This window comes from Sceloporus occidentalis, unplaced genomic scaffold (assembly GCF_023333645.1).
Source record: "Sceloporus occidentalis isolate IW3139 unplaced genomic scaffold, rSceOcc1.0.p SCAF_13, whole genome shotgun sequence".
NCBI classification, from domain to species: Eukaryota; Metazoa; Chordata; class Lepidosauria; order Squamata; family Phrynosomatidae; genus Sceloporus; species Sceloporus occidentalis.
This window is the reverse complement of record NW_028316993.1, coordinates 7,541,401-7,643,357: the sequence shown is the minus strand read 5'-3', so window position 1 is coordinate 7,643,357 and position 101,957 is coordinate 7,541,401. Positions and strand designations below refer to the sequence as shown.

The window sequence follows — 101,957 nt, the reverse complement described above, 5'->3', positions numbered from 1 at the left end:
CTGACTCTGCTTCAGGTCTGAACTTCTGCAGAATTTCATTTAAACATAATGAAGACCCAATCCGATGTTCATGGGAACTAGTTCCTAATCTCAGTTTCCGTTAACGTGGAAGGAAAGCAGGTTCAGAAGGTTCCATCCTTGCTGCAAAGAGGAATTGTACCGGATGAACGTGATGCAATAATCTTCCCTCAGGCTCATTTGTGATTACACAGAAATATATCAATTCAATGGGAATGATTCACACTTAAGAAGAAATCGGAGGCCTTATTTTTGGCTTCTCCAGTGTCTATGGTTCATTGCATCACTCTTACCAATGGGCATGAAATCACTGCTGGATTACGTCTTGCCAGGCAGAGATGCTGTCTTTGATCACCCTAAAGCAAAGGAGAGGCACCAGTCTGGGGTTCGGGGGCTAAACTGGACCTTGGAGGCCTGCATCCCTAGGGTTCCTCACCCCATGAAAACCATTGTTTGCCCCCAAATGTACCTGCATGCCTCACTGGGGGCATGGTCACATTTTTTGCCCCCTCAGGGCTGTTTCGGGCCCCCAAAAGTCCCTTCTTTTTAGCAGACTCACTTCTGGTTCAATTGTCTTCTTGTAGGCCACATATATTGTTGTCATAGTTCATTGTCATTATTGCGATTACACTTATCATCATTTACATGCAGCCTTTCTCCCAGAGTAGTCACTACCACCACCACCACTACTACTACTCATCATCATCATCACCATCATCTACTACTACTACTTTTCTCTTTGAGTGAGACCCAAAGCAGCTCACAAAAACAAGCAATAAGAACCCAATATCAAAATTTTACAACAATTAAAATCATCATGTTAAAACAGTATAGAGTGATTTAAAAGGCATGCAAAAGCTAAACAAAAGGGTCTTTGCCTGCAGCAAGGAGATCAGGGAGAGGAGCAACATAATCTAACTCCGTAGAAGGGAGTTTCATAGCCTGGGAAGAGCCACTGAGAAAGCAATCTCTCTCCCTCCCTCTCTTTCTTTCGTGTCCTGATACACAACCCAGGATGCTAGATGTAAACTTTATTCTCCCTCTTAAAGAGATGAAAAAACTCCTTACTCCACCAGAGTCTACCAGACATATCTAATTCCTGTCGTTTCTAGATGGCTAAATTAAAAGGGTGACAGATTTTTCTGTAGCTGTGCCCACTTATATAAATCATAGTTCTGCTGGATTCATTTTGTCCTATCTCTTCTGATTTTGCCAAGGTAAGATAGATAGATAGATAGATAGATAGATAGATAGATAGACAGACAGACAGACAGACAGACGGCAAACATGTGTCAGATTTTTTTTTTTCATCTGTGTTATTTTAAAATATTAGAATAGGTGAAATACTATGTCTGGCGTTCTGTTGGGAAGGTACACCACTATAAACCACGCAAGGTTGAATTGCACCTTTGTACATTGTTTATAGTCTCAAGAGAGGAGTGAAGGTCTAGCTATGTCACCAGGACCATTGTACAAGCAGAGTAACCATCATGGTCATGCACAATGTATCCCAATGCACAAATTGTCCCACTGTCCAATGTATCCTGATGCACAATACAATCGGCCCCTCTTACACACTGATTTTTAATATACGGATGCAAGCATCCACAGTTTGAAAATGTTCCCAAAATGTTTCAACTTCAAATATCAAACCTTGATTTTTCATTTTTTTTATAAGAGACACCATTTTGCTATGTCATTATATTTAATGGGACTTGAGCATCCACAGATTTTGTTATCCACGGCGGATCTTGGAACCAAACCCCAGCGTATAACAAGGGTCCACTGTATGTCCTATTGCTCATTAAGAGCACAATGCATCACCACAATTCACTAACATGTTTGCATGTCATGTCGGTGATGTTGCTCCATCATTGTAAAATTACGCACTGTAGCTATTTATGCAGGATCTTAGCCTACATATTTTATAATATAGTAACATATAATAATAATAATAATAATAATAATAATACAAACCAATATATAATATATGAGAGAGAGAGAGAGAGAGAGAGTTCATAGTATGTGTGTGCTGTAAGCCACTTCTGACCCTCCAAATGTTGTTAGGGTTCAATATGCTATAGCCAATGGGACAAATAATGGGATTTGCACTCCAGCAACATCCGGAGTGTCACAAGTTGCTCGCCTGCTGATATATGCTGTATCAAGCTTTCTGTTGGAGTAGAGAGGTATGATTTAGATGGGCTCCTTCCAACCTGGCCCCCTCTGGATGTTTTTGGACTACAATTCCCATCATGCACTCACTTTACAAGCTGTCTGGGACTGATGGGGATTGCAGTGCAAAACATCTGGAAATACCCCCAGGTTTGGGGTGGCTAATATAAACCATGTGAAATCACTAAACATATCCCTTCTCTTAGGTAAGAGATTTGATTTCTAGAGACATTCAGGAGAAAGCTGAATTTGGATGATGCTAACTTGAACAATCTATAAACGTAATTCAAGAAGGCATCTCCAAAGGCCAATAAATGGGGGATTTATTAAGTCTAGTCAATATTACTTAAACAGAGGCAGCAAATTACCAACATCAGGAATCAGGAACGATCGCTGGTAGACAGTACAAGTATATGTCAAGGCAATGATTTCATAATAATTTCAGCCATCCATTATAATGTACAGGTTGTCCAGCCTGACATTATTCAAAACTTCCATTATGTACAGATTTCTGCATGAGTTAATTAGAATCCTATGCTGATTCATAGTGACAATGAAATTCTGATTCGGTATGTAAAATCACTCCATCTCAGTCTTGCAGAATTCCTTGGAAACTCAAATGCATTTTCTTTCCATCCTTGTTGCATATTGGATGAGCCTTTCTTTTCAGCCCACATTGAAATCTGTGAAGTTACTAAATGCATTCCCCCCCCCCCCCCCCCCCCAAATTTGGGCATTTGTTTCTTCACTTAGTCTGGACAACATTTCCTCATTCGAATCAAGCAGTGCTACTTAAAAGCCAGCCTGGTAACCCTTGAGTTGGAAACAATGCTTTTGTTAATGCAGACTAAGGCTGCATCCACATTGCAGAAATAATCCAGGTAGACACCACTCCAACTACCAATTGGAGGAAATATCATTAATCCATTACCTCTATTTGCCGGCAGGATAGACTTCTTTCACCCTATGCAGCTGATGCCCAGTAAAAGTAGATTGGGGTGGTGGTGGGTATGACTAAGTAGTGATTGTCAATACTAAAAACAGTTACGGGTGAGTAAATATAAGTATCTGTTCCATATTCACAACGACTATTTAGTCCCAATTTGACAGTATTGCCATGATCTTAGCTCCTTACTCCACAGCTACCTTGCCAGGCATTAGCTACATGAAGAGAAGGAGGTCCATCTTGCTGGTGATCAGAGCATGGATGAATGACATTTCTATCAGGTCTGAAAGGGGACTGGGCCAGGAGAGGCTACCGAGTTAAGAAAGTACCTGATAGAGAGTACTTGCCAATATCAAATGCTTGCACTATTTAACCTTTCGTTCTTTCTCATTCCTAGGAAGGATTTGGAACTGTTTCAGGCAGAGATTTCAGGAGCCTTACCCGTCAAATGTCACAGCAGCATTTCAAAACAGGCCGATCACAGAACCCTTTGCTAATTTTGGCCTTTGGCAATGGTGCAATTGAGCAAAAGCCTGACCCCACCCTCTTGCATGAGCCAAGGAGGTTCTTCCTCTTGTTCTGTTGCACCCTGTGACTTTTCTTGATAGGCTGCAAACTTCTTTAAATGCTGCAGCTTTTGAAAAGTGGAATTCAGGGCCCCTTATATAGAGATGAGACTCATGCATGCATTCTTTTTTGTGATCACAGGGTTCATAAAATGCTGTACCGGGGATCCTGCTGCCCATGGCCAATGCTGCCCAGACAACTTTTGCAAACACTGGGCCTCTCCCAGACCCCACTCATATCACCTTTTTGCAAGAACTGGTATATTTGTTGGTTGTAGGTTAGCTCCATCTATTTTCAGCTTCCAGCGGACAGCTAAAATTGTGTTGATCCACATGGTCTGTAATGTTTGAAGTTGCTCTGTTTTAATCATATTTATTAGGATTATTTTAAAAAGTTTTACATATAATCTCTTTTTAATTTTCTAAAAACCTACTTTTACTTGTCCATCAGCTTGGAGGCCTCTGTGGGCTGGGGGCAATATGGAAATCCCTTAAATAAATAAATAAATAAATAAATAAATAAATAAATAAGTTATGTGTGTACGTCTGTATGTAAATGTTTATATCTTGTCCTATAGGGGAATATACAGTTTATATCAGTTTATACAGTTTAACCAAGATGATTCAATGAAGTGTTCGTGGAGAAGCCATTTTTTGAATAATAGGATCTTCTATTATTCAAAAAATGGCTTCTCCACAAACGCTTCGACAATGGGAGAGAAGCGGGACACCTCAATGACATTTTAGAAATGCGATGGACAATCACACCTTCACCCTTCAGATGCACTTCAGGAAAGTTTTGCCCACGGTAAGGGCTCCATGTGATAAGGTCCCATGAATATGTTAGGGCAGTGATGGTGAACATTTTGCAGACCAAGTGCCCAAACTGCAACCCAAACCCCACTTATTTATTGCAAAGTACCACATCCCTCTGGCTTTCTAGTCATGAACTCTGGCAAACTCTGTGCTGGGGTGACAGTATGCGTGCCCACAGAGAAGGCTGTGAGTGCCACCTCTGGCACTCGTGCCATAGGTTCACCACCACTGTGTTAGGGCAACTGTAAAGTTCAACATGCAGCCACCATGCACAATCTCACATCATGTAGTCAGTATAAAACCTACAAAACCTTGAACGCAACCTTGAAAGCTTATCCATTCTAAGCCTTATACTGGCATGTAGAAGCATCTTGTTAATGATTTCCTGGCATTATTGCCTGTAGTGGTCAGTTGGGTGCTTGGGTGGGTACCATGTGTGTTTAAGTGTGGTATGAGACAGGACCATCACTAGGAGGATTGTGGGCTGCAACAGGTGACATCCTAAATGGCGGTGACACCACTGCTCCCCAAATACCTGTCTTATATATATTAAGGATTTTGTATGGTGTGATATGGGAGGAGGTAAATTGTGGGGTGACACCATAAGTTATCACACCAAACCTAATGATACCATTGGGATGGGATTCATCTGAATTGCTCTGTGCGATACATGAGGAGGGACATGATAAAGATGGTGGTTTTTCAGATAATATTTCCCCAACCTCTAATGTACAACTATTGTTCAGCTTTTAAGTAAAACGTGCTCAAGCTTGATCGAGATTCTGGGAGCTGGACTCTCAAAACAATAACTTTACCCAGCTCTGATAATGAGCACAGTTTTCTCCATGGAGGACCTTGTTAGGAAAAGGTAAATCTCCAAGATCGTTTGTTTGGAAGGAAAGAGAAACTAGACCCAAGGCAAAAGCGTGTCTCTAAAGGAACACAGTAATGAGGGCAGGGAGGTTTGGGTGGAAAAGGTTAGAAGCTTTGTCTTTGCCAAATTCTCTTTTGGAGGTGTGATGGTACATGCAGGAGGAAATGTCACCAAAGCAGTTAGAGACATGGGATTAGACATGAAATGAAAGGTCGGGGAAGAAAAAGTAGATTTGGGAGCTATCTCCTTAAATGGCAGCCGATTCAGATTTATAACCCATTTTATTACCAAGAGTTTGGGGAAGAGAACAGAATAGGTAGATATGCACACATATGACACACAAATGCAAAATGTTGTTTAAATCAGGAGTGGACAGGTGTGAAGGGTTTGGGGCACATTTCCTCCCCTACATGCCCATCCAGTAGGCCACATTTCAGCTGATTTGAAGCTGATGTGAGGGCTTCCACTAATCTCATTGCTGCCACCAACTGTGAAGATTGTCTAGCTGTCCCACCATTGACACCAAATGTGAAGACTTTCTCCCGTCCCACTGCTATGCCATCAAATATGAAGCCTTCATCCCTCCTGCATGAACTTTTATCCATCTAATCTATCCATTTCCCAGCATTATGCAGATTATGCAGATTCTGATCTTGAGAGATCCTATCATGGGCTGAGTGCCTTGGGCTTCTCCCATTTTGTAGTGTCCAGTTCAACCTGGCATAGCTGGTTGGCTGTGCTGAGAAGCTCTTGTTTGGTCTAAAACATCCTGTCTGATATTAAATTGATGTTTGGGTTACAGAGAGGTGATGGAGGGCTGGTTCTGATGGTTGTTTTGACGGGGGCTCTGGGGAGGTAAACTACCACATCTGAGGCAGGGTTTTAGTTGACATTGGCAGTTTCCTGGTTAAAAAGAATGCCCCAAATTTGCAACCTCCACTTGGCCCACTTTATTTAAACCATAAACCATTATACATATTGCATATCCCATACCTGAAATTTCCAAGATCCAAAATACTCCAAAATCTAAAATTGTCCACATGGATGTCTGAGATAGTGACACCTTTGCTTTCTGGTGGTTCAGAAAGCATTATTTCATGCACAAAATTATTTAAAATATTGTGAATATAATTACCTTCAGGCTATGTGTATAAGGTGTATACATACCTTGTTTAGACTTTAGACTTGGGTCCCACCTCCAAGATATCTCATTATATATATGCAAATATTCCAAAATCCAAAATAATAATAAAAATAATCCCAAATCCAGGTTACTTCTGGTCCAAAGCATTTTTTGGGCTACTGAACCTGTATAGGAATCTGTTCCTACTAAATATGCCCCTTATCTCAAGGCAAGTGTGTGTGAGAAAACAACATATCTCCCCCAGGGGACATTGTACTCTCATGGACTTGGTCTGGAGTAAAGGCCTTTCATGTAAGGTAAATGTTTGCTTTAAGATATACAAATGCCTTATCATCTAACATTTCTAATAATCAGCTGAGAAAAGGGCATCTCTAGTAATAAGAGTGCCTTAGGATAACCTGCAACTGTTTGGGAGTATCCTCCAAGATCCCTGCTTCAAAGCAGGAAAGCACAAATACACATCCCCCCCCCCCCCCCCGATTTTTAAAAGACTCATGACTGGGAGGGTGTCTCAAATGGAACCTTCCTCATCTTGTAGAAATTCCTGAACTATTTTTGCATGCTTTGAACTTCCTCATTTTTAAAGAAGGGTTGTAGAGATATTCTGTTCTCATACTGTTCTAGTGACCACAGTGTCGTAGGCTAGATTTCCTAAGAGTAATCGATGAGGAACCAGTCCAAATCTTGGTACCACCAATGAGTGAATGAAACCAAAGTAACAGGGCAGAAGTAAGGGTGGTGGCACGTTTGTCACTGGCTGGTGAATCCACCCCAGGTTCTAACCTGAAGGTCGAAAGTGCTCTCCAGCGTGCTGCGCTTTAGCCTCAAACTAGGTTCAGCACCTTGGAGACCTCTTCTGTGACTTTGGACCTTCCTGGACTTGGGGCCATTTTAGAGCCAAGAGAGGCTTGTTTTAACAAGAAGCGAGCAAAAGTAATTTCCTGTTCACTTGCTGTTTCCAAAAAAAAGGTTCCTTCTGAGCATATAATGGCCCAGGGAGGGCCTAAAACATGCCTACACACCCCAGAGAGCATTTTGGTGCACTGAAAAAAAAAAGACTCCTGGGTGGCCCTTGGAGCCATATATGGCCCACTTTGCCCACCCTTTTCCTACCAAATGGTAAACACTCACTTACTGGCAGTCTCCTCCATATCAGTGAACATCACATTAGTTTGACCAGTTGCTTTGAGAAGAGAAGAAGGTTTACAAATAAGGAGTCGGACCATTTAGCTTACTGTTGATAAGATGATTAGCTAAGACCCTCAACATCTCCTCCTTCTGGTTGCTTCTCCCTTGCTAAGAAGGCCATGGAGACCAGGCTGAGAAAGGTGGGGTTTCCATAATGGACACTACTTGCCTGACTGGTATGCTCTATCTTTTTCCCTGTCCTGTTCAGAAGTACTGGGGAGGTAATGGTTTCTTGGAGGACAAAGAAGCCAGAGATTGCTTACTCTTCTCAACCAACTCACATTCAGGTCCCATGCCCATTTCCTGCTGAGAATGATTCAGTTCTTTCAAGCCTTGCATGGTCATCCAAGCGACCTCTTCTCATCACAGGGCCTGTTCCCAATGTTCTAGTTTGCTTAAGAATAAGATCTTTATTTCCGTCTGACTGCTGAATATTCCACTGATTCCTCCTCTTCAATGGGAGTGGCTGTTTTGTTCAACTTGAACTCCAAGGCTGCATAGTGCAGCCCATCTGATTCATCGGTAGTCAGATCAGCAACTTTAGAAATCTGGTCTGGTTTCACATTTTTCTGTCCAGCTGTTTTGGGGGGACCGACATGGGGGGTTCTTCGACCCTGAGAAGAAAGAAAGAAAGAAAGAAAGAAAGAAGAGAATAGAGAACAGTCAACTTCCCCAAAATAACTATATAGTAGTAGTGATGGTTGTAGCATCAGCAGCAGCAACAGCAGTTGTTGCTGCTGCTGTTGTTATTCTGCTTTCCCCCCAAAATTGGGACACAAAGTGGATTACAAATTTAAAAACAATACAGTTAAAACATACAAAAGTAAGCATTAAAATGGAATTAAACTAGTATAGTGTTAAACACATCACTCATTAAAAGAATAGAGTGCTTTAAAAGAGTGCATATTCAAACATACTAAAACACAATAAAACAATAAAAATGAAACCATAAACAGGCCCTTAAAACTAGCCAATTCATCATGAGATCATTAACCAAAGGGCCGCAGTGACATGTACACAGCAGTATACTGGAGAGGGAATGAACAGGAGCAGAGAGATGTGGGACATTTCAGTGAATGCTAGGTAAATGGCTGGCCCTCTTTTGCTTTGATTATGCTTTCAGGTCAGATTATTGTTTGTAACTGATGCAGTACAGAAGTTAGCAAATAAGGGAAAATATCAAAAAGAGGTTGGCAACCTGTTTTCTTGGACGGACTTCCTCAAAACACTCTAGCAATTTCAACGGTAAGGATTCTGTGCCAGATCCTTCGCATTTCACTTCACCAAAGGTTTTCTGCTTAATCCCAATGTATTTTACAAGCTGAATCCAGGCTGTCATAATTAAGCACCACTGCGTTCAGTGGCGCTTACTCCTAAGTGACGACACACTAAGGACTGGAGTCAGGCCCCATAAACTTAAATGTGAGCTTTTATTGCTGTTTTATTGGTTTGGGATGTCTCTTCTTTACAGTGGAGTTTTTAAACCCAACACTAGCTCTTTTGAATATGAATCAGGGTTTGGAAAAGCTACTTACTGGGGCTGCAATTCTCCAGCCAAAAAGGCCACAGCAGAAAAAGGAAGGAGAAGGAGGAGGTATAGCTCCCGGGAATGTGATTATAGATTAAGGACATTGATAGAGAGGCTACTGTGATAAGCTCTTGCACTTCAGAATGTACACTAACAGTGCTCTGTTGTTGCTGCTGTTGTTATGTGCCATCCATCAGCTTCAGTTAATGCCAACCCCATGAATGAGAGACTTCCAAGAGTCTCAGTCATGTCTTGCAAATTCAGGGCTGTGGTTTCTTTGGCTAAGTTATTCCACTTGTAATATTGTCTTCCTTTTTTTCTCTATTGCCTTTGACTATATGATGACACAGTACACCACTCAATGCGTGTGCTAATACTACATCCATCCTGTAAGACTAGACTGTTATTATTTTATTGTTCAGCTTCATAAGTTATGGGCTCCTAGATGTGACCGTTTGTGAATGTTACATTAAAGAAAAATCCCTACAGCTTGCAGAATCTTCTGGCCAGCATGGTCAAAAAATAATTTTTCCTAGTCAACTCAAACTTCTTGACAGGCCTTTAAAAAAAAGTGACCTTAAATTATTACATTCTCTATTTAAGAGAGGGAATAATAATAATAAATTCAGGTATGAAAATAATCACCACTTTATTAGCTTTTTGTTGTCACAAGCCAAAAACCTTAGCAATGTTGTTGTTGTTGTGTGCCTTCAAATCATTTCTGACTTATGGTGACGCTAAGGCAACCTTATCATGGGGTTTTCTTTTAAACGAAAGGAAATAAATACCTTAGGCCTGGATAGTTTAACTTTTAACTATTTGCCTTCACTCTATAGTCCAAGACAATGTAGGATAGCACAGTCATGTGTGATACGTACCACAGGTAAAATGTTGCTGTAGATTAGGCTATTGCTGCTGGCTTTCTGGTATCCAACATTTGCAGAGTCCACGGCCTCATTGCAGCCTGCCTTTGGTGATGCTTTCCTCTTATAAAACCTAGGAACAAAATAATGGGAACATTTTTCTGCATTCTATTCTGTTTTGGTCAGATCTCACCTGGCGCCCATTCACACTACACAATTATAACGTTATATTCCACTTTAATTTCCATAGCAATAATCTATGGAATCCTGGGTTTGTAGTTTAAGGAGGCAGTAGAGCTTTCTGGCTGAGATTTCTACTAGATTCCAGGATTCCATGTGATGTTGCTGTGGCAGTTAAAGTGGAATATAATACTATTGCCTTAGATGCTGCTGCAAAAAACCACACAACACCAACTTGGAAGAAAGGCCACAACTTTATTAGCAAGCCATTGGTATGGGTTGGCACAAAGCATGAGGTCAGGATCTGCTAAATCAAACAACCCGATGTTGTCTGATTAACCAACCTGGCACCCACCAGGCGCTTGGGATGACCTAGGGGCTAAGGAACACAAATTGACCGCAAACCATGCCATGCGTTCACATATTCACTAAGCCCCTAGTCACCGGGAGGCGCACCCGCGTTATGGCCCCCGCAATGGCCATACGCCTGCCCAATTCGCCCCCGGGTACCTAGTGACTCCCAGACCAGAGCACCATGGCCCTGGTACCTACACCGTGCCGATCCTGGCCTATGCTGCCGCCCAAAGTTGTGACAAAAAACCCAGAAGACAGCGGTGGGTGGGCGGGGGAAGCAACTCCAGTCTTCCTCCCTTCCTACTTGGCTCCGCTCCGTGCGAAGCCAAGCGCCGACTGAGGGGACAGGGCCGACAACGCGGCCTAATAGAGGCCTAGGCCCCGCCCCCTCCAACGTGCAGTGCGGGGCTCCTCCTCCAGGGCAGCCCAACCAATGAGCTGCCCTGGAGGACTGGAAGTCCCGCACCACAAAGTCCGGCTCCCAGAGCGTCGCGGGGCGGAAGGGCCGCCCCTTCCGCCCCGCGCACCAATAGGGAGCCGGGCAATGCCCCAGAGCATTCTGGGGCTTGTAGTTTCTTGCCGATTCTTCGGCAAAACGGCCTGCCCCGCAGCGAGGCGGCCGTGATTAATTGTGCAGTGCAAATGGATACCTGGAATAGTCTGTCCATTTCTGGGTGCCACAGTTCAAGAAGGACATTGGCAAGCTGGCATGTACCTAGAAGAAGGCAACTAAGATGATAACGGGTCTGGAAATTCAACCTATGAAGAATGGCTTAGGAAACTGGGTATGCTTAACTTAGAAAAGAGTAGACTGATAGATGACATGATAGCTCTGAATGGATGTCATGTCTCAGGCTCTCGGATGTTGGAGAGCAGCAATTTTTTTTCCAGTGTGGCAGGGACTGGCATCACATTTGTGCCCAATGGCTAGATCTCCTGGAAACTGATGGCTTGAGAACTGGCACTAGTGCAAGGACTACTACTTTGAGCAGTGCTGGTGCAGAGACTAGGACATGAACCAATGGCTTCTAATTACATGAAAGGTGATTCCGTGTAAACAGTAAAAAAGCATTTTTCAACAGTCAGAGCTCATTGACAGTAGAATGGACTACACTGAAGGATGGTGCTTTCTTCTACACAAGGGGTCTTTAACAGATGTTAGATGGCCATTTCCCAGGAGTGCTTTAGCTTCATTCCTGTATGGCAAGGAATTGGACTAAATGGACCTTGTAGTACCTTCCAATGCTGATTATGATTATAACTTACCACATCAGCATTTTTCATATTGAAAACTGGAATCTGGCAGGACAGAGGACAAGGAAAGTATGGAACTGGATAGTGGGTGTATAGGACTAAAGCAGAACTTGGTAAATCAAGGGCAGGAACAGGGCAAAATTAGGGGGGTGGGACTGTTGATCTGCCTCTGACATTTATTGGATTTTTAGATTACCAACTAGCACATGTTTTCTATTGATCAAACCAGTAAAATAAGAGACTGTTGTTGGCCATCCAGGTGGAGAGAGGAGGTCCTGCAAAGGCACAAGTTTAAATGAGAGAGAAACTCACTTGAGCAAAAACAGGCCTAGCATGAAGAAACTGGCTCCCAGCAAGATTCCAAACAGCCCAGAAATAATCACAGTTGTATGGCTTCCTGCAATGATAAAGAAAGATTTTAGAGAGGGGGGGCATAGAATTTGAACTCAAGACCTCTAGTTCCTCGATCACAAAAAATATCTTCCTTTCCCTATATCAGATCTCATATTTCTCACCACTGGAATCCTTCCATCTAGCACATACAATTGCTGTATAGGACTATATAGTCCTATATAGCTCTTTGATACTTTCTCCTTTTGGCAGTGTGCATGGTACCCAGAACCTGGCAGTCTCTCACCTATGGAAGAATCTGTGGAGTCTCTCAAGGCACTGAGAAGGAGCTGTATTCTGTAGATTCCAAAAGAATTGTTTCCTATGCATATGATATTGTGGTCTACCTCCAGATTGCCTGTCCAGTTGAGGGTGCTGGTGGCCTCATTCCCCTCGGCTACGGAAGTGACCATCAAGTTCCTTTTGCGGTTCGTCTCAGTTATACTTTCCCCATCCACTTGCCACTGGATCTGAGGTGGAGGCTGGGCCTTGAGGGAACAGTTGCAGAGGAAGCCATTGTCCTGATACCAACATGTAGTATTTCTTTGGGGGTCTTCCTTGAGCTTTGGGGCATCTGGGAAGGAGCAAAAGAAGCCAAGGTGAATGAAACTGAGCTGCAAAAGTGCCAGCCAAAGTTGCAATGCTGCAAAGCATCCAGGTTTTTTATTCCAAATCTCAAGTCTGGGACCCAAGTAAGGAGGTGGGATGCATTTCTCAGAGGGCAACAGCAAACATGTTAGGCAACAGGTGGGTTTGAGGTCTGCTTGGCAGCCTGTCCTCGCTGCACACCAGAGAACCATTCTGCCTCAAGGCCTATTGCTTAACACATTTGGTGCTCTACTCTGAAAAACACATCCCACACTCTGGGGGCATATCTTGCCTGCTGCAAATAAAAATGCACATGGTTGTTTTTGCAGAAAACAGCACTTTCTGATCACAAATAAGCTACATATATTAAAAAGTAGTTGGTTTCCCAAAATATGGATATTATTGCTGAAATCTACTTTACCATATGCCTTTGGCCCAGACTATCAGACAGACCTTATCTCCCAATATTAGCTTGCCCAGCCCTTAAGATCCACAGGAGAGGCCCTTCTCTCAGTCCCATCACTCACAGGTACAACTTGTGGGAACATGAGAGATGGCCTACTCTGGGAGGAAGGGGTGGTGATGGAGGAGGAGGAGGACATAATCTTTTTGATGCTAAACTTCACCAATTTTAAAATAATGCATCCCAGTGGAGGTTAAGGGATAACTCGCACTGTAGGGGATCAGCATTTATTGCAAGAAACCCCAAAGCTCAACCCCAACCTTGACTCACTCACATCCTACATAGAGTTGGAAGGTCCCCTGAGCAGAGCCTAGGAAGTTCTCAGCCTGGCATCTGTATTCACCCTCATCTTCAACTGTCAATTCAGTCAGTTCCAATGAGTTATCAGCATATTTCTTTGAGGACTTTCCATCTGGCTTGATCCAGTGTATACTGACAGAAGGGTTGCTGTCCACCTTACACCACAGCCGTAATGACTCACCTTCCTGAGCCATTAATCCGGAGCCACTTACCACCTCCTGGAGGAAACCTGTAAACACAAGTAAAACGCCCATCACTTCCATAAAAGATCTATAGCCTCTTTCTGGAGACAGCATCACCCCATCCCCAGGGAAGCATGACATCAGGTGCTGGTTTCTATAGTTCAAGATTCTCTGGTACCTTGAGTAAGTATGGTGTGTCTTCTGGAAATCTGAGAGATGTTGAATGTCACTGTCTTCGGTTTATCTGAAACGGAGAGATCAGTGTTTAATAAGACATCGGTCTTTCCCGACCTACACAGTTATAGCACTATCCATCCATCATTCTTGCCATGGTTCTGTCCTATGCAATCTTGGGGTTTCTAGTTTGGCAAGGCACTGGGATGCTGCCATTGAGAATTCTAAACACGTCTCCCTAAACTGCAAATCCCCAGATTACATGGGACAGAAGCATGGCAGTTAAAGTGGAATCATAGTGCTATAATTCTTCGGTATTAATGGGCTCCTGCTGCCCTCCAGATGTTTTGGACTGTGGTCAAGGGTCGCAAAGGCCTTCCATGTTAAGGGTGCAGTCAATCATTTCTGGGTTTTATTTCAGATTTTAAAGGACAGACATATTGCCAAAATAGGTTCAGAACCTTAGGTACCTCCTTTATCATCTGGAAAAAGAGCCAAAGCAGATTAATCTCAACACAGTTACGGAAGCCTCAGTCTGTAAGCCCAACCCCAGCATAACCAATAGTGAAGAATGATAGGCATTGCACTCCAAAATACCAGATAGGCAGCAGGTTGGAAAAGCTGGCTTTATATTGATGAACTACAGAAGTGGACTGAAAGAGTAGGTCTTCTAAGATGGTCTCATGAATTTAGAGTCAGTAACAACCCAGAGAGGCAATATTCAATGTGTACTATGTACCCCCACTCCCAGATTTTATAGAAGGGTGTTTTGGCATCAAAATGTCGTAGCATTAAGATTATCATCCTGGCTGTGTATATTCGGAGCTCCCTCTCACTCCCCCCAGCAACATTCTGCTTGCTATTTTCTATAATTTGAATGCATTTTATACATCAAGCATTGCAAGTGTTTATCAAACTACATATAATTTATTCCGCTTCCATAATTATGTATGTTTTCAAATCACTTCACGTTTCTTAAAGGGATTGCAGGGTGGAAATGAAAAGAAGAAAGTTGCAGATTGATTTCTAAGTGATGTCCTTTTTTTGGCACCATGATGACGGGGGAGGGGGAGGAAGTTTTGGGGGAGGAAGAGGAAGAGCAGGACGAGGGAGGAGAGCTGGAAATTTTTGTAATAGCAACCTCATCATAAGGTTCTGCTTTTTGACAATAGTCCTATGGATGATTTACATAACTTTAAAGTGGATGATGAAGACATAGAAACAAAGATTTTCCATACTTTGGTTTAGTCATTAATCAGAACAGAGGCTATAGTCAAGAAATCAGAAGATGACTAAGGCTGCATCTTCACTGCCAAAATAATCCAGTTTGACACGACTTTAATTTCCATGGCTCAAAGCTATGGAGACATGGCATTTGGAGTTTGTTGTGGCACCAGAGCTTTGTAAAAGAGAAGGCCAGATGTCTCACAAAACCACAGTTCCCAGAATCTCATAGCATTGAGGCATGGGCAGTTAAAGTAGTGTCAAATTGGATTATTTCAGCAGTGCAGATGAAGCCTAAGATTGGAAAGGCAGTTATGACGGAACTAGACTTGATCCTCAAGTCTCAAGTTATATCATGGCATACTAAGGTATGCATTTTCCATATTTCCCATTTCTATGTATGATTGTGAAAACTGGACAGTGAAGATAGCTAAAAGGAAATCAACTGATTTGAAGTATGATGGAGAAGAATGCTACAGATATCATAGACTGCTTGAAAGACAAATTGTAGAACAAATCAAGCCTGAACTCTCCCTAGAAGCCAAGATGACTAAGCTGACGTACTTTCTTATCATATCATGAGACGTGATTCACTAGAAAAGACAATAATGCTTGTAAGGTAGAAGGCAGTAGGAAAAGAGAAAGACCACATTCCAGATGGATAGACTCAACTGAGGAACTTATAGCCCTGAGACCGCAAAACCTGAGCAGGGCTGTGGATGATAAGGTGAGCTGGAGGTATCTCATTCAAACTCAACATTATGCCTGTTAACATCAAATAGATGTTTAAGGCACACAGCGCTAACTGTAGATGGCACAATATCTAGGCTAAGAAAAAACATTAATTTCAAAAATGTTACTGTAATTGTAGATACACAAAGCATCATTATGCAACACTACACCATCTACCCTTTAGGAAGCTTATCATACGGAGGAAAAATGGAAGTTTAAATGGGGTTTATCCCGTGAAAATCATGCAATTACTATTAAATTATAATTAAGATTTTCACACACAGTGGTCATTATCCCAGGAATAACCAGGGATTAAGCAGGCAATAAACAGCAACAAATCCTCATGAGAAAATCCCATGAATGACTTGGTGCTATTTACTGCCTGGTTATTCCTGGGTTAATTTATTGTCTGATTATTCCTGGGTTAATGGTGCTTTAACCACTTTTGATTGCAACATCGTGTGAAAATCTTAATCGTGAATGTATGATTTTTATGGCATTAACCCCATTTTTACTTCTAATTGTCTCAGTGTGATAAACCCTTGTGTCCTGCTGCCTTTGGCTGCTGCTGGCCACGCTTCATCCCCCTTTCCACTGAGGAAATTTGAGGTATTTGCCCAATCTGTGGATGTTAATTAATTGGAAGTAGAAGAAAAGTCATCAAGCAGTGAAGCATGAGGAGGTAAATGGAGGGAAGGCTTATCTTCTATTGCGTATATTCTTTTGTAAAAACACTTCCACTACTCCTCCCATCTCTCTGTGTAAAGCTTGAGTCTTTCAAATTGTATTAATAGGCCCTCTTGTGGTGAAAGAGTCACCTAGATGAAAGGGTCAGATCATGCAGAGATATTTTCAGTAATTGAAATTTTGTGTTTTGCCACCGGAATCACAATACTCCTTCTCATATAAGTGACTATTTCCTAAGCCGCCTGATATGGGGGACTGGCCATAGTTAGTTTCCCCCCCCAAAGTGCTAGGGAGTGATGCAATATCTATACCTTTTCACTATAATTGTTTCTTTCTTTTATGAAAACTCACCAGGGATGGGCAGTCAACAGGTCAGGGACTGGCCCTGGTCCATGAACCACCACTAATGTCAACTGTCTACAATGCAATTGCACACATACACATCCCAGAAATCCCCAGAAAGAGGAGCATATGTGTGAAATAAGAAATTTATCATGTGGCTCAGAAACTCCTAAGGCATTTGAAACCATTCAGCATATGACACATGTGTTCAGTTGATGACCTCCAAAGAATTATCACTTACACTGAACAGTCACAAGGATGGTTTTGCTGGCTAAACCACACTGATATTCTGCCTGGCACTGATACTCCCCGGCATCTTCTGGTTTGATCTGGGAAATCACATGCACTCTGCCCCGCTTGAGGATGCCATTGCTGTTCTTCCCCTTTGTCCAGGTCAGGGTGGGATTTGTGCTGCTCGCATCCACACAGTACAATGTGACAGTATCACCTTCTTGGGCCACCACCGGGCCCAAGGTTTCTTGTCCGAGGAACAATCCTGTAAGAGAAATAAAACTAGATTACAACAGACTTGGATTAGTAATCACTGTTAAGGAAGCCCCACTTCGTGTTGAGGTGTAAGGTTGCCAGATCTCAGAGTGTGGCTCCTCTTTTCTGGTACTGGGATGAAGGAATCTCAGAGTGGGAGTGTTGTCTTGAAAAAGTGTGTGTACATGTGTGTGTTCCTTATTTGTTTGGCTAGGTGTTCTAGATTGAACAGCATACTCTGTTGAACTGTGATTGATCAGTTGTGCTTAATGAGATCACCAGGATCCACTCCATCTGATATCACACTTGTAGCATTGCTAGTGCATGCCCCATATGACATCACAAGGGATCATCCTTAAGTCTCAGGTTTTAGCCCTGAATTCCCACGGCCTCTGATACTTCTGACATAGCAACCCTAAAATATACTTGTAGCTGCACATAGATGGCAGTTTACAGCAGGCCTATACAAGCCATAGCCCACAGAGGCAAACATAGCCCACCAGCCATGTCTTGCTGTCCTCTGCCAGGTTCATGACCATCTTTTTTCCTTGGCGGGCAGAAAGTGCAAAACCCAAAACAAACCAGAGAGTATCCAACTGAATCCATGTATGAACCTGGAGGTTTGTGATTGGGAGGGCATAAGCTCGAAGGATATAAACTTACAAAATGGGGCTCCTTTGTCCAATCTATGTGAAACCTAGTGGATTTGGTGTCTCAAAGAAGTTGTACAAGACTGGAAACTGTTCTGCCGTTTGGACAGGGAAATCCTAAATGATAGGTGCCACCAAACAAGCCTGGTCTCTATCACAACCAGGGCAGAAGCAAAGCAAGCAAATAAGTGAATAAACACACACCTGAAAAGTAAGGAAATGTATCAGAAAACCATACGGATGACTCAACAAATGAGATTTTGAAAAGCTAAACAAAAAATAATAATAAAGATAAAACATTCTCAGGCAGCATCTCTAGCATTGGTGGAGTTGGGAACCAGGCAAAGAAGAGAAAGAGAAAGAGAGAAAGAGAGAGAGAATTTTAAATCTTACCTGGCCTTTCTATGTTCCATGTGATTTGGATATCCTGACATTGATCTGAAACATGAAGAGGAGAATTGTAATTGTGTCAAATGAATTGCTGAGAAATCAAAGAGCAAAAAACAAAACTAGGGACAAATCCAGTAAGGGAGCCAAAAGTTGTCACAGTTCAAGGGGAGATTAAAGGATCTATTAAGCCAAGATCGCTGCTCACATCTCACATGTTCAGTTGAAACAAACTTTGTTCTGAGTAGTTTCCCAAACAGCAGAGTGTCAAAACTGGTAGGTTAGGAAGAATGTTTGTCCTTGGGGCCATTCACACCATGCAACGATAGTGATATTATTCCACTCTAACTGCCGTGATTCCATCTTCTGAAATCCTGGGATTTGTAGTTTTGAATTTTCAGCTAGAATGCTCTAACAGACTACAGATCTCAGGACTCCATAGGATGGGCCCCTTTACATAAATGAAAGGCAAAAAGACTAGTAAGAACTACAGCCCCAGATCTGACTGTTGTGCAAAAAACCATGTATGGAAAAAGCTGGCAACAGTCTTTTCCTTGTTGAGAGATACATTACTTTGGATATAATCTCCGAGGGGCTGCAGTGGGAAAAGCAAGAATCAACTCCTTCTCTCTTTTACTGACTGCCTTGTTCTTTTGCTTTAAAATCATCACTTACCACTCTATACTTATTCCGTTCTCTAATTCTTTCCTGACATTCTGAAAAGTAGCTTAGTGATGATCATACGGAAGAAAGAGAAAGACTGTAGGGGTAGTCATGGTCTCACATTAAAATCACCAGGTTAAGGAGCTCCTTCATGCTACACAATTATAGCACTGTGATTTCACTTGAATTGCTATGGAAACATTTTACAGAATCTGGGGATTTGCAGTATGGGTTGGAGCATCTCAGCCAGAAACCTCTAGTACCTCACCAGACAACAAATTCCATAAGGATTCCATAAGACAATGTCTTGGGCCACAGCTGTGCTGCACAAATAATGCAGTTTGACACCACTTTAACAGCCACACTTCAATGCTATGAACTTCTGGGATTTGTAGTTTTGTGAGACATTTAGCCTTTTTTCACAGAGAGTGCTGGTGCCACAGCAAAGTACAAATCCCAGGATTCCATAGCATTGAGCCATGGCAGCTAAAGTGGTGTCAAACTGAATTATTTCTGCAGCCCCAATGAGGCCATGGCTGTTAAAGTGGAATCACAGTTTTAAAACTGTGTGATGTGAAAGAGCTGAAGACCATCTCCACTCCTCCTTCCTTCTCATACTTACACCCCAGATTGTCACTACTGTGAAAAGACTGGGAGGCAGATAGACACAAAGGCATGGGGCATAGAAACTAAAGCATCTTTCCAAAGGGCACGGATGCACTCTAGCCACTGCAGTTCATGGCTGACTCTGGAATTTATCGTACAAGGCTAAAAAGTGGAGTTAAAGCAGGAAAATTACATCTATGGCTGAACCTTATCAGACGACATATGTAGCTGGTAGGTCCTCCACCCATGTCTTCCGCACATTTTTAAATTGACCAGCTTTGCCTGTCAATGGCTGCCAATATTGCTCCTGTGGCATTAGCTCTGTGTGCAATAAGCTTCTAGCAGCAGTCCTGGCATTGGCCAGTTACATGATCTCAGTCTTTCCACCCCCACCCCCAAATCACATTGACATAATGCCTAAATTGTATAAAAAATGAGAAATGAAAAATAATGAAGTCATGGAATAGAGATTCTTGTGGTTCTTTGCTTTTAAACCAGACTTGGACCGGGCAGTATTGTACATGGAGGACTCCTTCAAACAGAGGAGAGACCTCTCACAGCCCTTCAACACACCTCTGTAAAACAGGACTTCTGGCCAAGGGAACACTCCCCACACTGCCCAGACCATATCTGAGGAGCTTGCAACCTAAAGCAGGGCACAGAAGAGAAGAGATATGTGGATCTGCAAAAAATGGTTCTGGGATGGTAATTATACAAAGAAAACAGGATGTCCATGTTTCTCGTCTCCATCCTGGCATCTAAAAAGAGTGTTCATGTCCATCCCAATAGGGGAGGGGTCCATTAGATGTTGAGAAACAGAGCTTCTCCAACATTGTAAGGCATAAAACATCTACTGCGGATATTGAACTAATGTGGAGGAACAGGAAACACACATTTCCTATCCTTCCCACATCACCATTGTGCTCAGAACCACAGACCCATCTTTGTCCAACCTGACAACAACAACAACAAAAAGAGAGACATCAATGAGCAAATACATTATGAAGAAGCCACTTGCCTGTCACAAAAATGTAAGGTGAAATATAACCCATTTTAGGTAAATAACTGAACTTCAAGTATCTGTATCCCTCAATTCTGAGGTAGTACCATCCCTTGTCTTCTTCTTGGGCATCCACAATGACAAAAGAGCAGTAGCCTTGGTTTGGATCTCCTGTTAAGTGGAAACGGCCCTTAGCAGATGTTGCAACGGTCCTCCTACCATCAGTGGTAGCCACAAGCAAACCTGGAAGGCAGGGACTGCGGTCAAAACAAGCTCCAGCTCTTTCTTGGCCTTTAAACCAGTAGGCGAAAAGCTCCTTTTCCTGGTAATTGGCTATAGTATTATAAGTGAATTGGCAGTGAATGTGAACAGTGCTGTTCCGCTGCACAATGACAGACCGAGGCACTTCCAGATTGTAACCTGGTATTTTTTGGCTCAGCGTACCTGCCAAAGGGAGAAGATACAAACAAATACGTTAATGTCAATGTGGGCAGATATATCTCTATCACTTATTTTCTCTGTCTTGACCACTGTGTGATTTAAATATTTAAACCTTTTGGATATATATTAAAAATATTTAAAAATATTGTATTTAAATTTTAAAAATTTGAAGGGAAATCATGTAGAAGATGGAGCAAATTTTTTTGTTTTGGTTTGGTTTTTTTGCTGCTCTAGAAACTAGAATAAGAACCAATGGATTCAAATTAAACAAAACAGATTCCATTTAAACATTAGGAAGAACTTCTTTTCTGTAAGAGCTGTTTAACAGTGGAATGGACTGCCTCGCAGGGTGGTGGAGACTCCATCTTTTGAGCTTCTTAAATGGAGGATATATGGGCATCTTTAAGAAGTCTTTTACTTGTGTATTCCTGCATGGTAGGGAGTTGGATTGGATGGCCCTTGTGGTCACTTCCAGCTCTATGGAGATTATCACACGGAGGCTTAACACATTGCTAAATCGTCCCTAAAGCGTGACAGTGTGATTGCCAGTCACACTTGTCACCCATGATTAATCGTCATGGAAGCATCCCCTTGCCTCTCCCGTCATTAAAGCATCATTTCTCCAATAATGGAAGTTCCTGTTATTGGAGAAATGGCTTTAACGATGGGAGAGGTAAGGGGACAGCTCCATGATGATTTAATCACGGGAGACAAGAGTGACTGGCGATCACACAGTTGCACATTAGGGACAATTTAGCAACGTTTTAATGATGGCAAGCCTCCATGTGATCATCTCAAATGTTTCTATGATTATATGGTTGTCTGGCCTATACACTTGCACCTGATGCATCTCATTGATGTACAGGTGTGAACAAGTGTGCTGTTGAATTAACCATACTTTGGGTCCTGTATGAGGAATAATTAAAAAGGTGGGGAAGAGCCATATCTGGGAGGGGCAGGTGAACAGGGGCTGACAGTCAATTTGCTTTTGTTGGTTCCAAAACCAATAAAACACATACATATAATAAGGTTTGCTTTTGTTCTGGCCATCTTATATTTCTTTCCAAGCCATGCCAAACACTGCAGTGTTTCACCTGTTGTTCAGAGAGTAGTGCCTTAGGATGAGGTACCTGGCTCTATGGTCTTTAACCACAGTCATCTTTTTTTTAACGTGGAGCCAGAAGTCAAAGAAAAGGAAGCACACTACATCTCTGTTGGTCTAACGATTGCCACACAGGCTTCAATGATTGCTCCATGGCTATGACGATAGAATATTGATAGATCAGTAGAATGCACCAGAAAAGAGATATGTATGCAGCAGCCCTCCAGATGTTGTTGGACTGCAACCTCCTGCTTTCCTCGCCACTGTCTAGAGCCTTAATGTTTAGCAGGACTTAACTCCTGTGCTCACAGCCCTGGATACAAATATGGGGTGATACTGCCTAGCAATCAACTGGTGCCTAGAAGACTCTCTGGCCCGTTACAGACAGCCAAAATAAAGCTGCTTCGAGTCACAGTGGAGGTATGGTGTTTCAATGATGCATGCGTCCTAAGAGTCCAGAAGTTGCACCAAAGCCATGCTCCAGCCCTAAGGACTGGAGCGTGGCTTTGGTGCGACTTCTGGACTCTTAGGACGCGTGCATCATTGAAACACCATACCTCCACTGTGACTCAAAGCAGCTTTATTTTGGCTGTCTGTAACAGGCCCCTGCAACTTCTTCCTCCTGCATAATAGGAGGAAGTGGGTTCCTGAGTTGAATCACTCTGTGTGTCTTCCTATCTCAGAAATGTTCTGTTTTGCCAAGCATTCAGACAGAACCTTTTCAGAAGCCCTTGTAAGCCTGTGGAAAGGAAAGAGGAAATGTGATCTTTTCCTCCCAGCCTATGAAAATTTGAGTCCATTGATCCAGAGATGTTATTTTATGGAGCCGGGGAGAAACAGAATGCAACCCTAATCCATATTTTTTCCAGCCCAAAAAGAAGTAGCAAAATGCTGCTCCTTTTGGAGTTGGCAAAAAGCTGGCTTTACCTGGCCCACCATGACTTTACAGTGCTCCTGTTGCATGTGATGTGTAAATGCTGTGCCACCAGAGCGCCCTGAAGCCAACTGCCATGTGGGCAGCTGGGCAGCATGAAGCCAGCTTCTAGGCATCTTAGGGGTGTGCAACAGGCGTACACCATGCCAGCAAGCTAGCTGGAGGCTGGCTTTTCATGCCGGTTTGTACTGGCCTTACCTTTTTCAGATGGGTTACTTTTTGGATTTTCTATTTCCTTACTCACAATATCCAAATTAATAAACCCATCATATGGGCATTTAAAAAAACAACACCTTACTCTCCAGCTAAAAAAAAAATATCTTTCCTCCTCTGCATTTTTGGAAAGCATCTCCACTGTTTATGAATAACATTTATATTTAATTTGGCCCCAAACGTCTCTTGTTCCGTTTCAAAAGCCAAGCAGATCTCAGTCTGATCAAAGTCCTTTTGGACTTGTCATTTAGGTGGAAGCTACTCCAAGTTTCCTGGAACAGCTGACAGTGGAATAATGAGACATTTTTCTTAAAAGCATAACAACAGTAGCAATGCTACCACAGTGCAGAATAGCAGTGCATGCTAGCAAACTTTAAATATATTAAAGCAAGCTTTGAAAACAAAACCACCTAGAGCTAACGATAAGCAATTTGTCTGGGGCTATAACGCTTGAAGGTCTTGTAATATCTATGACTTTCATTTATTTGCATGGGCAAAAAATAAAGATTAAAAAATGGTCATTTTGGTTTCCAAATGAAAGTCAACAGGATGGACAGATTTAGATTCTTGAATTATAATTCAGATCCAAGTCCAAATTGGGCTCTCCAAACTGGGGCCTGATCCAAATAACCAAATTGAGCCCTGAAATGAAAAGTGGGGGGACGTCTGACCAGAAGGTTAAAATCAACTATATATAAAATTTGTAAATAACCAAATGCGAGTCTTTGAAACATTCCTTTTTAGGGAGATTTCAGTTCTCAAAATAACCAAAGGGCAATCTGGGAGTTGTACAGTGGGTCCTTGGTTTGGTCTGGTTCCAGCCCCTTGCCCCATGGTTACCAAAATCCAGAGATGCGCAAGTCTCATTAAATACAATGACATACAGTGGCGTCCCTTATATAAAATTGCAAAATCAAGACTTGCTTTTTGGAATTTATATATTTCTAAAAATATTTTCTATCTATGGATGGTTGAATCCATGGATAAAGGACCTGTGGATATAGAGGGGCAACTGTAGTCCAAAAAAAGAACTTTTCCAAGCTCTGTCCAATTGTCCTAAGTTTCTGTTGCACTCCCCTCCAAAGAAAGCAGAAACCTGTTAGTGCTTACTTTGGACCAAGTTTTCCCAGTGCCTTTTGGGACTGCTTGACTACAACTCCCACTGTTCATGTGGCAGGGAACCATGGAAGTTGTAGTCTAACACACTTGGGGGAGAGCATCATGCTCTAGAACGTCTAGCCTTTTAAGGAGCTAGATAATTTCATAGTTCCATATTCTCCTGTCATTTCTGAACATTGTGCCTACCTTTGTAAAAACAAGCAAGGATCAGAATTATCTGTGTCATCACAGAAGGAACCAAATTCATCTTCTTAGAAGGCAGACGCACAACTTGCCAAGCTCTTCCATACTCGGGCATCTTGTTGCAAATGGATGTTTCTTTTGGGGACAGGAACTCTGATATGATGAGAAAACAAAGAGAAATAAAAACTCAAGCTAATGGCATGCATGGTTCATAAATGTCTCTCTGCCTGTGTAGACACTGATTCTCTTTTTCGGGTGTTATGTATAGTGTTGTCTTGCTTTTTTCTCATTTTTACTGTGTGTGTTTTAACGGAGCCTGCAATCTCCCACCCCCTGCTCTTATCTTTATGTGCTTTCAGGCAATATTTTTAGAAAGGGAGAAATTACTGCTTTAAAAGAGTCGGCCTGGTACATTTTGGCACTGATATGGAAAATGTGTGCATGTGTTTGTGTGTATTCAATGAAATCTTATAATATAAGATAGATATAAAATCTTATAATCCATCTGAGGTGGTTATGTTCACGTCATGAGCAACTAACTATGTGCCTTAGAGAGACGTCCTCCTGAGTTTTACTAGGGGCTCCTTGAGATGGAACAATTTCTAATGGAGGCTGCCGTATATGTAGTTTTAGGGTGTATTCACACAGCATAATTGCAGTAGTTCAATACTACTTTAACAGCCATGTCTCTATGTTGGGATTTGTAGTTTGCTAGAATGCTTAGACATTTTTCTCTCCAGAGAGCATAATGCTGCAGATCAGAGGAACGGATGAAAGAATTCTAAGTGCCTCGCCAGCTACAGTTCCCAGAACTGCATATGTCTAAGCATGGCTATTAAAGTGGTAGCAAACTACTATAGTTGTGCAATGTGGATACAGTCCTAGTTCTTTTTAAGTATTCTGATTTCTCTTCCTTGCTAGTGGTACATGTCTGGTCTACTTTAAGTCAGGGGACTGTGTTTCCTTTTAACTTTAACAAGAAAAACACAAGGCATCTGCATCTCCTGCAGTTTGGCTGTTAGATTAAGAGAAAGATTAAGATGCAGATAACCACACTATAGTTCTGGGTAATTTGGCCTTTCCAGTGTTTCCATGGAAGAACAGTGGGACTGCTGCCCCAGTTCAACCTGTCTCTTCAGTTTATTGTTGTTTTGTATTATTTTCAGATTAGCATTTTTCCCCAGGGGAGCAAATAGTCATTGAAGATGAGTGTTGGCTACAAGTGTGGTAAAAACAGATAAATAAAAGGCATATTGGGATCTAGTAGAAGACCTTTGTGTAATTTACAGATTTACCAAGATTTTCCCCAAGCTGTTTCCATATATGCAATGAAACCCTCCCACCTGCTATTTGCTCCCTGTTGAAAAATCTATGCATTTTTGGTCCCTGACCCCACTGCAATTGACATTTTTCACTTTCTCTCTTTTTTGCTCCCTGCTTTGGATCATCCTTGTTCTATCTGGACCAAATTGAGTCATTTCCCAACCCACTTACTTACCTAGCATCAAGGAAGGAGTCTCTGGAGGTTTTCTCTGCCTTCTGCCCACAGTCTGAAGCTGAGAGAGACTAGTCTTCAGCTAAAAGCAAAAGGGGAATTCATAGACAGGAACCAAAAAGAAAGAAAAAAGAAGAAGAAAAACAGAACTATCTGCTTGTGCAAGGAGGCGGAGGAGATGAAGACTTTCTCAGACACTTTCCCTTGTATCACTATAGGAAATCTTAACATTTACTGCCACAGTTGCTGACATTAGTCATTGGTTTGACTCTGTGAAACAAAAGAGGTGCAGGGGAGGCAAAATAGGAAAACTAGCCACTCGAACACTATTGTTTGTTCTTCAAGTCTTTTCTGACTTATGGTAACCCCAAGGCGATCCTATCACGGGACTTTCTTGCCAAGATTGGTTCAGAAGGAGTCCCCAAAAGGGGCTCAAGGAAGCTCACAAATTACAAAAACACATTACAATAAAACAATTAAAATATCATCTAAAAAGAGTATACAATTGCAGACATTAAAACCACACTAAAACCATTATACCCATCCTATGTAACAAACACCCAAGCCACCCATGATTATATATCAAAAAGCCTGTCTGAATAAAGCTGTTTTTGCTTGCTGACGAAAGGCAAGCAGGGATGGGGACAGCCTTGCTTCTCATGGAAGGGCATTCCAGATCATGAGAAGTAATAGTACCACTCTATTCCACTTTGGTCAAGCCTCACCTCGAATACTGTGTCCAGTTCTGGACAACACAATTCAAAAAGGATGTTGACAAGCTGGAGCATGTCCAGAGGATGACGACCAAAATGGTGAAGGGTCTGGAAACCATGCCCTATGAGGAACGACTGGGATTGGAGTGGATAGCCCTTGTAGTCTCTTCCAGCTCTATGTTTCTGATTCTATGATCACAAAACCTTCTGCCTAAGTGGCTGTACAAACTGGCCATCCATATGATGCATGCCCTGACTCTGCCCACAGGCTGGTGTGACGCCACGCGCCGCACCACATGGTGTATGGCATCATGGCAATCTTCTGCCATTGTGTCTACATGACGCAGCACCAAAGGAGTGCGGAAAAGCCATGCGCTGGTGGCTATGGTGCCCTTTCCAGTACCCATTGGTAGGACTGGCCCTGTAAGTGTGTAACATGTAGCCTTGAGATGTTTACTCCTTTCTGTGTCCTACAAACCTCACTGTCACATGGAAAGTTAATTTGTCCCACCCATACCCCCAGAATCACTTTCAGGATAGCCCAGTAGATTTCCAGATGGCATTACATGTACAGAATGTAAAGCCTATCACATTATGGGGAGCAATAGCAGAGAAGGATCTAGTTACACTACACAGCTAAACCATTGGAACTGTAACTTTGTGTGGATGGTCACACAGTCATGACACAGATAATTAACACCTTCAGAAACTATAGTCACATTGTTTCTCAGGGGAAATCAGTGTCATTGAAAGAGCTTTATACTGGATTTATAAACATTCCCGAAATTTTAAATTCAAGGCAGATAAGAAAATGAGATTTAAATCTGGGGCGAAAAGTTCACAGGGTTGGATGTGGATGTGGGTGCTCTTGGCTGAGATGGCATGTGACAATTTTGGGGGAGTTGTGGTTGGATGGGGAAATTATGAGACAGACATGCAAATTTTGTCTGAAATGTTGCTCCATAATATAAGAATTGCTACTTTGAACTGGCTGTGAAGAAAATAATCGCAGAGATACCGGCCAGATTGGGCTCCACGGGTCTTCCATGTCCACTGGTAGAGTCATACATGCGTCCAGTGGATATGCTGCTGTTTTCCATCTCCTGCCCTCCTTATCCTGTTGTATGCACAAGAATGGTACTAGGGCAAGGGACCATTTTTGAATTCCTATCTATACAGTAACCTGATGATGGCAGCTCTTATCCAAGGTCCATTGGTGTAGCCAACTGCAGAGCTTGCAATATAATATTGTGGCATGCTTAAAGTCCACCATCTTGTTCAGAAAACAATGCTGCATCTCTAAAGTTGCAAATGGCAAAGGAATATTTTGTTGTTCTACTTTGAAAGAGCAAGTACAGTTGCGGGCTTCAGATCTGCAACCTTAGCTTACTTGTGAGGAGCAAACGGCGGGGGTTAAAATGGGGTGCACAGCCACAGCCGCTCATGGGCACTTGCTCCCATTAAAGCCTATGGGGCTTGAATATCTGTGAGTTTCTGTTTTCGCACGTGCGTGGGGTGTGTGGGTTCTGGAACGGATCTCCCACAAAAACAGAGGGCTGACTGTATGCATGAAAAATGTTTCATTTGGCACCATCCCAATCTGGAAGGAAAATGGTTATGAGATGAGTCCCACCTAGTTTTCCTGATTATATTGTATGGCTTGATAAATGGGGATCACAAAATACTCCGGTAAAGATTACACTTTCTGTGCAGGAGGATTACAATGCAACAGAAAGCTAGGACCCAGAATATCTTGCTGTTATTAACTGTTATGGCACTTCGGGATTTCGTCTAGTTCCTTCATAGCTGCCCTTCTAAGTCCTTAGTCTTCTGGTTTCTTGACTTCAGTCCCCACTTTGATTAATGACTGAGCTACTCTGCTAATGTTTGGAAGTCTTCTATTTTCTCTTTTTCTGTTGCTGTAGCCAGAGTTTCTAGCATGAAATCCCATGATATGCATAATGCAATGGATTTAGCGCTCAAAACTCTGGCTACAACAGAAAAAGAGAAACAGAAGAATTAGCTCGTGAATAGGGTTTTCCCAAAACACATCAGCTGAATAAATTTTTTAAAAAGCCTTTTTTACACCAACATGGTTTAACACACATTTTGCTCCACAAGATTACTGGAAATGTTTTCATGGTATCTGCCCCTTTTGGTTCCTCTTTTACATATGCGCAAATATGCACACTGAACATGGGGAAGGAAGGAAGAAGGATCCCAGCAGGGTTAGTTCTGAAACCCATATCAGTTTCACTAAAGGCAAACACCATGACTTTCAGACCCATCTGTTGGTCCTACCAGATCTGAGATGGGTTTAACTCAGTTGATACTTGAGGGTATGCATGGGCAAGTGGGGTGTAACATTGCTAGTAGCCACCAGCCATCACAGCAATCAAACAGAGATGAGGAACCTGCAGCCCTCCAGATGCATGGCCTCCAACTGTACCAATTTGGAAGGGACAGTCTTGATTAAACCTCTGTCATCCCATTTTTTTCAGCCACTTTTAAAATGTGCCCGTTTCTGTTTCCTCCTTCCACTTTCCATTTTCATTCTTGGCTTACTGCAATTGCTGCAAAGTGAGCTCAAAGTACAAAAGTAGTTTGCATTCAATTAACTCAGTAGTGGGAGAAAGAGAGCAGGCAAAATCTTGCCCTTCCCACTAGGCTCAAGCAAAAGCAATGTGCTGCAGCTTCTCCTAGCTGGTATGTTTTACCTCTCCAACAACTTTTGCCACCTTGACAACTCTGTTGTTTGCCCACAATTGTCCTGGTTTTCATCTGTGCAATATTGGAGGTTACTTCTGACTTATGACACACATGCTTTGCCATTGCCTTCTTCTGAGGCTGAGAAAATGTTACTTGCCCAAGGACCCGGAGCAATGGATGCAAGCTCCAGGAAAAGAGATTCCACCTCAACATTAGGAGGAACATCCTGAGAGTAAAGACTGTTCGACAGTGGAAGACGCTCCTTCCTGGGAGAGTGGTGGAGTCTCCTTCCTTGGAGGTCTTTAAACAGAGGCTGGACGGCCATCTGTCAATGGGGATGCTTTGATTGAGAGTTCCTGCATGGCAGAATGGGGTTGGACTGGATGGCCTTTGTGGTCTCTTCCAACTCTATGATTCTATAGCCCAGTGAGTTTCCATTGCTGAGCAGGGATTTGAATCCTGGTCTCTGGAGTCATAGTCCTACATGCAAACCACTACACCATGCTGGCTATCACTTCAGGGCCTCCATACGTTGAATCAGTACTGATAACAGTATGTTACCAGGGGAAATATAAAATAGTGCCTGGGTTAAGGACTCGCCCACCTCATGATGTATCCTAAAGAAATTAATGCTATTCGGCTTCTGTTTTTTTCTAAAGTGCCAGTAAAAATATAAGAGCACAAGTGATACAGGAAAGCATGAAGTCTGCTAACTTCTCAGTTCCTCAAATGCTTCAAGGCATGAATGTGCCCCAGGGACATGACCTGCTTATGACATGTAAAACTAACATCGCTTGTATGGGTGGCTTCTGGACCTTCTGTGGTTTATTCAAATGAGACATTCTGTTTCCACCATGCAAAGGGTGACAGTATTTCTGTGTAGGGTGGGGGAAAGAACTAGTCTTCCTACAGAAGGGGCTTCCCTGATTGGTGAAATTAAGTTGGGAAATCGATGTTTGGAGAACATGTTAATTCACATTGGCCTTGGCATCCTAAATGTAACTCCGACATTCGACTGGGCAGTCGCCCTGAGATTAGAGAGCAAAAGGAAGATACGCTCTGACCACAATTTATAGTGCTATTGTTCCGTTCAAACTGCCGCAAAAACATGCTCTGGAATCCTAGGGATTCAGTTATTTGGAAAGAGTTTCTTTCAAATAAGAGTTTCTTTCCAAAACCGCTCCACTTTGGACCTCACAACAAACTCCAACTCCCAGGATTCCATAGCCTTGAGCCAAGGCAACTGGTGCCAAACTGGGTTATTCCTCCAGTGTGGATGCAGCCTTTATTGACAGATGAACACAGATGACTGGATAGCACCTCCAAGCTCCAACTATATCTGACAGCAATGGTTTGACTCAGCAAAAGTTCTGTGGAACATAGCCATCTTTCCCAACATCTTGCTGCTCCCTCCCAGCATCTATTGCCTGAAGCACCCGCTTCACTACCCACTGGAAGGGCCAGATCTAGCTTGATTATCAGCATGGCCATATTATAAACAGTAGAAACAGGATGGAAGGGGGGAAATGGCTTTAATACTGTAAATAGTTTGTAAATCTGTTTCAATGTTCACGCTCTGTATTTTTCGAATTGTTGTTTTGAGTCGTGAGCTGCTTTGAGGCCCAGTTTTCAGGGAAAAAAGCAGGATACAAATAGTAAATATAAGGAGTAGCAGTGAAAATCAATTTGGGGACACAGTTAACAAGAGCAAACTAATTATTGAGGTGTTTTAATTATTTTATTATTAATAATTATTCTAATTATTATTATATTGAATTATTATGAATTATTATGAATTATTTTAATTATTATATTGAATTATTTTATTATTATGAATTATTCTAATTATTTTTCTATTGAATTATTTTATTATTATGAATTATTCTAATTATTATTCTATTGAATTATTTTATTATTATGAATTATTCTAATTATTATTATATTGAATTATTTTATTATTATGAATTATTCTAATTATTATTATATTGAATTATTTTATTATTATGAATTATTCTAATTATTATTATATTGAATTATTTTATTATTATGAATTATTCTAATTATTATTATATTGAATTATTTTATTATTATGAATTATTCTAATTATTTTTCTATTGAATTATTTTATTATTATGAATTATTCTAATTATTATTCTATTGAATTATTTTATTATTATGAATTATTCTAATTATTATTATATTGAATTATTTTATTATTATGAATTATTCTAATTATTATTATATTGAATTATTTTATTATTATGAATTATTCTAATTATTATTATATTGAATTATTTTATTATTATGAATTATTCTAATTATTATTCTATTGAATTATTTTATTATTGTGAATTATTTTAATTATATTGAATTATTTTATTATTATGAATTATTTTAATTATTATTCTATTGAATTATTTTATGATTATGAATTATTTTAATTATTATTCTATTGAATTATTTTATGATAATGAATTATTTTAATTATTATTCTATTGAATTATTTTATGATAATGAATTATTTTAATTATTATTCTATTGAATTATTTTATGATAATGAATTATTTTAATTATTATTCTATTGAATTATTTTATTATTATGAATTATTTTAATTATTATTCTATTGAATTATTTTATTATTATGAATTATTTTAATTATTATAATATTGAATTATTTTATTATTATGAATTATTTTAATTATTATTATATTGAATTATTTTATTATTATGAATTATTTTAAGTAGTCGATAGAAAATAAATTTAAATAATTTTTTAATATAGTCTTTATTGAGTTTTTTAATTAAAATTATTTTCTTCCTGGTTTTAAAAAAACATTAATGCTAGCGCATAGTGATGACATAAAGAGTGACGTCATAAAACGGCGTCGAACAGCTCCTAGCGGTTGCTTCAGCGACCCTTTCTCGCTTCGGCTGGAACAAAAAGCCCGTTGCCGGCCTGTGATTGGATTCTCTAAATTGCCACTCAAAACCAATTAGCCAATCGCTTTTTCAACCTTGGAGGGCGGGACTAGGCAACCTCCAATAGTGTGCCAGGGAAGGACAGAATATTTGCATAGTCTTTTGAGACCCCTTTTGAGGCCGAAGGGGTAAGAAGTATCCACACCCAATTGTGGGCAGCCCTCGGATTCATCCAGCCAATAGGAGTTCTCAAGAGGTGGGCATTAATTCCTCTAGTTTCTGTGATTGGTCAGAATTCTGAAATTGTCGTCCAATGAATGAGAGGCTTGACTAATCCGCAGTCGGGAACGAAGAAGAGGCGGGGTTTACACCAAAGGAACCAATAGGATTTAAGGACAGTCAGAAGTGACATCTTAATAGACCAATGGCGTTCGTCCCGCCCCTGCAAGGCGTCGCTGAGAACTCTGCGTCCCCTTTAGAAGAGAAGCCGGGAGCTAAGATGGCGGCCGCCGACGGAGATGACTCGCTGTACCCAATTGCCGTGCTGATCGACGAGCTGCGGAACGAGGACGTTCAGGTAGGGATCGGTTTCTGGGAGGGAGCTGCAGCGGCTACGGAGGGGTTCTCGAGGACCCTGGAGGCTACGGAGGCAAGGCCCCGGCACAGTAACCAATCAGCGGCTCTGTTTCATTTGAGGAACCCGGCTGAGAGGAATCAGAAAGGGAGCCGGATTGGCTGTAAGGATTCTCATGGAGAGGAGGGTATTGGCGAATGGAAGCGTCCGTATCATCCGCCGCAGTCCTTTCGCAGGATGTAAACGGTCAAGTGATTGGCTGAGCAGGAGGGTTAGTTCTGGAACGGTGAATGGACGCTTGTGATTGGTCCAGGTCTCGCCTAATTTACTATAGGCAGGCTTCTTATCCAATCAGAGGGAAGGGGCTGGGGCGGCTCCCTGGCCCTGACTCTGTGTGGCTACATCCGCACTGCAGAAATAATCCAGTTTGACGCTGCTTTTAACTTCCATGGCTCCATGCTATGGAATTCTGGGATGTTTAGCTTTGGGAGGCACTTCTCTTCCTCTGTCATTGAGCTCTGCTGCCACAACAGAATGCAATTCAAGGATGCCTGAACCTAAGTCATTGGAGACCCCAGGCACTGGAAGACTTCAGTGATGCTGCAGAGAGTTTTAGGCTGCATCAATAGAAGTAGAGTGTCTAGATCAAGGGAAGCCATAGTGCCACTATGTTCTGCTCTGATCAGACACCATCTGGAATACTGTGTCCAGTTCTGGGCATCACAGTTCAAAAAGGACATTGAGAAACTGGAGCCATGTGTCCAAAGGAGGGAGACTACAATGGCGAAGGGTCTGGAAACCATGAAGCCTTATGAGGAAAGACTCAGGGAGCTGGGGATGTTCAGCCTGGAGAAGAGAAGGTTAAGAGGTGGTATGATAGCCCTGTTTAAATGTTTGAAGGGATGTCATATTGATGCTACTGCCCCAGAGACTAGGACCCAATGGAGCAATGGATGCAAGCTCCAGGAAATGAGATTCCACCTCAATATTAGGAGGAACCTCCTGAGAGTAAGAGCTATTTGTCAGTGGAACAAACTCCCTCGGAGTGTAGTGGAGTCTCCTTCCTTGGAGGTCTTTAAGCAGAGACTGGATGGCCATCTGTGGGGGTGCTTTGATTGAGAGTTCCTGCATGGCAGAATAAAGGGGTTGGGCAATGATGCCCTTAGAGTCTCCTCCAACTCTGTGAGAATGGAACCAGCTTCTTTCCTGCTGCTCCAGAGACTTGGACCCTAGAGCAATGGATTCAAAGTACAGGAAAAGAGATTCCACCTCAATATTAGGAGGAACTTCCTGGCAGTAAGGGCTGTTCAACAGTGGAACACACACACTCCCTCGGAGTGTAATGGAGTCTCCTTTGAGAGGATGGCCTTTCCATATTGAGTATCCCTTGCCTTATAAAACCCTATGAAACTCATGGGGTCATCGAAGTCAACAGGCAGCTTGAAGGTACATATACGCAAAGGGCTCTGTGGGTTGTCATCCTGTTGGTTGCCCCAACTAGAGGAGACCCGCTGAGAGAATGAATTGTTGAATGGTGAGTCAATTCATAGGTAAATCCAATTGATTCAGTGTGTCTGCTCTATTAAGTACTAACAGCAGTGTTTAGGTCAGGGTTAGTGCTTGGATGGGAGACCGCCAATGAATACCAGTCGCTGTAGGCTATATTTCAGAGGAAGGGACTGGCAAAACCACCCAACTCTGAGTATTCCTTGCCTTAAAAAATCCTATGATATTCATGACGCCAACACAAGTCGACAACACGTTCATACACACACTAATAGTGTAGGAGTATTTGGGTTTCAAATGATTAGAGTACTGGAGTTGTTTCAGTAAAGCTGCATCTGCACTGCGGCAATAACTCAGTTCGGCACCACTTTAACTGCCACGGCTCCATGCTCTGGAATCCTGGGATGTTTGTATTGTGTTATCAATTACTATGCTTTGTTTATTGTCATTGTTATATATGTTCTAGTTCTCTTTTTGTCCTGACAAGACTTGCTAGTCTTTTAAGGCAGTGGTTCTCAACCTTCCTAATGCTGTGTGACCCTTTAATACAGTTCCTCATGTTCCAACTATAATAGAGGAGCTGTGTCTCAGTTCCTAAAACCGTTGGAAATAGGTGTTTTCCAATGGTCTTAGGCAACCCCTGTGGAAAGGAAGGTTGAGCCCCAAAGGGGTTGCCACCCACAGGTTGGGAACCACTGCTTTAAGTCCTAGCAGGATTTCTAAGCATTTGTGCAATTCAAGCCATACCATGGAGAGTTATGACGATGTTCCAGAAGAAGACGACTTAGCTATATTCGAATAAGTGTATATCCGTCTTGACATCTTTTTTAAAGCTGTCTAAGCTGGCAATTTGACGGATCTCATCTGTCCGTTCCATAATTTGGGAGCAATTGCAGAGAAGGCCCTCTGGGAGGTAGCAGTTTGGTTTGTAAAGGCTGCACTAGATTCCTCCCAGAGGACCTGAGGGTGCAGGGCGGATTATATGGGAGCAGGCGATCCCTCAAATAGGTTGGACCCAAGCCATGTAGGGCTTCAAAGGTTATAACCAACACCTTGTACTGTGCCCAGAAACTAATAGGCAGCCAGCGAAGAGATTTTAGGACGGGTGTTATTCGGTCACTCATAGTTTTTCCGGCGACCAGCCTGGCTTCCATGTTTTGCACTAGTTGAAGTTTCCAGACTAGGCAGAAGGGTAGCCCCATGTAGAGCGCATTACAGATATCAAGTCATGAGGTTACCAGTGAGTGTACAACAGTTTTTAGGTCCTTTACTTCCAGGAAAGGGTGCAGCTGGCGTATCAGACGGAGATGATAGCATGCGCTCCTGGTCATATTCATCATATTGGGGATGGGGAGGGAACTAAGACTAGTTTAGCAGGTCAGCCCAGTATAACAGCATGGGGATTTTATGTGCCTGATTTGGGTTGGGGCCCAGTTATTTCGTGGTTACATGGACAGGGCAGGGATCGGTTCCAGCCAGCAAAGAAAGATAGGTAGCTTGAATGTCTTATAAATTGGTCATTTGTCTGCTCCCCTTTGGCACCTTAAAACTCTCCAGACAGGAAGGTTTGATCAATTGGTAACAATTCCTTTTTGTTTCTTCAGTTTGTGACAGATGAATCAGTGCACAATAGAAGAGCACTTAAAGAACTGTAGATTATTTCCTTTGGAGAAGTTCAGTTGCAACCTGGATGTATTTCAATTTTCTGTTCCGTTTCCAGTTGAGATAATAGGGTTCGTTTTAAAGCTCATGGCAAATAACCAAGCTGGCTCAGGGAATATTAGAGTTGTTGTCAAAAAAGTAACTTACTTTAACTCTTATCTTGTTTGATCTTGCAAACGTTAATGTGCCCTTTTCTTACAGTTAAGAGGAGACTGGGTGGACATTTCTGCATCTATCCCAAGGCTTAGGAGAACATATTTTTGTGTTTTCAGCTTCCATTTGCTCCCAGAAAGCTAGTTCATGCTATCATTGCTATGTGCAAGTAAACTGGTGTATACTGGGCAGAAGTTGGCAGTTATTCCTTTCTTGTACAGTGATTGAAAGTGGTTGCCTACTCTGACTCTACAGCCTGGTTTGTACTGGCTTTTTTCCACATGGCGTTTGCTTCATCGATTCAGCTGTATGGTCAGTGTCCTGTGTGCAGCTTATCTCTATGTACAAAGAGAGATGTAGTGTTACTTCCTCTGGGCTGTGAAGATGAGTGGGAGAATAGAAGAGGCCAGCCTCTCACAACATGGTACCACCTCTCAGTGTTTGGAGTGTAACCCCATGAGCTACGGACAACGCGGTGATGGTAGAGGTTATAGTCCAAAACATCTGATGCCATGTTACGAAAGGGTTAAGGGTTGAGGATTAAGTCTTTCTTTCTCTAGAAGTCCATCTTTTTGAACCTGTCTCCTGGATTTCTCTCTCCTGTCTGCAGCTTCGTCTGAACAGCATCAAGAAACTCTCCACCATTGCATTGGCCTTGGGCGTTGAGCGGACGCGCAGTGAGCTCTTGCCTTTTCTCACAGGTAATGAAAAACCCAGGCTCGCTTTAGTCTTCGCTTAAGCAGTGGGAGCAGAGTCTGAAAACAGAAACGTTTGTGCTTCAGTTACACTTTGGACAATACCCCAGTTTCTGTGCCAACGCTGCCTTAGAAAGTTCCTTTTGTAGGTTGCAATATGCATGCTGTGTGGCACTTCACAATCCTGCAGACGGAGTACCACTTCATTCTTTTCTGTTGTGCTCATTGGTATGGCCCTGACAAAAGAAAAAAGTTAAAGACTTTCATTGCTGCTAGCAGCTTGTGCTTCAGGGTTGTTGTGAGGGCTTGATGAAATAACACCTTTTGCTCCTTCCGGCATGTTTTCTAAACATCTTTAGCTACTTTGTGGGAACAAATATTGGCTGATTGAATTCTCCAAGAAACTGCAGAGTAGTTCACTTGGTGAATCAGCCCTCAGATTCCCACCCCACTTTGACTATCTAAGTCTGTGGTTTCTTGCCATACAGGTTTTAGTCATTGCAAGTTTATTTGTCTTTTGTTCTTTCAACTGATTTTTTTCTCCTACAGATACTATTTACGATGAGGATGAGGTGCTACTCGCCCTTGCGGAGCAGCTGGGAACCTTCACAGCTCTGGTTGGGGGCCCTGAATATGTCCACTGTTTATTGGTAAGATGGAGACTATTTTCAGCAGAGGACAGGAAAAAAGTGTGACCTAAAAATTGAGAATTTGGGAGTGCTTCTGTTCTTTTCAAACACTGATACAGGGAAAGGATTGTGTTGAGCCCTCACAGATAGTGAAACTTTTCTTAGATAAATCATTTGTCTTGGGTTAGCTTGTTTTTACACACCGGACAGCCAAGTGGCAAGGAAAATGTTTAGGCTGCAAACCTTCATTTTTTGGACTGTATCTCCCAGAATCCCCTAGACCAGTGGTTCTCAAACCTTTTAACCTTGGGACCCCCATCCTTTACATCTACACAGACACTGTTCTTCTCTACTTGCTGTAGTGTATGAATAATAATGTTTTGTTTGTTTGGTGTGCATATTTTTGTTTGCACATTCTTGTATATTCATATTTTGACATAAGGAAATAAAATTGTTGAAATTGGAACAGTTTTATTGAAATAAATTCAATATTTAGCTCAATGTATTTGTAAATTTTACATGTAAAAAGTTTGGGAAGGGAACAGAGCAAGGCCTCCAAGTCTCAGGACCCCCTTGAGCAACTCTCGCTCCCACCACCATGGTCCTGTTCCACCATTTCAGAACCACTGCACTAGACAGCATGACCATTAGTTTCAGGAAAAAATCATTCAAGCTGTATTGCATGTCAAGTGAGGATGTATGGTAGAATGGTCATTTCCGTGAAGGAGTACAGTGTGCATTTTTAGAGGGATCGCCCACAATCTACACATACATTTACTTGGAATTCTTGCTTAGGTGATGTATGTTGCAGCCCTCCCCCCTTAACCATAGTGAAAATTGAAGGTTTCAGTAATAGAGATCCAAAACTGTAACAACTACATCATAAAGTTGCTAAACATCTCCTTTTCATCCTTTTTTTAACCACTTGAAGTGTTTGTTCTTTCAGAATGCCAAATTCTTTTTTTTTACTAGTATCTTTTCCCCCCTGTTATTATTTCTGAAGAAATTCATTCCATCTGTAATGTGTCCTCTAATCTTGTTTCAGCCTCCACTTGAGAGCCTTGCTACAGTGGAGGAGACAGTGGTGCGGGACAAGGCGGTGGAATCCCTGCGCGCGATCTCCCATGAGCACTCTCCATCGGACCTTGAGGCCCATTTTGTGCCCCTGGTGAAGCGCCTGGCAGGAGGTGACTGGTTCACCTCTCGCACCTCTGCTTGTGGCCTCTTCAGCGTCTGTTACCCGCGAGTCTCCAGTTCAGTGAAAGCTGAACTCCGTCAGTAAGTGAGATGCTATGCAAAAATGACTGGGGCTTGCTTCTTTGTTGAGTTGTGGAGGACAAAGAGTAAGAGAGTGATTGGATGGTCCCATATGTCCTAAATGCAAAATGTTGCTACTTCTCCCTCTTCTGCAGATATTTCCGGAACCTATGCTCAGATGATACCCCTATGGTGAGGCGAGCAGCAGCCTCCAAGCTGGGTGAATTTGCCAAAGTCTTGGAGTTGGAACATGTCAAGAGTGAGATCATTCCCATGTTCTCTAACCTAGCGTCTGATGAGCAGGTTAGTACGATGGCATGTTCAGTTCTGGGAGGGAATAGGAACTAGTTGAAGCAGGAAGTTTGGACTGAGAGCTCTATAGGTACTTTGAGAAGAAAATGTAATTTAACCCATTTAATTTCTCTCATACAGGACTCAGTTCGTTTATTGGCTGTGGAAGCATGTGTTAATATTGCTCAGCTCCTGCCCCAGGAAGACCTGGAATCTTTGGTCATGCCAACGCTACGGCAAGCAGCAGAAGACAAATCTTGGCGGGTCCGTTACATGGTGGCTGATAAGTTCACAGAGGTTAGTATGAACCATTGTGTATGTCAGCAGTACATGGTGGTTGAGAGATTTGGGTAGCACAACTCTTGTAAAAAGAACAGAACGGAAATGAAACCATCCCCTGGTGAAAGGCAAGTGTGTAATCTGTCCTGGGAGCACTGACTCCCCTCTACTCTCTCATTGATTCAGTCTTTAGGGAGAGCACAAACAGTTAATGCCTGCTGGAATTTTGTAATTTCTATTGCATTGTTTTCCTTTGCTTCATCCACTACATCCTTTGTTACATGTCCCTAAGATTTACTCTCAACTTATCCACAGGTCGTATTAAAATCCATTATTTTGGCCTCAAAACCTGCCCTCAACTTATACATGGGATTTATTTATAGTTTTGTATATATGGCAATACTTTGAAATTATGCAAAAACCCTACGAATCACCTTTTTTTCTCTGGCTAGTGGCAGTTTTGTTTTCTTACACTTGCATAGGCTTAGGTTGTTATTGTTGCTCTTCTGCCTTTTTCCCAGTTTGTAACTCAAGGCAGTTTACAACAGTTAAAGCAAGCATTGTTAAAAATTCTTAGCATACAAAAGTTAAAAAGCGATTAAACCATCATAAAATTAAAATCAGTTGAAAATGTTAACCATAAAAAATATACAAATTCAGCACATTGCGCAAGGCCTGTTTACCCAACAGATCAATTCACTAGTAGGAGGAGTATAATTCCTTCTGTCAGGGAATGGAGTAGAACCATTGGAGAACTTCTGTGTGATCCAGTCTAGTACTGTTTTTTCCTTATAGCTCCAAAAAGCTGTTGGGCCAGAAATCACTAAGACTGACTTAGTGCCAGCCTTCCAGAACCTCATGAAAGACTGTGAAGCTGAAGTCCGGGCTGCTGCCTCCCACAAAGTCAAAGGTCAGTTGCATTCACTTGACTCCAAGTCTTGCCCTGTTTGGCCAGATTCCTTCCTTGTTCAAGATTATTTTGTCTTTGAAGTGTAAAGAATCTCTCTTTCCTATGAAGTATAAAGAATTGTGGACAAGGAAGGAATCTGGATAGGGGGGAAAGAAGCAAGTAAATATAGCAATGGCCTTTGAAAGTTATTGGAATCAGAGGGACCTCTGCTGCTGTGGAGATCCTGTCTTTATCATCACTGATCTGAAATCTGTTGTGCTTCAAAGCAGAATGGGTGAGGCATGGTTAATCCAACATTCAATGCAAATAATATTTTCTTCTTTTTATAGTGGGAAAGAGAATGCAGTATGTCGCCCTTTCATTTATGGATCATGCTACCCATTGAAGAGCTATGAATTTAGGAAATGCCTGCTTGTTTTCCAGCTTATTTCCTTACCAGGGAGATGTAGAAATGCCACCAAACACATCTGAAATTCAATAGGAGAAGAGCTTTTCCTCTTATGAAGTGTTTTGGCATGGGGAACTTGTGACCCTGCATAGGCTATTATTTGGCTTGGCTTTCTGTCATCTCTGACCATTAGCCGTGTTTTGGAGGCTGATAATGCATTGGTGTGGCTGCAGTATAAGCATCAAACTCCCTGCTTGGGTGTGGAAAGAAAGTTTAACATTAAATCTATTGAATAGTGCAGCTGCTAAGCTTTTAAGGAGCTTTTTGCTTAAAAACAACTGAAATTTGTTCAGTGTGAGCTTACAAGAATGGGCTTTTAGAAGGGAAGTTTGACATAGTTCTTTATGTTGCAGTGAGTTAGCATAGAAAGACTTGGCAGCAGGCTAGAGGCATGTAAGTAGTTTTCTCAATGGGGGAAACTCTTGCCAGGTTAACAGCAGTTCCACTATTGTATCTCATCACTGTGGTAACCATTTTTCCTTCTTTTAGAGTTCTGTGAGAACCTCTCTGCTGATTGTCGTGAAAATGTCATCATGACCCAAATCTTGCCCTGCATCAAGGTATGTGTCAGGCTATCACTATCTTCTGCTGAGCTTTGAGACTGGGTTTTTCGGTTTTGTTTTTTAGTCATTGGCTTGCTCTGGTTGGTCCAGTCATGAGCAGGCTTTCAATAAGTGTTCCAGGCTGAAGAAATAATGGAGGCAGAACTCTTTAAAGAAGGATAAAAGAAGTGTTTGTACATTGTGTGTGTCGTGGGTGTGGGTTGAGGTTTTGGACTGTATATTTTAACCTTGTAAGCCGCCCCGATTGCATTTTGCAGAAAGGCGGGATATAAATAAATTTATTATTATTGTTATTGTTATTGCTCCTGCTTCTGAATAAGGCCTTGGTAGTTCCCAGTATTGCAACAACTTGCATGCAGTTTGGCTGACTCCTTTGTTGTATGTTTCTGAAAAGGAGGTCTAGGAAAAGGGTGTGTGTGACTGTAGCTATTTATGGCTTGGCACAAGTACATTGTGTTAACATGATGCGTCTTTAGTTGCTTCTTACACAAGAAGCAGGAAAAAGATGGTTTCTTCAGTATAGAGTGGGTGGGGGATAAGAAGTGCTGCTTAAATACTTCTGTCCAGCAAATGTTGTTTAATGCACTCATTTTTTGCCCTTTAGGAACTAGTGTCAGATGCAAATCAGCATGTCAAATCAGCTTTGGCCTCTGTGATCATGGGGCTCTCTCCCATTTTGGGCAAGGACAATACAATTGAACACCTCTTGCCTCTCTTCCTGGCTCAGCTCAAAGATGAGGTGAGTGTCCCTTCCCTTCCTGTCCTTTTTGGAGTACTCAGGGGTCTTCTCTTTCTACTGTCTAGGTCTGATACCAGAGGGAGCAGTTGCCTGCTCTCATTTCTTAAGTGGCATTGTTATATGTTTGGTTAGCTTCCTTACCATGAAGTGCTTCCTATGATGTTGAGTAATAAGTCTCATAGTATTAGTTGAGGTACAGAAGTGACTATGGATAGATTTAGAAAAATGTAAACTAAATTTGAAGTATGCAGCTTCTTTCAGGAGAATGGATATGTAGTTGTCCTAGGGTGGTTTCTTTTGAGAGGACTCATAGGTGAGTGGCAGAGCACATGCTTTGTTTGTATAAGGTTCCAAGTTCAATTATAGCACCTGCACTTAAACGGTCTTGGGAGCGGAGTGGGAAAAGTCCTTAAGAAAGCTCACAGTACTGAACTAAATGAACCAACAATATGTTATATGGTAGTACCTATATTCCCTACCCTTGTTTTTCAGGAATTTATGGGGTTGGAGTTACCATCTCCTAACTTTGAAATGGGAGTCCTTTATCTTTGTGAAAGGAGTCTCACCATATTAACAAATTGCTAGGCACATAATTCCATAAATTCACATGATTCAGATAAATGCTAGTCAGTTACATACTATGAAAGAAATTGCAGTGGTCTCTTAGTAGCTTTCCATTTAGGGAAGCTAAAAAAGAGAGAGTGGGTGTTAAGAACTGCATCTGGGGATGAGGTCTGTCCTGTGATGTCAGCTGTTCCTCTTTCTGCAGTGTCCCGAAGTCCGACTCAACATAATTTCCAATCTGGATTGCGTGAATGAGGTGATTGGTATCCGGCAATTGTCTCAGTCCCTCCTCCCAGCCATTGTGGAATTGGCGGAGGATGCCAAATGGCGTGTGCGATTGGCCATCATTGAGTACATGCCCCTGTTGGCTGGGCAACTGGTAAGTGCTGCATGGGCCCTTCAGAAATGAGTGAAGTGCACTTGTGTGGCTGAGAGAACACAGTGACCTGAAGGTTCTTGACTCAGCTGGGCCTCTTTATTCCAATTAATGGGATCTGAGGGTTATTGCCAATGAATTTGGGAGCATAAGCTATTCACCCGGCGTCTCTGCACTTTCCACATCCTTTGTGTTGTGGCCTGCCTATTGTTTGAACAATGTCACATCTCATAAAATTATGTGTTTGGTTCTACAAATCCTGTAATTTGGCGGGCATGCAGGTTAATTTGGACTAACCACAATTTTCCCATTTTCAGGGTGTAGAATTCTTTGATGAGAAGCTGAACTCCCTTTGCATGGCATGGCTTGTGGATCACGGTAAGGCTTGCAGCTGAAATCAGTAGATTCCCGCATTCTCCCTGGTTTTGTTTTGCTTTTCTCCTTTAACAGTGTTGTCACACACTGCAAACTGATGAAATTACCCTTTTCAGCAGGAAAGGAGCTGCAGGCGTGGTAAATGAGCAGGTGCTCAGTGAGCTGGGCCTATCATTAAAGCTATCTGCAGCCCCTGAAATGCAGAGTGCCTTTAAGTTTCAGTTTAATCTGATATGCTGGCTGATAGTCTACCTATACAAATAGGGTCTTGCTTCAGTTCTCCAGCATCTATTAACTTCCCATGTGGATTGCACATAGGATGTTGTGTTTGAGGCTGCTGGTGAAAACAGTTTGGAGATGTCAGTTCAGAGTAGGACTATAAGGTTATTTATTAGCACTGTGAAAATGAATCATGAAACTTTGGTGTGCTGTTATCTGTGTTGGCTTGCAGTCTATTTCCGGCCCATAAGGGCAGGTTTTGATTTTCTTATTCATAAACAGTTTGAGTACTGGTTACCTGAATGGTTGCCACCTTCCAAATATACCAGGCTGGATCATGAAATAATATTTCATGGGTTTTTTCTGGGTGCTTCCACAGGTCAAAGGACGTTTCAGAAGTGGGATCCTTTTTGCAATATGACCACCTTAGAGGAATTTGTCTGCCTCTTTCTTTCTGGTCCTCAATGTATAAATCTGAATCAGTTTGTTTGTTTGTTACTTTTTATGTTTATACTTTGTTTGCTTCCCAGATAACTTTGCCATTTGGTAGCATATGAATATTGTTAATCAATAATAAAATGACTTTTACAGTTGCATAGGACTAGAAGCATACCTTCTTTAAATGAACTTGATTTTATATGTTTGGTGCACTTGTGCCATTTCCTGTAAGTAAGGGGCTTTAGCTCAGTTGGAGAGCATATGCTGAAGTAGTTCTTTGGATTTTAGCCCAAATCTCTAAAATAGCAAGTCCTTTTGCACTGAGCTAGTAATTCATAGCATTGAAAGTGTACTTTGAAACTAATGGTATCTATTGTGTAAGTCCTTTTTGCTACTTCCAGCAGAGTAGTGACTAATTGAGGCTTTTAGTGCAGGAATAAAGATATTGGTTTGTATTTTTCCGTTCAATGGGGGAAACGTCTTTTCCAGCCACAGAAGCAATTAAATTCAGGTTTATAATAATACTAAAGTACTATAGTTTGTTTCCATGGCTTTTTCTGCACTGACTTAATCTGTATTTAAGGAACAGTCACATTTTTTTAAAGTACTTTTGTGTAATGTTTAGGATTTTTAAAAATAATGCCAAAGCTTAAATATTTGGTGCCTGGTTTTTGAGCAGTGTGAGACTTGATCTTACCACTTATTTTAAGCCTTTCCATTTTTTCATTTTTAAAAATTGTCCTCCTTCAGTCACTCACCACAGCAAGAGTCAGCAAGCAGGGAGGGTTAAAATGGTGCGCACGGCCATTCAAGCCAATGGGACTTGAATATTTGTGAATTTCCATTTTCACTGGGGTCCGGAAAAGATTCCCTGTTAAAATGGAGGGACGTCTGTAAACTATCTAGTCTTATCCTTGCTTAGTGAAATTTGCCACTATAGACTAGCTGAAGTTTTAATTCATGAGTCTGTTAATTTATAAAATTGAAGAAAGCTTCTTTCTTGCTTTTCTTCACCAGATGCTCTATGTTACCTACAGTGTTGACAGTATTTTCCATTTCTCTGTTAGAGTTGCTTAACAGTGATAAGTGCCGTGTTAAATTATCTGTGGAATCATGCCTGTTGATACCTGGAATATAGGCCCGTTACAGATGGGCTTAAAAGTACGCGTGGAGCGCGTACTAGGGTTAAGACGGGGTGGTGCTTCTGCACCACCCTAACCCTAGTGCGTGCTGTGCGCGCACAAAATGACAGCGGCCGTTCCACACGGCCGCCATCATCGATATGTGACGACCGCGCCGCCTCCAAACGAGGCGGCACGGTTGTGACATATTGGGGTCACGGCAGGGCGCCTAGGGCGCCCTTTCCGCGACCCCGGAAGGAGCTCCGTTTCGGAGCTCCTTCCTGGTTTGGTCCACTGGGCGCAGCTTTCAGACGGCTGCGCCCAGCGGACCAAAGGAGAAAGGGGCCAAACGGCCCTTTTCTCCTTCTCCCCACCGCCGCGGGGTGTCCTTGGGGCTTGAAGCCCCAAGGACACCCCTTTCCAGGCTGCGGAGAAGGGGCCTTTTGCTGCTTCCCCGCAGCCCGGAAAGCGGCGGATCGGGGCTTCAGCGGCTGCCGCTCTGGCCGCTGAGGCCCCGATCCGGTGGGGAAAGGTGCGCCTACAGTCTGTAACGCGCCATAGTTTTCACAATAATTACTACACTGTCATCTCCTGCTTTAAATTATTGTTGGGAAGGGACACAGGTAATCTATATAAAGCAAAGGGATACAATCCCATGTCAATTCAACATCATTTGTGGTCTTGAATTGCTTTTCCACACTGTTTTACCATTTACCATTTATCATAACTTTTACCATTGAAAAGAGAAGGCCTACAGTGATAATTGTGCCGAATGGTGACCTAGTTGATAGTGGAAGTTCAGCCTGTGTGTAAAAGTTGTGTGATTCACACATTCTTTCTTTCTGTTATAAAGGGTTCCCTCACCCATGTAGGTATTACATAAAATAGGGAATGCTCCATGGGTGGGGGATACAGAGTAAAGCTAAGGGGCTAAGTTTCAGAGACATTCATATAGACTTCTCATGCCACATGTAGCAGGATTGTGCATCCTTTTCTCTTTGACAGTGTCAGAATCCATCTGCTAGATAGTATTGTTTCTTTGGATATCACGGGACTGCACTGTTGATAAATGTAAAAAGTGTCAAGGGTTTGCTCTGTGTGCTTGCAAAAATTCTGGAACCTATGGAGCAGTGAATGACCTCAGCTTCTCTCAGCTTTAATTTATATCATTGGCTAATGCTGCTCTTTTCCTGTTCCCTAGTCTATGCCATCCGAGAAGCGGCTACCAGCAACCTCAAGAAGCTTGTGGAGAAGTTTGGCAAGGACTGGGCCCATGCCACTATAATCCCAAAGGTGCTGGCTATGTCCAATGACCCCAACTACTTACACCGCATGACCACACTCTTCTGTATCAATGTAAGTTGAGTCAGTCTGGAGTAGAGGAAGAAGGTGAAATGAATTTGGGGAATGTAGGGCCAAGGGAGTAGGAGGTGTTCTTGACTATACAATAATTACCAGGTTTGCATTTAAAAAAGACATCTATTTTTCTTAAAATAAAAAATCCATGAATCTGAATGCTCCAGGGATCAATTTAGGACCAGAAGGGAGTGATGAAGGCGAGAAATTGGGGGAACTGAGAAAATGCACAGCCTCCTCTGATAATTCTCATCATTCCTCACCCGACAGTAAAGAATCTTGTTCACAATGCAGAATTTTTATCACTTGAGTGTACCCAGCCCTCTATACAGAGGCTGTTCTACAGTGGAATAGACTGCCCAGGAGACATTAGTATGTCCATCCTTGGAGGTGTTCCAGTTGAAGTTGAATTGGGTTTTGGTACTTTCTGAATGAAGGAGAATCTATAATCTGACCCCCTAGTTCCCTTTCTAAATGGTTCTTCCAAGACTGGCCTTGGGAGGATTAATGTTGCTCTTTATGTTAACCTATTGAGAAACTTTTTGCAGTACTTTACCTTGCAGCACAAACCAGCAAGAGATCCAGAAGGGTCAAAGTATTACTCAGATCTAGATTTGTACAGAGCCCCTGATCCATCTCCTTGATTTCTTCTCTTAGGTGCTGTCAGAGGTATGTGGGCAGGAGATCACCACAAAGCACATGCTTCCCACCGTTTTGCGGATGGCAGGCGATGCAGTAGCAAATGTCCGCTTCAATGTGGCCAAGTCCCTTCAGAAAATTGGACCAATCCTGGACAACAGGTACTGGGAGTTACTGAGCACCAAGAACTCCTTTGTGGGGACTCCTGCATTCCTCTTGCTTAGAAGGTTGGGTTGGGTTGGGTTGGGAGTTGGAAAGTGGAGATGAACAAGCAAAAGCACTGAGGCTGTTAAGAGAGCTAGAATACTGGTTCTTTCCTCCCCTTGATAATCGCACGCTATTCTTAAACCTGCAGCACCCTTCAAAATGAAGTGAAGCCAGTTCTGGAAAAATTAACACAGGATGCTGATGTGGATGTCAAATACTTTGCCCAGGAGGCACTGACTGGTGAGTTGAGAGCAGTTTTTCCTTTTGATCTGAGTAACCTTGCCCTGTATTATGACAAAGGTATGCCAGCTCTCTGCCCTACTTCTAACCAGGAAAGTGGCTGTAGATGATGGGCAGGAATGCTTCTAATTCCAGGCCTTCTTGCCTTTTAATAGCTGTTTCTGAAATGCATGTATACTTATTCTTTCTCTCATTTTGGGTGCAGATTGCTGTGTTTCCTGTTACTAGAATACTTTCAGCTTGTGCTTGCAGAGTTACTGTCATGGGGGGAGGCTGTTTGTTTCATTAATGGTACTAGAAGTAGGGGAGAGTTATGTAAGAGAGACCCAGAATTCAAATACTTGAATTCTGACACAGATCAAATGTGTGTTTGGGCAGGGGGGGGGTTGTCCCATTGGATCAGACCACAGGCCAATGTGGTCTAGTGTTCTGTTCCAATTATAGTTGGATCTAGTCAGATAACTAAGAAGAAAGCCCTTAAATAGGACACATCTGTAAGCCTTCTCCTATTGCTACCCAGAAGTTGATATTTATAAGCATATTTCTCTGATCAGCAATAAAGGTGATAGATAGCAGTCATGTCTAGTAACCGTTGACAGCATTATCCTCCATGAATTTGTTTTATCCTCTTTTAATCCATCTGACTTGGTGGCTGACAACACACTCCCTGATAGAAAATTCTGTACTTTTTACTCTGCATTTTGTGAAGTGGATCCATTTATTTGTCCCAAGTCTCTCTCTCATTATTTGATTATGCTAGCTTTTAATATTATATAAGAGGGAGAGAACCCTTTTTTCTCTCCACTTTCTCATTACAATTCATTATTTTACTCATTTTCCCTTGTACTGACCTAAAAAGTCAGTGTTATTAAGCTTTCTTCATAGAGCTTATATGGCACAGTACATGTAAATTACTCAGGACTCAGTGACTGTTGCCTGTTTCTGTAGAAGAGGTTTGTGGTTGAGATGACATGAATGTGCTGGTTGAGTGACCTCTTCTGGATCATTCCCATTTGCAACCCATCAATTGAAACTGGAGTCTCAACAACCCAGTAACAAAGTATAAACCCATCTCCTTTTGGCTATACAATTGATTGCCTCTGTGCTCAGAGCTTCCTCGTTTTCTATTTAGTCAGAACAGTAGATACTCATAATCCATGGGGCTTTATACCAGGTTCATTCTTGCAGAGGAGAAACCACTAAATCTCTGACAAAAGCTGATGGTACAAAAGATATTAGATTACTTTTTTACAAGCAGTTCTCAGGTTTTAAACCCATTCTCTTTATGTTTTTCTCTTTTATTCATGCAGTGTTGGCGTTGGCTTGAGCCTTGGGACCTGGCTGTGTTGTGTCTTCAGCTTGGATGCCATTGGACCGACCCTTTCTCCCCTTTCCCTGCATGTGTATGAACACCCCACTCCCGATCCATGTGGTGGTAGTGGTATCAGCCAGCAGCTGATTCTTGCCCCCACTGGAGTCCATCTTCCTCCCCTACTCTTAGCTCTGTGTTTTCAGACCTTCTTGGGCAGCTGTGATACTCTCTCCCTTTCCCATCTTAGACAGGTTTAATTTGTTTGTTTCTTTCATCATCCGGAGGCAGCAAACAGTTCCTAGTTCTATGTCCTGGTGCAAACTTGCAAAAGAGTCAGAACAGGCCATTAGAACTGCACTTGGCATGTTGAATCTGAGCTTAGCAAGAGGCGAAACTTGCTGCTTGGGCACCCTGTAACATTATTGGCCAGGGTTTGCATGAGAATGTCCCCACAGTGCTGTATGTAGCTGTGCATGCAGTATCAATCTGGCCTTTTTCTTGCTGGTATTTGCTCATCGGCAGCCTGATGGGTCCTACAATTCCTCCATCCCAATTAGTCCCTATTTTTTTCCATTCAGTGTTCAACAGCAGTCTAATCAGAAAGAGCGTTAGAAATGAGCTGAAAGCCAGAGAGGTTGCCTTGATTTGCAAAAGTTCTTAGTTGGTTGTGAGATGCCTTGGAGCTCTCCCATTCATAGTCCAGAAAAGGTAGAGAGGGCTGGTCAAACCTCCACTTAAAATCTACCTGATTAAACTGGGTAATATTATCTCTTGCCTATCTAATTTTATGATCTGGTGTCTGCTCGAAAGAGGTTGGCATTAGAGATGGCATCTGTAGTTTAAGTGAGTACAGCTGATGTGATTTGGAGGTGGAGGTTTTAAAACAGGCAAGTATTGCATTGCCTCGTTCCTTTGCATTGGGCTACTGCCTGTGGACTAAAATGAGTCAGGGACTTGCATTATTAAGCAAAACTTCTGGGCGATGCCTTTCCTAAATAAGGAGCCATAGGAGATGATTTATGAGAAAAACAGGCATATGAGAGAAAATCAGATGGCTTTCACTGGTGATGCTTAGATGATCCTGTGCTGTGTTTGCCAACTGCAATTCTCAGTTTTTTTATCACATGACACTGAAAAAAAGACAACTTTCTTCTCCCTTGTCTTCGAACATTTCCCCAAAATCTCTTGAACCCTTCCATTTCCCAGATTCTGCTGCCTCCTCTGCAGTTCTTGCACTGGACAAGTGAAATGTGTGTGTGTGTTTTCTAACCACATACCCCCTAATACAAACACACACACCCTCTGTTAGTGGCATGTCATTTAAAAATTGTTGGATTATTATTATTATTTGGTGTACACTTGTTTAATCCCACCTCCCCTTACAATTAATAAAATGCTCGAACGTTATTTGGCATCCTGTTTATCTTGGGGTGGTGGGCTGTGAAATGGATCTGAGTCAGGGACCCTTTCAAGTAAAACTTCTTGGAGCCTTTTAGGCACGATTTTCTAAGGCTGTTGATGTCAAGATTCCCTTCAGCCTCAAACAGCATAGCTGGGGAGGGTGGAAATTATAGTCTGCCTGTACCCAAAGGACTACGTATTTCCCAGTCCTGATAAGGAAAGTTGGTTGCTGTTAGCCAGTCAGGAAGTCTTAATATCGGGGGGCCATAGAGTATTTCTATAGTCCCTGTTCATTTGTGGAGGGCTTGGGCCAGGAGATCTCCCTTGTGAATTCTCCTCTTGGGCTGAACCTCTTCTTTGTCTGCAAGTAAACAACAGGACCATCTTGTTTTCCTTTTAATCAACCATTTCTATACTCGAAGAGCATCAAGTTCCCTCTTGTGTTTGGGCAGGCTTTGAAAATTCAGACACTACCTCCTTCAGTGTCATGTCCTCCAGACAACTTAAATCATTTTTTAATGTTCATTCTGTTGCTTGAGCTACTTGAAACAGACATTTGCAAAGGATCTCAACAGTGAAATGTAATGAACAGCCTCAACTTGTAGCGTTTTTGAAGGATTTAATTTCCAAGAATTGTACCTCTTGGGCTAGAATGATGGCTGTGGGTGGAAAAGGAAGAGTGTGTCTATGGAAGATGTCCTTCATAGTTATTTATGAAATGGTCCCCCCCTCCAGTACTCCCATTAGTCTAGCTGTGTGCTTCTTGGCAAATATTATCGGCATCACCCAAGAGAGAGCAGGACTGTTCTGGATACAGACCAGCTCTTTCAACATGCAGAGAGGCTTTGATAGCAGCTAGCATTCCCTGGCCTCTCGGCATTAAAACTTCATTTGTTCAACCTTGCTTTTTGTATTCTTGTCATGCTTTTGGCAGGATACTTGGAAAATAAAACCCCAAAACGTACACGTTTTGCTAATGGCATTGTTAGCAATAATCAAGGAACCCGGCTATTGTGCAATTCAGCTTCATTTACCTGCAGCTGGTGGCAAAAAATTAACATTACCATAATTAAAGGCCTGAGGCAAACTAGGCCAGTTCAAGGAATTGTGGGTACAGAGTTTTGGCTCAAGAAAGGAAAGTGTGATGGTACTGTGAGATGACACAAGGGCATTATATATTGTCCTCAGCTGGGTTCCAAGTTCACTATTTTATGCTTGTTGTATCTTCAGATGTATATCTGAGGTTTTTTACATTGAAAGCTGATTTGTGTTCCTGGACATATGCAGAGTGCTTTTTCTCATGGTGACAGCAGAGGGTAGGGCGTTCAGCACATACAAGTTAGAGGATGGAAGGAAATCGTCCTCCAGATTATGATAGACTGCAAGTCCCATTATCAATAGCCAAAATATCCAGTGTTGGGAGTTGCAGTTCCACATTTGGCATGATTCTTACTCTTCACTTGGGGGGGGGGGGGGGAGAGGTTTGTCAGTTCATTGTTTCCAGTATATAATACTGGGGAAATCTCACGACTAGACCCCCCCATCCCCAAAATAATTTGGAAGGATCACACTGGAGATCTATGATGTCTGCAACACAGGCTTTATTTACAAATATACAAGCAGGACATGAATGGGGGCAAACAGGTATTTCTACGAAGCAGATTTCCCACTCTGAGAGGTACCCTCACAATACTCCAAGGTTGTTTCACCTTCATCCATCTCTTACGCATTTTCAATTTTTCTACCCATTTCAATTGCACAAGTGTTCTCACATTCATCCCCTTTCTGGGACCATTATTGCCTACCCAACTACAATTGGGGTGGGCAAAATGTCCCTGAGGCTGTTGTTGTGGGCCCCAGGGACCCCACCAGAGGTCGAAAGATTGGGGGGGGGGCAAAAATGTGTGTATGATCCAGAATGCCCCCAGATGCATTCTAGAGAGTGTGGAGGGTATTCCCATCATATTTGTAGCTGTCCCCCTCCAAAAAGATTTGCAACATTTTAAACAATCCTCCCCCCGAAATGCTCCAAAATGTCCTCTAAGGGGTGTTGGGGTGGCATTTCTAACCATATTTTGCAGCTCTCCAAGCAATTGAGGCACTGGAAAGGCCCCTTTTGAAACCGAAAATGTGAAAATGCCTTCCTACTTCCTAAAGGTGTGGATATTTATTTATTTATTTATTGCAGCATCAGGTGCAGTCCCCCAAATAAATATCCCAGGGGTCTAATGTAGTCCCCTGGCCTTCCACAGTTGCCAACCCCTTATCTACAGCTGGTATAGGAACATTTTAAAAGCTCTTTCATAAAATCCAGGACTCTGGACGTATTCCTGCAGTGCAGGAAAGGAAATTAATTAGATCTATGGTTTTTAGACTTGAACACCTCAAGATGTTGCAGTTTGTGTCTAACTGTCTGCAGAGGGCAGGATCATATGGTTTCAACAATATGATATTCTTTGCCATATAGACATTTAACTATTTATGTAATGGGAAAGTTTAAAGTAATGTGGCCACAACAAAGTACCGTTTCCAGGATTCCATAGCATTGAGCCATGACAGTAAAAGTGGTGTCAAACCAGATTATTTCTGCAGTGCAGATACAGCCCATGAGGATGATGCCCTTCCCCTGAGACTGCAAGGTGCCACAGGCCAGCCCCCATGGCAGCAAAGAGAAGGAGCTTACAACCCACAAGGTTTCAAGGATGGTCTGTAGGGCCCTTACTTGAGGGGATGTCTGAAGAAATTATCCCTGAGGCTACTTCTAGGGTTGTACAGAAAGCAGCATCTACAATGGTCCACTCCCCTCCTTTCTGCTCATAATACTTTGGGGTGCATCCCGTAATTTCCGATCCTCAGCCCCTTCTTTGATACTGCAACTGAAAAGACAAGGCAGAGCTCTGGATTTCAAGTGCTGCATTATATCACAATTCACTATCAGTTAAATTCCATGCGGGGACAAGGAAAGCGACTTCTACCCCAGCCCCTGGCAATTTTATCAATTGCCAGGGTAGTTCTTTAGCAGGAAAATGGTGCTGTTTGAAGCTGTATGATACAGGCCTCTGAGACGTGACCAAGTTGCAATGCACAAAACCAAAGAGTGAATCCTTATCAATGGTTTGCTTCTGCTCATCTCTGGAGGTTATTCTTGAAACAAGCAAAAAACTCCGTTGGGGATGCAGTTAATAGTTGCAGAAAAAGGACTACTGCATCAGCAGCATCAAAAAATTCTGCGACTGCATCACTTGCTTCACAGTGAAACACTTTGCTGCTTCTCCAATCAGCCATTTAACAATTTTTTCTTCCTGCAATCAGTTGTTTGATTGGTTTTCCATCTCAGATCCACACTGAACTGTTAGATTTGAAAATGATAGGTAAGCAGCAGTCGGCTGCTTGCACAGTTGATGGTGGTTTTCCTAACGGCAGACCAAGCGAAACCTACAAAATTCCTGATACACACATGCAAACACAAACTGAAGGAAGGGGTGCTGAGAAGAAAAGCAGGTTAGAGATGAAGCATTTACAAGTTCCTAAAAACAGCATGGGCCAACATAGGGGGCAATGATTGAAGAGCATTTTGTGCGGTCCCATTGCAGGTACTGTTAGGGCATTTGACCAATTCTAAGTGGCCCTTTTCATAAAGGTTAAGTTTCCAGCCCTCATAGAGTCGGAAGAGACTCCCAAGGGCCATCCAGTTGAAGCCCATTCTGCAGTGCAGGAATACACAATCAAACATCCTGGACAGATGGACATCCAGCATCTGTTTAAAATCCTCCAAAGAAAAAGGCTCCACTACTCTCCAAGGCAGCGTATTCCACTGTTGGACAGCTCTAACTGTCAGGAAGCTGATGGAAGTAAAAGCCAAACCAAAGCATGAATGCACTTGGGAGGTTTCAAAGCTGAGAAATCGGTGCAGGTGATGTTTCAGACAGTTTAAAACATCTTCATTCGGTTTTCAAAGAGCATAACACCATCTCTAGGTAAAAGCTCCAGTGTGCTTGGTAGCACACCTCAGTTCAGCCAAAGCTTAATGTGCCCTTTACACCTGCCCTGTCTATTTTTGAGGCGCAAGTATTTATAGTATTTATGGACCAGATTGCTGGTCTTGAAACAAGCCACACAGAGAGAAACTGCTACTGTTGTGGTTAATAATGATTCCAAATCTGGAGAAGTGGGCAATTTCTCTTCCTTGTAGGCTCTAGAGCAGGGCCTTGGGGCCCTATGTGGCCCTCCAAAGATATTTTTATAGCCCTTGGCCTTTCCTTATTCTCTGGAGCAATCTTTATGAATTGTAAATTGACTCCTTAGGTTGAAGCTTCCAAGAGCAGGAATGCACCTTTTAAATAGATAGCAGGGGAGGCCTTTACTATTTAAGATGAAAACATAGCTGCTTTCCAAAACCTAGATTTCTTTCTCTGTCATTTTTCAGACTAGAGAGACTTTTCAGAGACTCTTGCTTTTTGTATATGCCAGCAAAATTCCCCAATAAACACTTAACTTTGTCATGTAACAGGTTTTTTTACTGATTCAAATATGTGTCTCAACTGTGAGGACATGTATTTTTGTACTGTTAGACAAATAAGAAAGAGAAACGAAATCAATTTGTTTCTACACACCCAATAAATAATGAAGTACTATAAAGACTGGAATGTAGAAATAAAGAGTGTCATGTTCAGTTGTTGAGAAGATATGGATTAAAAACCCTTCTCTGTTACTTCCACTGGGACTTGCAACTGGATTTAATCCTAAACAATCTGGAGGATCAAAGGTTGAGGCAGGGCAGATTTAGCAAAATTGTGTAGCCAATTCAGTTTTCTTAAATGCTGTCCCTTATCTAACCAAAATGGCACCATTTGTATAATGGCCAGCATATCAAGGGGTATGGGTTTACAGACATATCTTTCAGGAAGAATAAATGCCCTTCCATGCAAGTTATTTTCAAAGTCATTGTTGTGCGTCCAAACGGACACCAAGTCCTGGCTTTTGGACATCTACTGGAGACAAATATAATTTAATCAAGAAATTATGTGATTCTTGACCTCTGTTTCGATGCCTTATGCAAGTTATTACAAGCCAAAAATAAAAATAACTCCCCAATATATATCTTTTGCAATCCTAGGTCAGTTGTGGGTTTTTTAAACCAGTCTTTGCTAACATGGGTTTATAAATGTTTCTTTTTAATTCCGGTGTTTTGTGATAACAAGCAGGATAATAACAACTGCTAGGATATTGTGCTAGTATACTGGGGCACTGTATTGACTTCTGTTTTGGGAGGGGGGAATCATGTTCTACACAGTGTGCACATCAGGGTTGTGTGAAGCGGAGAATCTTGCACACCTGTTCAGTGAAAAAATGGACACATCCAGGAACCATTTCTTTAAAGGTGTCCTGCGCAAATGAGGCCTGAGCATGGCTCAGTGAGTACAGCCAGGGGCAAGAGGAGATAGGAGATGGAATGGGATTGCATAACTTGGAAATGGTGCATCTGGAGTCTTGAACAAAAGTGTTCCATACCACAACGTTTTGTTTCAGACCCCACTTGTTAATTTTGTTTTTGTTTCTGTTTTGAGTCAAGGGGGAGCAGCTGTTTAGATGTTCAGCAAAATGCATTTGTCCTGCCCTGACTACTGTTATCAAGGTAGGAGAGACACTGAGGCATGAAGCTGTCTCTCATTTAGTAACCACACATTGAAACAGAATTTGATAAGGCAGAGTAGAAAAGACTACAAGCTTAAGACTTCAATTTCACACACTTACCGGGGTGATTCCCATAGAGTTCAATGGGATTTACTGCACAGTAGGCAAGCTAGGAGTGCATTGCACATTAGAACCAAGAAGCTGGCATAAGTGAAGGCTCAGATGTCCCTATTCAGCAGATCTGCCTGTTTTCAGGAATTCTCTGCTTAAATCACATAAGGTGATTATTGGGAATAGCATGCAGCATCCCATGACACTGAAAATCCTATGACTTTCAGTCTTCCTTTAGGTCAGGATGCTAGCCCTTGTTTGTAAGTAGACTTTTGAAGATGGAGGAGAAATTTCTGGAATGCAGAGTGAGGAGCCTGAGTATGACTTCATTTGTTGGGAATGAACTTCCAAAGCACAGTGATTTGTGTCCCTTCCTATCACTAGCTGAAGCAGAATAATAATGCTGCTTTTTCAACTTAAAAAAAATAATATATGTTCATTTTGTAGGTTTTGACTTCACAGTACCTTGCTCCAGAATTTTGATTTTAAATGATGCACAGTATAAATGGGTCTCCTTAATGTAGAGCTCGGAGAACCCGTGAACCTTCAGATATTGATGTGCTCCACTGCTCACCAGGCCCAGAAGTATGGCCAATGGACAGGGATGATGGGTGATGTAGTCCAGTAATTGTAGGGCTTCAGGTTCCCCATCTCCTTCCAAGTAGGCAATCAATTGTGGCTCAATCAGAGGGGTGGATTTTCTTTCACTGATGAAATCCCAAGGAAGGAGAACTTCCATTTGCTTCTCAGACGTTGGCTGCCATTGGTGCCTCCTCAAAAGCTGTCCTGAAGACCTGCAGCAAGGACCGCCTTACTGCATCCTGGAACTCCTGCCCCACAAAAACATAGAGCAAAGGGTTGATGCAGCTGTTGAACATGGCAAGGCACTTCGAGAGGGGGATGGCTACCAGGCGCATGGTATCTGGCACTATGTCCATGGAGATCCTTGCCAAAGCCAAGGCATGGTAGGGCAGCCAACACAAGAAGAAGCAGAAGACCACTCTGGTGACCACCAAGAAGGGCTTGCTGGACTTGTTGAGTTTCTTCTTGTGCATAGTCACCACCAAGATTGTGTAGGAGATGGAGATGACGAGTAGGGGAAGGAGGAACTGGTAGAGAAAGATACAAATAGTGAGGACCTCAGCTTCCTGCCAGTCCTGGAAGATATCCAGGTTGTTGCAGGAGCTACGGTTGTTCTTTTCCACTGAAACCTCAGTGAAGAAGTAGGAGCTGGGGACAAAGAAAGCTAAGGAAATCAGCCAGAGAAACCCACAAGCCCCCCAGGTGAGACGGGGAGTGCGATAATTTTGGCACCAGACTGGGGCCACCACAAGAACACAGCGGTCCACGCTAATGGAGCTGAGCAGGAGAACACCACTGCACACACTCAGCCCAAAAAGGCAGTTGGCCACCTTACAGGCCACAGAGCCAAAGGGCCAGTGCAGATCCAAGGCCAAATTCAGCACTGTAACAAAGATCAGGGAGGTGGAAGCCAAGTCAGCGAAGGCGAGGTTGAAAAACCAGACTGTGTTGGATGTCCAGCGGAGCTTCAGTCCAGTGACCCACAAAACTATCCCATTCCCAGTCACTCCAGCCAGGAAAATAAAGCTGAAGATCACACCGGTGATGATCTTGACAGTGTTACGCACTGTGCTTTCCCCCAGGGCCAGTGAGGAAGATGACGTATTGGCTGCTGGGCTTGTGGACATCTCCCTGCCAGAGAGAGAAAGGAGAGGGGCATATTAATCTTGCATATGGCACTATCTATGTAGACTGTGGACCACATGTGACCTCCTTTCTGGGGAGGCCTAAGATCACCCTCATCCTTCTCCTGCCCACTCCCTCTTTTGACAAAAAGAGAAATACATGGAAACCTTCAGGGACAGTTTTTCATCTTTAAAACAAGCTGCACTTCTCTGGTCCTTCTTCAACCATTAATAGATCTTTTTACCATTTTCACCTTTCATTTCTTTTATGAGTGCTCCCCATGGGCAAGAGAGGATGCAAATTGGTCCCTGCCTCCCCAAACCCCCAGTTTGTTCTTGTGTTGTTATGTGCTTTCAAGTTGAACCCAGCTTCTTGCTACACTTTGTTGCTCTTAACAACTGTCAGGCCAACTTATGGAGACCTTATGAATGCAAGAGCCCTGCTCAGGTCTTGCAAACTCAGGGTCGTGGCTTCCTTGATTTATTCTATCCACCTGTAATGTGTTCTTCCTCTTTTCCTACTACTTTCTACTTTCCCAAACATCATTAGTGAGTTATATCTTCTCATGATCTATCCAAAGTATGACAGTCTTAGCTTAGCCATCTTGGCTTTTAGGGACAGTTCAGGCTTGGTTTGCCTAGGACTCATCTATTTGGTGACACTATCCTAGGGTTTTCTTGGCAGGATTTATTCAGAAGAGGTTTGATGTTGCCTTCATTGTAGGCTCAGAGTGTGACTTCCCTAAGGTCGCCCAGTGAGTTTCCATAACTAAATGGGAATTCAAATCTTGGTCTACCAGCATCCTAGTCCAACACTTGAATCAGTAAGCCATGATGGAACACGGTTGTTTGCCAATTTCAGTTCATGTTCATGGTGCTTGTTAAAGTACTGGAACATAGGCCCTGTCCCAAGGGTACTGTTTAAAAGGAGGGAAGAGGAGGGAAGAAAGAAAGAATAACATTTATAATAAAACCAATACAGTATATAACAGTGTGAAAGAGAAAATAAGATATGTTTGGAGTGATGGGTGTTTATGGGGCTCTCCATTACTTTGATGAGAACTGGCTGGGTAGATTATCACCAAGTTTCATTGGGCATGTTTGGGACAGTCAGGCTTAAAATACAGGCTATGTTATGTTAAAACCTGCTGGGCAATTCTGCAGGTGTTTTTATTTCTAAAACAATGTATGTTCTAATAATAATTCCAAATCATAAAGAAGTCACTACTGGGCACAACTCTATTTCATCTGTCTAGGAAGATCTTTTTTACATTTCTTCACCAATATAAGGAGAACCAGCCAGCGTTTCTGTGCCAAAGATTAAGTGGCGTCTAATACACCCACTAGATCCATTTCAACTAATGTTAAATCTAAAGAAAGAGTACACCAATAGGCTGAGGAGGTTTTCCATTAGGTTGGGTTGTATGAAACAACCTAATTCCTTCTTCCACTGAAGTCTCTACTCCTGAATGTCAGGTTTCAGAATGTTTTGTTTTTAGCTTTGGGAATGAAATAGGCACAGCACTGCATGCAGGAGAGTAGCACATCTTCACACTCTAAACTGCCTGGGTAATGCACCACAAAGCAATTTATCCTTATTGTGCTACATAAACCATGCCCCTTTTAGGAAATTAAATGCCATTTTGCACCATCAGGGTAGCTTTTCAAGCTCCCTTTTCATTTGCAGCCACTCGGTTTAATGGCATGTCAGACTCCGTGGCTGGAAGTGAAAACTATGCAGCATGTGTCTAGCCAATAAATTAGGGAAGTCAGTTCTATTAGTAAAGAGGGCACAGGTGGTTCCCATGACACTAGCATGGTGAGTTTGTATTGGGTTTAAGTCTGAAGTTGAAAGAAACTATCCAAGATGGTGAAGCTGTTTTGGGATATAGTCCAGCATCTAAGGGGCAGTACAGACGGAAGGCTCCGTGCCGCCCCTGTAAGCACTGTGTCTGTGCTGCAGCATCCCCATGCTGCAGCACAGATGCGCTGCAAAAAGAAAGCCGCCTAGAGCGGTTTCTTTTTTGTAACGCTGGAAGCAGGAAGGGGCATCGCCATGATGCCACTTCCTGCCAGTGACGTCTGGTCGGTGTATGGTGGCGGTGGCATCATGGCAGCCCCCGTATGGATGGGTGGCCACTATGATGCCACCGTCGTTACATGCTAGGGATCTGGAGCGTGCAGATGCTGCATGCTTCGGAACCCTAGTATCGGTAGCGGCATGCCGCTTTTGGCCCATCTGTCCTGGGCCTTTGTAAGACATTTAAAGTTTGGACTAAAATCCAGGGCAGATTCACCACTCCACTGATAAGGGAGCAACCAGAGGCCATGGGAAGAGAGAGTGACTGACAGAGTCAATGGACCAGTACAGACAGGCCAAAATAAAGCTGCTTCAGGTCACTTTGGAGGTATGCTGTTTCAATGATGCATGCATCCTAAGAGACTAAAAGCTGCACCAAAGCTGTGCTCCAGTCCTTAGGACTGGTGCGCAGCTTTGGCATGGCTTCTGGCCTCTTAGGGCGCATGCATCAGTGAAACAGCATACCTACAAAGTGACTCGAAGCAGCTTTATTTTGGCCTGTTTGTATGGGCCCAAAGTTCCCAGGGCTTTTTTCCAACGGGACACAGCTCACAATCACTCGTCTCCTGTGTACCCACCACCCTCCACAACCTGCTCCCTCCCTCCCTCCCTTCATCTCTGTAACTGAAATTCTCAAGGGCAATCTCAGTTGCTCTGGTTACGGCATAACTTCTACATAGCCAGGACTATTGCACAGAATGGAAAGGAACGTCAATGAATACGCCTCAATTCAAAGCGAGAAAGTTGCCATGGGATTAGAGACAGCTTCTGTTGCCAAGAGATGAGAGGAGAGGGTGCAATCGGAGTTGGTGGTCCTACCATAAGGCAGGCTCAAGTGGCCAGTTTAGGAGGCACATGAGTGCCACTAAGGGGGCCAGAGTGGGAAATGGAAATGGAAAGGTTTGATCTGTAGAGTAGTACACAATCCTCCCACAGAGGATTGCACAGCTTTCATTCATTCTGGCAAAGCCAGGAGAACCTTTCTACTCTCTGCTGAGTAGCATTGAAGCCAAAAATGTAGGAGCTTGTCAATGAAAGAGAAATCAGAAATGAATCAGTTAGTGAATCAGAAAAGAAATGAACAACAGGAAGAATAATAGAAAAAGTATTCCCTGTGTTCAAATTTGGAAACAGAAGCAGAGAGGCAAGTTGTAGCATTTGAGATCTTTTGGGATTAAAGAGAATTTTCAGGTTTGGAGGTTGGTTGGTTTCCTTCCTAAACTCTATCGCATACCATACTGCAGCGTACAAGATTACAAAACACATGAAAGTACAATTAGAAAGTTTTTCTTCCTTATAAAAAAGGTCTGTAAGAGGTAAATATATTTTAAAACTCAAATGCAGACTGTTTGCTCACAAATGTCTAACCACCAGACTTAACATCACATTACTAATATTGTGGGGTTTTAAAGTGATGGTGAATGTGATCTGTTGCCCATCCCAGTCACTTACTGGGAAGGAGCAAGAATAGGAGGAATTAAGGACTGGTAGAAAGAAAAGATGCCCCCTGTCACTTTTGAAGGCTTCAGCCCTGTACACCTTTGGCGGCAGTCCTGACATTCTTCAGAAAGAACCAAATTCACTACCTCTGCTTTAGGTTTGGGTACAAATGACAGCATTCTTGTTGTTGTGTGCCTTCAAGCTGTTTCCAACTTACACCAGCCCTAAGGCAAACCTATCATGGGGCTGAGAGTGTATGATTCACCAAAGGTCACCCAGTGGTTTTCCACGGCCAGCATGGTGTAGTGGCTTGAATGTTGGACTGTGACTCTGGAGACAATGTTCTAGATAGATCTTAGCTGTGAAACGGACGGAGAGATAAAGAGAAAGGGGAATGGGTGGAATTCTAATGTAACACTGAGTCTGAATTCTGGCATTTCTGGATGAGAAAATCTGCTGGAGTTCGGCAAGAGGAGGCCGTCAGTTTTAGCTCTCCTTCTTGCATCCCCACTGCTGCAGATTATCATAACGCTGTGATCTTGTTATGCAACGGCGGCTGTGGTTGTATTTACGTAGCTATTGTTGCATCTGCCCTCCTGGGTCTGGCTGAGAGCTAGAGGTTCTCTATGTGGATGGATGTTGTGTAACTTCTCTTCCATCTGATTCCAGGTGCTACTTAACACTCAGGCACATTACCTGGAAGCAAACAAAGGAAGAGGGGAAGGCAACCGAGAGATAGGGAGACTATGGTTCCCACAATTTATTTCTTTTTAAACAAACAGGAGTCTAACACAGAACTTGCAATAGAAGCCTCTTCACTCCTTCTCTCTGTATCACAAAACAATATTTACTTTCCCCCTGTCTATCATGCTGCTGTTAAAGGCAGAGGAGCTAGGCCAGTAAGAGAAATAAAATGAAATAAAATTGGCAGCTCTAAAAGTAAGTGGTTTTTTTTAAAGGTTTTCATTTTATTAGTGCCTTTACCTCTCCCCTTCTTCAAGGATTAATGGAAGACCTGAGGATCTACTGACCGTTCGAACTCTGGAGAGATCTAATTTTGGTTCTAACACAGCAATGTCTGAATTCAATTGTGCCTTCAAGTTGCCTGTTGACTTATGGTGACCCTATGGATTTCTTAGGGTTTTCTTAGGCAAGGAATACTCAGAGATGGCTTTGCCAGCTCCTTCCTCTGAAATATAATCTACAACATTGTCAGTCTCTCATCTAAGCTAACCATGACCTAAACCTTATTGTTAGTACTTAATAGAGCAAACCCACTGAATCAAGCATTAATCCTTATTCTATTTAGCCTCCAATATCAGATGGAATCTGGTGTCTTTAGGGTTCTTCACCCATCTATTGTTAGCATACCCTAACATGGGACACATGTGGTCAAGCAACATCAGAGTATCTATTTGCAAATAAATTGGCTTACACATTGTAAACTGCTTAGGAAGTATTAGTTCAGTGATAAGTGGTACAGAATTGTACTTGCTATTGCTAATTTCCAGCAGATAGCCAATGGTGAGCAATGTTGGAAGTTGCAGTCCAACAACCTGGAGAAGGTTACATGAACCCACCAGTGCTTTAGGCCATTGACTCCACTTTCCCCCAATATCATATTGCTGAAAGGACAGAGAGGCTCTGTTTGGTTAGAAAACCCAGAATGCTTATGTTGGTCTTTCGATAAGACTATGGTGGTCTTCTTGGGGTTCTAGTCAACCAAAAATAAAAACACATTTAAAAATCACACAGTTCTGACGTCTGCCTGTCTACCTGTCCTTTGATTGTATATTTGCAAATAAATAAAATATTACAACTTTGCTATCAGTCTCTAGTGTCAAATGCATGCTTCACTGCTCCTGGGGGCTTCTTGCTCATGTGAAAGTAATGGAGCATGTCACGACAATATAATTGTAGTCCAGCTGTTGAAAAGAACGTGGCCTTTAAAAACTGAACTTCAGCACATTTCTTCTCTCCCACACCCCATTTATCTTGCACCTCCGCAGAGAGTGAGAGATAAGGGACATGTGTAATCGGAGATGCAAATTGTTAATTGCAAATTGTATTTTACCTTCTTAATATTTGTTTTAAAAATGGGAAAACAGTGGTACTGGGTGAGACTTTTGGTTACCTTTTGTTGCTCTCCCTCCATTTTGGGATGAGTGCAAAAACATATTTTTTGTGCTTCCCAAAGCATTGGTACATGTTTTTCTTTTTTCAAGACATGGCCCCCAGAATTGTGGGGTTTTTTGAGGGGGGGGTCAACATTGGTGAGACCCAGCATCGAGTAGTGATTTGAGCATTGGACTACAACTCCATGGAATTCTGGGAATGGTAGCTTGTTGTGGCACCAGAGAGGGGATCTGGTGCCACAACAAACCATCATTTCCAGAATCCCATAGCCTTGAGCCATGACAGTTAAAGTGGTATCAAACCAGATGATTGCTGCAGTGTGGATGCAGCCATAGTTCTTGACTTTGCTAGCTTGGAGGAAAAGGGGATGGAAATTGGGCTCTTGGAATTTTATACCTGGACTTCACAAACCATAGGTGGCTGCGGGGTGTAGTGGTTACAGCCAAAGGGCTTGAAAATATGGTAACAATTTTTAAAAGCCATGGATTGCTACGAATCCAGGACTTGTGGAGGTAGCTTCTACTACTGGCTTTACAACTAGGGTGAAAACGAAGGGATGCTGGATTCTCTTCCACCAGGGCTGCTTTGCAGCTCCTGAGCAAGGACTAGTGGTTGGGGCAGGCAAGATGCTCACTACTTGGACAGCAGTGCTGGGAATGCACCTGAGTTGGTGGTGAGAGGAGATGTCGCAGGGTGCCCATATGTCCTCCAAACCACAAAGGAGAAGGCCTCTCAAAATGGAGGGCATCCCAGAAAAATGGAGGGCATCGCCAAATGAAAGCTAAATGTAATAGTAATAAAATTTATTCGGTCATTGACCAGTATAAAAACAAATCACACAAGCAACATATCAATATAACAATAACAAATTAAAATATAAACTAAATGTAAATTTAGTGTAATTAATGATAAAATTACCACAATCGTACTAGCAGAATGACTAGCACACAAGTCAATTCATGCTTCAAAATCTTGCTCCAAATGGAGGACATTTTGAAAATTCCTCCTGGAGGACATGTCCTAGAAAAGCAGGCTATGTCCTCAAAATGGAGGGTGTGTTTGGGAATGGAGGACATATCCTGAAAAAGGAGGACATCAGATCATTTGTTTGATGTCACCCAGTGGTTTTACATAGCTGAGCCAGGAACTATGGCCTGTTACAGACTGCCAAAATTAAGTTGCTTCAGGTCTCTTTGGAGGTATGCTATTTAAATGATGCATGGGTCCTAAGAGTCCGGAGGTCACGCCAAAGCCACACTCCATTCCTAAGCACTGGAGTGCAGCTTTGGTGCAGTTTCCGGATTCTTAGGATGCATGCATCATGTAAACAGCATACCTCCAAATAGACCCAAAGCTGCTTTAATTTGGCAGTCTGTAACAGGCCTATGACTTCTTTTTATATTGCAGAATTCCAAAAAGGAGAGCAAGTCCCTGAAAAGAGCAGCCTGCATCCCATCCCACCTGTTGGATCTTTGATTTTCTGCAGAGATGCTGGTTGCTTTCAAGCACGTGTGGGTCTCTGGTAGACACAAAGCACACTTTTCTGTGATGAAACTGGGACATCTGATTGAAGCAACCAAAGGTTTACCAGATAAAGAGAAGGACCCCTGTGCCTCACCATTCTCAATTGTAAAAAGAAACAAGGGGCAAAGGTGAAACCTCTATATTCAGGAGCAGTATATCTTGTCTAGCGAGCCAGCATGGTGTAGTGGCTTGAGTTGGACTGTGACTAGTAGTTGGACTATGATTCTGGAGAACATGAGCTTGACCATGAAAACCCAGTGGGTGACCTTAGCCAAGTCACACTTTCTCAGCCACAGAGGACAGCAATGACAAACCCCCTCTGAACAAAGCTTGCCAAGAAAACCGCATGATAGGATCGCCTAAAGGTCCAAATGAGTCCCAAATGACTTGAAAGCACAACAATAAGAAATGCCTTGTACTGCAATACTAGATGAAGAACCGAAGTCTGGCCATCCCTTAGGTACCTTGTTTGTGAGCTTCTCACAGGCTCCTGGTGCTTTTGTTACATTTACATTTCTGGAATTTTAATGGAGAAGGGGGAGCGTGTGCAGATTATGTTATCTTCTTATTGCATCCCCTCCACCTCCCCGGCTTCCTTTTTCTACAAGAAATCTATTAAGGAAGGAAAGATGTGGAATGGCTGCACAATGAGGTGTTGCTGTTTTTCTCGAGCACTCACTATAGAAACATCCCAAGTGCTGGAGAAAATGGATTTGAGGTCACATTTAGTAAGATAAATTCTACTGAGTTGTTTTTATTCCCCTGAACTTGTTAACTGCTTCTGCCTCCACAGTTCTGCCTCAGTCACCTCTTCTGCGTAATGGCATTATGATTCATCTGCTTTGTGTGAATACATGAAGACTGGTGAGCCAGCATGGCATAGTGGCTTGAGTGTTGGACTACGGTTCTGGAGACCAGGGTTCGATCGCCCACTCAACCGTGAAACCCATTGGGTGACTGGGCAAGTCACACACTCTCAGCCTCAGGGGAAGGCAATGGCACACCTCCTCTGGACAAATCATGCCAAGAAAAACCCCTGATAGTTTCGCTTTAGGGTCACCGTAAATCAGAAATGACTTGAAAGTACACAGGAACAACATCAAAACCGACATAGCTGAGACTAGAAGAAGAATCACACTCTCTCAGCCTCAGAGGATGGCAATGGCAAATCTCCTCTGAACAAATCTAACCAAGAAAACCCATGCTAGGTCCCCCTTAGGGTCACCATAATTCAGAAACAATTTAAAGGCACACAGCAAGAGGGTAGAATGGCACTTCTATGATAAATGCTCCATTTTATATGTACCTGGCTTTTAAAAATAGCCCAGGTGAGTGTATTATTGACCCTATTTGCTAGTATGTGGAGTCTTGTATATTTCAAGTATGCTCTTCTGTGCCGTTGTTTTGTTTGCATGTGGAGATAGTTTTAGAAAAGCTGTTATTTTTTATGGTCATTACTTTACTTTATTCCAGTTCTTACCAAAGCCAGTATTGTGAGTTTGAGGCTCAATCTAATGCTAGTCTTGACTCAAGCAGACCCACTGAAAGGCAAGTTGTGACTTGTGAATCATCACTTACGTAAATCCTGTTCCATGGGTCTACTCTAGTTGGGACTAAGTGCACATTTAACCCATGATGAGATCCTCTTGGAAACCATTTATAATCATAGTAATAATACATGATGCAAAGTTGGTCTCCAAATTTGATGGCGATGATCCCCAAGAGGAAGGAAGCAAGGAGAGAAAGCTTTAGAGTATCATACCTTACAGCTGATGCTGCCTGTTCTTTTCAACAGGTTAAAGAGGCAGTGTTTTCTCGCTCCTGGCGCCTCTGTCCATCCGTCAGAAGATCCAGGTGATCTAAGAAAGGAAGATGCAGTGTGATCCAGATGTGGTGGGACTACCTGAGCCCCAGTGATGTGGGCAAGGCTGATGCTGATCCTCCATCCATTCAAGAAAAGCCCTGGCACTGAGTGTGAGAGAGGCGGATTAGCTGTTCTCTGTGAGATGTGTGTAATGTGTATCTGTGTGTGAGAGAGAAGGGGAATGAGAGGAGCAGAGAAAGCTAGTGCTGATGTTGGAGGAGGCAAGCTATTCTATATGCAGAGTAAACTCAGCTGCCCAATGGGATCGATGCAGTCAAAAGGGGTGTCTCCTTTGGCACTTCCCTCTGTGGATGCATTATTAGCCCAATCTATCCTTCTTTGGTTATAGATTCACACACATACATACACACACCCTTCCTCTTCCTTTCTTCCAGCTGTGAAAGCTAGCCTTGTGATTGAGTCCTATGAGACTTTTAAGAATCCACTGGGTGACCGTGGGCGCATCGCACTCTCTCAGCCTCAGAGGATGTTCAAGGGCAAACCCCCTGCGAAGAAACATGCCATGAAAACCCCATGATAGGTTCACCTTAAGTTGGAAATGATTTAAAATGTGAAGTCTAAGGCTTTCATGGCAGGCCTTAATAGATTTTTGTGGGTCTTTAGCTCTGTGTAGCCATGTTCTAGAAGAGTTTATTCCTGATGTTTTGCCAGCATCTGTGGCTGGCATCTGAAGATGCCAGCCACAGATGCTGGCGAAACGGCAGGAATAAACTCTTCTAGAACATGGCTACACAGGCTGAAAAACCCACAAAAATCTATTTAAAGTTTGATATCCTGGGTTCAAGGGACATCATGGCAATGCGCTGAACATGGTTAACAATGTCTGAGTTAGCCTTCGTGGACCAGGTGGGCCTCTGATGGACTACAGTCCCCAGAATCCCCCTGAAGTAGGAAGCTAGGTACCAGGTGGAGGAAGCTAGTCTGAGCAATAGTCATTTTGGGCATATGAAGGCAATGGAAGTTTTCAATGTTAAAATACAAGGAAGGATAAAATCTTATTTATTTATTTAATTTATATCCCATTTTATCTCCTGATATGGGACTCATGGCTGCAATTACCTTTTTAAAAGATAATTAAACAAGGGGCACTTATCTCTCTGTCTCAAGTACTTATATATTTTATTGTTATTGTTGTTGTTGCTGTGTGCTGTCAAATCATTTCCGACTTATGGTAACCCTAAGGTGACCTTATCATGGGGTATTCTTGGCAAGGTTCTTCAGAGGGGTTTTGTCATTGCCATCCTCTGAGGCTGAGAGAGTGTCATTTGCCCACGATCACCCAGTGGGTTTATATGGCTGGCCCAGGATCCAAACCCTGGTCTCCAGAGTCTTAGTCCAACATGCAAAGCACAACAACATGCTAGTTCATACTATATTTTATAGGGTCCCTTTTTGAAACTGTCCTCAGGGTGGTTTGTGCTAAGAAACCTCCCTTTTAAAAAAGCAATCAAATACAAATAAAATTTAATCCACAAAATGAAGTATAAATTCCATACCCTCCTTTGCTGCACTGTTGTAAAGGCCAATTTGGCTAACGTATGTGAAACAGTTTAAGCACTTGGATGGTGGCGGAGAGATGACTATGGAAATATTAATGATTTCTAATAATCTCTTTTCTAACACTGAGCGCTGGTCTCAGATGAGAAATTAAAATGATACTTTTTAATCAATGGGCATTCATTGGTGCACGGAAACTTTGGAACTGTACTGGATTCTTCATCGGAAATTGCCTCCCAGTTCTATATACAACTCATCTTGATTTTTATTCTAGAAGGATTACTTCTGGCTCTTTGGTAACAGCTTGGCAGGCGGAGGTCTAATGGGTGCCATTTTGCTGCCATTGTACTGTGGATGGAGAAAGTTTCCCTAGTTGAATTTCCACCCAGTTTACAATAGTTAAAGACTCCAGCACCAATACAGTGGGTAAGGCAGTGATAACACTCCTTTCCCACAAACTGTTGCTTGGCATTTCTGCTTATCTTTTTCGTTCCTGCATTTAATATCCTTGTGGTGCTAGCAAGTGACTACATGATAACATAGCCCTCTTCATGTTTGCAGCAAAGTCACTACACAGAAGAATTATACAAAAGAGATGACAAAATGAAGGACACATGGAACAAAGAGCCATATGAAGATGAACACCGAATTCTAAAAAGTGAGGTTGAAACTGCAATAAGAGAAATAGCGAAAAACAAATAACCAGAAACAGATGATATCCCAACTGAACTGCTGCAGTCCACACTGACAGAGTCAACTCTAGTGCTAACTAACATACGCCAACAGATCTGGAAAACAAAATGATGGCCAACAGATTGGAAGCGATCAATATACATCCCCATCCACAAAAAGGGAGACAGAAGAGACTGTAGCAACTATAGAACCATAGCACTGATCTCCCATGCAAGCAAAATCATGCTTAAAATTCTGCAACATAGACTCTAACCATACATGGAGAGAGAAATCCCAGTGGTTCAAGCGAAATTTAGTAAAGGAAGAGGCACTAAGGACCACATTGGCAGTAGAGGCAGATAGAAATGGTCGAATTTTGGCAATACTGTATAGAACGAATCTACATGCCTTAGTTGTGGCCTGGATCTGGGGGATACACGACAGAGAAGAATCAAAAATAAAACCAAAACTACAGACTTCCTGGACTGGTTGAATAGAAATGTCACCAACAGAAACAGAAAAGGAGTAGACCTAGGTGGAAATATTGTAGTTTACTTTAGTTCAACACTCAAACCACTACTCCACACTGGTTCAGATGGGAGGCCATCAAAAAATATCAGATGCTGTGGGCTATATTTCAAGGAAAGAACTGGCAAAACCACCTCTGACGATTCCTTGCCTAAGAAAACCCTATGAAATTCATGGGGTCACCATAAGTCGGCAAGTGACTTGAAGGCAGACATATACACACAGAGAGCTCTTTGTTGTTTCCAGTCCAACAGCTGCCAAGCTACTGCTTTGGAAATTTCAAAACCGTTCCCAGAAACGGCCTCCCTGGAACACATTTGGAACGCCCGGCGGCGACGGCGGCGTTCCGCTGTGCGGTAAACTAGCGTTCTGGCCCTCATCATGTTCCAGGCTCGCGCCCGTGAGAACGCACTGGGGAACGCTTTTACCCTAGTGCGGTAATCTCCTAAGTCTAGGGTTTATATCTAATGGCTTGACTTCATTGGGGCAAAAGTGGGAAATGAATGTAAACAACAACAAAAAGTATTCTTTCAAATGATTTCATTTTTCATTGCTTTCCAAACCTCCCCGCAGTTCTCCGGAGATTAAACATACCCATCCTCACGAAAAAACCCTCTGTGAGATGTTTTTCTGCTTTTCAGAAAGCCAAAGATAGGCAAATATACAGATATAGGTGCAGATAGTTTGAGGCACAAGTGCTATGCTGGGATTCACTTAATTTTCACATTTTCAGGGATGGCTCTGTGAGAATTTTGATGGCAGAGTATCTAAGGCAAAACGCCTATTTCTAAAATGCCCAGCTGTGCCAATTTAGTTCAACTCAGGCTGAACCAGTTTCCTGAGCTTGTAAATAATGATACATTAGTCTTAGTATTCCTTATTTTTACTGAGTGCTGAAGGATCTTTCCATACTTGTATCTCAGCAAAGCGTATTATTTCTCTCTATAGTGGCTGAACCTGTTCCATCAAGTTAAGTAATGCAGCCGCCTCTTGTTGCAGTCTTGGACCATCTACATTTTCCTGATTTTTTTCTAATGTATTCCTCTGGCTAGGACTCATGCAACTTGTACTTCAACAATATCTGGAAGGTTGACTGATTCCAACCCTTCATTTAGTGAAACTATACTCACTTTCTCATAACCTAAAGGCACCAGGTCCCAGCTGATCTTGGAAGCTAAGCAGGATCAGCTCTAGTTAGTACCTGGATGGGAAACTACCAATGAACGTCAGGTACTGTAGGCTAGGTTTTGGAAGACAGAACTAGCAAAACCACCTCTTAAGTATTCCTTGCCTACGAAAACCCTACAAAATTAATAAGTCGATGGTCAACTTGAAGGTGCACACAGACTTGCACATGCACGCACAGCATTATAACATCAAATGTTAAAGCTGCACACTTTATAACTATAAATTTGCAACTGTAATGTATGAAAAGTCTCATTCAGTCAATTACCGAATCATATATAGAGCCAACTGGAGAGACATGAGTCTCACCACTTAATGTTTGGAAGCACCAGAAAAAAAATTATGTGTTCAATGCTAAACTCTGAAGAAGGTTCTGAAGCCACATTTGGCTAACTGTAGATTGAAGTCCCTATGACCAAGAATCTAATCTTATCGGCTATTGGGAGTTCCCCAATTAAAAAAGGCTATTTAACTGTCTGCAAATGGCTCTAGCCAGGGACTTAATGCCTGCAATGAAACTGCTCCAATTATGGGAGAAATGTAGGGGGCCATTAATAAAATCCACAGGCCTTATGGCCGATTCCAATCAAATTTATCCAAATCAGGTTCTCCTGCAGCTTTCTGAAAGAGTATCAGAGAAGTTAGGGGGACTGATCCTGTTAATTCTATCCCACTATCACAGCTGTGTAAATTTGCTTAATATGGTGAGGTTTCGGAAGAACATTTTAATATCATTCCATATTGCATCCATGAAAGTTCATGCTAAAATATAAATCAGTCTTAAACTTGCCACTTGATTTCTTTTCCCCTCTCCCTTTTTCTTTTTTATGCTGCAACAAACTAACATGGGTACATCTTTAAAGACCTCTTTCTATCTTTCAGTTAATTCGAAGGACAGGTACCATGAGTGCTTACTCCTGAATTCTTGCTTAGTTTTTTAGCTGGCACTTCAAACCCTTTTCAACTGTATCAAGCCACCGATCTTTTAGCCAGGATTGATTGCACCTTTGAATGTAAGTTGTTCTCCAGAAAAAATCAGACTATTATATGTTTCAGAAAGGGCACCATGACCTTCAGGCTGTAATAGTTTGCTTCTTAGCTTCAGAAGCCTGGCAGAGAAAAAGTCTGTGCTTCATTTCTCCTTCGTTTGATATTTTTCTCAGGCCCAGCCTTAAAGCGATGATCCAGAGCTTCCAATTCAGGGATCCCAAACTCTCTGGAAAACATATACTGAATCACTCAGTAGAGAAACTTGTAGGATTTACTCATATATGGTTTCTGAGGCAGCTGCGACTGGTGTCCATGTTAGTGGAGTTGTGAATTCACCCCAGGTTTTAAAGGAGCTAATGAGGACCACCATCTGGTGCCTCCACTATGGCACCAAATGTGAGGACCTCCTAGAAGCCCTGGAGGTCCCTGTGCAAGGCTTTATTTGTGTTATCCCACCAATGGGCACTGCCCTCTACTTTGAACCACTGCTGTCATCACACTATGTGTCTAAACTCCGTTGTGCCAATAACAGTGTTGTCACATTCTTAGAAGCACCAATGTATCATGCAAAAATTAATTTGTTAAATAGAAGTTCAATATACCATAAAAGATGGTGGTGAGAATCCTGTATCAGCTACCTAAGATGCCTAACAAAGGGGCTATACAGATGGATGGCATGCAGCTGCCCCATTTCACCCCAGATTGGGGCTGCGGCAATTGCACACTGTGGCCTCTGGAGGACACAAAAAGAAGCTGTGAAAAGCAGCTACTTTTCAGCGTCCTGGAAGGGGTGTCATAGGTGTGGTGGCGCACAATGACGAAGCCTCTTCCGTGCTGTACCATTTGGGTGCTACGCCATAGTGGCATAATCACAGTGCATGCTGTATAAATGGATGCATGCCAAAATGGTGCCATGGGGACACGGTCGCAGCATGAAGCATGGGGATGCTATGCTGTGACTCCACCCACAGACTGGCACAAAGTCCCAGTCTGTATCCCCCCTAAGTATACTTAACTAAATAACCTCTACAACTAAATAACCTCTACAGCTATCTCATTCTGTGGTTCTGTGATCCTGATCTGACTGTCCCTCCAGCCTGACAGAAACTTCATTAATCCATGCTTTTGTTGCTTGCAAAATGGACCTTCTTGTCCCCATGCAGCTGATGCCTGGAAATGTCGATTGGGAGGGGGGATTGTGGCAACTGTGCCACAATTGTGATTAAGTAGTGATTGTGAATATCACTTATGGATGAGTAAATCTAGGCCACTGCTTTCTATTCATGATCACTACTTAGTCCCAATTGTGGCATGTTTGCCACGATCATAACTTCTTCCTCTTCACAACTTACTTTACCAGGAATTAAGTACATGGTGAGCAGGAGGTCAATTCTGCTGGTGATCAGAACATCGGTGAATGATGTTTCTATCAGGTTTGGGAGGGGGAGTTGGACCAAATGTAGATTTAGTTAAGTATATATAACTAAGTAAAATTATGGAATCATACAGTTTTCCAAAGACCTCAAGGCACATCAAGCCCAACCCCCTGCCATGCAGGCATACATTATTTCTCTAACAAACATTAGTCTTTTCCTCTCCAAAGCCCATAACATCACAGAACCATTCACAATGCTATGCATGTTTGAGGTTTAGGATTCAGCACCTTGGATAAACCATTTAAAGTTGAAATTCAAACTCCAAATGGATCCAACCACAGTGCTGACATGGAAAACATGAGCTGGCACTGTTTGGAGGCAAAGTGACCTGGCCTGCACTAGCTTGACGAACACATGAATCAGAATGTTTTTGTCCTTCAGATTTGCGCAGTTCTGAGTTTTGCAAGACAAACGTGGGCTCAAAAAGTACCAAAAGAGAGATTATTAGACAGTGGGTGGGACAGAAATATTTTCAGTAATAAACATATATTAAAGTGTATATTTTAGGATAGAAAATGCTTTAAAATGGCACATTTAGATAAAACTCAGTTATTAATTTATAGTTGGTGAGGAAATATTTTAAACTAATTTTAAGGATGTATAGAAAAAGAAGGAAGGCCAGTGGAAAATAATCCTTATTTAGTCATGTGTCGATGTAAAACTTCTCTCCTTTCCATGGGCAGGTATCCTGAATCAGCATCCAGATTTGACACTTAGGCTTCCTCTTGTTGCCTGTGAAGCATGGTCTCTTTGCTCTCCCTTCCAGTTCACTGCTAGCCATCAATACTGGACCAGCTCTGAAACATTATGAGTATCACAGCAGATGTTGGTGCTATTTCTGGCCCTCCTCTCACCAAAGGTGCCTAGTGCCCACATGAGGACAAGAAACAAATGTTTGAGATACCTACTGGGTTTTGTTTCTAGGTAATGGGAGGTCCAATGCCAGGCAGTTGCTCTGTCAGCATCAAATGATACTCAGCTTGTGAGCAAAGAGATGCCCAGTTCTCCAACTGGGTAGAGAGATAACTAGCTAGGATATGCTACTAGCTAGGATATGGGCTCTTCAGTTCAAGTGTTTATTAGAGACAAGAGGTTTCCTATGTTATCTCCTTATTTTGCACCTGTGTTTCTCTGCACATAGTGACAGCTGGTAGCTCTCATATCAGTGGAGTGATGAATCCACTCCTGGAATTACTCTGAGCTATCTGAGCTGCTGAACCAATGTGGGGGCTAGACTTCAAGACCTTGAATAACTTGTTAAAGTTTGAACATCTCAGGTGTCCAGACATACAAATGAGGGGTCCCTTACCCTCTCCTCTTGTTCATCTCATGGGCACCTTTCTACCCTCAGCAGAAGTGGTGTCACACTGCAGCCTTTCCATAGAGCTCCTGCTGGTGAGGAAGCAGTGGCTTCTTTGACAAGCCATCCCTTTTCCCTGTGCTACTCAGTGTGCGGGGTGGGGATGGCACAGATCTTGGCAAGTGGACAACTGGCGCTGCCCAAATTGGGCTCAATCCAGCTGTCGCCATGCCAAAAACCATGTGCTCACCCTGGAGTCTCAGGGAAACACCAGGACTTTCCCTGATTTTGCTTACTCTGGGTCAAATTTGGATCACCAGGAGAAAATTATTACTCTGGAAGCAGCTGTGCATTGTGGGGACAGACAGCAGTGGCTTTGGGGTGAGTTCAGGGTTTTTGTACAAGTGTAGACAAGCCACGAGAGAAGGAGTGTTGTAGGCCCAGGGTCACTTAGTTTTATGGCTTGGTGAGGACTAGGACCTTGCTGTCTCAAGTCTGAATTCCAACACTCTGTCCCCTTCAATACACTTAAAAAAATACTGAGAAACCAAACAGGACAACCAATACTAAATCAAAGAGACACCATTTCCTTCCCTTTCATGGCACCATTTGAAGCAGGTGGTACTGCTTTACTGTGTGGAAGGAGCTGGCCATTTTCCTGGCAGGCTAAAAATGGATGCAATGCAATGCTGGGGAGAGGAGACGATTACTATTAGGGTCCCATTAGGAGCCATTTACACCTTCCTCAGAGGGGTTAGCACCTTATTATCACATTACGTGACAATCCTCCAGCCTCAGTGTATAATGGGAATGTAAATCAATAGCGTGCCTAGCAACCAGGCTTGGTGGGGTGGGACAGAGCCAGTGCGGAAGGTACGTGTGTGCTAACACCCGCCATGTGAACCCTGACAGGTTATAGCAAGCACACGCATGCTTGGTTAACAGGTGATTAATGCGCCAGAGGAATACAGGCAAAGGTCAGGCACCTAGGGCCATGCAATATTTCTACTTACTTCTTTTTCAGCTTGTGCTGTAGATAAATGCATTTGAAGTGGAAGATTTCAGGCTTCATGAGGTTGAGCATTGGGGGTGTGCAGAGAGAGAATGAAAGAGAGAGAAGGTGGAAGGAAGCATGGTAGTGATGGAAGAAGAAATACAGAAGACCACCTAGCTGTCTTCATGAAACTGACTATGTAGTGGTGGAGATCATGGGAACAAGGCGCATGAGTTATCCATACTCCCACTGCTGCCATGCCTCTGCATATTCAGTTGAATGTGGAAGAGGAGCTGCTATTCCAGGGAGGAGCAGCATGTGGCTATGTACTGCAGTGCCAATATTTTGGGATCCAATGCTAATATTTTTATTCTTTAAAAGGAGACGTGTGCTCCCAGAAGACTCCAGGAACTGCAATTCACTTTTAAAACAAGTATATATATATGTTTAGCTTCATTCATATATCCATACAAATAGAAAACCCAATTAGGCAGTGTTCTCAATTTATTCTTTTACTTGCATATTCTTGATATAAATCTTATTCATACATTCTATATAAAGCTTAGCAAAATGCACAAAGAGGTTATTGCACTCTTTCATTTCTGTTGTCTTTCCTCCATTCCTGGTCTGCCCTAACTTTGCCTGAGGTGAAAGACAAGATGTCCATATTACACGAAGAAGCCAGATAAACCAGGAATTGCAGTGTTTCATCTCATAGGCCCTAACGCCAAGGCTATTCAGACTATTTCGTGTGAGGAACAGTTTAGGGATGGCCAACCTCCTCTGACTCTCACCATAATCCAGTATAACTGTCTTCCCTGCCTTCTGCAACAGCAGGGTTCCCAAAGCCATTGAAATCTAGTTCTACAGATACCTCCACATGCATGTATACATGGAAAGCAAGATGAATATATGAATATCTGTCAAAGAAGAAGAGCTCATGTTTTGAACATAGTTCCTTCCCATATATTTCAATCTTTCAAAGTCTGCTGCAGCACTATTAACACTTATGATGTTAAAATTAGCTGAAGAGACTATATATACATAAAGATACTGAAGGATTCAGTCATATCGTGTATCATTTATTATAACATTCTGAAGTATTATAAAATAGATGGAAATTTTATAAACTAAACACTTCCCGATATTTATTCTTTTGCCTGATGAAGAAGCCAGTGGAGCTTGAAAAGATTGCATGGTATATTTTGTGCATTTCTGTTTACCAATAAAGGCATCACTCTGTTGTGGATTTTGTTGCATTTGACTGTGAGGTCAGGCAAAAGATGTGGAAAATTTATACGGGAGAAGAAAAGTGATGATGGTAGAGTCACAGCCCTACATTGTGTATCCTGTTTATGGAGGAATCTCAATGAAGTCAAAGACCATTCCCCTTCTTGGCCATGTGGCGATCAGGGACAAAGGACAATAAAAGACAGGTAATAGATGACCTGAGAGCCAGCGTAATGGTTTAAGTGCTGGACTGTGACTCTAGAAACCAAGGTTTGATTCCCAATTTGGTCAAGAAACCCCCTGGGTGTCCTTAGGCAAGTCACAGGCTCTCAGCCCCAGGGGAAGGCAATGGCAAACCTCCTTTGAACAAATCTTGCCAAGAAAACCCCATGATAGTTTTTTGTGGGTTTTTCGGGCTATATGGCCATGTTCGAGAAGAGTTTCTTCCTGATGTTTCGCCAGCATCTGTGGCTGGCGAAACATCAGGAAGAAACTCTTCTCGAACATGGCCATATAGCCCGAAAAACCCACAAAAAACTATGGATGCTGGCCATGAAAGCTTTCGAAACCCCATGATATGTTCACCTTACAGTCGCCAGAAGTCAGAAGCAACATGAAGGAACACAGCAACAATAAAATTTCACCTCCATTAGCAACAGAAAAGTAACTTCCCCTAGCTTAGCATGATGTATTTTGTGCATTTTGGTTAGTTAATGAAGATAGTACTCTTTTGTGGATTTGGAACATTAAATTTCTGGTGTTTTCCCCCCTTCTGTTTTGATATTTCTTTCTTTTGTCACTAGAGGGCATGTTTATACCATTTTTCCCCTTTAAAATGACCAATCATCTCATATAGAGGTGGAGGATTTCCCCTTCCAAACAGTACTACAGTTCCCAGTTATGTGCGACTCCTCTAAGGCAACAGTCTTGCTAGGTTTCAGAGTGATTGGACAAGTTGCTATGATATCAGTTTATATCTTCAGCATTTTCATCGCCTAAACCTAGGATGGGGAACCCATGCGCCTCAAATGTTGGATTTCAACTCCCATGACATTGAGCCAATGGTCAAGGATAAATAAATATGTGAAGGCCGGGCAGGGAGAGAAGAAAAAAGTGACAAAGCTTTCCTAACTGAAAAAATGAACATGGTGAATATGGAAAGTTCTCTTTTAGAGTGATGAATTGAACTTAAAACAAGGATTATCAGATGTGGCTACAATGATGGAGATCTGTTGTCAAAGGTACTGCTGCCACTTATCACTTAAGCCAGGAAGTGTGCTGCAAATCATGGAGCTCTGCAATGACTGCAGTGCTCTCCCAGTCACAAAGTGAACTGAGAGACTGGGGAGAGCACTGAGGAGATCCCCTCAAGATCTTGCCACAACCGCTTGCCTTAAAATGCTCTGTTAATGGAAGAGTATTGCAGTCATTATTCCCAAGTATTCTGATCTTTCTGCCTTTGCACTTTCTTCCATGATCTTCATTAGTAGTTGTTCCAGTTCTATGCTGGTATGGTATCTTAGACTGTCGATATTCATTGCTGAGGATCCCATGGACAGCCAAAAAGACAAACAAATGAGTCCTAGAGCAGATCAAGACAGAAATCTCCCTGGAAGCCAAGATGGCAAAACTGAGGCTGTCATACTTTGGCCACATCATGAGAAGGAAACAAATAATAATCATAGCATCATAGAATCATAGAGTTGGAAGAGGGCCATCCAGTCCAACCTCCTGCCATGCAGGAACTCTCAGTCAAAGCATCCCCAACAGATGTCCATCCAGCCTCTGTTTAAAGACCTCTAAGGAAGGAGACGCCACTACACTCCGAGGAAATGTGTTCCACTGTTGAACAGCCCTTACTGTCAGGAAGTTCTTCCTAATGTTGAGGTCGAATCTCTTTTCCTAATGCTAGGAAAGGCGGAGGGAAGTAGAAAGAGAGGAAGTTTGCATGCTAGATAGATGGACTCTATTAAAGAATATGAGTTTGTAGGAGTTGGGCAGAGCAGTAGAGAACAGGGAGTCTTAGAGATGTCTCAGCCACAGGGTTGCCATGGGTTGAAATCAAATTGAAGGGAGTCAACAACAACAATAACAACAAAAAACACTGATCTTCAGCACATTTCGTTGGGAAGCTACCTGGCTTAAGATGGAGATTTCTGAAGTCATGCCACAACCGTAAGCATTAAATGCCAAAATTTTTAGATCTTAAATTTGGCATGTATGTGTGTGAACGCACATGTTCATGCCTCTGAGTCACCTGTTGACTTATGGTAACCTCATGCATTTCTTATGGTTTTCTTAAGCAAGGAATAGTCAGAGGTGGTTTTGCCAGTATAATCTCATAAATATTGAACATGATGCCAACCAGGGCATTCATATATTTACTCCCCCACATCATGACTAAAAACTATTTACCAGGTAGACTTTTATGCAAGTCTCTATACAGTATCTCATATCAATACAATTCCTGTCAGTTTCATTTTCTCAATTCTTTTATGGGAATGAATGCTTTCCTTCTGCTTGGCATGATGAAAGACTAGACAAGGCTAAATCTGTTTCTTTTACGGATGTCAACGGTTTCTTCTGTTTTTCTCCATGTGCACATATATACCCACCCCCCGTTTATCACAAATTGGCAAAAGCAAAGTGTTTTCTTAATCGTTCTGGTGTTTTTTAGGATGCAGGATGCAGTAGTGCTACTTGTAGCAATGTAAAAATACCAATTTCCTCCAGGATCTTGGGATTCATAGTTTGGCGAGGTGCTTAATTCTATGTCAGAGCATTGTACTCCACTCCTCTATTGCTACAGTACAGGAGTTCTGTAGCAGAGAATACTGAGTACCTCCTTAAACTACACACTCCAAGTTTTCCTAAGATGGAGGCATGGCAGCTATAATGGCAACAGAACAACACTTTATTATTTGGGCTACAACTACCGGACATCCATAGACACTGTCTGGAAGATTCTGGCAGTTGTAATCCAAAATGGTAACTTACCCAATGCTTGCAATTGTGTAATTTGGAATTATGAAATTGGGACCTTTGTTTAAAGGCCTTTGTGGAGAGAAAAAGAGAAAACGTCTTGGAAAGGAAAACTAGAACAACAAAGTGATGTGTCACAGGTATTATTTCATAGGAAACAATGCAAAATCATATAAATGGTGGCGTGTGAGAGTGTGTGTGTGTGAGAGAGAGAGAAAGTGCACAACTCTAGAAAGGGTATTATTTTAAAGCGACGGTATTATACATCTAAGGACAAAAGGCTGCGAAGACAATATAGCACTGAAAATGTCATAAGGCAGAAAGGTAGATGTAAGTCTAGAGATAATTTTTTTGTTGTTTATAGCTGAAAAAGAAACTTCAGTTCTACTAACAATGAAAGAAGTGAATATGAATGCAATGACAGAACCCCTTTGAAATGTAAATCTGTTGCCAGCATTATCTGTGTTAGGAAAAAAAGAACAACAATTTAGAGTTTTCGTGGAAATAAACCTGGTGATGAAGCGTTGTGTCAAAAAAATGAAGTAAGAGGAACACATATCTACCTAAAAGATGGAAAGCTATACAAGGAGGGATGGGGGAATGTATAGCACCCAGACTCCCCCAAAATTTGGTTTGGAAAAATATATGACTTTTCTGCATTTCAATAAAATTAAAAGAAACATATTTTACTCCTCACCCTGTTTTTGTGTCCTTATCTGCATAACCAACTCTTCAGCTTAGGAGACATGTCACACATATGTATACCAGTGGTAGCTGGTAGCTTCCATTTTGGTGGCGATTGCATACAAACTTTTGAGTTTTAGGACATGTCTACATGGGCCAAATAAAGTACTTTCCCTCTGTATTCAAGGCAATGTCTCTTCATGATGCAGGGACCGATCCCTGATTCACAATGTAAGCTGAATCTGCCCCATCCCTCCCTTAGAATGGTTTGAAATAACTCACCTTTTGCTCCAAATCTAGCAGGAAAATCTGGAGCACTCCATAGCAACACTGGGCAGCTGTTTGCACATGGGTCCTGCTTTGTTGTCCAGCACCACAGTTGCTGGCATTTCACTGATGGGTGAAGAGCAGGATGAGCATGACATTGCAGGATGCCGTGTGATAATCTTCCCGCAATCGCATGATAAGGACAGGAGCATATTGCTTCACCCTTGTCCTTATCATCCATGTGATAATCTTTCCACTCGTTAACATGCGGCTTTCAATGTGGCTACTGTTAGTTTCAAAATAACTTTTATAAAGTAATTTCATTGGTCATGGACTGGTCATTTTTGTCACCATTTTCCGTATGGAGAAGATGATCAACACTATATAAGGCCTCATTCCCACTACTTTTTAAATCGGACTCTGAACCGGTTCAAATGACCCTGGTTCCCACTTAATCCAAATTGCTGAAGCGATTCCGAGAGAGGGGCCATGCTCCACACTCATTTAACCCGCATCATTTTGACACTGATCGGAATCAATTCAAATTTCCCCTTGGGCCAGCTGGAACCGATTCATTTTGAATTGATTCATTGGTGAATGGGAACCACAAGTGGATTATTTTGGTGACAGAAAATGCGATCGGCGCAAGTGTAGTGGGAACCATGATCCAATGCTGAATTGATCCATTGATTCGGAACACACACTGATTTATCTGTAAGTGGGAATGAGGCCCTAGTTTCTTAACTTAGCTGTTTCCGGCTTTATCTTGATCCTACCTCTAACTATCCCCTAAGTTGATAATTGTTCTCTACCAGAAGAGAAGGCTTGGAGCTTTGGATTCTGGTATGAGTTTAAAAGACAAGTAAATTACTACTGTCATGATGAGACCTTGGCCAACCTGTGAAACATTGGGCCAATACAGAGGAGCTACAAAGCTGGATACTTCTAACGGCTCCATAATGGATGGCTGCATCTAAACTGCAAAATTAATGCAGTTTGATATGGTTTTAACTGCCATGGCTCAATGCTATGGAATTCTAGGATTTGTACTTTTGTGTACTAGTTTTAGCCTTCTCTGTCAGAGAGAGCTCTGCTGCCACAGGAAACTACAAATCACAGGATCCCACAGAACCATGGCAGTTAAAGCTGTGTCGAACTGCATTAATTCTGCAGTGTGGCAGCAGCCAAAATCCCCTGATAAAATCATTGGGTCACAAACCAGGTGCCTTATCATGAAAGGATGGGATTTCTGGGCATCTGGAGTGCAGCTGGTGGCCTACCATTTTACTTGTACTTCCCTTTTAATAATAATATCTTTGCTGAAAGAAACAAAACACTTGGTAGCCTTCCACAGACTGAGATCTGAGAAGAACTGTTTCCTCATTCTTCTTCTCCTCTCTTTGTCCCCTTTCCCTTTTATTGATATCTCTGCTGTTTTATAAGATTGCTGTCACAACTCCAGGTGCAGGCAGGAGCTGGAGACACAGCAAAAGTCATCACTCTACTATAAGGTAATTACATTCTAACTGTGAGGAAGGGCTGTATGTTTCGCCTGGCCAGGTATCTAATCTAACAAATGGTTGAATGCCTGTTATCAGTTCCGACTGATATGCCAGCTACACCCTTTCCTGGACGTCAGGGATCTTGAAGCCATAGTACATGCACTGGTAACCTCATGTCTGGTTTTCTGCAATGCACTTTACATGGGGCTACCCTTGTGCTTGATCCGGAAACTTCAACTGGTACAGAATATGGCAGCCAGACTGGTCTCGGGTACACCTAGAAGGGACCATATCACACCAATTTTAAGATATCTTCACTGGCTGCCCATCAGTTTCTGGTGCCAGTATAAGGTGTTGGGATATAAATAAATTTTATTATTATTAAATTTATTATTGATGGGAAAAATTTACCCAAAGATGCTTACACATCATTAGATCACTTTCCTGAGAATCCTTCATCTGCTGCATTTCTAAAATGAAGCTCTTAAAGACAACATAGATATATTTGATTTCTGTGCCAGGGCTCTGTTTAGGAAGATGGAGGACCTGCAGGGAGAGAAAAGAAAAAGAAAAGCAGTAAGACTGGTGGGACATGAAACTTGAGGATCATTTGAATATAGGCTAATTCACCTTTACATCGGTGCTTTTGGGTACCATTGTGTTCTAGCTTTGGGTTCTTCCTGTTATCCTTGTGAACCTACATCCCTCTACTAGAGATGGGGAAGAATTTTGCTTCAGTTTATTTCTTTAGACTGGCAAAAATTTTGCATTCTTTGTATACAAGAATTTTTAAAAGAAAATGGAATGTGGGAGAAGCCAAAATATGCAGATTTGTCCTGAAGACCTTGAGTGTTCAATTGTTTAAAAGGTATGGGTTTCCAGTCCCTTTGTATTCAACCATGTTAGCACTTAGAAGCCTTTTTGAGAGGTTGCTTAGCTTTAACATCTGTACGGCATGAAGGTGCAATATGGTCTTCTTTCATTTTCAGTGTCCCAAAAGCATTAGATCCCATCTGATCTTAGGGGTAAAGCAGGGTCAGATTTGGTTAGTATTTGGATGGGAGAGCACCAATGAAAGCCAGGTGCTGTAGGCGATGTTTTAGAAGAAGAAGCAGCTTGCAAAACCATCTCTGAGTATTCCTTTCCTAAGAAAACCTTACAAAATTCATGTGGTCACCTTGAAGGCATATGCACGCATACACACACACACACACACACACACACACACACACACTCACACTGCTGCTGCTTCTAGGGTTGTCAGATTAAAACCTTCTTATTTATTTCCGTTATTTTTCTGAGCAGACAATTGCTGTTTTCTCTACAAAAATTGCAGAGGGTAGTGACAAGGAGATCACATATTTTTGAGCTGTGTATGCATCATGCTTGGCTTTTCCTGTCTCTTCAGACTTTCTTTGCAATTCACAGGTGCTATGCTATGGAGAATTCTGTCTAGTTATCACTGTTGAAGTTTGACTCAAGTACCACATAACCAACAACTGCACTGATTTGGCAGAAACAGTCCCGGGTAATTTTCTGTCACTTCACCTTTTCACGTGCTTTTAAAATGTCTTAGGGCCCAAACAGACAGGTCAAAATAAAGCTGCTTTGGGTCACTTTGGAGGTATGCTGTTTAAATGATACACACATCTTAAGAGACCAGAAGCTGCGCCAAATCTACGTTCCAGTCCTTAGGACTTGAGAATGGCTTTGGTGCAGCTTCCAACCTCTTAGGACGCATGCATCATTTAAACACCATACCTCCAAAGTGACCCAAAGCAGTTTTATTTTGGCCCGCCTGTTCGAACCCTTAGTTTCTCTCTTCTTCTCCCACTTTTCTCTTTTGTTTTCATCTTATGCCACATACTGCAAAGTGAGTTCAAAGTACAAAAACAGTTTGCATTCAATGAACTCAGTAGGAGGGAGAGGATACGCAGGGCAGAATCTTTCCCTTCCCAATAGGCTCAGGCAAAAGCAAACTGCTGCAGCCTCTTTTAGCTTGTGTTATTTTCCCTTGTGAATAACGTTTGACATCTTGACCGTACTCTGATGTTGCTTGGACACACATGTACTGGTTTTCACCTGTGTAACATTGGAAGGTATGGTGCCAGACCAGGTAGTTTCTCTCCATGACATCAACATGTCTGGTTAGAAAGACGCCTTGTCCAGGTTTATGAGAAGACAAGGACGTTACCATTTTCTTCCCAGCTCTACTTCTGCCTTCATGTGTCCAAGGTTCACAGCTGTTAAGCAGCCTGTTTGTGAACCTTCTTTGGAAAGCAAGAAGAGGAACTGAGTTATCATGACAATTTAGCTGAGGTGTCCTGACTTCCTCTGTTTCAAGATGTTTGACTAAAGGTTTTGACAGAGAGTGATCCCAACAAAGGTGTTCTTATGAGATTGCTATAAGCATCTTTGACTATATTTTTAAGTCATGGGGGCAGGACAGAAGGCTGACTTCCATTCGGATTTTTTTTCCGTATAGGTACCAATATAGGAGAACAGCTGGACAGGGGCTTCTCAAAGAACATCCAGGCATTTATGTTACTTTCCCTAAGATCATTGCTTCACTCTTTTTAGTGGTAGTACCCTGTCTATAAGTACTCAAGATGAGTTTATATGTGAGGTCTGATATGAACTTCGGCCTTCTATGTGTGATTATTTTTCAAGGATCTATAACATACAACAAACGCCAGCACTTATATCTTACCCTATGACTTCTCATTGCCACATTGCTTTCTGTTTCCTCCAGTGTGAAAAATAAACTCCCAGAGGTAGGAGATCGGAACAGCTCCTAGATCCTCCTTGGAAGATGAAGAATCTCACAACATTGGCTATACCAGTCCTTCTATTTTTCTGTAAAGGTAGGAGTGAGGAATGAAAGGGACAGCATCATGGAAACAGGTGTCTTAGGTTGCCTGACTCTGTTCAGTGATGTCAGCTTCATTTCACAATTTGAGCCAACCAGTAACTGACTAACTTGCTTCTCCCCATAATCATCTAATAGAAGAAATGTTTGCTATCAAACCATAACATGAAACAGGGTCAGGATCCTCTTGGTGGCATCTGCTGGTTTAACTGAGGTTATGAGAATCAGTGCTGGAGTGGTTTGAGCATTGGAGTATGACTCTGGAGACCCAGATTGGATTCCCTGCTCAACCATGGAAACCCATTGAGTGACCTTGGGTATGTCACATACTCTCTCAGTGTGCTATTTCCTGCATAGAAAATGCTGGGTGGCAAGAGTGGAAAACAACCATGTGCAAACTTTGCATAGAATGAGCTCTGAAGTGCATATATTCCCATCAGTTCATGATACGTTTTCTCCTCAACACTTGAAAAACATGTTTATCAACCATTTTTTGATTTTTTTTAAAAAAAATATTCCTTCTATTCCTAGTGTAGAAATATATATATATTGTGCAGAGAAACCACATGTATGCCATGCAGAAAAATGCAAATGTTTCCCACAAAGACTTGCAATGTGCCATTTCCCCTTGAGATTTGCATAAGAAATCTTCTCTCACACTGGGGAAAATACTCTGTAGAATATGTGTTCTTGCATTGAGGGGTGAAAATAGAAGACTTACATCCGTACGTTCTATCCAAAACTCACCTTTCTTCTTTCTTCCGACAGGTATATGGAGCAACAGAATACAAGGTTTTACACTGACAGCACCTACCTCTATTACAGTGCAACAAGGTCTCAGCGTACATATTCCCTGCCAATTCACTTATAGACATTCACATTTAAATGATAAAATATCTGCCTACTGGTTTAATAACAAGGAAAGAACTGAATTTTGTTTTCACGGTGTCCTCCATAAACATTGTGTTCGAGGTCTTCTTGTAGCCACTAATGATGGCATGCAGACCATAGAAAGATCAGCCAAGAACCGTTTCCACCTAACAGGAGATGCTAACCGTGGTGACTGCTCCTTCAGCATCACTCGTGTCCAAGCAGAAGATGAGGGAAATTATTACTTCAGAATTATAGTAAACAGAGAATTAAAGTTCAGTTATTCCACCGAGTTTCATTACACCTCGCCTCAAGTTTCCGTGGCAGGCAAGTGCTTTGCAACCTATGTATTAACTAGTATTAATGTGTTCTTATCAGTCTGTGACCCTTTTTCTCCTCAACACTTGAAAAACATGTTTGGGTAGAAAGTATAATACTATATATTAACTAGTATTATATTATATTATATTATATTATATTATATTATATTATATTATATTTATTATATATTAACTAGTATTATACATTATTACTGTCACCTCTGCATCCAGTATTCTAAAATGTCTTTCATGCTATGGGCAAGGGTTTGTGTGGATTAGGTCTAAAACTTAAGGGACAACCAGAGTTTGGAGTAAATCCATCATGGATCCACCACTCCACTGGTGTGGAAACCATCACCTGCCACAGAAGAGTCTTGGCCCACACCTTGCTTACCTTGTTGAGGGACCCACAGAGAATACCCACCAGTTTCACCTATTCTGTGTGCAACTAGCTTAGCACTATTGAACTTTCTTCACCCCTTTTTAATAACTGTCATCAACTCTGCTTCCCGTTTTACTCTTACCTTTGCCATCTGTTCATTTAGTACCCTCGGTGTTTGCCCTGTTATATTTCAGATCGAAACCGAGACATGGAAATCACATTGAACCTAACAAGCCTGAGACCTGCTGGTAAGATTAAACTTGAGATGAACTTGTATATATTGGAAATTATTGCATTTTATTGATCGTATCTGTATGTTTTTATTGGGTTGTGACCCTGCCTCGATCCACAGGGAGAGGTGGGGAAATATAAATATATTATTATTATTATTATTATTATTATTATTATTATTATTATCCCTTTACCTCTAGAAATGTGGGGATGTTTCAAAGAGTTCAGTCAGACAAGCTCAACAACTGCTCTTGAAGGTCAAAGCATGGAGCTGGCAGTGCAAAGTCTGAACAGAGTAGAAAGATACCTGCGGTGGGCTGCCATCTCAGAATACCTAAGACGCTCAGTATACCCAAAGCTCAATCTTGGACTTTAATATAACTTAGGCCTGTGCCATCTGGCATAGCAAGCTTTTAAAATTTCTTATTCCTGTTATATTCTGGAGAGAAGGGAATTGTAAAGAATCTAGCAGGTCACAATACACAGTGAGTGTCTTGCATTTTCCTTAGTGCAGCATGTAGAGCCCCATGGCTGCTTTTGCAGCCTCAATCCTTCCAAAATCTAGCTCCTTCCCCTGGTTGAATTCTATGCCCTCCAACATTTCATGGGTGAAAACTGGAGCACATGTGCGCAAGCAACATCAATGTATGCTCAAAATGGAGAAAGGATTAGCAAGGAAGAACAAACAAGCTTGGAAAGACTGCAGTAGAGTGCTTTTGCCTGAGCCTACTGGGAAGAGCAAGATTCCACTCCCTCCTTTCCTACCACTGAGTTAACTGAGTGTAAACTACTTCTGCGCTTTGAACCCATAGAGAACAAAGTGGGAGGAGGAGAGAGGAACTGGGACATTTTTAAAAAGCAGCTTTAAAAAGTGGGATGAAAGAGGATCAAACAGGACTGTCCTTGCCAAACTGGAACAGCAAATGGGTATGGAACTGAATCTCATGGAAATCTCCAGGAGCAGTAATACATCTTTTAGGAAGGCTGCACCCTCCACCCAAACATGCTACACTGTTTAACATTTAAAAATGCCATCTTTTCAAAACAAGAAGTGGCCTTCCAGTTACTTCCTTTTGAAGTTTTTGGCATTTTTGGCAGTCCATGTGGCACCTGAAGGGTCTTGAGGGATACAGAAATGTGGCCTCCAGACCCATTCAGTTGCCCACTCCTTTATCAACTGGTTATAATATGTGCAGCTCTGAGGAAAACTGTTGCACCAGAACATCCACAAGCACATTGTGGTATGAAGAGAGAAGTCTTTATCTGCAGGCATTATCCAACAGCTTTGGCACACAGTTCTTTTTCATTTTGCAGATTCATCCCCACAGAAAGGAGAAGGGGTTTCGGATATTGTGGTGGCCCAAGCAGGTGCTTCAATCAGACTACTCTGCAACATGGATGGAAGGCTGGATCTCATCCTGACCTGGATAAAGGGAGACACTATCCTCAAATCAGGAGAAGACAATATACTCCAATTGGCCAAGATCACATCAGAGGATGCTGGGGAATATCAGTGCCAGGCAGAAAATCAACAGGGCTCAGCCACGCAAGCTCTCTGGGTGATTGTACAATGTTAGTCCCTTTGACTTCCTTCAGTTAAGTGCTTAACAATTTTCTGCAACACCAGCGAGCAATCCTGATTAATGTTTGCAGCATGGGATATTTACAGTGCTTCACAAACATGTTCTCAGACAATAGGATTTTAAGGCATGGACACTCCTCCAGCAGCATTGCTAAGCATTTCTTGCTCCTTTATCTAGACTGCTCCGCACTGCACTGCAGAATTAATGCAATTTGATACTATTTTAACTGTTACGGCTCTGTGGAATCTTGGGGTTTGTAGTTTGTTGTGGCACCAGAGCTCTCTGACAGAGAGGGCTAACTATCCCACAAAACTACAACTTCCACAGCCTTGAGTCATGGCAGTTAAAGTGGCGTCAAAGCTCTGCCCCCGTTTTACTTTATCTAGTTCAAAAACACCCTTGGATGTCCCAGATAATCATCAAAATGACCCATGATGGAGTTATACTTCTCATTTGGCTGCATGATAAGAAGAAAATCTGCAAGAGTTGAGTTTCTCATTACAGCTCTGCCCTGACTAAAAAAGCCACACCAACTCAATTTTCAAATGGAGGGGCAAACAGGGCGACTGGATTGAATACAGGACAGGGCTCCTGTACATTTAATGGCTAGCAAATCCAGTAAGACATAACAACTTTCTGCCAGGTGGAACTATGCAAAATCTCCTCCCTCATGGCCCCAAACCCACAGTTTAACTGCAATATTTCCCTAACATAGTGGCCAGTGAAGAGCAGGCTGATGCTGGTGGTAATCGAAGAGGAGGAGGAAAATCCAGCTATGTCCCTATCACTGAATGCACACACTTGCAGGATCATAGTTGGTTGTTCTTTGCCACCTCTTTGCTCTCCACCAGCCACTAAATAGCCTTGGGCAGGAGATGCAGCAACTAAAAGGTAGGTTTGGAGTGGGTGAGGGAAGACACATTGGTCTCAATCCTACATTTCCTAAGCATAGCATAAATATCTATGGGTGAACCTACCCCACAGTGAGCCATATAACCTTCAGCTCCCAGCTTACTGTAAAGCCTTGCTAGGCCATTCTATGCTTTATGGCAAGCAAACAGGATCAGAGAAAGTTCATAGCAAGACACACAATGATGACATGAATTCTGAGATCCACAGGGGTCTCAGTGCTTCTGCAATCGTTGTCCATAAGCATTGTGTAGAAGCACAATTATGGCTGGTAGAGGAGCTTGCCAGACGCTTCTCCAATCCTTCCTGCTTGCCATGCAATATTGAATGGTTGTGCTAGGTCGCTTTAGGGCATTAAAATGAGTCAGGAGACACTGTACAGGGAAGAAGGGAACACTAGTCCCACAGCACCTAAAAAAGACATCCATGTGTGTAAATGATACTTATGTATGTGGATGTCCCTAATTGAATTCTGGCCAGTGAGTACTTCTGCCAGAACTTTATTCTCCATCTTCTTGTCCAGGATCTGATAACTATTAAAAATATACAGGAACTCTGTCCTGTATTCAGCTTAGTAACCCCAGGAGAAAACTATGGATGACATTAAAATGTTGGGTTTGGATTTGGGTGCAAGATTCGCCCCCCCCTTACAAATATGCAGCATAGGTCAGGAGAATCCTTATGCCTTTCCAGAATGAAGGGCCCAAGCCAACTGTTGACATAGAACAAATAAAAACTTCCACGGGAGGGAATAAATGAAATAGGTTAGTCCATTGTGGGAGAAAGGTGGGATATGAATCCTTGAAATAATTTTAAAACAAATTGTAAGAGAGGCTGGAAAAGTTACTTTTAAGACAATAACTTCCAGCATACCCAGCTATCAGGAAAACTGGGAAACGTAGTCCAATTTTTAGAGTTATAGTCCAAAAGAGTAACCTTTTCAAGTTCTGCCTTGTACAGTACAGGACGCTATTCTAGGGAACTAGGGTCCAGTCCATGTCCGATACCCAGTGAACCTCTTTGTATTCTTCCAACTGCAGCTAGTAGATGTACTGCAGTATTGCAACCATCACTGGATCTCAATAAATTCCTGGATCTCAATAAATTCATCTGACATTTTTTCCTCCTTTCCAGATGCCCCAGAGCTCAGCAGAAACCCTCAGAGAAATACTATATGTTGGTACCAGGGCAATAGCTTCCTCTGCAGTTGTTCCTTAATGGCTCAGCCTCCAGCTCAGATCCAATGGCAAGTGGATGGAGAAACTATAACCGAGAAGAACAACAGAAGGAACCTGGAGTTCACTTCCTTAGTCCGGGGGAATGAGGTCACCAGTAGTTTCAACTGGACAGCCAGCATGGAAGTGGACCACATGATCCTGTGCATCGGAAGCAATGTTCATGGAGTCTACACAGTGCAGTTCCTCCTCAGTGCCCTGAGAGACTCCAACACCACTTATGCTTCCTCAGGTGAGAGACTTTACCAGGTTCTGGATGCCTTTGCACACTGTCAGAATGAAAAATTCCAAAGAGGCAAATAGGCCAAACAATCCTCTACGGCAGTGATATATAATCTCTTTCTCAGATGGGAGGATTTCAGTAGTGTCTAGTGGGTCCCATGTCAGTAAAGGAGTGAATCCATTCCAGACTTTAAAGGGATTCTCCAACATGCTGTACCCAGTTGCCAAATAGATTCAGTAACCTTGGAGAGATCTCTTAAAGCTGGTCCGGACCCAGAATGGATTCAAAGCAGTGCTTAGTTAGTATGTGTCTGCATGTGCACACATATCTATAAAGTTTTCAATGTTTTATTTGGTGTACATTCCCTTTGAGGCCCTGGCATTTAAATAAGTGCTTTAAACAAAACTGATAAAATATAATGGAGAAGCATGGCCATTGCCTCCCTCCCAAGATGATGATGATGACAACGGTGATCAAAAGCATCATAGTCATCCCTATTTCCTTCTCATCTGGTTTGCCAGAAGGCTATTTGACTATGTTGGCTGCCAAAGACAAGAGTTCTAGTCTTGCATATTGTTAGGGCCTTGGAAGATACACTTATAGATTCATAGAATCATAGAGTTGGAAGAGACCACAAGGACCATCCAGTCCAACCCCCTGCCATGCAGGAAATCTAAATCAAAGCATCCCCAACATCCTTCCTTCCTTCCTTCCTTCCTTCCTTCCTTCCTTCCTTCCTTCTTTTAAAAGACTCAACAAAGAGATTAATTCATTCTTTGTCAAGAGCGTGAAGTGCAACCGCTTACTGATCTCTCTCTCCCACTCCCCTTCTATAACTGCAGGAGCCCCAGATGAAATCCTTACTGCAGAATCTGGACATTTCAGTGCAGCTATTGTCTTCCTGCTAGGGATCATCAAGTAAGTGATCCTCCTCTTGACTCGGGTGTCCACTCTATGAGCCAATTTATTTGGAAAACAGGAGAGGAATGGGGGAAATGATAACAGTAACTGTAACACAGATCCAGGACAAGCCCCAGACATGGTGGACTTTACCGCATGCAAAAAGTAAGGCAAAAGAGTATGGTAGCATAGCAGTTCCCCGAGGAGATACAGTCGTCAGAGTGTGCTTTTTACTGACCTGATTTTTCCTGTTCAGCAAAAGACACACTTTGATGATGGTCTCCCTTTGAGAAGAGAATGCAAGTCCTAGGACCTTTGACATCTATGACCACTATATTCCTGATCTATTATGCCTTTCTTTTTGTGCATGGTGAACTCACTTGATTCTTGAGGGGAAGAAGAAGATGCACTACCTACTGTAGTATGTACAAAAGCCAAAAGCAGTTGAATCTTTCTTCAATGTTGCTGATGGGAACGGTGTCCTCCAAGATACTTGAAGGCAGACCAGGGAAGTTCACATGGTACACAAGTGGTTCATTCACTCAGCTGCTTGACTAATGGCTTTGTTCTCTCACAATTCATTTTTTTAGGATTTTGTTTTGTTTCTCCTTCTTCTTCTGCACTTTTTTGGAAGGAGGAATTGTCTCGAGAGGCTAATGGATGGCAGTGCTTCAGATAAGCTCCAGTTCTTCAGCCCAAGGAAGGAACAAGTTTCAAACCAATCTGTGGATTTCTGGATCAAGCCCAGGCATGTAACGTCATGCCTTGTGATTTTAAATGAGGGATGGATGTCCTTGCAACATTTCTTCTTGAAGAAAGCAATGAGTAATTTTAGCAATTTTCTTCTCACTGTGAGAAAGCCTTTGAAAACGCTGCCTTTTTCAAAACCCATTCACCATTCAGGACTTACGCCGTACAAAATTTCCAGCCGGTTGTTGCTTGCAGGGAATAGTGTGTTCTGTTCAGGAAACAGCTTTTCCTGAGCAAACAATAATATTTCTGCACAGAAATATTAATATCATCAATACTTTTAACTGAAGGTTAACAGTTCGTTGTTGGAAAATTGAAGAACACACATAGAAGAATCCACAGTATAACATTCTGGCTGATCAGAATGAACTGTTCCAAAAAATTTTGTCTGTTCTCTTTTGGAGCTATAGGGAAATAACTTAGAAGGAAATCTTTGACAAAACTACAAATCCCAGAATTCCATAGCATTGAGTCATGGCAGTTAAAGTGGTGTCCAACTAGATTATTTCTGCAGTGTGGACGCAGTCCATGAAATTGTTTATTGAGATCCATTTGACTCAATAAAACCCCGACTCCCAATGGGTTATTATAATGCAGAGGTAGGCACTCCAGTATCTTTCAGTTGTGTTGGACTACAAATCTCCTTACATCCAGTTATCGTAGCCAATGGTTGTCAGCTATGGAAGATGTAGTTCAAAATATCTTGAGGGTACCCAATTATTCCCCTTTCCTGCCCAGCAAAACAAGCACTTCTTTTCTCCCATAGCTCCTCCTTTGAATAGCTGAATTGTGGGGGTGGAAGACGTAGTAGTGCTCATAAAAACATATCTGCTGCTTTGAAAAATGGCACTGCTTTAGAGAAGAAGTTCTGTGATTATCTGGATCATTTAATCTGCCAAATTATTGGAGACTTGGTATGATTTGATAATTAATTTTCTTTTCTTTTATATAATGCATCTCAATACATTTCTTTTTCTTTTTCTGCTGCTCGGTACTCAATAAACTACTGGTGAATTTGCTGCCTGGAAATTTTCCTTATGTGTCTGGCCATCTTGCTGTGCTTTTCAAGCTTTGGTGTGAAGAGGGAAAACGGCTGAATTAAATCCTTTATTTTTTTTTTAAAGCTCTTTTTAATGTAACAAAAGCTTAATCATCATCATCCATCATTCATACTTTTATGAAATATATAAAAATATTTTCTCACTTTCAAACAAGCCCAGTCCCCCCCTCCTCCATATTCCAGTCATAGCTGGATTTAAGGGCAAAACAGACCACCCCTTTGGAGCGGCTCCATGCCATCCCTTTTCTCACCGGATTGAGGCCGCGGCAACTGCAAACCATGGTCCCAGTAAGCTGGATCTTCCCATCAGTGTAGATATGCTCTAAATATTCTAAGCAGCTACTGGGGAGTGACACTAACAGAAGATCTCTAACTTTAAAGAAGTTACTACAGCACAGAGGAAGGCAATAGTTAACTACTCCTGGAACCTTTTAACTTGAAAACCCTTTGATGAGACAATCTAAAATGAAACAAGATATAATGCCAGAAGATTAGACTCCCTGGTTGGAAGGCACTCAGCCAGCACCTGAGGAAGAGCAGAGGATGAGTAGCGCTGTATCTAAGGTTGCAATTGGATTCAAGCTGAAAGGATGTTCACCTGAAAACAATCTCAGAAATGAACAAAAAGTCTGAAGGTGCAGAAGTCCATGATCCTGAGTTTGCAAGACCTGAGCAGGGCAGTTGTTGACTGGTTTTTTTAAATACCTTTATTTGCCATAATTAAAATACATAGTCTTTCATATAACCGATGCTATACATAGTACATCCTGCAATCTTACAATATATCATACAACCTTACAATGCATCTTTCCACAATCTTACATGAGACCATACAGCCCCCACTAGTCCCTAACATCATATGCTCAAGTATCACATACTATTTATTACTCATTACCCATATTCCACATTTGACATTCTCTCTGTCGTCTCTTTTGTAGCTTCTTCTCCCACCTCCTTCTTTACTCATACATTTCTTTCCAGTCCTTCTTCACCTTCCAAACCTTTTATCCCTCTGCATCTCATTCCTTTACCCCTCCTCTCCTCACTCATTCCCTCCCTCTATCCCTCTCCTTCCTCCACACTCTATCACTTTTCCTTTTTCCATTTTCCTTCCTCTATACTCCATACCTTCTTCACTTTCTCAAACCTTCAAGCACTTCCCAACCATTTTACACAATGCTAGACCATCCATGTCTTGACCTCCTCCCTTGCCTTCTCTGAATTATATATTGATTCTTCTTGACTTTCTGTTCTACTCTTAAAAGAAAATTGAATACTCAACATTTTCACCTCTTAGAAATCTCAAAAATGAACAAAGAGTCTGAAGCTACAGAATAGTCCATGGCCCTGAGTTTGCAAGACCTGAGCAGGGCAGTTGTTCACTGCTGATCTCGGAGGTCTCTCATTCATGGGGTCACCATGGGTTGGCGTTGACTTGATGGTAGACAACAATAACAACAAAGAAACCACTTTTCTGCCTACCTTTGACCCCAAAGTAGTTAATTCTGTAGGGTCATGGCATCTTTCTCCCCTGAGTCAGCTTGGGTATTTCTGCAATGGTTGTAGTCAAGCTTCTCATCTGTGTTGGTATTGTCCCCGGGATTTATGGTATAATCCATAAAGCCTTTGTTAAGCAGGGAAAGCACAGATGTCTTGAAGACCTGCTGAAATTTCTCCCCAACAAAGAGATAAATGATAGGGGTGAAACAAATATTGAAACAACCTGCAGCCGCAGCAATGTCCCATAGGATATGAACAGTTCTTTCCGATGCCACACGAAATACCAGGGAAGCATGGTAGAGATGGTAGGGAAGCCAGCAGATGAAGAATGATGCCACTGAGGCCACCAACACTCGGAAAGGCTTCCCAGTCTTCACCAAGCTTTTCTTCTTCATTTCATGACCGATCCAACAGCAGCAGCCTAGTATGATGAGGAAAGGAAGCAGGAAGGCCAGCAGGAACACAGCCAGGAAGAAAGCCAAGTGAAACCGACCCTTATCCCAGTCCATGGAGAAAGCAAAAGTGTGATCACACTGAATCTTGTTGTCCACCTCTTGGGTCTCCAGGAAAACCAGGCTGGGAGCACTCAAGGCTAGGGAGGTGACCCACACCCCAGCAATGAGTTTGCGCGCCCTGGGAATTGTGCGGTAATGCTGAGACCAGATGGAACGGCAGGTAAAGAGGTAGCGATCCAGGCTGATGATGGTGAGCAGGAAAACAGTGGTGAACATGACCACTGAAAAGAAGGATTTTATAATCTTGCACATAGCTCTGCCTAAAATCCAGTGGAAATCATGGAGGATGTAGACAGCAAAGAAGGGCATGAGGGAACAGGACATTAAGTAGGAGAAAATCAAGTGAAGAAACCAAACCGTGTTGACTGTCCTTTTCATCTTCAGACCCAGCACCCACAGGAACAGGCCATTCACAGTCGTCCCCACTAGAAAAGCCATCAAGATAAGGATGGCAATAATAATATTGGTGGGCTTGATGGTGACTGGAACATGGCTCTTGTTCATATATACAGTTGAAGTGTTCTCCAAGAAGGCCGGCATGCTGCTTTTGTCTATAAGGGCCTGCAGGAAAACAGAAAATAAGATTGACTGGGAGGCAGATGAGGAGGAGGGATGTTGGTGGTAAAACAACAGAAAAAGAGATAGGAACATCATGAAATAAGAACATGTGACAGTAACTTACGGTAGTTTTCTTTGCTTAATGTAATCTGCACTCAAAGCTTATCGCACACCTCTTTTTGCCCAGTCTGGGCACAGGCTGGGCACTGGTTTAAATGGGCGAAAATGGATCTTTTTGTACACCTCTGTGCCCAACTCAGCCGCATAGCATACATTTTAAAAATTGATACTTTCCCTTTCTTGGAAAAGTACACTAGGAGTCCGAATTGAGTATGCCATGTGGCCAAGTTTGGCACGGAGCTCTGCATTAAGATTCATTTTCACCCATTTAAGCCCATGGCCAGCCCATGCCCTGATTGGGCAAAAAGAGGTGTGCAGTAATCTCCTGTATCTACTTCCCCTTGCTGTTCAGAAATTAATAATATATCTTAAATGTCCATATTTTTCCCCAAACTTCTTCCAATAAAACAATTCTATATTTCTCAAAAACAAAAACAAACAAAAAACATTATAGAGCCCCACTTATAATGTTAATAACTTCCATTCTTTTTTTAAAAAATCATCCCTAGTTTTATTATGCATTAAAATGTAAGCTCATCCATTTTTGCAGACTCATACAGTTTCATCAACAAGTCTTGGGTCTGGAAACCATGTCCTACAAGGAACGACTTAGGGAGCTGGGGATGTTTAGCCTGGAGAAGAGAAGGTTGAGAGGTGATATGATAGCCCTGTTTAAATATTTGAAGGGATGTCATGTTGAGCAGGGAGCTAGCTTGTTTTCTGCTGGTCCAGAGACTAGGACAGGGAGCAATGGATGCAAACTGCAGTAAAAGAGATTCCACCTCATCATTAGGAGGAACTTCCTGACAGTAAGGGCTGTCCGACAGTGGAACAAACTCCCTTGGAGTGTAGTGGAGTCTCCTTCTTTGGAGGTCTTCAAGCAGAGGCTGGATGGCCATCTGTTGGGGATGCTTTGATTTGGATTTCCTGCATGGCAGAATGGGGTTAGACTGGATGATCCTTGAGGTCTCTTCCAACTCTATGATTCTATGATTCTTCCTGAAGTGGATTGCTGTCACTTTTCATCTCTGTGCATAAATCGTTCTTGCAGCAGTTACCATATACTGCATAACTCTTCCCTGTTTTTTTTCCTCTAGTTGGTGATCCAATATTCCTAACAAAATTAATTCTGATTTCAATTGAAATTTATTTCTCACAATATCTTCCTTCACTGTGTGAGAGATTGAGGTTCAAATTCCCACTCAGCCATGAAATTCACTGGAACACCATGGGTCAGTTATCCTGGCTTGACCCAACTTGCAGGTTTGTTGCAAAAATAAAAGGTGATGGAAGATAGCATTCCATCTTTTGTTCATGTGAAAAAAGCTGTAATATGAACATGCATACACACACACACACACACACACACACACACACACACACACAAGTAAATGTTAATTCCTCTTTCCTTTCTGGGGTGAAATCCATGATTGTTCCATACTTTAAGTAACAGACTATGGTCTCTGATTGCTGGATGCTTCAGTTCTCACCTTCTTCCATCTCAAGACTTCATTGTCTGAATGTGCAAACAGAAGCTAAAAGAGCTTTGAAACAGTCCTTCCTCAGTACAGTTCCCATTCTTCATAGTATATCCCACAGACTCACCTTGATCTGCTTGCTTTGAAATGATTGTCCTCAGAGCATTCTCCAGTGCAATTCAGCGCTGAGTAGGGAGTAGTTAAAAGGATCCAAGAGAAGAGGCTATTTTAGCTGAAAAGGAAAGGCCTCTACGTCACAGAAATAAAGTCACGTTACATTCCATTTCCTTATTTCATTTCTTAGAAATGAGTGCCCATGACATGTTATGCCCTCCCCCATTCCTTGCAATCCTCTGGTTGATATTATTAGGTACTCATTTGTGTATCCATTAATTACAATTATAATCTGCCTTTTCTTCAATGAGCTCAAGACAGCATGTGTAGCTGTCTTCTCACTTCTTTCATCCACAGAACAATCCTGTGGACTAGTTCAGATCGAGATATTTTGCCTCAAAGGTCCTGTCTGCACAGGCCAAATAAAACAGCTTCTCCCCATCTGCTCAATGGGGAGTCCATACAATGCAGAGCCAAATACCCTAGGCCCCATACAGACAGGCCAAAATAAAGCTGCTTCAGGTCACTTTGGAGGTAAGCTGTTTAAATGTTGCATATGTCCTAAGAGTCCGGAAGCTGCGCCAAAGCTGTGCTCCATTCCTTAGGATTGGATTGTGGCTTTGGCGTGGCTTCTGGACTCTTAGGACGCATGCATCATTTAAACAGCATACCTCCAAAGTGACCCAAAGCAGCTTTATTTTGGCTTGTCTGTATGCAGCCTCAGTCTGGTGTGAACAGTTCAGATGACATGCAATCTGTTCAGCATCAAGCTTGGAATATACCCCTCTTAAAATGGAGTAAAAAAAACCTTACTATTTGCTCTGGATCTTCCAGGAAGATCCAAAGCCCTCCACTCCAACACTGAGCAGCTGTTCCCATGTGCATCCCAATACACTGCCCTGTGCAGCTGCTACCATGGCACATCACTTGCTGTGAGGCCTAGCCATGCAATCGAGGTTGGTCGCATCATTCTGATCTCAAAGTGAGTAATATGCCATGGTGTCACATATGCAGCTCTGGGACCAGGATACTCCAGATGATCTGGACAGACTCCAGGCAGATCCCAAAAAACATCCAGTGAGATTCATGGTATACTAGGATTAGAATTTGGATTTCTCAGCCTGTCACTCTAACCACTGCATAATTCTGGCTTTTCATAGGTGTGCAGTTTAAATCCCAGGTTTGCACACCTGGTTGAATGTTTTCAGCTTTCAGTTTTCAGTCCGTGTTTCTTATGGAACCCTTGCAGTTTGAAGTAGGAGAAAGAACATCAGCAGGAGGACTTCATTTCAAAATGGCTAGGCTCAGTTGTATCTATTAAACAAACAGTGTTTAGACTGTAGGAAGTAATAGTCCCACACTATTCTGCTTTGGTCAGACATCACCTGGAAAAATTGTGTCCTGTTCTGGGCACCATAATTCAAGAAGGCTGGTGACAATTTGGAGTATGTCCAGAGGAAGGCAACTAAATGCTGAAAGGTCTGGAAACCATGTCCTATGAGGACAATCTTAGGGAGCTGGGTATGTTTAGCCTGGAGAAGAGATGGTTATGATGGCCCTGTTTAAGTATTCGAAGCGCTGTCACATTGAGGATGGAGCAAGCTTGTTTTCTGCCCTTGTGGTCTCTTCCGACTCTATGATTCTACTATGGTTGTCTGTTGCAGCATAAAAAAGAATTTTTAACACAGTTCTCAAGTGATGCTAATGCAATATAGTTGAAAAGAAAAGACACAGGGGGGAAAAAAAGAAATAACCCTGTGTGGGAATAGTAGGAGGAGGGAGGACACAGGGAGAGGAAGAGACACTGACATCGTGTGACTGCCAGTAATGGGACTGCAGCATGATTGGGATCTTATGGATAGGTTTTCCCCATGCATGAGAAGAGATGCTCAAACAATGCCTGGCGTATAGTAAGGCAGAGAATGCATCATGTGATAAGTATTGCCAAATACACTATTCTGCAGCTTTAACTGTGGTTTTAAAGCCTTGTGTGATAATCTCTTGTGACTAACCGGTTTTTATTTTAGCATGAGCATTTGTGGATATAAACCCTTCTTCAGATGCAACACAGCATGATATTAAAGCCTCCAGTTATAAAGCATATTTATACAGTTGTGAGAGTGGGATAGAATAGAATAGGGCACAGAAAGATGGAATTCACATCTCTTGCCCTAACTTTTCAAATTACTGGATGGGGTGATACAGATCTTTCAGATGTTTAGAGTGGTTAGTAAGCATTGATGTGTGCAATAAATCCACTTACCAAGAGTCAGGGGCGAAACAGATGGCCCCAATTTCCCCAAACAGGAATGGGAAAAGACGCCATTTCCACCATGGGAAGAAAGCCACTCTTTCCGCCACAGCAGTGGCTTTTTAATGTTTCTGCAGTGCAGCGCATTTAAACGCTGCACTGTTGAAACGCTGTGAAGCCGGTGCATGTATGGTCAGCTGTGTGGCTTCCTGGCAGTGTGGGGGTGGCATCAGAGCATGCAGCATCTAAACGCCACATTCAGATGCCATCCTCAAGCCGGAACAAAGGGGCAGTCTGCTTCGCCTCTAAGTTTCTCTGGTTCAAAACTTTCTCTGAGATTTCTTTTATTGTAACTGCAATAGTGAGGACTCTTATAGTAATATACATAACGTGCCATGAAGCCATTCTCTTTGTTTGTATATTTGCCAGTGGACTGGAATTTGTGGATATAATTCAATTAAGCAGTTTATCTTATTAGTAATGTCCTTTTTCAAGGACTGCAACCTGTAAATCCCTCACTGTATGTTCAGGGAGATTGAAATGTTCTGCAATGTTTTTGGGGCATTGCCATTTCTACTGTCAGATTTGTGTCCGTTTATCCTATTGCATGGTGACTGTGCTGTTTGTCCAATGTAAAGTGTAGAAGGGCATTGCTGAGATAGGATAGGCTATATCACATTGAAGAAAGAGCAGGTAAATACAACTCTGATGTGGTAGGTCATGCTATTACTTCCAGAGTAGATGTGAGGACAGAGTTGGCATCAGGGTCATTGGCATCTGGGTTTGTGGCAGAAACTCTCTCTCTCTCTCTTACTATAGGCCCCAATGACCCACAGCAGAAACACCAACAACATCATTGGGGGGGGGGCAGATTTTATTCCTGTTCTTTCCTATTTTATTTTGAAGGTTTATCTCAGAATACGTTCTGTCAGCTCCTGATATGATCAGAGACTTTTCATAGCAGCTCCCCAGGTCAGTTTATTTCAACCCAGTATAAAATTAAAAAGAAAGGGAACAAAATTTGGGACTTTTCAAGTCTGGATGCACCCAAAGGTGGACAGAAACGGGCATATCCAAAGTTAAAGAGCTTATACAAAGAGGTATTCTTTAACAACTGAACACATTCTGAGTGAAAGAGAAAAATCACACATTAGAATATTTCAGTCTCATGCTTTTGCATGTAGTACACATTGTGTGCTCTTTTAGGTCATTCGTTCTGTTCCTGAACCACTCCTAGGAGCTTATCGCATGGTTTAATAAATAGATTTCCCTCTACCTGGTTTAAATCTTAATTCAAGTGGCATCTGATATTATCACAAGGTTTTTGATGTCTAATTTGCCTCCCAAATACAGAACGGGTCCATCCCCACTTCCAGAATGCTTTTCATGGCTCTTTTGGGATCCGGGAGTTTTCTGAGTTAAGAAAATGGCTGCTGGAGCGCTCCTGGATGCAAGGATGGACAGGGTCCCAGGCTGTATTTGGGCAGCAAATTAGGTGGCAAAAACCTTGCAATAATATCAGATGCCATCCATATTAAGATTTAAGATGGGTAGAGGTAATTCGATTTATTAAGCCATGCGATAAGCTCCTTACTGTCAATATGTTTGGAGATTATTTCATGAGATCCAGCGCGACTTATCCCTGATGGGATAGACACATGTTTAACCAGCAACGATGGATTTTACCCCATTCCCCATCAGCAGCCCATCAGCAGTCCTAATGCAATCCATGCTTATCTTGCA

The 101,957-nt window shown here is 42.2% G+C and overlaps 4 protein-coding genes across 4 annotated transcripts; 1 reads left to right on the top strand and 3 right to left on the bottom strand.

Moving 5' to 3' along the window:
* Nucleotides 1–6,969: 6,969 nt before the first annotated feature.
* On the bottom strand, nt 6,970–26,288 carry LOC149304794 (sialic acid-binding Ig-like lectin 5). The gene is made up of 11 exons (XM_089478957.1): nt 26,271–26,288; nt 24,776–24,925; nt 20,799–21,224; nt 18,518–18,562; nt 17,230–17,484; nt 14,008–14,073; nt 13,622–13,876; nt 12,544–12,870; nt 12,219–12,303; nt 10,134–10,251; nt 6,970–8,341 (listed from the first exon to the last, which is right to left on the bottom strand). The coding sequence occupies exons 1-11, from the start codon at nt 26,275–26,277 to the stop codon at nt 8,138–8,140; spliced, it is 1,938 nt and encodes a 645-aa protein (XP_089335083.1). The 5' UTR covers nt 26,278–26,288; the 3' UTR covers nt 6,970–8,137.
* A 6,493-nt stretch (nt 26,289–32,781) lies between these two features.
* On the top strand, nt 32,782–50,569 carry LOC149304793 (uncharacterized). The gene is made up of 15 exons (XM_089478264.1): nt 32,782–33,186; nt 37,115–37,205; nt 37,749–37,849; nt 38,874–39,106; nt 39,241–39,388; nt 39,518–39,673; nt 40,451–40,565; nt 41,503–41,573; nt 42,181–42,315; nt 43,085–43,258; nt 43,573–43,633; nt 46,610–46,764; nt 47,422–47,564; nt 47,759–47,850; nt 49,161–50,569. The coding sequence occupies exons 1-15, from the start codon at nt 33,034–33,036 to the stop codon at nt 49,175–49,177; spliced, it is 1,845 nt and encodes a 614-aa protein (XP_089334390.1). The 5' UTR covers nt 32,782–33,033; the 3' UTR covers nt 49,178–50,569.
* Nucleotides 50,570–57,054: 6,485 nt separating this feature from the next.
* LOC149304792 (chemerin-like receptor 1) lies at nt 57,055–58,017 on the bottom strand. Its single transcript, XM_089478178.1, has one exon. The coding sequence runs from the start codon at nt 58,015–58,017 to the stop codon at nt 57,055–57,057; it is 963 nt and encodes a 320-aa protein (XP_089334304.1).
* A 36,398-nt stretch (nt 58,018–94,415) lies between these two features.
* LOC149304791 (putative G protein-coupled receptor 33) lies at nt 94,416–96,233 on the bottom strand. The gene has a single exon (XM_089479125.1). The coding sequence runs from the start codon at nt 96,231–96,233 to the stop codon at nt 95,178–95,180; it is 1,056 nt and encodes a 351-aa protein (XP_089335251.1). The 3' UTR covers nt 94,416–95,177.
* Nucleotides 96,234–101,957: the final 5,724 nt, after the last annotated feature.

Bases quoted from the DNA above. Each gene is read 5' to 3' on its own strand.
- LOC149304794 (XM_089478957.1), bottom strand. The intron at 18,563-20,798 runs GCAAGTGGCTTC...TTCATGTTTCAG, and splicing joins ACCTTACATTTTTGTGACAG to ATCAATGTCAGGATATCCAA. The intron at 10,252-12,218 runs GTGAGTTTCTCT...TTTTGTTCCTAG, and splicing joins CTAGGCCTGTTTTTGCTCAA to GTTTTATAAGAGGAAAGCAT.
- LOC149304793 (XM_089478264.1), top strand. From the start codon at position 33,034: ATGGCGTTCGTCCCGCCCCTGCAAGGCGTCGCTGAGAACTCTGCGTCC. The intron at 37,850-38,873 runs GTAAGATGGAGA...ATCTTGTTTCAG, and splicing joins AATATGTCCACTGTTTATTG to CCTCCACTTGAGAGCCTTGC. The intron at 47,565-47,758 runs GTACTGGGAGTT...TTAAACCTGCAG, and splicing joins GGACCAATCCTGGACAACAG to CACCCTTCAAAATGAAGTGA.
- LOC149304792 (XM_089478178.1), bottom strand. From the start codon at position 58,017: ATGTCCACAAGCCCAGCAGCCAATACGTCATCTTCCTCACTGGCCCTG.
- LOC149304791 (XM_089479125.1), bottom strand. From the start codon at position 96,233: ATGCCGGCCTTCTTGGAGAACACTTCAACTGTATATATGAACAAGAGC.